Genomic DNA, 144,179 nt, shown 5'->3' on the forward strand with positions numbered 1-144,179 from the left:
AGAAACCACTCGGGGACTCTGTGGCTCAATAGCCAATCAGCTGAGAGCTCTCCATAACAGCATTAACCACAATACACCATTAAGGAGCTCTGAAGTCAAGTTGAACAATCAGACCTGGTCCTGAGTAAAGCCTGCTGCTGGAGCCAAATCAAAAGGTTGTCAGAAAGGGCTCCTGAGGCAACAATGAATAAAACAAACAAGTTGCTAACACAATTTCTCTGCACAGTAAAACAAACAAGTTGCTAACACAATTTCTCTGCACAGTAAAACAAAGAAATGTTCCAGTAAATTGGAACTATTAAGAGGTGCAAGGTAATTATTCTAATAGCAAAAGAGACACATCAACGTTTACCAGACAGAACTCCTATTTTGCTGTCCAGTTCATCTCAATTCACAGCAGTTCATCTAGTCTCCGGATGCCCTCTCCTGTTCTCCCCATCTAAAGAGCTTTCATATCCTGCCCTCTCACCGTTCTCTTTCTCCCTCCTTCTCCACGTCATTCTCCTCCTCCTTGACCACCTACTCCTTCCCATCCTCCTCTTGCTCCTACATGTCCCCTTCTCCTCTACCTCCTCCAGTGGCCTGCCCCCTCCTCCACCCCCTCCCCTCTTTCCCGGACTCGTCCTAAGGCCCCTCCTGTAATCCCTGTTCACCCATGACTGCGTGGCCACGCACATCTCCAACTCAATCATCGAGTTTGCTGAAGACACAGAAGTGGTAGGCCTGATTGATTGCCAACAATGACGATACACCCTACAGGGAGGAGGTGTGAGCCCTGGCGGAGTGGTGAAAACGGCATCTAATGGAAGGCATAGGAACTGCAATTTGAGTCCTAAGTCAATGGATACTGTAATGGCATTGAATAGAAAACTACAACCCCCCCCCCAAAAAAAAAAACTGCTTCCTGAATGGATCTTTCTCAGGTTTTCACCTGCCAAATCAGTTCTGTTATACTCACAGACACAATTTTTTTAACGGTTTTGGAAACTTTAAAGTGTTTTCTATCCACATCTACCAGTTATATGCATATCATATATTCTGGGCCCGAGTAGCAGGCCGTTTAATTTGGGCATGCTTTTCATCCAAAATTCCGAATGCTGACCCTACCCTAGAGAAGTTAATAACTGATGATCAGCTTTCCAATGACTTTATAATCTCTCTCTTAGGCCAGCTCCTTTAGCACCAGGACTAATGCTGCCTCCCCCCTCTGTCTCTCCCCTCTGTCTCTACTTCTCCCTCTGTCTCTACTTCTCACTCTGTCTCTGTCCCCACCTTTCTACTCTGGACCCAAAGCCATTAAAGATGATATCAGCCGGGGCCACAACCTATGCGTCCTGCCTCCTCCTCAGTCAGTATGGCTACCTTTAATATGATGATATGGTATGTTGGGAGAACCTACAACTGATGAACACAGTACAATCTAAAGGGTAGCAAGACTGTTACAGTAAGACTATACAGTACAAATATCACCAGGGATGCAGTTGAGGATAAACACTAGTCTTCACCCACCCGTCATCTTGACAGGTGTGGAGAGTTTACTTGTTCTGCTACTACATCCCTGAACACAACACTGCACCTAGTACAAGGGTAAACACCTTGGTTTCAACATAACATTTGGATTTTCTACTGTACTTTGCATTACATTTTCATGTTTTTCTTTTTCAGGTAAAGGATAGCCCCAAGATGGAAAACCACACAGGTCTGTAAACTGAGGGGAATGAATAACACTCCAAAACCCAACATCACACATTTGTAGATCAAAACCTGGAAGACCTGTATGGATGGGGGAGGAGAGGGTCCTCCGGTCAGGATAGAAAGAGATGTCAATTAGACTTCCAACACTCCTACCTGTCAGTGAATCTTTAAGGACCCAACCTTGATTTCTTTATAGGAAACTTCTTATTACCTCGAGATATTTTTTTTCTTAAATTGAAAGCAGGACGATCTGTCCCCCCAAAAATAACACACTTAAAAGTATAATAAATAGAAATACAAATGGCCAAAGAGGAGGCCAAATAATGACTTATTTAAACATTTAAATTAATACCTTTCCTCTCGCCCCAAGAAAGAGACACGGATAGAGGGGGCAGGGAGCAAAATCGAGGTAATTCTCCAAATGAATCATTTCCAAACCTGTGAACGTCGCCCACCCTGCTTTGAGGGACTCTTGGGATGCACAATCTCCAAATCTCCATCTAATTGTCATTCTATTTCTGTCCATCCTCCCTCCTCCCTATTTTGTAGGCCATCCCGTCTTTATCAAACATATTAAGCAGTGATAGAGAGGTGGTTAACCTCCAATGAAGGATTATTTGGCCAATGAAACGACTAGGAGGAATATAGCTCTCCATCACACTCCTCTCGACGGACATCCCACTATCCCATCCGTCTGAAGCCATGTGGAAAAGTCGATTCAGTTTGTTTGTGTTCCCATGAGAGGAGAGATAAGGAAACTAAATGTCCCCATTCTGTTGATGGCTGAAGAGGAACATAGGCCTCTAGCTATATCAAAGGTGGCTGGTGGGAGGAGCTATGGGAGGACAGGCTCATTATGATAGCTCTATCTCATTATGATAGAGTCAAACGTGGTTTCCATGTGTTTGAAGTGTTTGATACCGTTCAATTAATTCCATTCCAGCCATTACATCGAGCCCATCCTTCCATAGCTCCTCCCACAAGCTCCTCTATTTTCTATAATACTATAATAATATACTCTATAATATGTTATCTAAAGGCCTCGTAACCCCAATATCAGTCTTCAGGATAAGACGAAAGGCTGACCAAGCTTTGGTCTGTACGGCTACCCCCATCATAATCACATACAGTACCTCATATTTGTTGAGGAAATTGAGTCATTAGGAGAAACATGGATAATCACACCATCATCTTAAAACTAGCTGCTTGATGTTTTTACAGTACTTGTCCATCACTAAATTTTTCTTCCATACACAGAGTACGGCATATGATTCCTCAGACTGTGGGTTGGTGCTGGAAACATGGATTTACCATAGAAGAGAAGTAAAGAATCTGCTGTCCATTCTATCTTTACTGAGGTACTGTAATAGACAGATTGCTGAGAACTATTAGGAATTCCTGTGAAGCTGGGCTTGAAAAACAACAAGCTGAAAGAGTACGTGCCAGTGAGTATAGAGAGAGGGAAATATCGCCTCAGACCTTCTGTTGAAGAGGGTTTCAGTGGAGAATTAGAATCAACACTTAGGCAAGAGATTGAAGCCTCAATCAAGTGTTTAACCAGAATATACAGCATCATTCATTTAACAACTTGGAGACAAGTGGGGAGAGAAAAGACTTAAGTCTCCTTTAAATTAATGGAGATAATCATCTACTGTACTGCCTGACTCGCAGGTCAGAAAAATGACTTAAAAATAATCCACTAAAACTTCCGATCCTAAAGAGCCAAGCACAAAAACAACTTCTTGCCGATCACCTAACTTGTTCAAACTAGCTCGAGAACGACTTGTCTTTTAGGTGTCTTTTTAAGTCTGGAACTTCCCGTCACCCCACACCCCCAACCATCCAATCAAAGATCAACAGAGATGTTACATAGGTGTTAAGACATCTCAGCGCCTCGTCCTGTCCGTCTCTGGTTAATGTGTCATGTATTGTCATGTTGTGTCTTGTTCCTGTTCTTTCTCTTCACCCTGTCTCCCTCTGCTGGTCGTATTGGGTTGCCTTCTCTTCCCCTCCTTCCCCCAGCTGTTCCTTGTCTTCTCTAACTACCTCGTTCACCCTTTTCCCACCTGTTCCCTTTTTCCCTCTGATTGGGTCTCTATTTCTCTCTCTGTTCCTGCTTCTGTCTTTGTCAGATTCTCGTTTGAGTTTCTCATGCCAGAACCAAACTATCGTCTTGTTTGCTTCAACCTTGTCCTGTCCTGTCGGAATCTGCCTGTTCATCTGAGGCTACGTGTGATCAGGTACCTCTGTCCTCTACAACCCAGCTAATCCCCTCTGCTGCTAGAAGGGGAACTCTTCTGTGTTATTCAGAAGGACTTTATGTTTCATTTGTCGCCCTCTCTGCGGGTTGTTTATTTTGCCATCTTATCCATTTGAAGAGCATCTATGTCTTACCTGTGTTTCGACATTAAAGAACTCTGTTTTTGTTAAACCGCTTTTGGGTCCTCACTCACGCGCACAACAGAAGAATCTGACCAAGAATGGACCCAGCGACTTCGGATCCTCTCCACTCAGCCGTCGAGATCCAGGGAGCGATGCTAGGCAGACACGAGCAGGAATTGTCTGCTGCTCGACATGCCGTTGAGACCCTGGCCGCCCAAGTCTCCAACCTCACAGAACAGATTCACCATCTCCGCCTCGATCCACCGGCCACTTCCAGGGCTTTCGAATCTCCGGAGCCCAGAATCAATAACCCGCCGTGTTACTCTGGGGAGCCCACTGAATGCCGCTCGTTCCTCACCCAGTGTGATATTGTGTTTTCTCTCCAGCCCAACACTTACTCCAGGAGCACAGCTCGTATCGCCTACGTCATATCTCTCCTTACTGGACGGGCTCGTGAGTGGGGCACGGCAATCTGGGAGGCAAGGGCTGAGTGTACTAACCAGTATCAGGACTTTAAGGAGGAGATGATACGGGTTTTTGATCGTTCTGTTTTTGGGGAGGAAGCTTCCAGGGTCCTGTCTTCCCTATGTCAAGGTAATCGATCCATAACAGACTACTCTATTGAGTTTCGCACTCTTGCTGCCTCCAGTGACTGGAACGAGCCGGCTTTGCTCGCTCGTTTTCTGGAGGGTCTCCGCGCGGAGGTAAAGGATGAGATTCTCTCCCGGGAGGTTCCTTCCAGCGTGGATTCCTTGATTGAACTCGCTATTCGCATAGAGCGACGGGTTGATCTTCGTCACCGAGCTCGTGGAAAGGAGCTCGCGTTCTCCGCTGCCCCCCTCTCCGCATCACTACCATCTTCCTCAGCCGGCTCGGGTGCTGTGCCTATGCAGCTGGGAGGTATCCGCATCTCGACTAAGGAGAGGGAACGGAGAATCACCAACCGCCTCTGTCTCTATTGCGGTTCTGCTGGTCATTTTGTCACTTCATGTCCAGTAAAAGCCAGAGCTCATCAGTAAGCGGAGGGCTACTGGTGAGCGCTACTACTCCTGTCTCTCCTTCAAGATCCTGCACTACCTTGTCGGTCCATCTACGCTGGACCGGTTCGTCAGCTTCCTGCAGTGCCTTGATAGACTCTGGGGCGGAGGGCTGTTTTATGGACGAGACCTGGGCTCGGGAACATGACATTCCTCTCAGACAGTTAAGGGAGCCCACGGCCTTGTTCGCCTTGGATGGTAGTCCTCTCCCCAGGATTCAGCGTGATACGCTACCTTTAACCCTCACTGTCTCTGGTAATCATAGCGAAACCCTTTCTTTTTTGATTTTTCGTTCACCTTTTACACCTGTTGTTTTGGGCCATCCCTGGCTAGTTTGTCATAATCCTTCTATTAATTGGTCTAGTAATTCTATCCTCTCCTGGAACGTCTCTTGTCATGTGAAATGTTTAATGTCTGCTATCCCTCCTGTTTCCTCTGTCTCTTCTTCACAGGAGGAGCCTGGTGATTTGACAGGGGTGCCGGAGGAATATCACGATCTGCGCACGGTGTTCAGTCGGTCCAGGGCCACCTCTCTTCCTCCACACCGGTCGTATGATTGTAGTATTGATCTCCTTCCGGGAACCACTCCCCCCCGGGGTAGACTATACTCTCTGTCAGCTCCCGAACGTAAGGCTCTCGAATATTATTTGTCTGTAGCTCTTGACGCCGCTACCATAGTCCCCTCCTCCTCTCCCGCCGGAGCGGGGGTTTTTTTTGTCAAAAAAAAGGACGGGTCTCTGCGCCCCTGCATAGATTATCGAGGGCTGAATGACATAACAGTGAAGAATCGTTATCCGCTTCCTCTTATGTCTTCAGCCTTCGAGATCCTGCAGGGAGCCAGGTTTTTCACTAAGTTGGACCTTCGTAACGCTTACCATCTCGTGCGCATCAGGGAAGGGGACGAGTGGAAGACGGCGTTTAACACTCCGTTAGGGCACTTTGAATACCGGGTTCTTCCTTTCGGCCTCGCTAACGCTCCAGCTGTCTTTCAGGCATTAGTCAATGACGTCCTGAGAGACATGCTGAACATCTTTGTTTTCGTTTACCTTGACGATATCCTGATTTTTTTCACAGTCACTCCAGATTCATGTTCAGCACGTTCGACGTGTCCTCCAGCGCCTTTTAGAGAATTGTCTTTTTGTGAAGGCTGAGAAGTGCACTTTTCATGCCTCCTCCGTCACATTTCTCGGTTCTGTTATTTCCGCTGAAGGCATTAAGATGGATCCCGCTAAGGTCCAAGCTGTCATTGATTGGCCCGTCCCTAAGTCACGCGTCGAGCTGCAGCGCTTTCTCGGCTTCGCGAACTTCTATCGTCGTTTCATCCGTAATTTCGGTCAGGTGGCAGCTCCTCTCACAGCCCTTACTTCTGTCAAGACGTGCTTTAAGTGGTCCGTTTCCGCCCAGGGAGCTTTTGATCTCCTCAAGAATCGTTTTACATCCGCACCTATCCTTGTTACACCTGATGTCTCTAGACAGTTCGTTGTCGAGGTTGACGCGTCAGAGGTGGGTGTGGGAGCCATTCTTTCTCAGCGCTCCCCCTCTGACGACAAGGTCCACCCTTGCGCGTATTTTTCTCATCGCCTGTCGCCGTCGGAACGTAACTATGATGTGGGAAACCGCGAACTGCTCGCCATCCGCTTAGCCCTAGGCGAATGGCGACAGTGGTTGGAGGGGGCGACCGTTCCTTTTGTCGTTTGGACTGACCATAGGAACCTTGAGTACATCCGTTCTGCCAAACGACTTAATGCGCGTCAGGCTCGTTGGGCGCTGTTTTTCGCTCGTTTCGAGTTCGTGATTTCTTATCGTCCGGGCTCTAAGAACACCAAGCCTGATGCTTTATCTCGTATCTTCAGTTCTTCAGTAGCCTCCACTGACCCCGAGGGGATTCTCCCTGAGGGGCGTGTTGTCGGGTTGACTGTCTGGGGAATTGAGAGGCAGGTAAAGCAAGCACTCACTCACACTCCGTCGCCGCGCGCTTGTCCTAGGAACCTCCTTTTCGTTCCCGTTCCTACTCGTCTGGCCGTTCTTCAGTGGGCTCACTCTGCCAAGTTAGCCGGCCACCCTGGCGTTCGGGGTACGCTTGCTTCCATTCACCAGCGTTTTTGGTGGCCCACCCGGGAGCATGACACGCGTCGTTTCGTGGCTGCTTGTTCGGTCTGCGCGCAGACTAAGTCCGGTAACTCCCCTCCTGCCGGCCGTCTCAGGCCGCTTCCCATTCCCTCTCGACCGTGGTCTCACATCGCCTTAGATTTTATCACCGGACTGCCTTCGTCAGCGGGGAAGACTGTTATTCTTACGGTTGTCGATAGGTTCTCTAAGGCGGCTCATTTTATTCCCCTTGCTAAGCTCCCTTCTGCTAAAGAAACGGCACAAATCATCATCGAGAATGTTTTCAGAATTCATGGCCTTCCGTCAGACGTCGTTTCGGACAGGGGTCCGCAATTCACGTCTCAATTTTGGAGGGAGTTTTGCCGTTTGATTGGGGCTTCCGTCAGTCTCTCTTCCGGCTTTCACCCCCAGTCTAACGGTCAAGCAGAACGGGCCAATCAGACTATTGGTCGCATCTTACGCAGTCTTTCTTTTCGTAACCCTGCGTCTTGGTCAGAACAGCTCCCCTGGGCAGAATACGCCCACAACTCGCTTCCTTCGTCTGCGACCGGGCTATCTCCTTTTCAGAGTAGCCTCGGGTACCAGCCTCCGCTGTTCTCGTCTCAGTTCGCCGAGTCCAGCGTCCCCTCCGCTCAGGCTTTTGTCCAACGTTGCGAGCGCACCTGGAAGAGGGTCAGGTCTGCACTTTGCCGTTATAGGGCGCAGACTGTGAGAGCCGCTAATAAGCGTAGAACTAAGAGTCCTAGATATTGTCGCGGTCAGAGAGTTTGGCTCTCCACTCAGAACCTTCCCCTTAAGACAGCTTCTCGCAAGTTGACCCCGCGGTTCATTGGTCCGTTCCGTATTTCTCAGATCATTAATCCTGTCGCAGTGCGACTTCTTCTTCCGCGATATCTTCGTCGCGTCCACCCAGTCTTCCATGTCTCCTGTGTTAAGCCCGTTCTTCGCGCCCCCGCTCGTCTTCCCCCCCCCCCCCCCCATCCTTGTCGAGGGCGCACCTATCTACAGGGTCCGTAAGATTTTGGACATGCGTCCTCGGGGCCGTGGTCATCAGTACCTAGTGGATTGGGAGGGGTACGGTCCTGAGGAAAGGAGTTGGGTTCCCTCTCGGGACGTGCTGGACCGTTCGCTGATCGATGATTTCCTCCGTTGCCGCCAGGTTTCCTCCTCGAGTGCGCCAGGAGGCGCTCGGTGAGTGGGGGGGTACTGTCATGTATTGTCATGTTGTGTCTTGTTCCTGTTCTTTCTCTTCACCCTGTCTCCCTCTGCTGGTCGTATTGGGTTGCCTTCTCTTCCCCTCCTTCCCCCAGCTGTTCCTTGTCTTCTCTAACTACCTCGTTCACCCTTTTCCCACCTGTTCCCTTTTTCCCTCTGATTGGGTCTCTATTTCTCTCTCTGTTCCTGCTTCTGTCTTTGTCAGATTCTCGTTTGAGTTTCTCATGCCAGAACCAAACTATCGTCTTGTTTGCTTCAACCTTGTCCTGTCCTGTCGGAATCTGCCTGTTCATCTGAGGCTACGTGTGATCAGGTACCTCTGTCCTCTACAACCCAGCTAATCCCCTCTGCTGCTAGAAGAGGACTCTAACCCAGCTATTCTCCTCTGCTGCTAGAAGGGGAACTCTTCTGTGTTATTCAGAAGGACTTTATGTTTCATTTGTCGCCCTCTCTGCGGGTTGTTTATTTTGCCATCTTATCCATTTGAAGAGAATCTATGTCTTACCTGTGTTTCGACATTAAAGAACTCTGTTTTTGTTAAACCGCTTTTGGGTCCTCACTCACGCGCACAACATAATGGCCCTGGCTGACAAGGCTCTACAGTGGGAGATGGAATTAATTGGCTTTTTTGGGAGAAGACACACAGTCATTGCACATGCTCATGCTTAATTGCATGCACGCACACTCGAATGTGCGCACACACATACATTACTTATAGGGCTGATTGCTGCTTGTGCAGTGCATTTAACTGGTGCTGAACATTTCAAAGGAAATCAAGAAACATGTATAGTGTCTAAAGGTCTACAATTCACTCCAAATGCACACATCTTCTAATCTAGACGATTCACTATTATTCCCCATGGAATGTAGCTCATCTTTAATAAGACATAGGCAACACTCTTACGTTATTAGCATTACACATGGTGAAACAATCTGCCCGCAATGGAACAGAAATTGGACAATGAAAGAAGCATAAAACAAAAAGAGATATGACCAGCTGAACAGCTTTCCCAAACGGCCAGCAATACACTGAAACACAGTCAATTTAGTTTCACTATTTCCCTTTGAAAGGCCAAAAATCACATATCCACCATCCACCCTCTCTTCTGATCCAGGCTGCAATGTCTTGCAGATATGAATGGAATAAACCTGTTGTTTTGACTTCAGCTCTTTGGCATATATTTTCTTGATGTATCGCTGTATCTCTCTCCCAGAAGGAGAACTGCAGGACATTACTATTATGAACTTTGTGTTTGTTTGGAAACTCCACTCGACCCGTGTCGGATGCTTTGACCAATGACTGTTTGAGACATGAGCAACATTTTGATATATACTGAGTGTACAAAACATGAGGAACACCTTCCTAATTTTGAGTTGCGCTCCCTTTTGCCCTCAGAACAGCCTCAATTTGTCAGGGGATGGACTCTACAAGGTGTAGAAAGCGTTCCACAGGGATGCTGGCCCATGTTGACTCCAATGCTTCCCACAGTTGTGTCAAGTTGGATGGTGGACCATTCTTGAAACACACAGGAAACTGTTGAGTGTGAAAAACCCAGTAGCGTTACAGTTCTTGACACACTCAATCCATGTCTCAATTGTCTCAAGGCTTAAAAATCCTTCTTTAACCTGTGTCCTCCCCTTAATCTACACTGATTGAAGTGGATTTAACAGGTGACATCAATAAGGGATCCTAGCTTTCACCTGGATTCACCTGGTCAGTCTATGTCATGGAAAGAGCAGGTGTTCCTAATGTATTGTGCACTCAGTGATACACTTTAGACAATCCTGCTCTGCCAGCCTGGTCTCATACACTAGACGTAACACATTCAATGTAAATCCTAGTCACTCGTGTTAGTATGATATGTTACGTTTGGTATGGATACATAAAACAGAGGTTGCGACTAGCAATCCCGGATCCGGGAGCGTAATCATAGCCTCAAATGAATTAGCATAACGCAGCGGACATAAATACCCCTAGAAACTTTTCCTATTCATGAAAATCGCAAATGAAATATATTCAAACACAAGCTTAGCCTTTTGTTAATCACACTGTCATCTCAGATTTTCAAATTATGCGTTATAGCCAACGCTAGACAAGCATTTGTGTAAGTTTATCATGGCATAATGTTATGCTAGGCTCTGCTGGCAGCAGGCAACATTTTCACAAAAATAAGGAAAGCAACCAAATTAAATCATTTACCTTTGAAGAACTTCGGATGTTTTCACTCAGGAGAGTCCCAGTTAGATAGTAAATGTTCCCTTTTTCCAATAAGATTATTTTTGTAGGCGAAATAGCTCCCGTTTGTTCATCATGCTTGGCTGAGAAATCGACCGGAAAATGCTACCACTACAACGGCAAACTTTTTTCCAGAAACACGGCAAACGTTGTTTAGGATCAATCCTCAAGGTGTTTTTAACATATTTATTCGATAATATATCCGTCAAGGCAATTGGTTTCTCATAGATTTTCTGCGGAAGACACCATGTGACCACTTGCTAAATATGGTCCCTTACGGCTATTCTTCAACGGAAATGTGCAAAAATATGTCACAATGCTGTAGACACCTTGGGGAATACGTAGAAAATGTAAGCTCATTCGTAGCTCATTCACAGCCATATAAGGAGTCATTGGCATGAGGCGGTTTCAAAAAATGCGGCACTTCCTGGTTGGATTTTTATCTGGATTTCGCCTGTAAGATCAGTTCTGTTGCACTCACAGACAATATCTTTGCAGTTTTGGAAACTTCAGAGTTTTCTATCCAAAGCTGTCAATTATATGCATGGTCGAGCATATTTTCGTGACAAAATATCTTGTTTAAAACGGGAACGTTTTTCATCCCCCTAACACCTTAAGGCAAAGCTAAAGTAGGGTGGTTCGTATAACGTGAACCTCTAGCAACCCAAAGGTTGTCTGTTTGATTCTCATCACGGACAACTTTAGCATTTTAGCTAATTAGCAACTTGCAACTGCTTAGCATGTTAGTTAACCCTTCCCCTAACCCTAACCCTGACCTGAACCCTTAAACTAACTCTTAACCCTAACCTTAAACCTTAACCCTAACCTAGCTAACATTAGCATTAGCCACCTAGCCACCTAGCTAATGTTAGCCACAACAAATTGGAATTCGTAATATATCATACGTTTTGCAAATTTGTAACATATTGTACAAATTGCAGATTATAACAAATACGAATTGTAATTCGTAACATATCATATGAAATGGATGATGGACATCCACAAAGTAATACATACCATACAAGACATAACATATCATACTAATTGTCTATCACTGAGTCCAGGTTGACTCTGCTCAAATTCTCCTCATGGAGAAAAGGACTGAAGCAGAAGGGAGAGGACACTAAAACACTATTGATATTCATACAGCAGCCTAGCTGGGAAGCAGTGAAAAGGTTAATAGAGTGCACATAATCTATTCTCTTCAAAGATTACAGTTAAATTACCCCTGATGCTCTGATAAACGATTCAAGTTAATAGGCAAATTAACAGAAATTGAATGGGAGCAGGTATTTGCTCTCCTGTTACTACTGCATAACGACCAGTGGAGCGAATATCAATATCAACTCCCAATTCCAACACTCAGTTGGATGACACAGTACATTTTTGACCTGTGGTTGATCTACGGTGCACCCTGACCCCAGATACATCCACAATGTGATTCCAACTAATTCCATCTCATTGCAAATGAAACCGAATACATGCAAACAAGCTTAACCATTCGCCCAGTAAAGCTCCTGCTGATGGTTTTGAACAAGCAGCTCTATGGCGGTCAGAGACATTAGCCACCAGCTAGTGCAGGGGAGGGACGCCCAAGAAGACGCCCAAGAAGACTGAGACACCATTTGGGCCAGTTTCATAATTGAACCTGTGTCACCTAAGCTAACATCCCTCGAGTCTAAAGACATCTATGAATCTCCACAACTGAGCAGGGAATCACACAGCGCACCAGTCTCCAGTTCACAGAATCTCAACTAAGGAGCATCGGAATTGGGTCTGAGAGAAACAGGATATGGAGGAAACAATGTGGTAAATATACCTACGGGGAATTGGCTTTAGCCTCTTTAATATCAGTGCAGATGAAAGGGAGGAGACAAGCCACGTCACACTATTGACATGCCCCCAGAGTATCTGATGCAGCAAGCGCTGATCTGGAGACAGTCGCTAAAGAGCTTGATTTATTGCCTTTGCAGAAACACAACAACAAGTCACAGATATAAACCACACTCTCCATTAGAATAAAGTCCATGGGGAAACACTAAACAGTTTACAAAGTATTTGCTCTCCCTGTGGTTGCTTCCAATCTAATAGGAAGCAACGTGTTTTACACCTGGTACAGCATGGTACTGTAGACTCTAACCATTAAAATCGTCACACTTTCTTAACAGGATACATGGCCACACTGTCCAACACTGACCGGTTAATGGAGAGATTGATTGATGCACTGACATACAGCCTTTTTCAACAGTACTAATGTACATCTCCTGCTCTGCATAATGTTCATTAAAAACCACATAATCAATGAGCACACATCAAGTGTCGCCCTGAGGAGTAGCATGGGCTAGGGTCTGGGAGGGGAGGTGCGGTGGAGACAGTTAGCCAGTTGGCTAACTCTATTATATCGGCATCTTGAGTGATTCATCACAATGTCCATGGGTCTCTGTTTATACTGTGCCTTGCGAAAGTATTCGGCCCCCTTGAACTTTGCGACCTTTTGCCACATTTCAGGCTTCAAACATAAAGATATAAAACTGTATTTTTTTGTGAAGAATCAACAACAAGTGGGACACAATCATGAAGTGGAACGACATTTATTGGATATTTCAAACTTTTTTAACAAATCAAAAACTGAAAAATTGGGCGTGCAAAATGATTCAGCCCCCTTAAGAGGAATGGGAAAAAATTTCAATCTCTCGATGTGCAAAACTGATAGAGACATACCCCAAGCGACTTACAGCTGTAATCGCAGCAAAAGGTGGCGCTACAAAGTATTAACTTAAGGGGGCTGAATAATTTTGCACGCCCAATTTTTCAGTTTTTGATTTGTTAAAAAAGTTTGAAATATCCAATAAATGTCGTTCCACTTCATGATTGTGTCCCACTTGTTGTGGGGGCCGAATACTTTCGCAAGGCACTGTATTTTTCAATGAACCACCATTGTCAGGGCCTGTATTGACCCTGTTATGAGGGCGTGAGTGAAGTAGACGTCTCAAGGAAATCAAATGTGCTTACTTTACAGGCTTTTAATAGGCCACTTCTTACCAGCCCTGCACACACTATGCACCTTGGCAAAGGACCGCAACATCACAGAGCGACGACTGAGGCAGCACATCCCCAAAGAGCTCTCCCTCCATAATGTCTGCTCTGTGCTATTATCGTCCTTATCATTTAAAAATGTGCAGAGCAAAGACATGAAAAAATATAGAGCCGTATTTGTAAACTCAGCAAAAAAAGAAACGTCCTCTCACTGTGAACTGGGTTAATTTTCAGCAAACTTAACATGATTAAATACTTGTGTGAACATAACAAGATTCAACAACTCAGACATAAACTGAACAAGTTCCACAGACATGTGACTAATAGAAATGGAACAATGTGTCCCTGAACAAAGGGGGGGTCAAAATCAAAAGTAACAGTCAGTATCTGGTGTGGCCACCAGCTGCATTAAGTACTACAGTGCATCTCCTCATAGACTGCACCAGATTTGCCAGTTCTTGCTGTGAGATGGTACCCCACTCTTCCACCAAGGCACCCGCAACTTCCACCAAGGCCCTAGCCCTCACCCTCCAATCAAACAGGTCCCCGACGTGCTCAATGGGATTGAGATCCGGGCTCCTCACTGGCCTTGGCAGAACATTGACATTCCTGTCTTGCAGGAAATCACGCACAGAACAAGCAGTATGGCTGGTGGCATTGTCATGCTGGAGGGTCATGTCAGGATGAGCCTGTGTGACAGGTTAAAGGAAATATTCATAGCCTGTTATACATTAAAAAGCATTAGTAAGTTCATAGTATGTGAGGATCTTAAAACATCTAAGGTTAAAAAAAGATCATGCATTCAGTATTTAGTTGATAGAGATTGGTAACATTCATATAATTGTGTTAAAGTTCAAATCCGTCAAGCGTTCAAAGGGTACGAATTGTGAGTAATGTGTAAACGTTATATTGATTACTTTATTTTGTGGTGCCTAAAAGTGTTAATCTGTGATCTACGAAATGCTCTTAATCACTATCGTGATTATTTCTCCCCTGTTTTCAGGTACTTTATTGATGATAAAAAAGAGTAATTTAAATGTAATAACTCGCTAACGTTAAGAGTGTTTAAGGTGTGTCTTAGTAACATCTTGAGGAAGTTAGAGTTAAGTTTGCAGAGAGTAATATGAGCCCTGCTCAGTTGTAGTGAAGAATAGCATCATACTGAGAGTAGCTGCCATTTTATGTCGATTGTGAATGAACATGTGCTTTGTTAATAAGATATTTTGCTGTGTTATTTGTATAATGTTTTTTCTGTTGTTTTGTAATGTTACTTTTGTAAAATGATTGAACTAAAAGTTGAATTGAGAAAACAACACCGTATCACTATCGTGATTATTTCTCCCCTGTTTTCAGAGGCCTAACACCTGCAGGAAGGGTATCATATGAGGGAGGAGGATGTCTTCCCTGTAACGCACAGTGTTGAGATTGCCTGCAATGACAACAAGCTCAGTCCGATGATGCTGTGACACACCACCCCAGACCATGATGGACCCTCCACCTCCAAATCAATCCCGCTCCAGAGTACAGGCCTCGGTGCAACGCTCATTCCTTCGACGATAAACGCAAATCTGACCATCACCCCTGGTGAGACAAAACCGCGACTCGTCAGTGAAGAGCACCTTTTGCCAGTTCTGTCTGGTCCAGCGACAGTGGGTTTGTGCCCATAGGCGACTCTGTTGCCGGTGATGTCTGGTGAGGATCTGCCTTACAACAGGGCTACAAGCCCTCAGTCCAGCCTCTCTCAGCCTATTGCGGACAGTCTGAGCACTGATGGAGGGATTGTGCATTCCTGGTGTAACTCGGGCAGTTGTTGTTGCCATGCTGTGTTGTTACACGTGGTCTGCCACTGCGAGGATGATCAGCTGTCTGTCCTGTCTCCCTGTAGCACCATGTTGGGCGTCTCACAGTACGGAAATTGCAATTTATTGCCCTGGCCACATCTGCAGTCCTCATGCCTCCTTGCAGCATGCCTAAGGCACGCTCACACAGATGAGCAGGGACCCTGGGCATCTTTCTTTTGGTGTTTTTCAGAGTCAGTAAAAAGGCCTCTTTAGTGTCCTATTTTTTCATAATTGTGACCTTAATTGCCTACCGTCTGTGAGCTGTTAGTGTCTTAACGACCGTTCCACAGGTGCATGTTCAAGCAGTGTTCAAACCCTTTACAATTAAGATATGTGAAGTTATTTGTATTTTTTTAGGAATTATCTTTGAAAGACAGGGTCCTGAAAAAGTGACGTTTCTTTTTTTGCTGAGTTAATCTATTGATTAAAGTCAGCAGCTGAAGGAGTTTGTGAATAATAACAAGCAGCGACTGGCGCAAAGGAGACATTATAATTGTACTCAGATTCCTGACTTTGAAAGTACGGAAGACCTTGATACTGAGTAGAATGGCAGATAGAGTTTTGATGCATTCTGCAGGAGATGCCATTACTCAAATGGTGGCAGCAGGAGTGAAGACATCATTGCTGTCATAATGGACTCTGTCAGCCCCGAGTGCCAGCGATTCTATTACTCAGTCCTATCTATCTATCTATCTCTCTGGCAGGAAGGAACACATACTGCCTAAAGAACATAAATAAATCAATAGACGAGACAATAGAAGATGTTTCAAGATTTCACAGCATCATACTGTCATGGTGTGAATGAGTTTTGACGGCAAAGATCATCCTCGTTTATTTGATAGATTGAGAAGAGATAGCTTGATCTTACTGGAATCATTCTTGACACTTCTGAAAAGGATTTGCTCTGGTCTATCTGCACTGAAAGTACTCAGAAATTGAAATATGGCTATTTTGAGTACACAGTTAAAAAGATTTTTGCAAAAGACTTGAAAAAGGGGTTCCGTCCTACTCACCATATTATTGATTGTGATGTGTTGATGGATCGATAACATAATCAGCAGGGGTGTTTTGATTACGCATTCGGTTGCAAAACATTTATTTGTAAATGGAAGCAAACGGAGCGAAATGGGGAGGGGCGTACCTGAATTTGTCCAAAATAAACTCTTAAAAATGTTACCCCTTTTTCATGGTATCCAATTGTTGTAGTAGCTACTATCTTGTCTCATCACTACAACTCCCGTACGGACTCGGGAGAGACGAAGGTTGCGCGCATCCAACCCGGAAGCCAGCCGTGCCTGGCAACCTTGGTTAGCGCGCACTGCACCTGGCCCGCGCAATGAGACAAGGACATCCCTACCGACCAAGCCCTCCCTAACCCGGACGACGCTTGGCCAATTGTGCGTCGCCCCACGGACCTCCCGGTCGCGGCCGGTTATGACAGAGCCTGGGCGTGAACCCAGGGACTCTGATGGCACAGCTGGCGCTGCACTACAGCGCCCTTATCCTCTGCACCACCCGGGAGGCCTTGGTTCTTAAACCTTAAACAGTTTCCGTAATGAATACACCCCCTGTTTTGTAACAGAAACCGTTTACTCCAAAAAGAAAAACATTATAGAACAAAAGTAATAGTTTCTATTTGACAAAGTCAGGTACAGTAGGTCCCTCTACCTGTATCTTTCAGTTTGCTTCCGTTTAGTTCCTAGTGAATAAACCCTGTTTCAAAATCAAGACCACCACACTTTAAAGCACTCCCCCGTGTGAAGAAATATATCCACCCCCAAAAGTTACATCTACACTTAGTGGTCGTTGATTCTACAATATGAAACAGTTCTCGAGTCAAACCCTCTATTTGATCAGGGCTAAAAGTTCGAACTCATATCTAAACGTGGGCACAGTTTGTAGATCATCAAACCACTAGTGGAATGGAATCTGCTGAAGAACATGCTGAATCGATTCCATAGACCAGTGAGGAGGGGCAGCTGCCTGACAACTGAATTTAATTTCGCTGCTCTATCGATCGCTGTCATCCTGGAGCAGAAATGTCAGTTTGGCCACAGAGATGTGGATGGGTAGCCAGGCAACAGGGGTAGTTCAGGGGTCCATTGGTTTGGTGTTTACCTGTGGATAGGTCATGCTAAAAGAGCATTAGGAGGATATGTGTTGAATAGGAGACAGCTCATTGTGGATTCAACTCAGGTGAACACAAAGGCTGGATGGGAACACAGACTGTCCTGCACAGCAACAGGAGGTCTCGTCCAGAGTGCACATGCTCTGTGGTGGGAGATGTAACACAGACACAAAGAGCATCTCTCTGACCAAGTTTGGCTAATAGGGGTCACACAGCCAAGGCGGTGGGAGGGAAGATTGCGGTAAGGGGTAGATGTCAGGTTTAACAACAAACGTAGTGAGGCCGAAGGTGAACAAACACTTCCCACTACTAATACCTGGCAGCCTATAGGGAGGAGGTCAAACACCTGGCAGTGTGGTGCCAGGACAACATCTCCCTCAATGTGGGCAAGACAAAGAGCTATCATAGATTACAAGAAATGGAGAGCCAATTGCGCCATTCACATCGACGGGGCTGTAGTGGAGCGGTTTGAGAGCTTCAAGTTCCTCGGGGTTCACATCGTTAAGGACATAACATGGTCCAAACACACCAAGACAGTAGTGAAGAGGGCACAACAAGAGCCTCTTCTCCCTCAAGAGGCTGAAAAGATTTGGCATGGGCTCTCAGATCCTCAAAACATTCTATAGCTGCACCATTGAGAGCATCTTGACTACCTGAAAGACAGCTTGGTATGGAAACTGGTTGGCATCCGACTGCAAAGTGCTACAGAGGGTAGTATGCAGAAGTGTGGACTTGAGTCACATGACTTGGACTCGAGTCAGACTCGAGTCACAAATATGATGAATTGCAACTCGACTTTGACTTTAACACCAATGACTCGTGACTTGACTTAGACTTGAGCCTTATGACTCGACCTGACTTGATACCCTCCCCAAGCCCAAATATTAAAAATGATGCTATTAAAAAAAGTGTGCAGCGCATCAACTCTTCATTTAACAGATTATAGTTTGAATTGGACAGCAGCCAATCAAATTGTGCCAGCTGAGAAAAAGTTGTGCATGGCTGTGCAGAGGAACGTCGGCGGGTGAATTCAAATGGAGCCCTTGGAAAGATGATACCCAAAATTATTATTTTCGGATATAAAGATGACGCTGTATCCCCCCAAAAAACGGATTGCAACTTGCAAAACATGCGGGAAGAAAATTACAGACGGAGGCGCAACAATTTCCAACTTTGTTCGACATTTGAAGCTGCACAAAGAATGGTAAGTCGTGGCTAATTATTTTATTACTTTACCTGTGTATCATGTAGGCTAACGTAACGTTAAATCAATGAGCCTCCACAAAGTCAGTCAGTGCGGGAACGTGATCATTGCGCCCAAGATTGAGCTACAACTGGCTAGGCATTTGGTAGCCTAAATCCTGCCTGATGTTACTGCTGTTCCTAAAACCACTGACAACCATTGACAGCCTACTGTAACCACACAGAGAGAGAGTGTGTGTGTGTGTGTTAAGGTTGGGCGATTGTGTACAAGCCTACATCGCCCAATTGCGCCGCATAGCCATCCTCGATAGTCGATCACTATTGGGGGCGGGGGGGCTTTCTCATGGCTACCCATGTATTTCCATGGAAATATAACGTTTATTTGGAAAGTAATAAATATATAGATATTTTTAAAAGCATTCATGATTTGCGTAAATGTACTATACAAACTATTACTCTTGTTAAAAATATGAAATGGTATTACATTTGGTGAAGAGCACATTATGACTTGTTTAGGACTCGAAATTAAAAGTTTAGAACTTGAGACTTGACTTGATACTTGGCGGTCTTGACTCAAGACTTGACTCGGACTTGACTGTCTTGACTTGGGACTTGAGTGCTAAGACTTGAGACTTACTTGTGACTTGTAAAACAATGACTTGGTCCCACCTCTGGTAGCGCGTACAGCCGAGTACACCACTGGGGTCCAACTCCCTGCCATCCAGGACCTCTATACCAGGAGGTGTCAGAGGAAGGTCCTAAAAATTGTTAAAGACTACAGCCACCCAAATCAGACTGCTCTCTCTGCTACCACACGGCAAGCGGTACTGGTGCACCAAGTCTGGAACCAACAGGACCCTGAACAGCTTCTACCCCAAAGTCATGTGCTAAATAGCTACCCAAACTATCTGCATTGACCCTTTTTGCACTAACTCTTTTTGACTCTATGCAAATACACTGGACTCCACACACTCACACATAGAGTGCATTTGGAAAGTATTCAGACCCTTCGACCTTCTCCATATTATGTTATGTTACAGCGTTATTCTAAAATGGATTAAATAATTGTTTTCCCTCATCAATCCCCATAAGCAAAAACAGGTTTTTAGAAATGTTTGCGAATTTATATATATATATGTATATACAGTGGGACAAAAAAGTATTTAGTCAGCCACCAATTGTGCAAGTTCTCCCACTTAAAAAGATGAGAGAGGCCTGTAATTTTCATCATAGGTACACTTCAACTATGACATGACTATGATTTTTAATGAATTTATTTGCAAATTATGGTGGAAAATAAGTATTTGGTCACCTACAAACAAGCAAGATTTCTGGCTCTCACAGACCTGTAACTTCTTCTTTAAGAGGCTCCTCTGTCCTCCACTCGTTTTGGTAAAAACTGAACTCGTCGTGTTTTGGAGGACAAAGAAAGCTGAGTTGCATCCAAAGAACACCATACCTACTGTGAAGCATGGGGGTGGAAACATCATGCTTTGGGGCTGTTTTTCTGCAAAGGGACCAAGACGACTGATCCGTGTAAAGGAAAGAATGAATGGGGCCATGTATCGTGAGATTTTGAGTGAAAACCTCCTTCCATCAGCAAGGGCATTGAAGATGAAACGTGGCTGGGTCTTTCAGCATGACAATGATCCCAAACACACCGCCCGGGCAACAAAGGAGTGGCTTCGTAAGAAGCATTTCAAGGTCCTGGAGTGGCCTAGCCAGTCTCCAGATCTCAACCCCATAGAAAATCTTTGGAGGAAGTTGAAAGTCTGTGTTGCCCAGCAACAGCCCCAAAACATCACTGCTCTAGAGGAGATCTGCATGGAGGAATGGGCCAAAATACCAGCAACAGTGTGTGAAAACCTTGTGAAGACTTACAGAAAACGTTTGACCTCTGTTTTATACCCTTTGTTGGCAATGACAAAGTATTGAGATAAACTTTTGTTTTTGACCAAATACTTATTTTCCACCATAATTTGCAAATAAATTCAATTAAAAATCCTACAATGTGATTTTCTGGATTTTTTTTTCTCATTTTGTCTGTCATAGTTGAAGTGTACTTATGATGAAAATTACAGGCTTCTCTCATCTTTTTAATTGGGAGAACTTGCACAATTGGTGGCTGACTAAATACTTTTTTGCCCCACTGTATATATATATATATATACATACATATTGTCACGCCCTGACCTTAGAGAGCCGTTTTAATTCTGTATTTGGTTAGGTCAGGGTGTGATGTGGGGTGGGCATTCTATTTTTGTTTTCTATGTTTCTTTATTTCTATGTTTTGGCCAGCTATGGTTCTCAATCAGGGACAGCTGTCTAAGGCTGTAACATACATTTTTTGGGAAAATGTCAAGGGATCTGAATACTTTCCGAATGCACTGTACTTAAACTGAAACTCTAACACATATCACGTACACAGACACACATTTGCCACACACACACACTTCCACACTTCCACACTCACCACATACTCTGATAATGTTTATTATCGATCCTGTTGCCGAGTCATTTTACCCCTTCCTAAATGTACATATCTACCTCAATTTCCCCGTACATTGACTGAGTACTGGTACCCCATGTATATAGCCAAGCTATCATTGCTCATTGAGTATTTATACCTTGTGTTAATATATATATATTTTTCAATTATTAATATTATTATTAATATTTTGTTTCATTTTGTATTGTATTCTGCATTGTTGGGAAGGGCCAGTAAGTAAGCATTTCACTGGTAGTTTGGCTACCTGTTGTTTACGAAGCATGTGACAAACATGTTATTTTATTTGGCCTGGAACATTCTGTCTCATGATTCTCCCTCCAGGCCTATCTATTGTTTAAATGCCACCAGCTGTTGTACTCACAGTAGTTGTTATCAGCTAAGTGCACATACAGTACACGCCCCCTTTTAAATAGTCTGTTGAAGAAGACTGATGCTAGTGTTCAGTAAATCACTTTCTCACTCTAGCTGTGCAGGAGGAGAGATTGCTGAGAGAGAGGAGGCGGAGTTTCACCAAAGTCACTGAGGCAGCCTTAGCCCCTCCAACACATTACCCAGCCTGCCCTGATGTTGTTCAGCAGCCCACACCTCCATAGCTGGTAACCTCGCTGCACCCGGGGTGCTCCGTCATAACAGCAATCATAAATCTCCTTTTATTCCAAATTAAAATGTTCCTAATGGCGTTCCAGCCGCCATTGATTTCTCTACAAATGATTATCCAGCTGAGAAAGGCTGGGGCTCTGTGCGCATTAGCTGCGAGTACAAATAAAGTGGTATTGATAAGTAAATAGCCCATAAGAGATTTATAGGAAGCAACTACCACTACTTCCCTTCATGATAAAAATGCCATACCTACACTGACCTGCCTTTACCTGTAGCCAACTCTCCAGTCCAGTCCCCTCTACCCCCCACCTCCCTGCTCAAGCATCACGTCCAGAGGCAATAACTGATAGAAAGACACATTATTATCACTATTATACTGCATGGATTCGCAGTAGCAACAGGAAGGAGAGAGGATAGTGTGTGTGTTAATGTGTGTGTGTGAATGTGTGTGTCCATGCGCTCACACACTAATTACTGCATCTGGCAATTATGTCTGTAATACAGGACACTTAGCAATCAATTTACTTCTACTATTCCCTGCACTATGTAGTGTAGACCATGCCTTTTGGTGAAAAAACAGGAGAGAGGGAGAGGATCGTCCAGAGACAATCATAGATAGAAAGACAAATCATTACTATTATAATGACTGAGATTTGTTACTTCATTTGGCAGCATTTAGAGCTGGTTAATCACGAGCTCCACTCTAGATGGAATCTCTGTAGAAATAGAAAAAAACTGGAGTAGAGAGGATGGTGTGTGTGTGTGAATGTGTGTGTGTGAATGTGTGTGTCCATGCGTGCACACACTAATTACTGCATCTGGCAAATATGTCTGTGAGACAGGACACTTAGTAATCAATCTGCTACTACTATTCCCTACATTATCAGGTTTAGACCATTCACTTTGGTGAAACAAAATCATGAACAAAACAGTGTTCTTTGTGAATTGGTATTTCACAAGTATGACATCTATTTGAGTCTAAATGCACGTACGTGGTTGCATAATCATTTACCGGAAGAGAAAAACCTACAGTTGGTGCAGTTCTCTTTTCCATACAGAAGATGGGAGTAGAGTTCAAGGGAACAGAAAGAAACCCATTGATCTTTATCATGTCTGACATGTATGTAAAATAGCCTTTTCTTTTCACTTCATTAATATATGAAACATTAGACCAACTCCCTGATAGGAAGCGCTAGTTCAAACATCAGTTTTGATGTCTATTTGACCCGGTTCAAACATCAGTTTTGATGTCTATTTGACCTGGTTCAAACATCGGTTTTGATGTCTATTTGACCTGGTTCAAACATCGGTTTTGATGTCTATTTGACCCGGTTCAAACATCGGTTTTGATGTCTATTTGACCTGGTTCAAACATCGGTTTTGATGTCTATTTGACCTGGTTCAAACATCAGTTTTGATGTCTATTTGACCTGGTTCAAACATCAGTTTTGATGTCTATTTGACCTGGTTCAAACATCAGTTTTGATGTCTATTTGACCTGGTTCAAACATCGGTTTTGATGTCTATTTGACCTGGTTCAAACATCAGTTTTGATGTCTATTTGACCTGGTTCAAACATCAGTTTTGATGTCTATTTGACCTGGTTCAAACATCAGTTTTGATGTCTATTTGACCTGGTTCAAACATCAGTTTTGATGCCTATTTGACCTGGTTCAAACATCGGTTTTGATGTCTATTTGACCTGGTTCAAACATCAGTTTTGATGTCTATTTGACCTGGTTCAAACATCGGTTTTGATGTCTATTTGACCTGGTTCAAACATCAGTTTTGATGTCTATTTGACCTGGTTCAAACATCAGTTTTGATGTCTATTTGACCTGGTTCAAACATCAGTTTTGATGTCTATTTGACCTGGTTCAAACATCGGTTTTGATGTCTATTTGACCTGGTTCAAACATCAGTTTTGATGTCTATTTGACCTGGTTCAAACATCAGTTTTGATGTCTATTTGACCTGGTTCAAACATCAGTTTTGATGTCTATTTGACCTGGTTCAAACATCAGTTTTGATGTCTATTTGACCTGGTTCAAACATCAGTTTTGATGTCTATTTGGCCTGGTTCAAACATCAGTGTTGATGTCTATTTGGCCTGGTTCAAACATCGGTTTTGATGTCTATTTGACCTGGTTCAAACATCAGTTTTGATGTCTATTTGACCTGGTTCAAACATCGGTTTTGATGTCTATTTGACCTGGTTCAAACATCGGTTTTGATGTCTATTTGACCTGGTTCAAACATCAGTTTTGATGTCTATTTGACCTGGTTCAAACATCAGTTTTGATGCCTATTTGACCTGGTTCAAACATTGGTTTTGATGTCTATTTGACCTGGTTCAAACATCAGTTTTGATGCCTATTTGACCTGGTTCAAACATCGGTTTTGATGTCTATTTGACCTGGTTCAAACATCGGTTTTGATGTCTATTTGACCTGGTTCAAACATCGGTTTTGATGTCTATTTGACCTGGTTCAAACATCGGTTTTGATGTCTATTTGACCCAGTCTAACTATCACATATAGAATAGTCTTCCATTAAGCAGCACAACAAATAGATGACCTCCTAGGGAGAATCTCATTCCATACTCCTCGCGTCTTCACTCCTCTCTCCTCACCTCCTTCTCAAAACACATTGGATTGGATGAGAAAGCCAGAGGTCACACCCCTCTGACCTTCTCCTCCAATGGGTTTTTAGAAGGAGGCGAGGAGGGAGGACGTGAGCAGTATGGAATTGAGATTCTCCCCTAGACTACCCACAGTATCTAGACTACTGGGGACGGCTTCCATTTTCAAGCAAATTATTATGGTTTGATTATAAAACAGGATCTCCCTCCCTGGTCTAGGCAGATAAAGCTCAGTTGAAAGTGCCGGAACTGCCTGAGAGCACATCCGCAGGCCTGTGGAGAGGCAATTTATAGGCTAAATGACAATACGGAGGCAATGAATCCATTCTTATTTATCATCAGCGTAAATCATAGGTTTTTCTCGCCACATATGAAGAGTACTTGCTGCCTCTGCATTGCAAAGACAGAAGGAAATGAAGTGCTTTATATTCCCAAGCAGAATTTCCTTGCCAATCAAGAATGGACGGACAGACCTCCATTTTATTTCCAAATGGATTTCTAACCATTTAAATCATGTAGGCGCCCAGTCAGAGAAGAGACAAGGACTGAACAAAAACTCGAACTTATCTCGATGTTTCACGGCTCTGGAGTAATTGATTTCTCCTTTATTCTCGGGGAGACGGGCAGGGGAAGGCTTTAGACATGGGCAGGGGAAAGAGAGGCTGTCTGATTAACAGAACACCTAACGCCAACACTTCACAGGCCTGCCACTACACTCATCCAGTTTCGCTCTGTTCTCTCTCTCCCCTGCTCTCTTCTCTCCAGCTGCCTTTAGTATTTACAGACTAAAAAATACACATTAAGGTGACTGTTGTCTATCAGCCGCAGGTTAAGCTGGGTGAAATGTCTTTCTTTCACCTGCTACTGAATGCTTTTGTTTATGTTTATGTGTTGTGTAGCAGGGTTCCATCATGGACTCATAGTCAAGCTTCAGTGGCACAGCAGGAAACATGTTGCAGCCAACTGTTGCCTCACCATTTGAAATGGTTGGGTACTTTTAGTGTGCGCCCCAGGGTTCACTGCTCTTAGTGTGGTGCAGAACAGTGCAGTTGATCATCTCCAGTAATGCCTTTTAGAGAAGGAAAAGCCTCTATAACAGAAGCACCATTGGATATCAGCCAGCCCGCCCACTTCTATAACAGAAGCACCATTGGATATCAGCCAGCCCGCCCACTTCTATAACAGAAGCACCATTGGATATCAGCCAGCCCGCCCACTTCTATAACAGAAGCACCATTGGATATCAGCCAGCCCGCCCACTTCTATAACAGAAGCACCATTGGATATTAGCCAGCCCGCCCACTTCTATAACAGAAGCACCATTGGATATCAGCCAGCCCGCCCACTTCAATAACAGAAGCACCATTGGATATCAGCCAGCCCACCCACTTCTATAACAGAAGCACCATTGGATACCAGCCAGCCCGTACACTTCTATAAAAGAAGCACCATTGGATATCAGCCAGCCCGCCCACTTCTATAACAGAAGCACCATTGGATATCAGCCAGCCCGCCCACTTCTATAACAGAAGCACCATTGTATATCAGCCCGCCCACTTCTATAACAGAAGCACCATTGGATATCAGCCAGCCCGCCCACTTCTATAACAGAAGCACCATTGGATATCAGCCCGCCCACTTCTATAACAGAAGCACCATTGGATATCAGCCAGCCTGCCCACTTCTATAACAGAAGCACCATTGGATATCAGCCAGCCCACCCACTTCTATAACAGAAGCACCATTGGATACCAGCCAGCCTGTACACTTCTATAAAAGAAGCACCATTGGATATCAGCCAGCCCGCCCACTTCTATAACAGAAGCACCATTGGATATCAGCCAGCCCGCCCACTTCTATAACAGAAGCACCATTGGATATCAGCCAGCCCGCCCACTTCTATAACAGAAGCACCATTGTATATCAGCCCGCCCACTTCTATAACAGAAGCACCATTGGATATCAGCCCGCCCACTTCTATAACAGAAGCACCATTGGATATCAGCCAGCCCGCCCAATTCTATAACAGAAGCACCATTGGATATCAGCCAGCCCGCCCACTTCTATAACAGAAGCACCATTGGATACCAGCCAGCCCGCCCACTTCTATAACAGAAGCACCATTGGATATCAGCCCGCCCACTTCTATAACAGAAGCACCATTGGATATCAGCCAGCCCGCCCACTTCTATAACAGAAGCACCATTGGATATCAGCCCGCCCACTTCTATAACAGAAGCACCATTGGATATCAGCCAGCCCACCCACTTCTATAACAGAAGCACCATTGGATACCAGCCAGCCCGTACACTTCTATAAAAGAAGCACCATTGGATATCAGCCAGCCCGCCCACTTCTATAACAGAAACACCATTGGATATCAGCCAGCCCGCCCACTTCTATAACAGAAGCACCATTGGATATCAGCCCACCCACTTCTATAACAGAAGCACCATTGGATACCAGCCAGCCCGTACACTTCTATAAAAGAAGCACCATTGGATATCAGCCAGCCCGCCCACTTCTATAACAGAAGCACCATTGGATATTAGCCAGCCCGCCCACTTCTATAACAGAAGCACCATTGGATATCAGCCAGCCCGCCAACTTCAATAACAGGAGCACCATTGGATACCAGCCAGCCCGCCCACTTCTATAACAGAAGCACCATTGGATATCAGCCCGCCCACCCACTTCTATAACAGAAGCACCATTGGATATCAGCCAGCCCACCCACTTCTATAACAGAAGCACCATTGGATACCAGCCAGCCCGTACACTTCTATAAAAGAAGCACCATTGGATATCAGCCAGCCCGCCCACTTCTATAACAGAAGCACCATTGGATATCAGCCAGCCCGCCCACTTCTATAACAGAAGCACCATTGGATATCAGCCCGCCCACTTCTATAACAGAAGCACCATTGGATATCAGCCAGCCCGCCCACTTCTATAACAGAAGCACCATTGGATATCAGCCCGCCCACTTCTATAACAGAAGCACCATTGGATATCAGCCAGCCCGCCCACTTCTATAACAGAAGCACCATTGGATATCAGCCAGCCCGCCCACTTCTATAACAGAAGCACCATTGGATACCAGCCTGCCCGCCCACTTCTATAACAGAAGCACCATTGGATATCAGCCCGCCCACTTCTATAACAGAAGCACCATTGGATATCAGCCAGCCCGCCCACTTCAATAACAGAAGCACCATTGGATACCAGCCAGCCCGCCCACTTCTATAACAGAAGCACCATTGGATATCAGCCCGTCCACTTCTATAACAGAAGCACCATTGGATATCAGCCAGCCCACCCACTTCTATAACAGAAGCACCATTGGATATCAGCCAGCCCACCCACTTCTATAACAGAAGCACCTTTGGATACCAGCCAGCCCGCCCACTTCTATAACAGAAGCACCATTGGATATCAGCCAGCCCGCCCACTTCTATAACAGAAGCACCATTGGATATCAGCCAGCCCGCCCACTTCTATAACAGAAGCACCATTGGATATCAGCCAGCCCGCCCACTTCTATAACAGAAGCACCATTGGATATCAGCCAGCCCGCCCACTTCTATAACAGAAGCACCATTGGATATTAGCCAGCCCGCCCACTTCTATAACAGAAGCACCATTGGATATCAGCCAGCCCGCCCACTTCAATAACAGAAGCACCATTGGATACCAGCCAGCCCGCCCACTTCTATAACAGAAGCACCATTGGATATCAGCCCGCCCACTTCTATAACAGAAGCACCATTGGATATCAGCCAGCCCACCCACTTCAATAACAGAAGCACCATTGGATATCAGCCAGCCCACCCACTTCTATAACAGAAGCACCATTGGATACCAGCCAGCCCGTACACTTCTATAAAAGAAGCACCATTGGATATCAGCCAGCCCGCCCACTTCTATAACAGAAGCACCATTGGATATCAGCCAGCCCGCCCACTTCTATAACAGAAGCACCATTGGATATCAGCCCGCCCACTTCTATAACAGAAGCACCATTGGATATCAGCCAGCCCGCCCACTTCTATAACAGAAGCACCATTGGATATCAGCCCGCCCACTTCTATAACAGAAGCACCATTGGATATCAGCCAGCCTGCCCACTTCTATAACAGAAGCACCATTGGATATCAGCCAGCCCGCCCACTTCTATAACAGAAGCACCATTGGATACCAGCCAGCCCGCCCACTTCTATAACAGAAGCACCATTGGATATCAGCCCGCCCACTTCTATAACAGAAGCACCATTGGATATCAGCCAGCCCGCCCACTTCAATAACAGAAGCACCATTGGATACCAGCCAGCCCGCCCACTTCTATAACAGAAGCACCATTGGATATCAGCCCGCCCACTTCTATAACAGAAGCACCATTGGATATCAGCCAGCCCACCCACTTCTATAACAGAAGCACCATTGGATATCAGCCAGCCCACCCACTTCTATAACAGAAGCACCATTGGATACCAGCCAGCCCGTACACTTCTATAAAAGAAGCACCATTGGATATCAGCCAGCCCGCCCACTTCTATAACAGAAGCACCATTGGATATCAGCCAGCCCGCCCACTTCTATAACAGAAGCACCATTGGATATCAGCCCGCCCACTTCTATAACAGAAGCACCATTGGATATCAGCCAGCCCGCCCACTTCTATAACAGAAGCACCATTGGATATCAGCCCGCCCACTTCTATAACAGAAGCACCATTGGATATCAGCCAGCCCGCCCAATTCTATAACAGAAGCACCATTGGATACCAGCCAGCCCGTACACTTCTATAAAAGAAGCACCATTGGATATCAGCCAGCCCGCCCACTTCTATAACAGAAGCACCATTGGATATCAGCCAGCCCGCCCACTTCTATAACAGAAGCACCATTGGATATCAGCCAGCCCGCCCACTTCTATAACAGAAGCACCATTGGATATCAGCCAGCCCGCCCACTTCTATAACAGAAGCACCATTGGATATCAGCCAGCCCGCCCACTTCTATAACAGAAGCACCATTGGATATTAGCCAGCCCGCCCACTTCTATAACAGAAGCACCATTGGATATCAGCCAGCCCGCCCACTTCAATAACAGAAGCACCATTGGATACCAGCCAGCCCGCCCACTTCTATAACAGAAGCACCATTGGATATCAGCCCGCCCACTTCTATAACAGAAGCACCATTGGATATCAGCCAGCCCACCCACTTCAATAACAGAAGCACCATTGGATATCAGCCAGCCCACCCACTTCTATAACAGAAGCACCATTGGATACCAGCCAGCCCGTACACTTCTATAAAAGAAGCACCATTGGATATCAGCCAGCCCGCCCACTTCTATAACAGAAGCACCATTGGATATCAGCCAGCCCGCCCACTTCTATAACAGAAGCACCATTGGATATCAGCCCGCCCACTTCTATAACAGAAGCACCATTGGATATCAGCCAGCCCGCCCACTTCTTTAACAGAAGCACCATTGGATATCAGCCCGCCCACTTCTATAACAGAAGCACCATTGGATATCAGCCAGCCTGCCCACTTCTATAACAGAAGCACCATTGGATATCAGCCAGCCCGCCCACTTCTATAACAGAAGCACCATTGGATACCAGCCAGCCCGCCCACTTCTATAACAGAAGCACCATTGGATATCAGCCCGCCCACTTCTATAACAGAAGCACCATTGGATATCAGCCAGCCCGCCCACTTCAATAACAGAAGCACCATTGGATACCAGCCAGCCCGCCCACTTCTATAACAGAAGCACCATTGGATATCAGCCCGCCCACTTCTATAACAGAAGCACCATTGGATATCAGCCCGCCCACTTCTATAACAGAAGCACCATTGGATATCAGCCAGCCCGCCCACTTCTATAACAGAAGCACCATTGGATATCAGCCCGCCCACTTCTATAACAGAAGCACCATTGGATATCAGCCAGCCCGCCCAATTCTATAACAGAAGCACCATTGGATATCAGCCAGCCCGCCCACTTCTATAACAGAAGCACCATTGGATACCAGCCAGCCCGCCCACTTCTATAACAGAAGCACCATTGGATATCAGCCCGCCCACTTCTATAACAGAAGCACCATTGGATATCAGCCAGCCCGCCCACTTCTATAACAGAAGCACCATTGGATATCAGCCCGCCCACTTCTATAACAGAAGCACCATTGGATATCAGCCAGCCCACCCACTTCTATAACAGAAGCACCATTGGATACCAGCCAGCCCGTACACTTCTATAAAAGAAGCACCATTGGATATCAGCCAGCCCGCCCACTTCTATAACAGAAACACCATTGGATATCAGCCAGCCCGCCCACTTCTATAACAGAAGCACCATTGGATATCAGCCCGCCCACTTCTATAACAGAAGCACCATTGGATATCAGCCAGCCCGCCCACTTCTATAACAGAAGCACCATTGGATATCAGCCAGCCCGCCCACTTCTATAACAGAAGCACCATTGGATATCAGCCAGCCCGCCCACTTCTATAACAGAAGCACCATTGGATATCAGCCAGCCCGCCCACTTCTATAACAGAAGCACCATTGGATATCAGCCAGCCCGCCCACTTCTATAACAGAAGCACCATTGGATATTAGCCAGCCCGCCCACTTCTATAACAGAAGCACCATTGGATATCAGCCAGCCCGCCCACTTCAATAACAGAAGCACCATTGGATACCAGCCAGCCCGCCCACTTCTATAACAGAAGCACCATTGGATATCAGCCCGCCCACCCACTTCTATAACAGAAGCACCATTGGATATCAGCCAGCCCACCCACTTCTATAACAGAAGCACCATTGGATACCAGCCAGCCCGTACACTTCTATAAAAGAAGCACCATTGGATATCAGCCAGCCCGCCCACTTCTATAACAGAAGCACCATTGGATATCAGCCAGCCCGCCCACTTCTATAACAGAAGCACCATTGGATATCAGCCCGCCCACTTCTATAACAGAAGCACCATTGGATATCAGCCAGCCCGCCCACTTCTATAACAGAAGCACCATTGGATATCAGCCCGCCCACTTCTATAACAGAAGCACCATTGGATATCAGCCAGCCCGCCCAATTCTATAACAGAAGCACCATTGGATATCAGCCAGCCCGCCCACTTCTATAACAGAAGCACCATTGGATACCAGCCTGCCCGCCCACTTCTATAACAGAAGCACCATTGGATATCAGCCCGCCCACTTCTATAACAGAAGCACCATTGGATATCAGCCAGCCCGCCCACTTCAATAACAGAAGCACCATTGGATACCAGCCAGCCCGCCCACTTCTATAACAGAAGCACCATTGGATATCAGCCCGTCCACTTCTATAACAGAAGCACCATTGGATATCAGCCAGCCCACCCACTTCTATAACAGAAGCACCATTGGATATCAGCCAGCCCACCCACTTCTATAACAGAAGCACCATTGGATACCAGCCAGCCCGTACACTTCTATAAAAGAAGCACCATTGGATATCAGCCAGCCCGCCCACTTCTATAACAGAAGCACCATTGGATATCAGCCAGCCCGCCCACTTCTATAACAGAAGCACCATTGGATATCAGCCCGCCCACTTCTATAACAGAAGCACCATTGGATATCAGCCAGCCCGCCCACTTCTATAACTGAAGCACCATTGGATATCAGCCCGCCCACTTCTATAACAGAAGCACCATTGGATATCAGCCAGCCCGCCCACTTCTATAACAGAAGCACCATTGGATACCAGCCAGCCCGCCCACTTCTATAACAGAAGCACCATTGGATATCAGCCCGCCCACTTCTATAACAGAAGCACCATTGGATATCAGCCAGCCCACCCACTTCTATAACAGAAGCACCATTGGATATCAGCCAGCCCACCCACTTCTATAACAGAAGCACCATTGGATACCAGCCAGCCCGTACACTTCTATAAAAGAAGCACCATTGGATATCAGCCAGCCCGCCCACTTCTATAACAGAAGCACCATTGGATACCAGCCAGCCCACTTCTATAAGAGAAGCACCATTGGATATCAGCCCGCCCACTTCTATAACAGAAGCACCATTGGATATCAGCCAGCCCGCCCACTTCTATAACAGAAGCACCATTGGATATCAGCCCGCCCACTTCTATAACAGAAGCACCATTGGATATCAGCCAGCCCAGCCACTTCAGCCATACTCAATATACTTCACAAACATGTACATTAGCACTGTTCCAGTGTGCAGCTCTTTTCGATAAGACCATTGTTTTAGATGAGGTGTGTGTCAAGTGATGGCCAATGGGCCAGGAGGGGTTCCCCGAGCTGGTCCACGGTATTCCATTGACAGTCAGGGATCAGAACATAACATGCAATGTGTAGGGATGAGAAAGCAGATTATGATCTCAGACGGTACAAAACTGGCTCTTCATTAAGCCATGCGTCATTTAGTGAAATATGAAAAAGACCTGGGCCCTGCCGTCACAGCACATTGTTGTATATTTCAGACTGATGTCATGCTCTCAGCCCTCCTCTGTACAGAGCAATGTGCCTGGTAGGTGACCCATGTCTACAAGCGTCAGGGAAGCAATTCAATGGCCATACTCCCCCATACCATTAAGATTCCTCATTCACCTCCTGAAAGACACAGGCCTATGTGAGTTGAAAAGGGAGACTTCGTTCAGGTCAAGCTCATGAACACGGCCTGATTTGCATTGAGAAGCCGAAGGATATGAACAAAAAGACACCAACGAAGGGAAAATCAAATGCCAAGATGTCAAAGAAGTTAAACATCCCTTCCTCAAACCTCAGCCTTTATTTTCTAACGTCATCCTATAGCCCGGAGAGAGCAACAGACCTTGGATAGTGTTCCATTGGCCCTTTACCCAATGGGAGGCAACTGGCTAGGTGTTAGTCATCAACTAAGCAGGGAGAGCTAGCTAGTTCACCTGGGACCGAGGGCACTCTAAAGAGGCAGCAGTCAGAGAACAATATGAGCAAGTCATTTTTTTTCCCTGCCAGAGACAATCTCACCACTCAGAGAGCCCAGACAGTATAATGAGGAATCAATAGCTGCTGCTTGTTATTCATTCAGGACAACACACTGTGCTCCAGGCTCAGACACAGCTGGAGGAGGGCTTTGCTGCTGACAGTTTGACAAAGACAAGCAATACTCAAGTCATTAAGATGGAGGGCATCTAGTATGGATTGCAGTCTTGCAAGTAAGTGTGTGCCGAGACGTGTATACAAAGGAACTAATATAGATTACAGTTAAGTGTGTTCACCGCTCAGAAGTGTCCGTTCTAAGAGCAGAGTCAATGAGTGTTTTTCTATTTGAAAGACTGCTGGTATTGTCAACTTTTCAGTCAGAAAACAAAATCAATGGATTACCACACGAAGAGAATAATATTAAGATTTTTTTATTTCAGTTCACAGCCTTTTCCTCACAACGATGCCAGAGAGAAAGCGTTTCGTATTTTGTTTTCATTGCATTGTAATTATTTGAAAGCAACCAAAAGAGGAAGGCAGCCATTTTGGAGAGCGTAGCAGTAGAAGCAGAGGAAGTTCTGAAATGCAGCAGAGCCGGCAGGTTAATCAAACCCAGAGAGCGAGAGGACGATCATTTCCCCGATCCACAGTTTGAACCCTAAACCCACCCATTCATCTAATAGAAAACAGACAGCGGCAACAAAGGATTGCAGACCAGAACATGTTCAAAACTCACTCAAAGGGAATATTATGCAATTCTAAATTGCATAATGGCCAATGTTGACATAATGCCATCACTACACAGCAATGTTTTAATAAGTAACAGATACATCAATTTTGTTTTTTTACATACATTTTGTAATGCCAACGTGGTGATTGGTCAAGGGGGTATTTACGCTATTATTATACGTTAGAGTAACCTTGGTCAATAATGTTTAGTGTGATATATTATCAGTAGAGGGTTACATAGAGTGGGTAACCAATATTATTAGCAGCCTAAACAGGACCTACCCTCTCATACAGTACAAACCCCCCTAGTTGAAGCGCTGGACAGTTAGCCAGTCAGGTCTACAGAGAAGAGCTACAGCACACAGCCAGGGGAAAGAGGCCTCTTACTGGACTAATAGAATATCTTTACAACCGTTCTCCATCTAGCACAACTGATGTTTGGAAGATGAATATAACCAAGTGGTCTTACAATATTGAAAACAGGCCACAAAATTGAACACTATTGAATGTCTCCATTTTTTCTGCCAACATCTTTGTGAAAGGAGTGCACACAGGACTTGAGAGCGATCATATTTAAGCGCTAAGCTCTATAAATGTTTACATTGCATCCTTGTGTGTTCAGGGAAGGTCCAAGTCTGGGTGCTTTTCCCCTCGGTGTTTGGTCCCTAAGGGAGACATGATTGACAAGTCCATCTAGTCAATGGCTACTGAAGAGGCAAGAAGAGAGAATCCCTACAACTTTAAAAAACAAAAAGGGAAATCCAAAAAACACAGACAAAGCAGTGCTAAAGACAGAGGTCGGGGGAAGGGGTGTGTCCATCTTGTCTGTCTGGGGGACCACTGCTGCATCCGTCCGTCCCTTCTAGGCTCCCGTCTCACTTGAGGAGAGCCTTGATGGCGTCGGTCTCTGCGGCTTCGAAGGCGCTCTGGCCGTCCGGTCCTTTCCGCTCCTTGTCGGCTCCCTGGAGGAAGAGAGAGACATGACAGGGAGACATTATGACCTGAGCAGAGCATCAAGGCCTCAACCTCAGTGTGAACCCACTCTCTCAAAATTAACTGACAGGCCAAGGTTAGAGTCAGTGTTCACCCTACACCCCCATCTAGCCCTCTACCGAAGGCCACAGGTTCAGCCCATCAGTAATGCTCTGTGAGAGTGTGGGCCAACCTGCCTGTCCCCCTCAACCCACTCTGACGATGTCGTGTCTCTCACCCTCCCCAAGTGCATTCAAAAGGACCGGCAAAGCACTGCGCAGAATCACTGATTAACTAATCACCTAGCATCCCAAACATTAAAGGTTCAAGATGAGCAAAGCTGTGGAGTGCCCTGCTCTGGCAGATTCACTCTAACACAATGTTTCACACACATTTCAGAACAAGACAGTGAAGGTGAATGAGGGTGAAGGGAATGCAGCAAGGGCTGTAAATAACGGACAAAGGGGGATAAAACTGACGAGTGGTCGAGCATTACCAGACCAACAACTTTAATGGAAAACTTTAGCCTCGCCAACTTTAGCCTCTTAGCGGGGGCTTACGGAGCCCGGGCCGAGAACACGCAATTGAGTGGAAAAGCCTGACCCACTTTGAGTGCCAGGCAGAAAGTGTGTGTGAGATATATAGATATACACACGGTTAAAGTCAGAAGTTTACATACAAATAGGGTGGAGTCAATAAAACTCATTTTCAACCACTCCACAAATTTCTTGTTAACAATTTATAGTTTTGGCAAGTCGGGTTAGGACATCTACTTAGTGAGATAAACAATTGTTGGAAAAATTATTTGTGCGTTTAGACAGATTATTTCACGATCACAATTCTAGTGGGTCAGAAGTTTACATACACCAAGTTGACTATGCCTTTAAACAGGTTGGGAAATTCCAGAAAATAATGTCATGGCTATAGAAGCTTCTGATAGGCTAATTGACATAATTTGAGTCAATTGGAGGTATACCTGTGGATGTATTTCAAGGACTACCTTCAAACTTAGTGCCTCTTTGCTTGACATCATGGGAAAATCAAAACAAAAAAAACCTGCCAAGACCTGAAGACCTCCACAAGTCTGGTTCATCCTTTGGAGCAAATTCAAAATGCCTTAAGGTACCACGTTCATCTGTACAAACAATAGTACGCAAGTATAAATACCATGGGACCACGCAGCCGTCATACCACTCAGGAAGGAGACGCGTTCTGTCTCCTAGAAATTAATGTACTTAGGTGCGAAAAGTGCAAATCAATCCCAGAACAGCAGCAAAGGACCTTGAAGATGTTGAAGGACACAGGTACAAAAGTATCTATATCCACAGTAAAACGAGTACGATAGCGATATAACCTGAAAGGCCGCTCAGCAAGGAAGAAGCCACTGCTCCAAAACCCCCATAAAGCCAGACTACGGTTTGCAACTGCACATGGGGACAAAGATTGTACTTTTTGGAGAAATGTCCTCTGGTCTGATGAAACAAAAATGTAACTGTTTGGCCATAATGACCATCGTTATGTTTGGAGGAAAAATGGGAGGCTTGCAAGCCAAAGGAACACCATCCCAACAGTGAGGCACAGGGGTGACAGCATCATGTTGTGGGGGTGTATTGCTGCAGGAGGGACTGGTGCACTTCACAAAATAGATGGCATCATGAGGTAGGAAAATGATGTGAATATATTGAAGCAACATCTCAAGACATCACAAGTTAAAGCTTGGTCGCAATTGGGTCTTCCAAATGGATAATGACCCAAAGCATACTTCCAAAGTTGTGGAAAAATGGCTTAAGGGCAACAAAGCCAAGGTATTGGAATGGCCATCACAAAGCCCCGACCTCAATCCTACAGAAAATTTGTGGGCAGAACTGAAAAAGCGTGTGTGAGCAAGGAGGCCTACAAAACCTGACTCAGTTACACCAGCTCTGTCAGGAGGAATGGTCCAAAATTCACCCAACTTATTGTGGCAAGCTTGTGGGAGGCTCCCCAAAACGTTTGACCCATGTTAAGGCAATGCTACCATATACTAATTGAGTGTATGTAAACTTCTGACCCACTGGGAATGTGATGAAAGAAGTAAAAGCTGAAATAAAATAATTCTCCACTACAATTCTGACATTTCATATTCTTAAAATAAAGTGGTGATCCTAACTGACCTAAGACAGGGAATTTTTACTAGGATTAAATGTCAAGAATTGTGAAAAACTGAGTTTACATACACCTTAGCCAAATATATTTAAACTTCAACTGTATATATGCATGTGTGTCAGCAAAAGAGGGTAATTGTGTGTTCGTGAGAGAGAGGTTGTGTTTGAGTGAGTGTGTGCTGCCAAAAGGGGCATCGGAGCAGGCACGGGCTACAGAGATTAAACAGGACTGATGGATACCCTCTTCGATAGGAATCTCTAAATTGGGGGGGGGGGGGGGGGGCTACATTTAAGAGTTTATTTGCATCTAGCAACACAGTTTACATTGTTCTGATCCAACTTTGTGAAGAATTTTTTTAAATTTATTTTCAATGACGACCTGGCTTAGTGAGATTGTATGGGTTTCAACTAGAGGTCGACCGATTCATCGGAATGGCCGATTAATTAACGCCGATTTCAGGTTTCTTTTTTTTTGCATCTTTATTTAACTAGGCCTAGGAACGGTGGGTTAACTGCCTTGTTCAGGGGCAGAATGACATATTTTTACCTTGTCAGCTCGGGGATTCAATCTTGCAACCTTACGGTTAACTAGTCCAACACTAACCACCTGCCTCACGAGGAGCCCGCCTGTTACGCAAATGCAGTAAGAAGCCAAGGTAAGTTGCTAGCTAGCATTAAACTTATCTTATAAAAAACAACCAATCATGAATTTCTTTTAACTAGGAAAATTGTGTCACTTCTCTTGCAACAGAGTCAGGGTATATGCAGCAGTTTGGGCCACCTGGCTCGTTGCGAAGTGTGTGAAGACTATTTCTTCCTAGCAAAGACAGCCAACTTCGCCAAACTGGGGTGATTTAACAACAGGACATTTGCGGAAAAAAAGCACAATCGTTGCACGACTGTACCTAACCATTAACACATCAATGCCTTTCTTAAAATCAATACACAGAAGTTTATATTTTTAAACCTGCATATTTAGCAAAATGAAATCCAGGTTAGCAGGTAATATTAACCAGGTGAAGTAGAGTCAGTGTATATGCAACAGTTTGGGCCGCCTAATTTGCCAGAATTTTACGTAATTATGACATAACATTGAAGGTTGTGCAATGTAACAGGGATATTTAGACTTATGGATGCCACCCGTTAGATAAAACACGGAACGGTTCCGTATTTCACTGAAAAAAATGTAATGTTTTGTTTGAGATGATAGGTCATTAATATCGTCGAATACGGAAACTAAGACTCGTATTTCTGTGTGTTATGTTATAATTAAGTCTATGGATTTGAGCAGTGGTAGGCACCAGCAGGCTCGTAAGCATTCATTCAAACAGCACTTTAGTGCGTTTTGCCAGCAGCTCTTCGCAATGCTTCAAGCATTACGCTGTTTAATGATTTCAAGCCTATCAACGCCCAAGATTAGGCTGGTGTAAGCGATGTGAAATGGCTAGCTAGTTAGCAGGGTGCAAATGTCACTCGCTCTGAGACTTGGAGTAGTTGTTCCCCTTGCTCTGCATGGGTAACGCTGCTTCGAGGGTGGCTGTTGTCGATGTGTTCCTGGTTCGAGCCCAGGTAGGAGTGAGGAGCGGGACGGAAGCTATACTGTTACACTGGCAATACTAAAGTGCCTATAAGAATATCCAATAGTCAAAGGTATATGAAATACAAATCGTATAGAGGGAAATAGTCCTATAATTCCTATAATAACTACAACCTAAAACTTACCTGGGAATATTGAAGACTCATGTTAAAAGGAACCACCAGCTTTCATATGTTCTCATGTTCTGAGCAAGGAACTTAAACGTTAGCTTTCTTACATGGCACATATTGCACTTTTACTTTCTTCTCCAACACTTCGATTTTGCATTATTTAAACCAAATTGAACATGTTTCATTATTTATTTGAGGCTAAGTTGATTTTATTGATGTATTATATTAAGGTAAAATAAGTGTTCATTCAGTATTGTTGTAATTGTCATTATTACAAAAAATCATAATAAAATAGGCCGATTAATCGGTATTGTTTTTTTTTGTTCCTCCAATGTTCGGTATTGGCGTTGAAAAATCATCAAATCAGTCAACATTGGTCCTATTATGAAACTATCACTAAAGAAATGTAACATGGTTAAACAAACCATCAATCTGCAGATAAGTAGTGAGAGAGAACAAGCGAAACCTCAACATCTGTAGTTGGATGGTATGTTCGTGAGGCATCTTGTGACCAAGCCTGGTGTTCTCCATGGTCATCGTGTTCTCAGCTCTAGTGGGCTGACGGCAAAGAGAACGAGGAGGAAGAGGAGGCGGAGGCTCTCTAGCTCAGGGGAAGTCATTAGCTAGCAGCTGATACCGGCGGAGGAGGACGGAGGGCCCAGACGTAGCAGTACTCCACAGGCCTCATTTACACAACAGCACCACTTCACCCCCTGACGCTCACCTCAACAAGACTCCTAGTCAACAACCTGGGAGAAGGTTGTGCTACCTACGTACAGGAGACTCCCAGCACCATCTAATGAGCATTCCCTGACTCATTATTTAACTGGAGCTAGCGAGTTGTATTATCCAGTGAAGACCAACTCGTATTGTCTTACACCGACACGGCTTCTCACTCTCCCTGGGCTCTACTAAGAGGGGGGAGAGCCTCCTCCTCCCCATCCCTCAAGTCTACAGTTGTCATCTTATCTACCATGGACATCCACCGGTCTCCACTTAGAATAATGAGCTAGTCTAAAATGGGAATACTGACAGTAAACACTGACGGTCCAAACATCCACCCAGGAAGAGATTGAGGCTGTAACAAGTTTTTTTATTTAACCTTTAACTAGGCAAGTCAGTTAACAACACATTTTTAATTTACAAATGACGGCCTACCCCGGACGACGCTGGGTCAATTGTGCGCCGCACTATGGGACTCCCAATCACAGCCGGACGTGATACAGGCTGAACTAAGCGAGATGTATGCTAGCCCTAATGAATAAGAGTGACCCAGTCAAATAGAGAGCGCAGCATCCTGGAGTGATAGAGCCAAACACCACGGTGTGTGTGACGTGCAGTAAGTAGTAATAGGGGTTTAGGCAAGACTGCCACTCGGCCGAGGTGTCCATTAAGTCTTCATTATGCCATTGAGTGGAAATGACAGACTGCCCATGCATATACAGGCCCTCAGACCTCCTCCACTCAGGATTGGTTATAAAATGTGATGCTTACAGGAGTCCATCGACCCGCCCACCCCAGTCAAGCGGCTGGGGGCCGTTCACAGCGCATATTTTACATGGCCTTGAACGAGGGAGAAGAGGAAAGAAAGGAGAGATCTGTATCTGTATGGGGATGGAGAAAGACTTTTGTTGGCTGCACTGTGCTCAAAGAAGTGGGAAAAGAGGGGGTGCTGTACTGTAAGACAATGGGGGTGCTGTACTGTAAGGCAGTGAGGGTGAGGCTGTACTGTAAGACAACAGTGAGGGTGAGGGGGATGCTGTACTGTAAGACAACAGTGAGGGTGAGGCTGTACTGTAAGACAACAGTGAGGGTGAGGGGGATGCTGTACTGTAAGACAACAGTGAGGGGAATGCTGTACTGTAAGACAACAGTGAGGGTGAGGGGGATGTTGTACTGTAACATTTACCAGGCGCTCTTATCCAGAGCTACTTCCAGTAGTGAGTGCATACATTTTCAGAGGTCCCCCGTGGGAATTGAACCCACAAGCGCCATGCTCTACCAACTGAGCTACACGGGAACCACTATAAGACTGAAACGGTAGTACTAATAAATATAAAACACACACACACACACACAGTGGTCCACAACAATCCACTTCTGGCATCTATTGGCGAGCACATAAAAAAGTATCTTGGCTAGTTAGCTTTTGGGACTAAACATCGTCCTGAGAGAAGCTTAATAGCATCCATGACAGTACGAGCACGTCTCACTCCCCCCAGTCCTCCCCCCTTATAGCTAGCAACATGCCCATAGTGGTGTACAGAAGGCTACATTTAGACAGGGAGGAAATAGTAGGATTGTGCAGACTACCAACTCATTTCCTGTTACCCAGCCCACCCTTTATCCAAGTGATAAATCCATCACGACACATTCTTCACTCTGCGGTGCCCATAGACAATCACTTTCCCTGGCTTGCCTAGCAGTGTAGACTGGGGCCTGATCAGGAGGATGTAACGTTACAGAACATTCTTCTGTAGATAGAAAAGGTATGACGTAGAACAGATGATTGCCAGAGAATGAGTAGAGCTGACACGGTTCCTTATTCCATCTGAAAAGTTTAACGTCACTGAATACACCCCAGGTCTAATGCAGTTAGGAGACTAGAAAAGGCAAGCCTGAATAATATCATACTCCTGACCCAAGGGCTGAAGTCAACAGTCCACTGTTAAGAGTGTGGTCTATGGTGAATGGTGGGATGGGCTGAGAGTGGCTGAGGGTTGGGATTGAAGAGCTTATGTTTAGTAATGTATTTTTGACTGCTTTATATACAAGTACAGTGTATGTAAAATGTATGTATGTATATGTAGCAGTAAAGCGGTATTTAAAAAAAAATGTAGATTTGTCCGACAAAGGGGGGGGTGAAGTCGATGGGTTAATAAGAATCTATTTTAAAACGAGTGGAAGTTGTTTAGGGAGGTCTTCAGTGTTGATTCATAATTAATAAGCCTTGTGTTGTTCGGTAGCCGTCTGGCCTATAGTCAAGCTAGCAACTCTCCTTCCCTCAGCCTGCCAGCTGGTTAGGGTCAGACAGGGTTAACAGGCCTTCGATAATGCAGGAATCCACCTGGGGGCAGTCAGAGGTCAGCTCAGGGGCACACTTCCAAGACTATCAAGCATTTTGTACAGAATGAATACTTGAGTTATCATGAATCATACATCCTGGTAGTAGTGGACTACCGATGCAGTATCAGATTCCTCTGAATGTTTCTTAAAGCTGAATAAACGAGCGGACATGAATCAATGAGTAGACATTCAAGCACTGGCCTGCTGTTGCTCTTGTAATAACAGCGTGGGTAAAGAGAGGGCCAGAGAGAAAGTGCTTCAGAGCTCCAGTCCTGCTGCTTCTGGCTGAAAGGCGCCATCAGGCTGCTGTGGTGTGGAGCGGCGACTCATATCTCCTTGCACTCCGCTTCGGGACTAACCCCTGATGATGAGCCCTTGGCTGGTGGAGACCCAGGCCTGCCTTCGCCTGATGACAAATGCCACATTCTCATATTTGCCTGAAGGGGTTTCAATTGCTGATGCATGGCGCTCAGACTATCCACTCCCTACGAGGTGATCTGGTTCTCATACATACATATATATACATACATTTATACATATATATATATACATACATACATATATATACATATATATATATATATATACACATATATATATATACATACATATATATACATACATATATATATACACATATATATATATACATATATATATACATATATATACATATACATATATATATACATATATATACATATATACATATACATATATATATATATACATATACATATATATATGTATATACATATATATATACATATATATACATATATACATATATATATACATATATATATACATATATACATATACATATATATATATATATATATATATATATATATATATATACATATACATATACATATATATACATACATACATACATACATACATACATACATACACACACACACACACAGTGCCTTGCGAAAGTATTCGGCCCCCTTGAACTTTGCGACCTTTTGCCACATTTCAGGCTTCAAACATAAAGATATAAAACTATTTTTTTTGTGAAGAATCAACAACAAGTGGGACACAATCATGAAGTGGAACGACATTTATTGGATATTTCAAACTTTTTTAACAAATCAAAAAAAGTTTGAAATATCCAATAAATGTCGTTCCACTTCATGATTGTGTCCCACTTGTTGATTCTTCACAAAAAAATACAGTTTTATATCTTTATGTTTGAAGCCTGAAATGTGGCAAAAGGTTGCAAAGTTCAAGGGGGCCGAATACTTTCGCAAGGCACTGTATATACACACACACACACACACACCTCTCCCTCTGTCTCTTCATGCATCATAACTGTGTCCTCTCCATAAGAGGTGTCCACTCCCAGTAATGTTGGTGCCGGGCGATTTACGTGGAGGGTCATGTCCGTAGGATGCAAAGAGGGGCGCCACTTGGAGGTTGGACACAGGCAAGTGGCACGGGTAAGTCCCTTAACTGCTGTGGCGCTGGCTCACTCGGTGAGTGAGGACCGCCTATGTAACTCCCGGAGAAGCGTGGCACGGTGCTTTCGTGTACCCCGCCTCATGTAGCCTGGCTGGGAGAAGACCGATGCTTACCCACTGGAAATATTAGCCTGTTGGTTTCCACTGTCACAGTCAAAAACAAACTCAATCCATCCATGTACAAATGCTGAGGCATATGTGTGTGTGTGTGTAAATATATATATACATACATGTATGTATCTGGGATTCTCTGCCTCTAACCCTATTATAGGGGCTGAGTCACTGGCTTACTGGTGTTCTTCCAAGCCGTCCATAGGAGGGGTGCATCACTGGAGTGGGTTGAGTCACTGACGTGGTCTTCCTGTCTGGGTTGGTGCCACCCCCTTGGGTTGTGCCGTGGCGGAGATCTTTGTGGGCTATACTCTGCCTTGTCTCAGGATGGTAAGTTGGTGGTTAAAGATAGCCCCCACACCACTAGAGGGTTATGCTTTGGCAAAGTGGGTGGGGTTATATCCTGCCCGTTTGGCCCTGTCCGGGGGTATCATTGGATGGGGCCACAGTGTCTCCTGACCCCTCCAGTCTCAGCCTCCAGTATTTATGCTGCAGTAGTTTATGTGTCGGGGGGCTAGTGTCAGTCTGTTATATCTGGAGTATTTCTCCTGTCTTATCCAGTGTCCTGTATGAATTTAAGTATGCTCTCTTTCTCTTGGAGGACCTGAGCCCTAGGACCATGCCTCAGGACTACCTGGCATGATGACTCCTTGTTGTCCTCCAGTTTCAACTGTTCTGCCTGCAGCTATGGAACCCTGACCTGTTCACTGTGATTACTATTATTTGACCGTGTTGGTCATTTATGAACATTTGAACATCTTGGCCATGTTCTGTTATAATCGCCACCCGGCACAGCCAGAAGAGGACTGGCCACCCCTCATAGCCTGGTTCCTCTCTAGGTTTCTTCCTAGGTTCTGGCGTTTCTAGGGAGTTTTTCCTAGCCACCGTGCTTCTACACCTGCATCGCCTGCTGTTTGGGGTTTTAGGCTGGGTTTCTGTACAGCACTTTGAGATATCAGCTGATGAAAGGGCTATATATATATATAAATTTGGTGTGTGTGTATATGTATAATATATATATATATATACATATATACACACACACAGCTCAAAAAAATAAAGGGAACACTAAAAAAACACATCCTAGATCTGAATGAATGAAATATTCTTATCTTATTAAATACTTTTTTCTTTACATAGTTGAATGTGCTGACAACAAAATCACACAAAAATTATCAATGGAAATCAAATTTATCAACCCATGGAGGTCTGGATTTGGAGTCACACTCAAAATTAAAGTGGAAAACCACATTACAGGCTGATCCAACTTTGTCAACATGTCCTTAAAACAAGTCAAAATGAAGCTCAGTAGTGTGTGTGGCCTCCACGTGCCTGTATGACCTCCCGACAACGCCTGGGCATGCTCCTGATGAGGTGGCGGATGGTCTCCTGAGGGATCTCCTCCCAGACCTTGACTAAAGCATCCGCCAACTCCTGGACAGTCTGTGGTGCAACGTGGCGTTGGTGGATGGAGCGAGACATGATGTCCCAGATGTGCTCAATTGGATTCAGGTCTGGGGAACGGGCGGGCCAGTCCATAGCAGCAATGCCTTCCTCTTGCAGGAACTGCTGACACACTCCAGCCACATGAGGTCTAGCATTGTCTTGTATTAGGAGGAACCCAGGGCCAGCATATGGTCTCACAAGGGGTCTGAGGATCTCATCTCGGTACCTAATGGCAGTCAGGCTATCTCTGGCGAGCACATGGAGGGCCACCCCACACCATAACTGACCCTCCGCCAAACCGGTCATGCTGGAGGATGTTGCAGGCAGCAGAACGTTCGCCACGGCGTCTCCAGACTGTCACGTCTGTCACATGTGCTCAGTGTGAACCTGCTTTCATCTGTGAAGAGCACAGGTCGCCAGTGGCGAATTTGCCAATCTTGGTGTTCTCTGGCAAATGAAAAACGTCCTGCACGGTGTTGGGCTGTAAGCACAACCCCCACCTGTGGACGTCGGGCCCTCATACCACCCTCATGGAGTCTGTTTCTGACCGTTTGAGCAGACACATGCACATTTGTGGCCTGCTGGAGGTCATTTTGAAGTGCTCTGGCAGTGCTCCTCCTGCTACTCCTTGCACAAAGGCGGAGGTAGCAGTCCTGCTGCTGGGTTGTTGCCCTCCTACGGCCTCCTCCACATCTCCTGATGTACTGGCCTGTCTCCTGGTAGCGCCTCCATGCTCTGGACACTACGCTGACAGACACAGCAAACCTTCTTGCCACAGCTCGCATTGATGTTCCATCCTGGATGAGCTGCACTACCTGAGCCACTTGTGTGGGTTGTAGACTCCGTCTCATGCTACCACTAGAGTGAAAGCACCGCCAGCATTCAAAAGTGACCAAAACATCAGCCAGGAAGCATAGGAACTGAGAAGTGGTCTGTGGTCCCCACCTGCAGAACCACTCCTTTATTGGGGGGTGTCTTGCTAATTGCCTATAATTTCCACCTGTTGTCTATTCCATTTGCACAACAGCATGTGAAATGTATTGTCAATCAGTGTTGCTTCCTAAGTGGACAGTTTGATTTCACAGAAGTGTGATTGACTTGGAGTTACATTGTGTTGTTTAAGTGTTCCCTTTATTTTTTTGAGCAGTGTATATACACATACGCACACACACCTATATATACACACACGTTTTATGAAAGCAATTTGTAATTGTACTGACATAAAAAAGGCACATTCACGAGGTAACGAAATGTCCATATTGTGCGTCTACCCTTTGTGCTGTGCAGCTACGAGTGAGGGAGGGGGGGTTGCATCCATTTCACAGCAGTTTGGCACGTTTTCAGAGGGAGGCAGGGAGAGGGGGAGGGAGAGGGGGAGAGAGAGAGAGAGGGGGAGAGAGAGAGGAAAGTGATATAAGCCTCCATAGGGCTTACTATTAGAGAACAGAGACATCTGTAATTTCTATGTGGCTGCACTACAGGTACCTCACTGAGTCGGCACGCCATGATAGCAGCTGGGAAACGTGAGCTGAATGAAAACACCACACAGTGAGTGACTGACTCCTCCACAAGGCAGTGCCCAAATCATGTCCTGTATGCACACAGTTCTGCATCAAACAAACAGGGTCTGAAAATCACTGCTCTACGACTGCACTGTGATGGTAGTTACTGGGTACTATGCGTAAGATGTTTTTAATAATTCACCGCTCAAAGAACACATTGATTGTATGAATCCAAAATGGCTGCATTACAGGACTGTAAATGCAGCTCCTTGGTGTCCAGGAGAAGTGTTGGCACCGCACCACCACTCCTCCTAACTACAGAGGTGTCACATTCAGCCACTGGATTATCATCATCATCATCATCATCATCTCAGTGTTCCAGAGCTGAGCGAGAGGTGTGTGTGTGTGGAGCTAGCTAGTGGGATAGGAACAAACAGCAGCAGTGCTGTGTGATGAGGTCTGGGAACATTCCAGCTCCCTCCACACAGAACAGAAGGTTTGGGCAGGCAGGACCAGACAGTCACTGAACATTCAGCCTTCATTGTAGTCCTTTGTCATACAGGAGTTCCTCTCAGCAGCAGTTACAAATCACATAACTTCCAACACAGAAATGGCTCTGACGAGGGTAAAGACAGCTCTGTGCATGTGTGTGCGGCGTTACCTTTTCTAACAGGATCTTGACACAGGTCAGGTGACCCTCGTACGTTGCAGAGAGCAGGGGAGTGATACCATGTTTGTCTGGGGCCTGTGGGAGACCAAAGAAAGTGTGAGAAAAAGAGAGTGGGCGGGTTTGGCGTGGCGTGGACAGGCGCCATACATCAGCAGACCAGTCGTCCCTGCCTCCAACACAAGGGCACTCTCGTTATCAGAGGAAATAACTCAGAGGGAGCGCTTTTATTTCTCTCCTTATCACATCAATGAATAATAAAGGAAACCCACTCTGCCACTATTTATCTCCCCTGTTTCAGGAGCCCTGGCTGGGGCCCCTTATCTGAAGGGACTGGGGAAGAGAGACAGAGTTACACATTCTGTGTGTGTGTGTGTGTGTGTGTGTGTTAGTGATAAAAGACTAGATGAAGCAAAATGGTGTAACAGCCAAACTGATGGATGTTGGAGGGAACGACAAGTGTGTTGATCAGACCATGAGGCAGCTAAGGGAGGTTGGGAGGGGACATGGCTCTACAGACTGTGTGCAGTGAGAGTTGGGCCTAGTTAACAAGCCCTTCAAATTCACACAGGTACATTAAGGTCAGAACGTCCAGTTCTAGAAAGTATCGCCTGAACGGTCAACACGTGTCTGTGTGAAACTAACTATAACGTCTTGGGTCAGTGACACCCATAAGCACGTTCATTTTGTTGCATTATTGAGGGCCTGAGGGGATTGAGACCAAAGTACAGCTTTGAATAAGGTTAAGTATTTCTAATGATATTAAGAATAGTTGCACACCGAGGCTACCTAGAAAGATACTAGCGCAGAACTGTACAATACAATAAGGTCCCCTTCCCTAACTTGTAAATGCCACAACCATCACTCTACTCAATCCCATTGTAAAAGCAGATCGATTCCCTCCACTGCAGTGTGGTAATGGGTACAGGCTCAGGGGAGCTTTCTGACAGACTGTGGTCAGTTAGTCTTTGCTGCTCTGAGGGAATTGATTGGGGAGATGGCTTCAGGAGAATGACAAGTCCCTTATAAAAACAGGAATCCCATTGGTCCAAATCTAAATCTTAACCACTCTCTACAGGTCTGAACAACACTAGTAGTTGAGTCATGTCAGTCTGCGTCGTTTTTTATTTATTTAACTAGGCAAGTCGGTTAAGAACAAATTCTTATTTTCAATGACGGCCTAGGAACTGCCTTGTTCAGGGGCAGAACGACAGATTGTCAGCTCGGGGATTCGATCTAGCAACCTTTCGGTTACTGGCCCAACGCTCTAACCACTAGGCTACCTGCCGTCTCTGTCGTTACTACAGCATGTGGTTGACTATAGTGGAAGCATTGTAGGAGTGGATACAGAACAAGGGACTTGTTCTCTGGTACCATTCAATAAGCAAATTAATGCAAACACAGAATGGGAAAACGCATCATTCCTTCCTCCTTGGTCATCAGTAATAACTGATCTCTAACGTAAGCAGATCGGTGACAGAGAGGCCCACCACCACAGCCTTCTTCCATATCAGTACTAATAAAATGAAAAGGGACTGATATTAGAATGCTGCTGTTAAATACTAATAATAGAGCAGTAGGACCTATATCAACAGCAGTATTCTAATAAGTGTATAACAGCAGTAGGACCTATATCGACAGTAGTATTCTAATAAGTGTATAACAGCAGTAGGACCTATATCGACAGCAGTATTCTAATAAGTGTATAACAGCAGTAGGACCTATATTGACAGCAGTAGGACCTATATCGACAGCAGTAGGACCTATATCGACAGCAGTATTCTAATAAGTGTATAACAGCAGTAGGACCTATATCGACAGTAGTATTCTAATAAGTGTATAACAGCAGTAGGACCTATATTGACAGCAGTAGGACCTATATCGACAGCAGTATTCTAATAAGTGTATAACAGCAGTAGGCCTATATAGACAGCAGTATTCTAATAAGTGTATAACAGCAGTAGGACCTATATCGACAGCAGTATTCTAATAGGGGTATAACAGCAGTAGGCCTATATAGACAGCAGTATTCTAATAAGTGTATAACAGCAGTAGGACCTATATCGACAGCAGTATTCTAATAAGTGTATAACAGCAGTAGGCCTATATAGACAGCAGTATTCTAATAAGTGTATAAAAGCAGTAGGCTTATATTGCTAGCAGTATTCCCACTAGCAGCTCTTACGTTGACATCTGCTCCCTTGGAGAGGAGGAACTCCAGCATCTCAGCCTGGCCACAGTCAGCAGCATAGTGCAGGGGCTTCCTGCCACCCTCCAGGGTCCTGTTCACATCCTCATCCTAAAAATGTTTTAAAAAACACGGTTAAGACACCATCACCGACACAACTTCCTCTCCTGTATTAAGGCTTGGTCACCCGCTTCCTAAAAAAGGAACAGAACTGTGTGCATGTCAGTACAGTAAGTGTTTAATACAATGGAAATCCCTTATTGTGCCAGAAACCCCCCTCAGTTCAAAACACACAGAGACCGTCACACAATAACACCATACAAGACAACTCCTCCCAGAGTCTCCCTGCTGTGGTACTGCGAGGCCTCAAACTGTCAAGCCTGCAGGCGAGAGGAAAGGCAGGCTCTATAGCCACAGTCCATTGTGTGGAGCGGTGGGTAGTCCTGAAGAGATAACACTCATCACAGAGACCGGTCAGCGTTGTCAGTGCCATGTCATACCATAGCACCTTTCTCATTAGCTGGCTATGTGGCCTGAGGAAAGAAGACTGGAATGTATTCACCTGATAAGCATCCTGCTATGCTGCATAAAACCAACCCATGTTAGCTTTGAATGACTTTCTAAAGTACCTGACTAGCAAAAGGACAGAAATGGATTCCCAGACAGCAGTTCTATAAGTCTATATGTTAGCTAGGACCTACGGTGTACCCATGAACATGAAACAGTACCTACTCGGACCTTGTGTGACAGAGATATATATTTTTACAGGAAGCAATAGTGTGATGGAGAGACACTGGAGCTGGGGTTGAGAGTGTATGGCTATCCTTCGTCTCTGTGTCAGTCTCCAGCAGACTCAGATTGTTTCACTTTAAAATGTATGCCAAACTAAAACCATTGATTTCAAAGTTTAACAAAATCATACAGCTCTATGCACAATGACTACTTCAAACAATTTCCACATTAAATTAAATTTACACTAACAAAAAAAACGATGCAAAGTCTGGTAACAGAATTACAGTAATATGTCCCTAAGTTACCAAACTTAGTTTATGCATAGTTCCTGTAAAATGTGTTTTTGTAAAATGTTCAGTGGAAATTGTTAAGAGTAGGCAAGTCCTTGTGCATAGAGTTGTATGGTTTGTCAAACTTTGAAATCAATGGTTTTTGTTTGAGTCTCCGCATAATTCCATTACCCCGGATCGGCCCTAAGGCAACGAGGCCATCAGGGGAAGGGTCAGGGTCTGGGCTAGTCTTTAGCTGTGCCGGCCGGGCGTGATAATCAATCTGGCTCAGAAGAGGTTAGAGACAGGCTTTGGATAATGCTCGCACCACTCACCTGCTCTCAAAAGCTTAGGCTAGACAGCACAGTGATCCAATGGATGCCGTTGCTGCAATTCATTGGATTTCTGAAGCTTGATAGGTCATAGCTCAGGTAAACGTAGCCTATGGTCAATCCATGTGTTGTAATCAGAGTTTACACGTTCCCCTCTACTCTCTCATGAGTTCGGCTAATGTAGCCTGGTTAGAAGGGTTCCTATTGGATAAACTGAGACAGCAGCTGCAGACGCTATTTGCCCTTTCTGCAGTTCAAATAAACTCAGCAAAAAAAGAAACGTCCTCTCACTGTCGACTGCGTTTATTTTAAGCAAATGCGTGTATGAACATAAGATTAAACAGACAAAATGAACAAGTTCCACGGACATGTGACTAACAGAAATGGAACAATGTGTCCCTGAACAAAGGGTGGGGGGGTCAAAATCAAGTCAGTATCTGGTGTGGCCATCAGCTGCATTAAGTACTGCAGTGCATCTCCTCATGGACTGCACCAGATTTGCAAGCCCTAGCCCTCACCCTTCGATCCAACAGGTCCCAGATGTGCTCAATGGGATTGAGATCTGGGCTCTTCGCTGGCCTTGGCAGAACACTGACATTCCTGTCTTGCAGGAAATCAAGCACAGAACGAGCAGTATGGCATTGTCATGCTGGAGGGTCATGTCAGGATGAGCCTGCGGGAAGGGTAGCACATTAGGGAGAAGGATGTCTTCCCTGTAATGCACAGCATTGAGATTGCCTGCAATGACAAGCTCAGTCCAATGATGCTGTGACACACCACCCCAGACCATGACGGACCCTCCACATCGATCTCGTCCAGAGTACAGGCCTCGGTGTAATGCTCATCCCTTCGACGATAAACGCGAATATGACCATGACCCCTTGTGAGACAAAACCGCAACTCATCAGTGAAGAGCACTTTTTGCCAGTCCTCTCTGGTCCAGCGACGGTGGGTTTGTGCCCATAGGCGACGTTGTTGCCGGTGATGTCTGGTGAGGACCTGCCTTACAACAGGCCTACAAGCCCTCAGTCCAGCCTCTCTCAGCCTATTGCGGACAGTCTGAGCACTGATGGAGGGATTGTGCGTACCTGGTGTAACTCGGGCAGTGGTTGTTGCCATCCTGTACCTGTCCCGCAGGTGTGATGTTCAGATGTACCGATCCTGTGCAGGTGTTGTTACACGTGGTCTGCCACTGGAGAGGACGATCAGCTGTCCATCCGGTCTCCCTGTAGCGCTGTCTTAGGCATCTCACAGTACGAACATTGCAATTTATTGCCCTGGCCATATCTGTAGTCCTCATGCCTCCTTGCAGCATGCCTAAGGCACGTTCACGCAGATGAGCAGGGACCCTGGGCATCTTTCTTTGTGTTTTTCAGAGTCAGAAGAAAGGCCTCTTTAGTGTCCTAAGTTTTCATAACTGTGACCTTAATTGCCTACAGTCTAAGCTGTTAGTGTCCTAAAGACCGTTCCACAGGTGCATGTTCATTAATTGTTTATGGTTCATTGAACAAGCATGGGAAACAGTGTTCAAACCCTTTACAGTGAAGATATTTTAGATTTATTTTTTTTTACAGATTATCTTTGAAAGACAAGGTCCTGAAAAAGGGACGTTTCTTTTTTTGCTGAGTTTATGAATACATATGACAAACATAACTGCTTTCCCCCAACAGTGACATGTGTAGGCAAACTGCTCTCGTCACTAGCTGTATGACTGGTTATATGCACCAATCACCCACAAAGCCCCACTGGTCTGCCTCTGGCATGCTCCCCTGTATCACAATTCGCCTGAAGGTCAAGGAAAACAGTGGGAAATGGACTCCACTCCATTTTACAACCAATCCAAGTGAATCCATTAGGCATGATGGAATCTCATCCCCATTCTAATAGTTTTCAAATATTACCTCCAGGAGCTGGGTGACACGGGGCCTAATTTAAATGGTTTCATTAGGGTTGAGGGATAAGGGAAACCACAGTGGATCACAGTCTAATATCCACATGTACAGTATGAAGTGTCTAGGAGCTGCCTGCTTTTGAAAAAAATTTGGCAACGGGCAGAATTACCCATCCCTGCAATTGAATGGCCCATATCTGAAACATTTGCATCCTACTGCAACTTAATTGTAATCTGAGATGATTGGGCTGGATTTACACAGGCAGCCCAATTCTGATCTTTTGGTCAATTACTGGCAAAACATCTGATATGATTGGCCTTAGCACTAATTAGTGGCAAAAGATCAGAATTGGGTTGCCTGTGTAAACACAGCCTTTGAGATCAATATGAGTGCTTTATTAATGTTCTTGTTTGCCAAAATCAGTAAAGACTTATGAAATAGCCATACCTCTGACATTGATTAGACTCAATTACCAAAAGCTGAAAAGGAAAGCAGAGCCTAAATACTGACCACAAATGTTCAGGGCTAAGCTATTTCACAGGAGTTAGACCTACAGTTGAAGTCAGAAGTTTACATACACCTTAGCCAAATACATTTAAATTGTTTTCCCACCATTCCTGACATTTAATACTAGTAAGAATTACCCGTCTTAGGTTAGTTCGGGTCACCACTGTGAAATGTCAGAATAATAGGAGAGAGAATTATTTCAGCTTTTATTTCTTTCATCACATTCCCAGTGGTTCAGAAGTTTACATATACTTAACTTGTATTTGGTAGCATTGCCTTCAAATTGTTTAACTTGTGCCAAACGTTTTGGGTAGCCTTCCACAAGCTTCCCACACAATAAGTTGGGTGAATTTTGGCCCATTCCTCCTGACAGAGCTTGTGTAACTGAGTCAGGTTTTGTAGGCCTCCTTGCTCACACAGTTCTGCACACACATTTTCAGTTCTGCACACACATTTTCTATAGGATTGAGGTCAGGGCTTTGTGACGGCCACTCAAATACCTTGACTTTGTTTTCCTTAAGCCATTTCACCACAACTTTGGAAGTATGCTTGCGGTCATTGTCCATTTGGAAGAACCATTTGCAACCAAGCTTTAACTTCCTGACTGATGTCTTGAGATGTTGCTTCAATATAGCCACATCATTTTCCTGCCATCTGTTCAAGGTGGTGTCAGCATCATGTGATGTTTTTCAGCATCAGGGAATGGGAGACTGGTCAAGATCGAGGCAAAAATGAACGGAGCAAAGTACAGAGAGATCCTTGATGAAAACCTGCTCCAGAGCACTCAGGACCTCAGACTGGGGTGAAGGTTCACCTTCCAACAGAACAACAACCCTAGGCACACAGCCAATCTATTTCAAGGAGACGCCTACAAAAAAACTGCCACCATTGAAGTGTAATTCAAATATGATTAATTTAAGTTTCAGAGCCTATTTCATGTCTAGAATTGGACCAAAATAAGTTAGTGGCTAATGATGACCAGTTTACAGACCAATAGCTAATGTGTCAGTGCTCTAAAAATTATATTAGGTGTGGCCTGAATTAGTGAGCCTCAGTATGGAGGCTGAATTATAATAATAATTTGAACAGTTTCCCTGAACATCTTCATTCAAAGCAGACACGTAGTACGATTAGGCCTACTTAATGTTTTCAACACCATGAAGTTAGCAAGCCAGCCATCTAGATAGATCTGCCTTGCAACAAAGCTCTTTGACACCCGCCCACTTCACACTAGCTGTCACAACACGGACAAGTGGATCTGGCTATAGCTAGTTACAGACTGCTTGCTAAAACCAAGCATAACTGATTCTCAAGCAGGAGCCAACCATCTAGCTAAATAAGTAGTTTACGTTAGCTAGGTACTTGATATATATGTCAAGTACCTATAGCTAGCAAACGTATATATATGCGCTTGTCTGCAGAAATTGTCATTCATTAGGCAATAGCAAACAGACACACCGATTAAATCAGATGACAAGTTGTTGCAGTGGGTTGTTGCAGTGGGGATGCAACGTAGCTAGCTAGCCATGTATCTATAGTATGGTAAATTACTTGGCTAGCGCTACCTATCCAATCTACCCAATATAGCTAGCGATTGTTACAAACGTTTGTAAACGCAAACCTTCTAGCTAGCTAACTACAATGAGTTTGTGATAGTTGAGTGAACGGATAGTTAGCTAATGTATGCATGCTAAGCTAGCTATGAAAGTTAGCTACCTAGCTAGCTAACCTTGCAACGCCATAGCTAGCTAACGACGTTTGCTAGCTATACAGACAAAACATAGCTAGCTATTGTTCGCTAGATAGCACACTTAGCAGGCTGATTTGCGAGTAGGTCATCTACAGTATATCGTACCTTCATTAAGGTCTTAACCTCGTCCAGGTCTCCATTTTTCAAGGCCCACATCAATTCTTTATCCCCCATTTTCTTGTGTTCAACAGTTCACTGCGGCTTCCCTGTTGAAAAAGGCAGCTGTCAAACTTCTCTCTAGGCAAGCAATGCTTGACAGATCTCTCAGTAGTAAAGGGAAAGACGTCTATAACACTTGCAGTGTTACATGAATTAAATAATTTTCCAAATTGAACACCTGGTACTTCTAGAGTGCAGGCAATTGTTAAAAAAATAAAGTTTCAAAGAAAGGACAGTAGAGGAGGGGTCCGCCTTTCACTCGTGAAGCGTTTCCGATGCCGCACATCCGGAAGTTAACCCTTCAGTCGGCTTGCCAAAATCTAGTCAAAATTGTCTAGATCTAAACAATTAACTCTAAAAAAATAAGTTTAGGTTTAGGCATAATGTTATAAGTGTAGTTAAGATTATGTTCAAGATAAATTGTAGAAATGGGAGGGGTTTATGAATTTGTGGCTGTGGTAACTAGTGACGACCCGAGAACGCAGCTCTTCTTCGTGTGAATTTCCGCCTGACGATACGTTTTTTTCAGTATTGCAGTCTTTCTCACAGTTCGGAATGTGAATTCCACATTTGTGACAACAACAAACAAAAAATATATGGAAATGTGAACTGGAAAAATACAATTTGCACCACCCACTAACCCTGCACCTATAAAATCAAAACACCCCCTATCCCACTACTGTTCTCTAACAGTTCCTACTCCTGGCCACTAGCTTGGGAGAACAGGACTCCTTTTTTCAATATCTCCTGTACCCATTCTACAGTAAAATCTTTCACTCCCAATCACTTTTCTGCTGTTGCTACTACTTTATCTTCTGCGACTTCTGTTCCTTTTCATCTGTGCTGTACAGTTAATTACCATAGCTATACGCCAAGAAACCAACCTTGCTAAAACACAAACTATTTAAGGACACTCATTCCTGCCCTACTACTTACTGGTATTCTCTCATAATCCCTTACCCTTTGCCCCTCATCCTCTACTTTCCTCACTGCCTCAGCATATGTCACTTTCTGCACTGCTCAAACCCTTGGAACCTCAACCTGTTTCACTCGCACATGATCCCCAGCAACATAGATTCAACATTGCAACACCCTACTTTCACCTCTGAAACTACACTTTCCTTTGTCCCATGTCCTCCTGCACACTTCCCACACCTCGGAATGTCCCTCCCACACACTGCTGCAACATGACCATAACCTTGACACCCACAAAAACTCTCACGGGATAACTAACATATCCAAGCATGACTTTATCAGGCAAACACTCAATATCAAGGATAGACAGGGTCTCCTCAGTCTCACGCTAACCACTGGATCTGCATCTCACCAAATGGCATGCATCACAGATACCAGGGATCTTCAACTTCCGTTGATCCATCTCCACACTCAAAGCCATAATCACTGACCCCCCCTTTATTTAACTTGTCAAGTCAGTTAAGAACACATTCTTATTTACAATGAAGGCCTAGGAACAGTTGATTAACTGCCTTGTTCAGGGGCAGAAGGACAGATATTTACCTTGTCAGCTCCGGGATTTGAACAAACAATCTTTCGGTTACTGGCCCAGTGCTCTAACCACTAGGTTACCTGCCGGCCCCCCCTAACTTCAGTGGCGCTCTGCTCTGGAGAGCATAGCTAGACAGAGCTCTGTCCTTTTATTTATTAAGTCAGTTAAGAACAAGTCCTTATTTACAATGACGGCCTACCCTGACCAAACCCTAACCCGGACGATGCTGGGCCAATTGTGCTCAGTCCTACGGGACTCTCAATCACGGCCACTTGTGATACAGCCTGGATTCGAACCAGGGTCTGTAGTGACGCCTCTAGCACTTGAGACGCAGTGCCTTAGACCGCTGCGAAACTCAGGAGCAACAAGGCACGTGACACAGAGTGTCCACTCCCTCTGGGTTGAAGACAGGAGAGGAACATGTAACTATCTCTCCTGTAGTTGACTCATAGGAGAAAGTAACCACTTATATTTCACAAATGTTGGTTTGTACAGTTTGTTCTTAGCGCCATTCTTTCTCCCTCGTGTCATCCTTCCGTCTCCCAGATCTCAGATCAGCTGTCAGTTACCCTTTTCACACTACTCAAATGTCTATAGTTCAAGCAAAACTGATCTTATACAGAGCTTTGTTTTACTGGAAAGGCTCGGCCAAGACAATTACATTTGTTAGTTTGGGGTCTGTAAGGCATGTGGTGTAACAGCTCCTTTCATCACTCAGTCAGCCCAGAGGAGTGCGACTGGCTCTGGGTGGTAGAGAGGAAGTAACCCCCCATCTCCTGGCATCTGCTCTTCACTCCATGGCAATTTCCATTACCTCCCTCGTACTATTCAATGGAACTAATAGATACCAGGTCTGCTGAACCCACAGGTTAATAAAAACACATCAGGACTAAACCAAGCTCCCGATGGGTCAAAATAGCCACTGATGATAGAAGATTGAACATTTTATCAAAGGTTAATGTCAATCAGTGTGAAGGGGCAAGGCCAAGATAAGAGATGTTCAAGGCTATGGGAAGATCTCAATTGCATGCTCCTCAGATCCTCTCTCCTCATCTCCATCTCTAAACCCATTGGATGAGAAAGGCAGAGGTCCCTCCCCTCTGACCTTCTCCTCCAATGGGTTTTCAGAAGGAGATGAGGAGAGAGAAAAAACAGGAAGTATGCAATTTAGATCTTCCTCATGTCATAGTCTCTAGCCTCCCTAACAGGAAGAACTGCACATCTATATTCCACCCTCTACTACCCCCCCCCCCCCCCCCTCAGCCCACGTTATCAAATGGCTTTATATGTCCCTCTCTCCCGCTCTCTCTGTGATGAATGGCTGTTTGTAGCACTATTATTACATCAAATAAGCACTCTGGAGCAAAAAACAAACCCGGCCAGCAGACAGAAAGTGACTATAAAAGTTGCCATTTGGAGAAAATTCAATAGGGCTCTACACTGGGGATAAAAATGAAGGTAATGAAATTCTCTAACTCTCCTCTTCTCTCTTCCAACTCCCTGCCTGCAGCCCAACATCTTCCCCCATCCCCCCACTCTTCTAAGCCTGGTAGATGTACCATACACACACTGCTTGTCTGAGGAGAGGCTCAGGGTGGTCATTAAAACTGCTTTATGTGTTTGTAATAAACTCTCCAGAGTATGGGTTGGAGTATCTATTCGCCACATGGGGATGAGGACATAGGCCATTACTCCCTACATTCCCCTACTTGGCATGCTAATGTCTCATACATGTCTCAAATGAGTCACCATGGGGTGATCTAAAGTTCATACAGTGCAGTATATAAGAGCAGCAGGCCGATATACAGAATGTTGATGGCTGGTTAAAACTCAATCAATGTTCTTGGGTGCTGTTGTGTTCCTTTGAAATGTCCCCACTGCAATACCTAATGAGGATTGAAGGGAACATTTCAATGTGCTAACGTAATTATCATTCGCTAGTAAGCCTGCTGATTATAATCACATCACATCACACTTTAAAGCAGATGATTTACAGGACATCCCACCTTATTATAGACAATAAAGCCTGAAGAGTGCTGGACTAAGAAGTAAACGTAGATGGATTGGCACCACAGATGGATTGGATTGGATTGGATGGATTGGTTCACCCCAGACCTGACTGCCCTCGACCAGCACAAAAACATCCTGTGGCGGACTGCAATAGCATTGAATAGTCCCCGTGATATGCAACTGTTCAGGGAAGTCCGAAACCAATACACGCAGTCAGTCAGGAAAGCTAAGGCCAGCTTCTTCAGGCAGAAGTTTGCATCCTGTAGCTCCAACTCCAAAAAGTTCTGGGACACTGTGAAGTCAATGGAGAACAAGAGCACCTCCTCCCAGCTGCCCACTGCACTGAGGCTAGGTAACACGGTCACCACCGATAAATCCATGATAATCGAAAACTTCAATAAGCATTTCTCAATGGCTGGCCATGCCTTCCGCCTGGCTACTTCAACCTCGGCCAACAGCCCCGCCCCCCCCCCGCTGCTCCTCGCCCAAGCCTCTCCAGGTTCTCCTTTACCCAAATCCAGATAGCAGATGTTCTGAAAGAGCTGCAAAACCTGGACACGTACAAATCAGCTGGGCTTGACAATCTGGCCCCTCTATTTCTGAAACTATCCGCCACCATTGTCGCAACCCCTATTACCAGCCTGTTCAACCTCTCTTTCATATCGTCTGAGATCCCCAAGGATTGGAAAGGTACCGCAGTCATCCCCCTCTTCAAAGGGGGAGACACCCTGGATCCAAACTGTTACAGACCTATATCCATCCTGCCCTGCCTATCTAAGGTCTTCAAAAGCCAAGTCAACAAACAGGTCACTGACCATCTCGAATCCCACTGTACCTTCTCCGCTGTGCAATCTGGTGTCCGAGCCGGTCACGGGTGCACTTCAGCCACACTCAAGGTACTAAACGATATCATAACCGCCATCGATAAAAGACAGTACTGTGCAGCCGTCTTCATCGACCTTGCCAAGGCTTTCGACTCTGTCAATCACCATATTCTTATCGGCAGACTCAGTAGCCTCGGTTTTTCGGATGACTGCCTTGCCTGGTTCACCTATTACTTTGCAGACAGAGTTCAGTGTGTCAAATCGGAGGGCATGCTGTCCGGTCCTCTGGCAGTCTCTATGGGGGTGCCACAGGGTTCAATTCTCGGGCCGACTCTTTTCTCTGTATACATCAATGATGTTGCTCTTGCTGCGGGCGATTCCCTGATCCACCTCTACGCAGACGACACCATTCTATATACTTTCGGCCCGTCATTGGACACTGTGCTATCTAACCTCCAAACAAGCTTCAATGCCATACAACACTCCTTCCGTGGCCTCCGACTGCTCTTAAACGCTAGTAAAACCAAATGCATGCTTTTCAACCGATCGCTGCCTGCACCCGCATGCCCGCCTAGCATCACCACCCTGGATGGTTCCGACCTAGAATATGTGGACATCTATAAGTACCTAGGTGTCTGGCTAGACTGCAAACTCTCCTTCCAGACTCATATCAAACATCTCCAATCGAAAATCAAATCAAGAGTCGGCTTTCTATTCCGCAACAAAGCCTCCTTCACTCACGCCGCCAAGCTTACCCTAGTAAAACTGACTATCCTACCGATCCTCGACTTCGGCGATGTCATCTACAAAATGGCTTCCAACACTCTACTCAGCAAACTGGATGCAGTCTATCACAGTGCCATCCGTTTTGTCACTAAAGCACCTTATACCACCCACCACTGCGACTTGTATGCTCTAGTCGGCTGGCCCTCGCTACATATTCGTCGCCAGACCCACTGGCTCCAGGTCATCTACAAGTCCATGCTAGGTAAAGCTCCGCCTTATCTCAGCTCACTGGTCACGATGGCAACACCCATCCGTAGCACGCGCTCCAGCAGGTGTATCTCACTGATCATCCCTAAAGCCAACACCTCATTTGGCCGCCTTTCGTTCCAGTACTCTGCTGCCTGTGACTGGAACGAATTGCAAAAATCGCTGAAGTTGGAGACTTTTATCTCCCTCACCAACTTCAAACATCAGCTATCTGAGCAGCTAACCGATCGCTGCAGCTGTACATAGTCTATTGGTAAATAGCCCACCCATTTTCACCTACCTCATCCCCATACTGTTTTTATTTATTTACTTTTCTGCTCTTTTGCACACCAATATCTCTACCTGTACATGACCATCTGATCTTTTATCACTCCAGTGTTAATCTGCAAAATTGTAATTATTCGCCTACCTCCTCATGCCTTTTGCACACATTGTATATAGACTCCCCCTTTGTTTTCTACTGTGTTATTGACTTGTTAATTGTTTACTCCATGTGTTACTCTGTGTTTTCTGCTCATACTGCTATGCTTTATCTTGGCCAGGTCGCAGTTGCAAATGAGAACTTGTTCTCAACTAGCCTACCTGGTTAAATAAAGGTGAAATAAAATAAAAAAAATAAAACCATATTCAAAATGAATGCTCGGGCAGAACTCTAAAGGGAGAGTAAAGTTAGGACATCTGTCACATCTCTAGATGCTGCATTGATCTTGAGGAATGGAGTGTAACACAATTTCTTCCTACAGATTTGACAGTATATGGCACCTCCATTTTTCACTTTGGTAAAACAATCCCAAGGCAGCAAAAATATGAACCCGTTTCCAATAGAAAGCGAGGCAAAAATTTCTATGTTTATTTTCTCTCTCAAAACAATGAATAATACCCTATTTTCAGTTCTATCTTAAATGATCTGTGAAACTGATATTGAACTTATTTTCTAGTACAGTCGTGGCCAAAAGTTTTGAGAATGACACAAATATAAATTTTCACAAAGTCTGCTGCCTCAGTTCGCATGATGGCAATTTGCATGTACTCCAGAATGTTATGAAGAGTGATCAGATGAATTGCAATTAATTGCAAAGTCCCTCTTTGCCATGCAAATGAACTGAATCCCCAAAAAACATTTCCACTGCATTTCAGCCCTGCCACAAAAGGACCAGCTGGCAGCATGTCAGTGATTCTCTCGTTAACACCGGTGTGAGTGTTGATGAGGACAAGGCTGGAGATCACTCCAGTCATGGTGATTGAGTTCGAATAACAGACTGGAAGCTTCAAAATGAGGGTGGTGCTTGGAATCATTGTTCTTCCTCTGTCAACCATGGTTACCTGCAAGGAAACGCGTGTCGTCATCATTGCTTTGCACAAAAAGGGCTTCACAGGCAAGGATATTGCTGGCAGTAATATAGCACCTAAATCAACCATTTATCGGATCATCAAGAACTTCAAAGAGAGCGGTTCAATTGTTGTGAAGAAGGCTTCAGGGTGCCCAAGAAAGTCCAGCAAACGCCAGGACCGTCTACTAAAGTCGATTCAGCTGTGGGATCGGGGCACCACCAGTACAGAGCTTGCTCAGGAATGGCAGCAGGCAGGTGTGAGTGCATCTGCACGCACAGTGAGGTGAAGACTTTTGGAGGATGGCCTGGTGTCAAGAAAGGCAGAAAAGAAGCCACTTCTCTCCAGGAAAACATCAGGGACAGACTGATATTCTGCAAAATGTACAGAGATTGGATTGCTGAGGACTGGGGTAAAGTCATTTTCTCTGATGAATCCCCTTTCCGATTGTTTGAGGTGCTACCATCAGTCCTGTGTCATACCAACAGTAAAGCAGCCTGATACCATTCATGTGTGGGGTTGCTTCACAGCCAAGGGAGTGGGCTCACTCACAATTTTGCCTGAGAACACAGCCATGAATAAAGAATTGTACCAACACATCCTCCGAGAGAAACTTCTCTCAACCATCCAGGAACAGTTTGGTGACGAACAATGCCTTTTCCAGCAAGATGGAGCACCATGCAATATGGCAAAAAAGATAACTAAGTGGCTCGGGGAACAAAACATTGATTTTTTGGGTCCTTGGCCAATAAAATCCCCAGACCTTAATTCCATTGAGAACTTGTGGTCAATCCTCAAGAGGCAGGTGGACAAACAAAACCCCACAAATTCTGACAAACTACAAGCTTTGATTATGCAAGAATGGGCTGCCATTAGTCAGGATGTGGCTCAGAAGTTAATTGACAGCATGCCAGGGCGGATTGCAGAGGTCTTGAAAAAGAAGGGTCAACACTGCAAATATTGACTCTTTGCATGAACTTCATGTAATAGTCAATAAAAGCCTTTGACACTTATGAAATGCTTGTAATTACACTTCAGTATTCCATACTAACATCTGACAAAAAATATCTAAAGACACTGAAGCAGCAAACTTTGTGGAAATTAATATTTGTGTCATTCTCAAATCTTTTGGCTACGACTGCACATGTCCTCTTTAGTTGTCTTGCTAGTGACCAGGCAGTAGTTTTCTATCGCACCGCAAAGATAAAGAAAAGTTGGAGAAGAATCTCATTAAATTAAATGAAAGATCGCATTTTCAGAGACCGTGTCAAAAACTTTGACAACTAAGAAGCTTTCTCTCCTCCCAGGCAAGGCCATTCATTCTCATTTCAGAAGGTTTGAATTAAACATGAAGGTGAAAAATATTAAAGTGTGCCACATGGTAAATTGAATGGTATCGATGAGGTCTAGTTCACCCTACATGCTCTCCTTATCTTCCTCCCTCCTCCTCCTCCTCCTCTTTCTTCTCCGCTCTTACTACCCTTCATTTATTTCCTCTCTCTTCTTCTGTCTGGCCTGCTTCTTTTATTTCCTCTCTCTTCTTCTGTCTGGCCTGCTTCTTTTATTTCCTCTCTCTTCTTCTGTCTGGCCTGCTTCTTTTATTTCCTCTCTCTTCTTCTGTCTGGCCTGCTTCTTTTATTTCCTCTCTCTTCTTCTGTCTGGCCTGCTTCTTTTATTTCCTCTCTCTTCTTCTGTCTGGCCTGCTTCTTTTATTTCCTCTCTCTTCTTCTGTCTGGCCTGCTTCTTTTATTTCCTCTCTCTTCTTCTGTCTGGCCTGCTTCTTTTATTTCCTCTCTCTTCTTCTGTCTGGCCTGCTTCTTTTATTTCCTCTCTCTTCTTCTGTCTGGCCTGCTTCTTTTATTTCCTCTCTCTTCTTCTGTCTGGCCTGCTTCTTTTATTTCCTCTCTCTTCTTCTGTCTGCCCCACGTAGCAAACTCATCTCCAGCTTTCTGTCAAGCTCTGATACCTATAAGAGCATCTCCACCTCGGTCAGCTAGTCAGAGTACTGACATGTAATCCATGTGCTGACCATGTTGCAGTAATCCATCTCTATCAGTCTTGTCAATGCTAACTGGCTGATGATTAGTGAGACAGGCCGTGCCGGGTTCATACAGCAGCCAGGGAGATCCCAACACAATGACATCACTTCATAGCATAGACAGAGACAGAGACAGACTACAAATTGACAAATACTACAATAACATTGTGCTTCATGATTATATACATTATATACATGATTATAAACTGGGTGGTTCGAGCCCTGAATGCCGATTGGCCGCCATCGTGGTATATCAGAACGTATACCACGGCTATTACAAAACATTTATTTTCACTGCTCTAGTAACGTTGGTAACCGGTTTATAATAGCAATAAGGCACCTCGGGGGTTTGTGGGATATGGCCAATATACCATGGCTTAGGTCTGTGTCTCCGCGATGCGTTGTGCCTTATTGCTTAATTATACAGCCTTACTTATTTGGAACATTGATTTAATGAAAATGTTAATTGATAGAGATTGCACTTGTAAAATATATGATTAATTGAAGGGATTTAAGTGATTTTATATAAACGCTTGACAATTGGTTATGTAACCACTGTTTTTCTGTATCAGTGTTCGCTTGAGCCTTCAACTGCTTCCATATTTGCGGTGCACAGAATTCCACAGAGCCTTTACATTAAGTCACCCTCAAAAGTAATCAGCTGACCATGATTGATATAGACTAGCATGCTGAAACCTTGCAAACCATTTATACCCAAAGATATTCCATATGAACTCTAATCAGTTTCTGATGTTGAGGAGTGAAATAAATGATGATGAAGAGAGGCAGCATCTGGTCTTGCGGCTTCACATTTTGGAAAGTTTTGATAAGACAGTTGCATAATATAGTTCTGTTTTCTCTTTGGCGTGTTTGTAGAATGAATCAAAATGCAGATTGGAAAAGTAATAAAGGGGAAGAGGAAGATACTGTGTATATTGAGAGAAGAGGACGTTTGGGGCTTATATGCTTTCCCTTCCCCTCAGCACAACCAAAGCATTGTTTCTGGAGTGCACAACAGCACCTGTACAGTATGACAGCATGGTTCAACAGTACTATCATCAGTCTCGTTACATATTAAAGCTAGAATCCTTGATTGAAACAATAACAAAGTGACTCCCAGCCTCTGTTTTGATTTTTTTTTAAACAGTGGGATGGGCTTGGAGCAATGTAATAAATCTCAAATTCCTAGACAGAGCTATGGGATACTAAGGACTGTGCATCAAAACTATAGTTTTAATATCTTTTGAAGTTATATGTTTTTTTGTTTTTTTACATTTACAGTGTTACAAACATTGAAGTACAACAAGTTATATTTTAGGATCTGGGATCTGATGGGGTACAACAGTTGAACTAAGCTCATGAGGCATTTATAAATTATATTCTTCAACAATCAATGGGTATGTATCATTCATTTATAATATATTTAGCAACTATGGATTCTAGCTTTAGGAGACAGTTTAGCAATTTGTAGAAAGCACAGGTGGCTGTTGAGGGGAGGACAGCTCATAATCATGGCCGGAACGAAGCAAATGGAATGGTATTTAACACCAGGAAACCATGTGTTTGATGTATTTGATACCTTTCCACTTATTCCACTCAAGCCATAACCACAAGCCCGTTCTCCCCAATTAAGTTGCCACCAACCTCCTGTGGTAGAAAGAGTCTTAATGCATATCAGTTTAATGCTGCTTGCTGCATATTAGTTGCAATTCTAAACCATTAAAACCAGATGTATATAAATCTATATCTGTCTTCCTCTCCACATCGGCTTCACACCACATGTAATCCACACTACATTTCCCCAAGCACCTGAGGAATAACCAATAATACATTTGAATCAACTTAATGGAGTATCATTTTAATGTACTGTGCGATCTCATTAACTTTATGAAATTAATAACAAGGTAATAAAGGCTTCACTCTGAAAATAGTTTGGCAGGAACAACACTGGGAAGTTCTTAAAGCATATTCTCTTTACATATATAAAGCTGACTGACTGACAGGTTTATAAAAAGCAGGCCATTGTAAAACGGTGAAACCACTCAGAGACCAGAGATCATCATCAACAGTGTGGCGGGAACATGTTCTGTACTGACCATGTCTGACCATTGACCATATCTGAATCTCCGCATCTATTAAAGGCAGTGGGACTGCGGGTATACGGCTGCTTTCTGACTCCAGCTTCTGCCTCCCTCTCGAGGTCAGGCCTTAGATACTCCTATACTGCCACTCCACATGGGAGCGTGGCTGTGTGGGTGGGGAGAAAATAAGAAGGCTCCTGGACGGGACCCTGTCTACAAAGCCGCCACGGTGTAATTCTAACTACATTCCAACCGTTGGAATTATGTAGCACATAGCAACAGTTACTCGCATTCAAAGATGTAGAGAAGTGGATTCCAATGGTTTGTTTAGATTTTAGGGGCGACAGGTAGCTTAGTGGTTAAGAGCATTAGGCCAGTAACCAAAAGGTCGCTGGTTCAAATCCCAGACCCAACTAGCTGAAAAATCTGTTGATTTGCCCTTGAGCAAGGCACTTAACCCTAATTGCTCTGAATAAGAGCATCTTCTAAATGACTGAAATGTAAATGTTAAGATTCACCCAAGTTCACTTCACTAGACGAGGGGTGCTGTGCCCCCAGAGAAGCAGTGTGTTCTGGCTGTACTAGCATACATCTACAACGTTTGGAATAAAGTCAACAACGCTATCTCATAATATATTTACAACTATTGTAACTACATAGTAAAAATACTGTACAATTACATAGTAAATATACTGTACAACTACATAGTAAACATACTGAACAACTACAACTACATAGTAAATATACTGTACAACTACATAGTAAATATACTGTACAACTACATAGGAAATATACTGAACAACTACATAGCAAAAATACTGAACAACTACATAGTAAATATACTGTACAACTACATATTAAATATACTGTACAACTACATAGGAAATATACTGAACAACTACATAGCAAAAATACTGAACAACTACATAGTAAATATACTGTACAACTACATAGTAAATATACTGTACAACTACATAGTAAATATACTGTACAGCTACATCTTCATAGTAAAAATACTGTACAACTACATAGGAAATATACTGAACAACTAAACAGCAAAAATACTGAACAGCTACAACTACATAGTAAAAATACTGAACAACTACATATAAAAATACTGAACAACTACATAGTAAATATTCTGCTCAACTACATAGTAAAAATACTATACAGCTGCAACTACATAGTAAATATAATGTACAACTACATAGCAAATTTTCTGTACAGTGCATGTCCTCTGTCCAGAGTTAACCCCTATAACCTTTTATCATCCGCCCCCGCTCCCATCAAGCAGTACTTCGTCCCATCATCCATCCCTCAGCTAGGCCTGTCATGCCATTGGCTGCCCCTGGTCACCCCTAAACGGCCCTGACTGAGAGTTTGTGCTGCACGTTGTCGATGTGGCTGTTAATAGGATGTGACAACTGTATTAGGCACAAATCAGTCAGCCTGCTTCCATTCTCTGCTGGACTATGGAGCGATGTGCGCCGCGGGCCCCAGTTTTCACGGGCGGCTCTCGCTCTCTCTCTCTTGCTCGCTTTCTCTCTCCCGCTCACTCTCTTTATCTTCTTTCATTCTTTCCTTCCAGCATATCTCCCCTTATTATCAACGCCGCTCCCTCACCATCTAGCAGTCCTCCCTTGGGATGTAGTCTCTCCATTCTCTCCTGGCCTCGGTGATTCGGGGAATAAAGTCACACCCATCACACAGAGCAGCCAATCACCACTTTCTATTGACCTGTAAGCATCATCAGCTTCTTCCTCTAGCACTGTCGAGGGTGTGGAGGGGGGAGGGGACAGAACACATAGAGGTGCAATAGAGGTTGTACTAATGTACCACACATTTGTATGTACTGTAGGCTAAACCAACAGAAACTACTCAATATAAGGTTGATATGTCACGCCCTGGCCTTAGTATTTTGTGTTTTCTTTATTATTTTGTCAGGCCAGGGTGTGACATGGGTGATTTATGTGGTGTGTTTTGTCTAGGGGTTTTGTAGGTTATGGGATTGTGTTTAGTTAAGTATTCTAGGTAAGTCTATGGTTGCCTGGAGTGGTTCTCAATCAGAGGCAGGTGTTTATCGTTGTCTCTGATTGGGAACCATATTTAGGCAGCCATATTCTTTAGGTCTCTTGTGGGTGATTGTCTCCTGTCTCTGTGGTTTGCACCAGTTAGGACTGTCTCGGGTTTACACGGTTCTTGTTTTTGTAGTTTGTTCATGTATAGTTTTTTTTAATAAAAAAAAACATGAACTTCAACCACGCTGCGTTTTGGTCCGCCTCTCTTTCACCAGAAGAAAACTAACTACTAAATGATAACTACTTCAATGTACCGGTCATGGACTGAGGGAAATCGTGCTGATTATACGAACTACTTGGGCCCACAGTAAAATACATTAGCCAATATCTATATAAGTGAAACTATGGTAATACTTGATAATGTCTAAATAGATTACGAATTATTCAATTGACGTATATTACATTTACAGAATGAGTCAAGTTAGATGATTTGTTCTCTAACACAGTAATGAATGGAGAAATCCCTCTGTCAATATGTCACAGGATGCGTTAAACAGAGGGAGGTCTGGGAGATTAGCAGTGCCTTGTGAAAAAGCGCCTCACTCAAGTGCCAATGGAAATCATCCAATTTCTGCCTCCAAGTTTAGAGTTAGAGACAGAAGGGGAAAATGAATGGGATTAGGTAAATAAAAACTTCCGAACACTTTAGCTAAATGTTTCTGCATGCTTAGATTTCCCTCTCAAAGAGGGATGGAGGGAACGTTACCGGAAGATAGAACAGTCAACTTTTACAACTGTTTCTACTCATACTTAATCAAGGTTGGCCGATCTAAAAACATTTAGCATGCATTTCCCTGTTCAGGTTGTTCACAACAAAGCTACCCTATTCATAGGGTTCCTTATCTTTCACAGCTTGTGAGACATAGACTTCACTTGTGATAAGTCTGGTCAGAAAATCTATGCAATCTCCAGCCGCCCAATTAGACAGCAATTCATCATTATGAGTATTGCTACACTTCGAAAAAAGTGTTATTTAGTTGTCCCCATAGGATAACCCTTTTGGGTTCCAGGTAGAATCCTTTTGTAAACTCAGAAAAAAAATAAACGTCCTCTCACTGAAAACTGCGTTTATTTTCAGCAAACTTAACGTGTAAATATTTGTATGAACATAAGATTCAACAACTGAGACATAAACTGAACAAGTTCCACAGGCATGTGACTAAAATAAATGGAATAATGTGTCCCTGAATAAAGGGGGGGGGGGGGGTCAAAATCAAAAGTAGCAGTCAGTATCTGGTGTGGCCACCAGCGGCATTAAGTACTGCAGTGCATCTCCACCTCATGGACTTCACCAGATTTGCCAATTCTTGCTGTGAGATGTTACCCCACTCTTCCACCAAGGCACCTGCAAGTTGCCGGACATTTCTGGGGGGAATGGCCCTAGCCCTCACCCTCCAATACAACAGTTCCCAGATGTGCTCAATGGGATTGAGATCCGGGCTCCTCGCTGGCCATGGCAGAACTCTGACATTCCTGTCTTGCAGGATATCATGCACAGATCGAGCAGTATGGCTGGTGGCATTGTCATGCTGGAGGGTCATGTCAGGATGAGCCTGCAGGAAGGGTACCACATGAGGGAGAAGGATGTCTTCCCTGTAATGCACAGCGTTGAGATTTGCCTGCAATGACAACAAGCTCAGTCTGATGATGCAGTGACACACATCTCCAGACCATGACTGACCCTCTACCTCCAAATCGATCCCGCTCCAGAGTACAGGCCTCGTGTGATGCTCATTTCTTCGACGATAAACGCGAATCCGACCATCACCCCTGGTGAGACAAAACTGCGACTTATCAGTAAAGAGCACTTTTTGCCAGTCTTGTCTGGTCCAGCGACGATGGGTTTGTGCCCATAGGCGATGTTGTTGCCGGTGATGTCTGGTGAGGACCTGCCTTACAACAGGCCTACAAGCCCTCAGTCCAGCCTCTCTCAGCCTATTGCGGACAGTCTGAGCACTGATGGAGGGATTGTGCTTTCCTGGTGTAACTCAGGCAGTTGTTGTTGCCATCCTGTACCTGTCCCGCAGGTGTGATGTTTCGGATGTACCGATTCTGTGCAGGTGTTGTTACACTTGGTCTGCCTCTGCGAGGGCGATCAGCTGTCCGTCCTGTCTCCCTGTAGCGCTTAGGTGTCTAGGTGTCTCACAGTACGGACATCACAATTTATTGCCCTGGCCACATCTTCAAGTCCTCATGCCTCCTTGCAGCATGCCTTAGGTACAGTCACGCAGATGAGCAGGGACCCTGGGCATCTGTCTTTTGGTGTTTTTCAGAATCAGTAGAAGGGCCTCTTTAGTGTCCTAAGTTTTCATAACTGTGAACTTAATTGCCTACCGTCTGAAAGTTGTTAGTGTCTTAAAGACTGTTCTACAGGTGCATGTTTATTAATTGGTTATGGTTCATTGACCAAGCATGGGAAATAGCGTGTAAAACCTTTACAATGAAGATCTGTGAAGTTATTTGGATTTTTTACAAATTATCTTTGAAAGACAGGGTCCTGTTTCTTTTTTTGAGTTTCTGAACCCTCTGAACCCTCTGTAGAAAGGGTTCTACCTGGAACCCAAAAGGGTTCTACCCGCAACCAAAAAGGGTTCTTCAAAGGGGTCTCCTATTGGGACAGTCGAAGAATCCATTAAGGTTCTAGATAGCAGCCTTTTTCCTAAGAGTGTAGGTTGACATTAGCTACCCTGTTTAGTTGCCTTGCCAGAGACTACAGAAGACAGCGGTGCGCGTAGACAGAGCTATGGAGTCACTGCTGTCCTCCAGCTCAGGAGGCTCACTGTCTTCTTTGATATCCAGCAAAAAAAATCACAATACTAGATCTTGAATGGTCTGTCTCTGATTCTTGCGAGAGCAAACAGCACACTCCTGTGAATTGTTGTTGATTTCAGGTGATTTCTCAAGGTTGCAAGGGACTGAACAGAGAGCGATTCACAGCCTTCTGAACTTTGCTTTTCAGGGGCTCAGGAACACAAAGTGAAGGAGAGGGGCTAAGCAACACATTAGATCACTTCTGATTTCTAAGGGATACAGATCACCTCAGGCAGACTGTCTACACTATTCACTTTTCCATTTCTGGGTTTTTAAATTCAGGTTGAATGCTCCCTCATGTTTCACAGACATGTAAGATTCAAATGTGGTAAATATTCACCCTTATTACCTAGCATTTTGTTTAATTGTGGGTTTCCAAGGTGACCCTTGTCCACCAATCAGGTGCCTTTTGAGTAGTGTGGGGGAAATAATTGTATTTCACCTGATGTTAACATTCTGTCATGAAGAGCACATGTTCAACATAACAAAAAACACTTTGTCCTATCTCTAGAGAAAAAAAGGCTACAGTAAGAGCTTATCAATAACTACTGTAGCTGGCACAGCCACAAAGTCATAAAATCCGATTTTAAACGTAACCCTTTCCTTAACCCTAACTTTAACCACACTGCTAACCCTAACTAAGCCTAACCATAACCTTAAATAAAGACAGAAAATGTATATATATATATATATATATATATATACATATATACACATTTTTACAATATTTCCAATTTTGACTTTGCAGCTGGTCTATCTAAGGGGAAATCGCTCAGTTCTGTTTCCAGGACAAGACTCATGTCAATAAATGTCAACCTTCCCACATGGTTCCACCTCCGTCTCCTATGCGGCTTCCAGCTGCTGGGTGATTAATCTGGGAGGAACTCGACAGTAACTTCCGAGTCAGATGGAGAGGATCAAAGTGAGGTGTAGAATCACTGATCTACAAATAGTATTCCCTAACAAATAATATGTTTTGTGATATTAAGATTTGCAGAGCTACGCCTCCCCTGGCTTAAGCAATCCCCCCCATCAAACACACATGCACAACCAGACAATGATTGATTGGAGACAGCTTATGCCAATACTAGTGGACAACGCTGTAAATACCGGTAAAAGCACAGTGTCTACAGTTGTAGCCAAAAACTCCTGGCCCTATTCATAAGGCCCTGGTCCAAACCCTGTTCCCTCCCCCCTCTAATCAACAGTTTCATGACTCCAATCTCCTTCCCAAGCCAATCTAGGAAACCGAATCAGGAACAAGAGAGAGAAGATTGTGATTGAGAGTTTGCTTTTAGTGTGGCGATGATTTGCCCACTTATGTCCTTTTGTGCTAGATGTATACGTTAGCATTTTTAAAGCTAGAATCCTTAGTTGCTACATCCATTTTTGGACTTAGAAATGAATTATATAGACACATATGTGTGTGTGACTCTATACACTGCTCACTTTTTAGCTTCCGGTTGTTTGTTCACTGGTTTCACATTGGGAGCACATGAATGCTCCCACATGTTTCACAGACACGTGGGACTCATCAAATATGTTAAATAATCACTCTTATCACTGGTTTAGCGTTTAGTTTAATCGTATTGTCACGCCCTGACCTTAGAGAGCCTTTTTATTCTCTATTTGGTTAGGTCAGGGTGTGACTAGGGTGGGCAATCTATGTTGTATTTTCTATGTTGGCCTGGTATGGTTCCCAATCAGAGGCAGCTGTCTATCGCCTTTTTCTCACCTTAGTTATTGGGATCTTGACTTTGTATAGTTACTGTGTAGCCTGCAGAACGTTACGTTAGTTTATATATATATATATATATATATATATATATATATATATATATATATATTTTTTTTTTGGTGTTAATCTAATAAAGAAAGATGTACGCTTACCACCCTGCACCTTGGTCTCCTCATTCCGATGGCGAGCGTAACACGTATGATTCCAAGGTGACCCCTCCCACTGGGCAAAGGCGTTCAACATCTAATTTTGATTTACATTTCGTTGAGTTGTCAACTAACATGAATTCAAAGTGAAAAATTTCACCCTGTCATTGGATTTAGGTTGGGTGAAAAAAATGATATTCGCTTACGTTGATGATCAGTTTTCCACATTGATTCAACCACATCACATTTAATTTTGGGTTGAAATGACATGGAAAAAATGTTGATTCAACCAGTGGGCTGTCTTTTAAGGAAAAGGAACTGCTCTCTATGCTGACTCAGTGTTGTATCAAGGCATAGTTCAACTAGAGCTGAAAGCACGTCAGCAATAAGAATGATCATCATGAGATACCGTCAGAGTGATATGAGAAATAAATTAATCAGAGGAGAGTGATAGCACTTTTTCACACACATTCCCCCCGTCCAATTAGAATGGAGATAAAGGAACGCCCAGATCCACCACAGAAGTTCATTACTGAAGTCCAGATGTGAGTGTGCCTGTGCGTATGTGGTGTGTGATGTGGTCTGCATAAGCACATTGTAGGTGGTTGTGTGTGTGTGTGTGTGTGTGTGTGCGTGAGACAGGAGAGCCACAGCTGAATGTTGTTCCGCCGTAGAGGCTGGCTGAGTGAGGCTAATGGTGGGCGGGTGCCTGGGCAGCCCTCCACAGTAATGGCCCATGCAGGCAGTGGTATTCACCATATAATCCTTTAGAGTTCCTCCCAGGTTAATCACCCAGCAGCTGGAAGCCGCATGGCAGAAGGAGGTAGAGCCCCGTGGATGGGCCATGCTAAATTAAATGAATGGAAGATGGCCTCATTAGCACTCGCTCTGTTGCTCCGGGAGGCAGGAGGGAATGTGTAGGCCTGGCCATTACTGGCTTTAGGCTGCATAGGGTGTAGGTTGTATTGGCTGTAGGTTGTAAATTAAGCTGTAGGCTGTAAACTATAGGCTGTAGGCTGTGAGCCATACCAGTCCTGGCCTGCAACAGGCAGCAGGGAGAGTGATTGCTTATGGAAATGTTGCTGCATCAAGGTATATAATACATTGTTTTAAACTTCATCAAGGACTGCTGTCAATCTGTTTCTCCACTTGTACTGTAACTACACTCATAAATCACTAGGTGTAGATGCTAAATGAAATGTTGTATAGTTGTGTGTATCCATTCTGGTTCATGTTGAGTCCTGTGCTATTTTGCCCTATCCAGAGGTGCCTTACTGACATGGTCCTCCACTGCCTCCTGTGCACACTCAAATCCCCTTGAGAGTGCTCAATTCATCACCTGTCCTGTGTCTCATAAGGCCCTGGTCCAAAACCTATTACCTCCCCCATCCTCCCACCCAGTTGCATGTTTCAATCTCCTTCCCAAGCCAATCTAGGAAACTGAATCAGGAACAAGAGAGAGAAGATTGCGGCTACTTTCAGAGTTCTTCTTGAGAGTGGCCATGATTTTCCAGCTCATGTCCTTGTGTGCTAGATGTATAGCCTAGTATTTTTAACCACTTGTTCATTTCATCAGTTGCATAGGATGATGATAAGATTGATGGTGTGTGTGTGTGTGTGATTGGGGAATAACTGATTACATGTGATCAGTTACATGTCATCCGTTTTTTTTACGTAACTCAGGGTTTCCCAAACTCGGTCCAACAACCCCCCCCCCCCTCCCGCCAGCACTACACAACTGATTCAAATCATCAAAGCTTGATGATCAGTTGTTTATTTGAATCAGCTGTGTAGTGCTAGGGCAAAAATTAAATGTGCACTGGGGACCCAGGACTGAGTTTGGGAAATCCTGAGTTACGTTACCAGCAAAAATATTGTAATCAGATTACAGATACTTTAGAAAAACAAGTTGATTACTTCTTGGATTACTTTCAATATGGAAATTATGTTTGCGAGAAGAAGAAAAAACATGACACCTTGCTGTTTTATGAATACAATTCAATTAAACATTGAAAAAAGGTGCAATTTTAAATTTGTTCCACCTGAGCGAGTCTGACCACAAGTCAGTGACTACTATGATGACAAACCAAAAGCGTTTGATGGATCCTTTTTGTCTTCTTCTAATGCCTCTTAAGGGGAAAGTACTCCAAAAGTAACAAAGTAATCAGATTACGTTACTGGGTTTGGTTAATCTAAAAGTTACTTTACTGATTACAATTTTGGAAAGATAACTATTAACTGTAACGGATTTAGAGAGTGACATACCAAACCATGTGTGAGTGCAAGTGGGCGTGTCTGTATATGTGGTGTGTGTTTATATAGAAGGTGTCTGTGTTTGTTCCGGGCCTAATGGTGCAATTGATTAGCATAATTGTAATTACTTGTGTGGAATGCAGTCAGACTCATGCCCCAGGTGGGTATCAGATGAGGTTGGTATTCCTCCCGTCCTCCTCGCTCCTCGTGGTGAATAACTGAAATTGCCCCACATAAACACCTCAGAGACTTCAGCACCAGCTTTACAGCCCTGAGAGACAAGGGGTGGAAAAATAATGCAGAAAATTAGAGCCGTTTTATTCTTGCTGACCAAACAGTTCCTTACTTTGATGCATTACGCTTGGGTCAGCTTCGGAATCTGTGCAGTGTAGCACTTCACCTGAAAAAGCCCTTTGTGCACATTGTTGCTCCTCTGTCCGCATTAATGATTAGTCCCAGGTGAAAACATTTACCAGGGTTGGACACATGCAGCATTTTTTTGTGTTTTTTGTCATGTAACAATCCCAATCCATTCCTGGTGGATGCCAGATATACTGTATATAATGATGAAATGGTCTAGTCTCCACCCTAACAATGGGAGTCGTCTCAAAGGCAGGAAGGCAGGTGTTCTGCTTATTGCTCTGCTTATCGCTGTGTTTGTGGACAGATTTCAACGGGAGGGGACAGTCCCACTTCGCCCCTTCCTGTCTCTAGCCCAGCAATAACACACCATATTCAAATAATCATAATTTCAGTGAATCAAGGCTTGGTAGAAGTAACTGCTTGAGAAACATTGTTCTATACTAAGTAGAGGCCTAACTTTCCCATTATGTACACCCATATTCTCACACCACGCCCTGAGCTGTCTAATGAGCCAAACAGTCCTAACCAGCTTGTTTCATTTGCTGCTTTCCCCTCTTGATTAGGCACATATGAGAGAGAATGATTCACGTCTTTTTCAATTGAAATGTGTTGATTACAAAAATCGCTCGCTGTGCAAAGGAGATTATGACGATGAATCATACTTGGGCTGCCAAACCACCACTGTTCTGAGAATCAGACGCCTTTCATTTACTCAGACGTCCCTTTATAGGGAGAAAAACTGTTCAGCAGATTCATCAGAGCTCAAAGTGAAAGTTAGATGAAGCCAGACCTTCTACCCAGAATGCAAAGTAGGATACTTTTGACGTGAATCTAGGCAAGAAGATCACTGGGCAAAACTTCTTCATCATCCAGCGAGTTAGAGCCCGGAATAAATACCCATATTTTTCTGGTCACAATCTGAATGGAAATTCATTCCTTATGCAGCAGGATTTCAGTGACAGATATTTGCTGTTCTGAATTCTGTACTTTCTTGGAGACAATCCTGTCCTATCATGGATGCTGTGTTCCTATCCCACAGTAGATGGAAACACAGCCTACTTGCATAACAGGTGGTAAACACAGAACATTCTAGCATTTCCTTTACTCTCTCCTCCCCCTTGTCATCAAGGGAAATAGGGGTAGGGTGCATACATCTTCTCAGCCTTAATCAATGCCCACGTGTTGACATGATGAGAAAGAGAGAGAAAGATAGTGTGTGCCTAGTGTCTGTTTTGACTTGTGCCTCTCTGCTCTGCAGACAGCGTGGGGGGCTTTAGCAGCTCAAGCTGTGAAGCTGCAGCTCACTGTGGATCCATGGCACCTCCGCCAGTAGTCTGTCATCGCTAGTGTTGCTTGGCAGTCTAAATCTGGCCAGGAAACAAGCAGCAGCGTCTCTCCTGCTGCCTACATATCCTGCTCTGTAGGAATATAACACTCCACTCCATAGCAATCAATATTGGATGCACCTTCAGGGACCAGCCGAGCAAATGGCCTCAGGCTGGACTGGTCCCATCCCACCCATTTTCTATATTTAAAACTAGGCTAGCGTATAATGAAATACATTACCTGCCATGAGCGCTCATAACTCTACCAAGGAACAGACAGAGGAGTTATGGGGAGTGGGACGAAGAATGATCCAACTACACAAATAATGTTTTTACTCTCAAGAACATTTATCACTGTGGCTCCAGCAGATAAATCATAACTGCGTTGGTGGGGGATAAAAATTCCTTGAAATCGCTTGATAATGCGGGATAAAAAGCCCATCGTGAAATAAGTAAATCTGGCTCTTGCATCTGGGATGATACAGTGTTTGTGTGTGTTGTGTGTGTTGTGTGTGTGTGTGAGGAAGAGAGTGAGAGCCAGAAGAAATGTGTGAGATGGAAACAGCCCAGAATTCCCCCGAGGGAGGCATAGGGCCTCGGCTCTCCCCATCTGATAGGAAAATAGACACGGCAGCTATCAACACATGATCCTCCAGCACCACGCTGCACCTCCTCCTCCTCCTCCTCATCTCCCCTCATCGCCCCTCATCTCCAACATCTGCACCCATCACAGTCTGGTCTCTACAGGCTGCCAGAGAAGGCACACTGTACCCATCACAGTCTGGTCTCTACAGGCTGCCAGAGAAGGCACACTGTACCCATCACAGTCTGGTCTCTACAGGCTGCCAGAGAAGGCACACTGTACCCATCACAGTCTGGTCTCTACAGGCTGCCAGAGAAGGCACACTGTACCCATCACAGTCTGGTCTCTACAGGCTGCCAGAGAAGGCACACTGTACCCATCACAGTCTGGTCTCTACAGGCTGCCAGAGAAGGCACACTGTACCCATCACAGTCTGGTCTCTGCAGGCTGCCAGAGAAGGCACACTGTACCCATCACAGTCTGGTCTCTACAGGCTGCCAGAGAAGGCACACTGTACCCATCACAGTCTGGTCTCTACAGGCTGCCAGAGAAGGCACACTGTACCCATCACAGTCTGGTCTCTACAGGCTGCCAGAGAAGGCATACTGTACCCATCACAGTCTGGTCTCTACAGGCTGCCAGAGAAGGCATACTGTACCCATCACAATCTGGTCTCTACAGGCTGCCAGAGAAGGCATACTGTACCCATCACAGTCTGGTCTCTACAGGCTGCCAGAGAAGGCATACTGTACCCATCACAGTCTGGTCTCTACAGGCTGCCAGAGAAGGCATACTGTACCCATCACAGTCTGGTCTCTACAGGCTGCCAGAGAAGGCACGCTGTACCCATCACAGTCTGGTCTCTACAGGCTGCCAGAGAAGGCACACTGTACCCATCACAGTCTGGTCTCTACAGGCTGCCAGAGAAGGCATACTGTACCCATCACCAAGAAAAGCTGGAAAGAAAACAAACCCTGAAGTTCCCATTGGGGAGAGTAGAGAACAACATGGGATAAGAATGTTATAAGTCACTTGTGTTTGTATAAATTGTGCACAGATAAAACAACTATTGTGGCTTCGGATACAGTGAGATTGAAGCAATCCTGTACTGCAGTTTCTAAAGTGAAGGAGAAATAGTCCTATTTTATTATTAAATCACATTAAATCACATTTTATTTGTCACATGCATTGAATACAACCTTACAGTGAAATGCTTACTTACAAGCCCTTAACCAACCATGCAGTTTTAAGAAAATCCCCCCAAAAAGTAAGAGATAAGAATAACAATTAATTAAAGAGCAGCAGTAAATAACAATAGCGGGGTTATATACAGGGGGTACCCGTACAGAGTTAATGTGGAGGTTATATACAGGGGGTACCCGTACAGAGTTAATGTGTCAATGTGCGGGGGGCACCGCTGTCGAGGTAATTGAGGTAATATGTACATGTAGGTAGATTTATTAAAGTGGCTATGAATAGATAACAGACAGTAGCAGCAGCGTGGTGGGAGGGGGGGGGGGGGGGGGGGGTGCAATGCAAATAGTCTGGGTAGCCATTTGATTAGCTGTTCAGGAGTCTTATGGCTTGGGGGTAGAAGCTGTTTAGGAGCCTCTTGGCACTCTGGTACCACTTGCCGTGGGGTAGCAGAGAGAATAGTCTATGACTAGGGTGGCTGGAGTCTTTGACAATTTTTTGAGGCACTTCAAGGTGTGCACATGCAACTGTTAATAACACAACGACAGTGGGTCGTTCTGTGGTGTGGCTGCAGATATCCTTCGGAACCGTGCAAAGCAGGGGAAATTATTGTAATCCAAAGTCAAAGATGGGAAGATACAGGGAAGTGGAATAATTGCTGTGCTAAAAGCCCTTACCTGGCTCCAAATGGAGGCTGGCTTCAAACAAGGGGAAATGACAGTAATTAGGTGAGGACATTTCAGCCATGTAAATGGAACTAATGCATCACAGTCAAATGGGTAGGAGCATTGACACACTCATAGACCAGTAATAACCTGGCCTTTGTCCTCTCTGATCAATACGGGGTGATTACATTCAACAGCACTGGGTGTCTCCTAAATGGCACCTTCTTCCCTATTCCCCATTTAGTGCAGAGCCCCATTCTGACTAGGGTGCCATTTGGGACAAATGCTTAAAAATAAGCTCTTAATAGGTACAAAGCTAAATCAAATGTTGGATTTCAATCTTTTTTAGATGCACTTAGAGGGAAGAATAATCTTTAAGCCATAGGTTATGACAGGCAGTTAAAAGAGAGAGCGAGACAGAGAGAGAGAGAGGAGGTTTCTATCTTCCAAGGCTATTAGTATTTCAATCAGAGAAATCCCTCCCACGTCCCTTCGCGGGGATTTGAAACCCCTCCCTAACTCTACGTCACTTATCCCGTTCTCCTCCACACACAACGTCCTTGACTGAGTTATGATGATACTGCAATAATGAGCAGACACTCCAACATGTTGAGCTCACATCACTCCCTGGCAGGGTTGGGGACAGTGGAGGGGGTGTTAGATATTCCACAACGTGGTACACTCCTGCCAGCCTTGGGAGAGTAATGAGGCAGCGCCAGCGTGGCAGACCCACCACCGAAACACCCCTGTCTCGCTGCCTAATGAATGAATGAGCCGCGCACAGAGTGTTGAAAAACAGTCCGGTTCCGCACCAGCCCCTGAAGGGGAATTCCTTCCTTCCCCAGCCAACATCCCACATCCCAACCCCTCCTCCACCTGATCCTCCTCCTCCCGCCCCTGATTCCTGCGGGGTGATTGATTAAACCCAGAATGGTGAACACCCTCCCCCCTCCACCTTGTATTAATTTGGTTTGTGCCCCATACAATGCAGTGATACACCATGAGCAATGACCTCATCTTCTTCTTATTTTTTTAATCATCAGATCAATACTACAGTAGAATGTGATCTGAGGTCATTCAGGTCAATGATTACCATCAACCTGAGACTGTAATGTTTAGGAATCATCATAAATAAAATGTTGGTAAATAAATGGCATTTGTGATTTGTCACAAGGGAGTTGGGGTTTAACATAATTCTGCTGAATAGCATGAAACATACATTTGGGTTTAGACAACTGAAGAAGAAGTGTTGAGTGTTTACTATGCCCCTGAAAGACACACTGTCACACCAAATGCAGAATGCGAGCCGCAGGCCCCAAGAGCTCACAGATTTGGATCACAGGGTTGCAGCTCCGCTCCTCTCCCCCCCTCTCTGGCCTGCGGTATGTCCCTGTCCAGGTGCAGAGCGATGCAAAAACATGTCTGGAACAGACTGTCAGCCACAGGCGCCCAGGGGACAATGAACCACATCGCAGAAAAAAACAAGAGTTGGACCCTGAAAACTAGTTTCACCGTTGATATGAACCTTGTCCTCTGCTGCTCAGGCAGAAACACATCTGTCACTTCCCTTTCTTTGTCTCCCAGGGATTGAACCAGGGTGCCACCTCTCTCCTCTCTGAGCACTCTCTGGGCGCTGTTTCATGTGTGGTGAGGTCTGTGTGAATATGTTGATTATCAGGAGAGACCACTAGGTCAGGATATAAAACACCAATGTCAACACACTCAGCATCATACTCAGCACAATAACATCACTAGAAAAATTAGGTTTGAAAAGCAGATACAAACAGATTAAATTCATACGGACAGACATGTATTTTTTCTCTTCATGCAATACGAATTCAAATCTTTGCTATTATCCTGCAAATACCATCCCAACTTTAATTCTTATAATCTGCAAAAGTGTGGCAGGGTAGCCTAGTGGTTAGAGCGTTGGACTAGTAAACGAAAGGTTGCAAATTCAAACCCTGAGCTGAGAAGGTACAAATCTGTCATTCTGCCCCTGAACAGGCAGTTAACCCACTGTTCCTAGGCCGTCACTGAAAATAAGAATTTGTTTTTAACCGACTTGCCTAGTTAAATAAAGGTAAAAAAATATATATATATATATAAAAATGTAAAAAAGTACCTCGGGTCATTTCATCATGCATACAAATAAGAATAATCCATGACTGCTGAACTGCAATCTTCAAAGCATTGTCATCCTCTGTTTTGTTCATCAGTGATATCCCCACAAGGTTTCCTTCATGTAAAAGGGTTCTGACTGTCTCTCTCCTCCAGTTACGTTGATTCATATACCGTTATATTCCAGAGGACAGTGCAGTGTGTACGTTCTATACTCTATGACTGCATGCGCCCCTCTGTGTCGGTTTACCAGTTTGTGGATCTGTTGGGGTCTCGAGCGCCTCTCTCCAGGAAGCAGTAAGCCCTGAGGCCCCGAGGCCCTGCTGCAGAGGACACGAGTCTTCAGACCTGAACAACGTCAAGTTCCCTGCAAATGTCAAACCACAGTCCCAAGGAATTGCAACCTCACAACACACTTGATCAATAGTTCCGTTGAACTTACTGCATGATTACACAGTCCTCTAGACTTAGCACACAATGACTGGCTTTTCTCTGAGGGGTAGACATGTGGATATAGGGAATATAAATTAACTCACATCTCACACTACTGGTTTGGCATCATTAGTAGAATGGCAAGGCCAACCTCCACCATGAAGGGAAGGACAGTACACTTCATAACTGGCTACTGTAGCAATCTCTGTTTGTATTCAATCACATTAGCATAGAAATTATAAAGACAGGACTTAGCCTGTAAAACCCAAAGAGCATTCAGAGATCTCCTGAACTCCTATGTGTACTGAGAGTGTTCAACCTACTAGCTCTCCCTGTGAGGGTTAGGTGATATTGAGCAGGTAGGGGTGGGAAGGAGGAGGCTGCTCTGCATATTGAGGTTGGAGGGTGAGTGCAGGTCACCAAGGAGACAGATAAGACCCTACCTTGCATATTAAGACATTTTTCACCTGAATGAGAGTGAACTGCTGCAATGTAAAAAAAATAATAATAATACTTACAGGAAGATACTGTAGAAAAAAAGAAAAAGTACAGTATGTTACCATACATTCCAAAGAAACTTTGGATGTGGTACATAATTGTGTAGTTTAAAAGGTTTTTCTCCGTCTAAGAATAAATGCATACAGTTGAAGTTGGAAGTTTACATACACCTTAGCCAAATACATTTAAACTCAGTTTTTCACAATTCCTGACATTTAATCCTAATAAAAATTATCTGTCTTAGGTCAGTTAGGTTCACCACTTTATTTTAAGAATGTGAAATGTCAGAATAATAGTAGAGAGAATGATTTATTTCAGTGTATTTCTTTCATCACATTCCCAGTGGGTCATAAGCTTACATACACTCAATTAGTATTTGGTAGCATTGCCTTTAAATTGTTTAACTTGGGTCAAACTTTTCGGGTATCCTTCCACAAGCTTCCCACAATAAGTTGGGTGAATTTTGGCCCATTCCTCCTGACAGAGCTGGTATAATTGAGTCAGGTTTGTAGGCCTCCTTGCTCGCACATGCTTTTTCAGATCTGCCCACAAATGTTCTATTTCATTGAAGTCAGAGCTTTGTGATGGCCACTCCAATACCCTGACTTTGTTGTCCTTAAGCCATTTTGCCACAACTTTGGAAGTTTGCTTGGGGTCATTGTCCATTTGGAAGACCCATTTGCGACCAAGCTTTAACTTCCTGATTGATGTCTTGAGATGTTGCTTCAATATATCCACATCATTTCCTACCTCATGATGCTATCTATTTTGTGAAGTGCACCAGTCCCTTCTGCAGCAAAGCACCCCCACAAAATGATGCTTCCACCCCCGTGCTTCACGGATGGAATGGTGTTCTTCGGCTTGCAAGCCTCCCCCTTTTTCCTCCAAACATAACTTTTCGCACTAAAGTACATTTATCTCTAGAAGACTGAACGCGTCTTCTTCCTGAGCGGCATGACGGCTGCGTGGTCCCATGGTGTTTATACTTGCGTACTATTGTATATACAGATGAACATGGTGCCTTCAGGCTTTTGGAAATTGCTCCCAAGGATGAACCAGACTTGTGGAGGTCTACAGTTTTTTTCTGAGGTCTTGGCTAATTTCTTTAGATTTTCCCATGATGTCAAGGAGAGGCACTTAGTTTAAAAGTAGGCTTGAAATACATCCACAGGTATACCTCCAATTGACTCAAATTATGACAATTAGCCAATCAGAAGCTTCTAAAGCCATGACATAATTTTCTGGAATTTTCCAAGCGTATGAAGGCACAGTCAAGCTAGTGTATGTAAACTTCTGACCCACTGGAATTGTGATACCATGAATTATAAGTGAAATAATCTGTCTAAACAATTGTTGAAAAATTACTTGTGTCATGCACAAAGTAGATGTCCTAACCGAATTGCCAAAACTATAGTTTGTTAACAAGAAATTTGTGGAGTGGTTTAAAAACTAGTTTTAATGACTCCAACCTAAGTGTATGTAAACTTCCGACTTCAATGTACTTGGGTCTATGAGCTGTAGATGGGCCACAGTGGTATCCATGTTGTATTTATGTGTAATCTGTGTGTTGTTTTCGAGGTGGGGGCGTCCTATATGTCTGTGACCACAATTGTATTAGGTTGGGGAAAAGGGGACTGGTATTTTACCAGGGTATCATCTCATAATTACATTATGCTAATGCCTTGGTGATGACAGCGATGATGATGATGATGATGATAATGACGATGACGACGAGCATGATAATGATGATGATGATGATAATGACGACGAGCATGATAATGATGATGTTAAAGACGACAACGATCACTAAATAAATGACAACAACACTGACAATGATTTTGCTGAAGAATGATTATGGTTATGATTTCCTTAAACATAATCGCTCTGATTTGGTCTCAAATGACTTTATATTATATTGCGGATCATAAATAACACATTTCTACCAGTAAGGCTGAGTCAACATTTCATCAGGCAAACTCCAGTCACCCCAGAAATAATGTCTTCTGACCCTGTTAAAGCTGTGCATAGAACGTGCATATGAGGAAGTGTGATGAGGACCCACAGATCCTTACTATAAGGAGATCTCATACTGGTTCTGCTTGAATGTATAGTATGCCGGTTGCACCAACATATCTTGAAAGTTAAGATTGAGTTGAAAGTTAAAGTTAGAGATTCTGATGCAACTCTGTGAGCGAATGGTCACTACTTATTATTGAGCAATAGGTAGATAGAAACATGACGTTTGAGAAGGCTAATATTGTTTTTGAGGGATCTGTATTGGTCATCAACATTACAGTAGCTGTGACCAGTGTTGGGGTTGCTACTCAAAAAAGTAATACATTATCAATGAATTGTTACTTCATTCAAAAGTAACAAATTACGTGTCACTCCCTGGTAAAAATAATTAGTTACACTACTGGATATTGTACTTTCAGCTACGCGTTACAGTATGTAGGCCTATACAAGTAGCCTAATTACCAGCTACAAGTTTGTTCAGCTCTCCCTGGGCTCCAGCCTGTCCTCCTGAAAGATTAAATCAAGCCTTGGTTGTTTGGTTGAGGTAGGCCTACAGCAGCAGTGGTCAGGCCTCCGGGGTCTTTCACTATGAGTTTTGCCTTGGCGTGTTGCTTTTGCAGGTTCTTCAAGAGATTGGAAGTTGTATTTCTAGCAGTGGAGAGATGTTTCTCTCCTGGACACAGTTTACATTCTACAGTTATATTCTTGTAATGTTGTCCTTCTACCAAATCAAAGTAATGGAAGAACTTCTGAGAAACTCAATGTTTTAGACACTTCTGACATTTTTCACTAAAACTGTTCGTAGTAATAGCGTGTATGTAAACAGGAACTTGGTGAAAGGACTAAGGACAAAAACAATTAGAATCTGGGGCGGGGGGATTTAATATTGCGTCAACAGAGGGAATAATAACCATCACAAATATTTATTTGGATCTATAACTGTAATAGGAAGGAAATGATGATAACAGTAAAGAAGTAACGGAGACCTATCTGATCAGTAACTGTAATATTATTACTAAAATTAGAACACTACTCCGTCATATTACTCGTTGCCGCAAAAAGTAATATTATTACTATAACTCCCCAACACTGGCTGTGACACATCAACAGTGAAATTAAGATTTCAATTCATATTTAATTTTCTTCCCTCAACAGACATTAGCCCATCAATGTTTTAAGAGGCTCGAAACTTTTTAAGGAGACCCAGGCGTTTTCATTAATATGTCTACTGATCTACTTAAAGCCTCTGTCAGGAACCAACCGTTAACATTTTCTGGGGGTGGGTGATAACGTTCGATTAACTGGCAGAGATCATTATCTATGCACATCTAAAATGGAAATGTACGCAATCATCTGCAATTGAGCTGAGCGAAATCAATATGGATGGCTGCAATCTCCTCCTTACCAGAGGAAAAGAGCCCTATATTTTAGAAAAGAGGAAAAGCTAGAGAGAAAAAGAGTGAATTGTGCCACTGAAGAGAATATAACACTCAAATGCTTACACTGCAAGAACTCCTCTGTGTCGGGAACAGGACACATGCAATGAATGCAATGGACTCTATTTTCCTCATCATTTCCTGTTAGAATGTTTGCATTGTGTTTGTTGTATTTATTTGACAGTTCAAATTCTCTGTGTACATTACATAACACAGGAAGGCCATATTTGACAGTTCAAATTCTCTGTGTACATTACATAACACAGGAAGGCCATATTTGACAGTTCAAATTCTCTGTGTACATTACATAACACAGGAAGGCCATATTTGACAGTTCAAATTCTCTGTGTACATTACATAACACAGGAAGGCCATATTTGACAGTTCAAATTCTCTGTGTACATTACATAACACAGGAAGGCCATATTTGACAGTTCAAATTCTCTGTGTACATTACAGAACACAGGAAGGCCATAAGGGAGGGAGGGGTAAGCTGGTGTCTGGACTACCCTGCCTGTGGGTGGGTGGCTGGCAGGATGGGTGGGAGTACCGGCTGTCGGCGTCCTCTACATTTATCGGTGCTCCGACAGCACCTCACTGTGCCACAAACACACTGCAATAAAACACCAAATTGCTTTGTATAAAAGACATGGCTTTGTCACTGGAGGGATAAGCAAAGGGGACATGAATAAAATAGCAACAAACAAAGGGAGAGTTAGGGGGGAGTTGAGACGAGCTACAGACTTCAGCAGCTGGCCGCGTCGCCGGGGTAATAATTGATGAGGGTCATCTGCACTCCTCCGATGAGTGAAAGGGCACTCTCTCCGTCTACAGAGGCAGAGGAAATTCATTGAAGAAAAAAGAAATAAACCAAGAGGCCAGAATTACTTTCTGAATCAACCATTTCATTTCATGGCTGGTGTAGCAGCTGTGGTACTGCTGAAATATCTAGCAGAGAAATACGGAGACATTCCAATATCATGGTACTGCCACTTGAATTACATTGTGTTCCTCCACAGTCAGTCAGAAATAATTTGTTAACCGTTGAGTCTTCGTAAATCTTGCTTGAACTTGGTTTCATAAAAAAAGGAAAAACTATTTTCTCCACATCTTTAAATACAGAGGAGTGTTTTATTAATTTCCTCATAGAGAGAGGAGCAACCTATGACCTCAGGTCCTCCTTCCCCAGGAGCACAAAATGGCTGCCTTTTTCCAATCACAATACCTGCAGAGGCACAATCATTTTTCACAGCCACTGCAGGCAGAGGCCCACTGATTAAGACCAGGCAAGTGGCAGCTAGCCCACACAATGCTCTACCCCAAGGATAAACTAAGTAGAGGTGATGGTTCTCCTCAGAAAGGGAAGTGGAGAAAGAGTCTTTGGGATAATATGAGGTCATTTAACCTCCGTAATCATTCCTGTCTGCCATTGGTCCTGTAATCTCAGCTCAGTATTTGGCTCAGCAGAGAGTAGTAGAGACATCTCTGCTTCTCCCTGAATATATTAAGTGCAAAGAGACTAGTAAAAAAGAAATAGTCTATACTGTAATGTGCATGTTCATTCTTCTGTCTATTCCACTTGAAAAAAAAACACAGCTGTCAATCAAATCAATTAAATTAGCTATAACAACAGCATATCTATCGAGCCCTCTGACGCTAAATAAACATGGGCCAAGGACGAGTTGAAATCAATTTTTTTTTAAATTTAGCTGATTCCACCAAACTCAATGTCCTCTCTCTTTCTCTCTCTCTCTCTCTCTCTCTCTCTCATTCCCAATTTGTTCTCTCTTCTCTCCATTATAAAATACATATCTCTCTCGCTTTCTCTCTCTCTTCTCTCCAGACTCACTGGTGCATGTCCTTCACAGTCTTCTCTCCCCACATGTAGGAAATTCAGAAGAAGAAATTAATCAAAAGAGCAACCGACTCTCCATCCTCCCTGGTCGGAGGAAACAAGATGAAAACAATCTAGTGTCTCCTCTCCGTTGCCGTCATAAATCAGACGGAAGACACGCAGGCTTCTGCATCGTAATTAAAACACTCATCCTATATTCCACAGCCACACGCACACACACACTCTTACGCACACACATAACAAGCCTCTTAGTTTTGACTCCGAAGCTAACCCATTCCTAATTAAAGAATACAAAAATAGTGCCAATAGTGCACAATAAACAACTGAAAAAATGTTGCTGCCCTTGTTGTCATTGATTCATTGCCGCACGCCGCCTTATCATTTAGTTCAGCATGATTAATGACAAAATAAATAAATAAACTCTTCTGCATTTTGCCTGGGACTCATTTCTTTTTCAGGGGGTTTCAAACAGGCTTGAAATACGAGATCATCAGCGTCTTGCAAAATGGCACAAAATAAAAGGCCATTGTTCTCAACTTAACTGGCGGACACGTGGTTTTCAGGAGGAAGTGAAAAGGCTCTGTGGAAATTAACGAGACACACTCAAGGTGTGTGGAGTGTACGTCTCAACAATAGCTATCTAATGACTGTGAGCCTGGCATCCCAGGAGGATAGAACAGAGTTCAATGTAACCTGAGACCCGTCCTGTACCGTAGCTAAGAGAACCTGGGCTACTTATGTCATGGAAATATTGAATCAAATACTTCTCAGATAGCGGAGCTTGTGTATTCAAATAGACGTTATTACAAACAGCAGCAAAGCTGAGCAATTCCATGGAAGAGCCGACTCTCCATTCTTAGTACTTGACTTTTATACAGTCTTACCCTTACATAACATTGTCACTCCACTTTATGAATCTTGTTGTCTGGCTTAGTTTCCATTCTCTTATTGGCTCAGACATTGGGGCAAAGATTCAATTGGTGGCGTGACATGCACACTCCTACTGGTGCCTATAACTGATTAGCTAATGTTCCTGTCCAAAGGTCTTCACAAGTTCAGGCCGATGTTGTAAATGTTCTCACCCACGTGCATGTCCAGTAGCCTTCACAAGATCAGATATGGCCCAGACCAGTCAGGTCTTGTTGATCTACCTTGCCTCATCCACACGGATTCTGCTTATGTTCTGTTCTAGGACTTGTCTAAATTTTGACTCGATGTTGATCCAGCTTTGTACACTCACATGGGCTCAGCCTTCATTCTGCTTACACACGTCTAATATTTAAACTTATATCGATTCTTCTTTCTACTTCAAAGAGAACAGTATACGTACTGAAAATCACCAGATGACTGGAAATTCTCTTACACTTACTCCCTGTGTGAAATATGGGGATGTTAGCGGTCAGTTTCACAGGAAGTAACGTGACCCAAGCTGAACTCAGTGGCTTATTTATTTATTTAACCTTTATTTAACTAGGCAAGTCAGTTATAAGTACACCACAGTTCCATCGCTACCACACGCACGTTCTGAACGCTAAGCCTTTGGCCATTCTCAGGCAACAATGAATGGAGCCACGGCCACAGTACAGGAAAGAGGCAGACCACAGCAGAAAATCTGAGATTCAACGCTGCTCCACCTCAGATGTTTGTTACTCCTAACGCCACTAATTAACAATATTGACGGCTAATGAGCAGATGGAGTATGAGAATTACAACCCACACTAACGACTTTGCCTAAAAAGCCTGTTCATTATCTCCCTAACAGCCACAATGGCAAAGGATTCAACTTGTTGCTTCGACACTTGGACGACGGGAACCGAAAAAGGAGTGAGAGAAACAGAGGGTGAACAGTCAAAAGGGGTGAGAGAAACAGAGGGTGAACAGTAAAAAGAGGTGAGAGAAACAGAGGGTGAATAGTAAAAAGGGGTGAGAGAAACAGAGGGTGAACAGTCAAATTGAGCACAAAGACACTGGAGAAAAATTGGCTGTTTCTATTCTCCTTCGCTGCTGGGAAACGGTCTGATTGATCTCCACACAAAATAAGAGGAGAAGTCTGCCCTCCCCCTTTCCTCCTCTCCCAACATCACACCATCTCTCCCTCCTCTCAATTATCAAGGTGATGCCCCAGATGTACAGGCAATTATGCATTCAATTTCCCTTTAAATTAGGTGGCATGTAAACAATGCACCAGGAGGTTGAAGGCACGGCCCCTCCATTTCTCAATTTAGACTCATTGATTGCCCTCCCCAAATCTGGTTGCCTCCATTATGGGCTGCATTATGTGCTGCCTGAATACCAAAAGGATTAGGATGAGGGCATTCAAAGTCTTAACACGTAAAATCTGGTGGTTTTAATGAATTTGGGGAGCACTTTACATTAAGTTGCCCCTATGACTATATATCTACACAGCAATAACTGTAGTAACAACATAGTAGTTATGTGTTACTATGTCATTATGTGGTAATAAGGGTGTAGAGCTGATAGCTATCAGTTATTACACAATTGTACTGTGAACACTGAGTCTGTACCCACTTTAAGTTAGTTTTAAGAGTGGTCAATTAGACTGCTGTGGCTATTTGATCATAATGTAGGCATACCAGAGTGGCCTACCATCAACAAGTATGGAGAAAATGCATACCATAACATTTTAACATGGAAATAGCTGTTCTGTCATTCAGCCCACAGTAGCAGCCAATGTATGGTGTTCAATGTAGGCCTACATTCCATGTGACTTTTGATAAAAACATGCAGGGCTTGACATTAACCTGTTTATCCACATGTCCTTCAGAAAAGGAGGTGACTGAAAATGTTGGTTTGTTGTTTGATGCAAGAAACCACTTCAACAAAATAAAATGCACAATTATTCCCATACCATTATTACAGATAATCAGACAAATGATGCTACCCTCTGCCTATTGGCTACTTAGCTTATTCAAGCCGGTCTCAAAATACAACACTGCCCCTTTAAGACAAAAAAAGTTATTTACCTGACACATTTTTCAAAAGTGTCTAGAAATGTACACATTTTGTGCTCTTGTAGGAAGCATTCACCCATATTGTTGACTACAAATGATCTATCACTGGGCTAATAACTCACTCACTAGCAATGAATATGAACAAATGTGCACAGGTGGCTACATGCAGCTCTCACTTTGATCTCTACTCACGACTGCTTCTGCTGTAAAAACAGCAGTTCAAAGTGAATGGCACAGATCCATATATGGCAATGGTCTCTCTGCATATAGGCATACTGCAGCTCTGATTTGTTTTGGTGCAGTGGTCTGTGTAGAGTACAGGCCTGAGTCATTCCTGTCAACACAATAGAATCCTATTCCGATGCATTCTGCCTACAACATAATATATTGTATAGTTAGTTTTGCATACTAACTCTTGCATCGTTTGTTTTGTTTCGTTATGTTGTATTGAATAGACAATCGGACAATTTATTTATTTTTATTATTATTATGTTTTCTTCTCGGGCCTCTATAACTATATCTATTGTTCTTATTTTTGTTGTTGTTGTGTGATTTGGATTAATCCCCTCTACCTCACGGAACCCCACTAATCTACTGACCGAACGCAAGAGGTGGCTAACAACAGACTCCATCCTATGCTAGCTTGCTACCGGTTGGCTTGGCTAGCTGTCTAAATCGCCGTGACCCTCAACCAACCTCTCCACTCACTGGACCCTTTTGATCACTCGACTAAGCATGCCTCTCCTTAATGTCAATATGTCTTGTCCATTGCTGTTCTGGTTAGTGTTTATTGGCTTATTTCACTGTAGAGCCTCTAGTCCTGCTCACTATACCTTATCCAACCTATTAGTTCCACCACCCACACATGCAATGACATCTCCTGGTTTCAATGATGTTTCTAGAGACAATATCTCTCTCTTCATCACTCAATACCTAGGTTTACCTCCACTGTATTCACATCCTACCTTACCTTTGTCTGTACATTATACCTTGATGCTTGTTTTTGAGTTGCTGTGCGTTTTGTTGCCAACCTGTTTTGCTACCTGACAAATTTACGGTTTTTACTTTTCAATTACCGTTTATATTTTTGTTTTTTCCTACTCAACTTTTTCACTCCGGACGCTTTATCTGGACACGATTCGTCAGGACCTCCAACAGCCGAAGCTAAGTAGTAACATTAACATGATGCCTTCTAATTGTAGTCGCTGTACTCGCCTTACGGCGAGGATAGCTGTGCTACAAGCCCAGCTTCAGACGCAATCGCTAGGCAAGGGTAATTTCAGTGTAGGAAAGGATGAAACAGCGTCTGTGCCACCAGTAAGTACAGATAGTAGTATAAATCCCCTGGCACAGTCCCCGCAGCCGGACAACTTTCTCACGGTTTCTGGAAGGAAATGCTGTAGGAACGCTCAACCGGTGTCGCTCATTCAGCCGACAGAAACTTTCAACCGGTTTTCCCCATTAAGCAGCGGGTCGGAGTCAGAGGCCGAGTCTTCTCTGGTCTCTACTCCTCCCGTTACGGGGTCTGAGACGCCGAAGCTTCCCACCATTAGCTCTGACAAATTGAAAACTCTAGTCATTGGCGACTCCATTACCCGCAGTATTAGACTTGAGAATCATCCAGCGATCATACACTGTTTACCGGGGGGCAGGGCTACCGACGTTAAGGCTAATCTGAAGATGGTGCTGGCTAAAGCTAAAACTGGCAAGTGTAGAGAGTATAGAGATATTGTTATCCACGTCGGCACCAACGATGTTAGGATGAAACAGTCAGAGATCACCAAGCGCAACATAGCTTCTGCGTGTAAATCAGCTAGAAAGATGTGTCGGCATCGAGTAATTGTCTCTGGCCCCCTCCCAGTTAGGGGGAGTGATGAGCTCTACAGCAGAGTCTCACAACTCAATCGCTGGTTGAAAACTGTTTTCTGCCCCTCCCAAAAGATAGAATTTGTAGATAATTGGCCCTCTTTCTGGGACTCGCCCACAAACAGGACCAAGCCTGACCTGCTGAGGAGTGACGGACTCCATCCTAGCTGGAGGGGTGCTCTCATTTTATCTACCAACATAGACAGGGCTCTAACTCCTCTAGCTCCACAATGAAATAGGGTGCAGGCCAGGCAGCAGGCTGTTAGCCAGCCTGCCAGCATAGTGGAGTCTGCCACTAGCACAGTCAGTGTAGTCAGCTCAGCTATCACCATTGAGACCGTGTCTGTGCCTCGACCTAGGTTGGGCAAAACTAAACATGGCGGTGTTCGCCTTAGCAATCTCACTAGGATAAAGACCACCTCCATTCCTGTCATTATTGAAAGAGATCATGATACCTCACATCTCAAAATAGGGCTACTTAATGTTAGATCCCTTACTTCAAAGGCAATTATAGTCAATGAACTAATCACTGATCATAATCTTGATGTGATTGGCCTGACTGAAACATGGCTTAAGCCTGATGAATTTACTGTGTTAAATGAGGCCTCACCTCCTGGCTACACTAGTGACCATATCCCCCGTGCATCCCGCAAAGGCGGAGGTGTTGCTAACATTTACGATAGCAAATTTCAATTTACAAAAAAAAAAATGACGTTTTCGTCTTTTGAGCTTCTAGTCATGAAATCTATGCAGCCTACTCAATCACTTTTTATAGCTACTGTTTACAGGCCTCCTGGGCCATATACAGCGTTCCTCACTGAGTTCCCTGAATTCCTATCGGACCTTGTAGTCATAGCGGATAATATTCTAATCTTTGGTGACTTTAATATTCACATGGAAAAGTCCACAGACCCACTCCAAAAGGCTTTCGGAGCCATCATCGACTCAGTGGGTTTTGTCCAACATGTCTCTGGACCCACTCACTGTCACAGTCATACGCTGGACCTAGTTTTGTCCCATGGAATAAATGTTGTGGATCTTAATGTTTTTCCTCATAATCCTGGACTATCGGACCACCATTTTATTACGTTTGCAATTGCAACAAATAATCTGCTCAGACCCCAACCAAGGATCATCAAAAGTCGTGCTATAAATTCACAGACAACACAAAGATTCCTTGATGTCCTTCCAGACTCCTTCTGCCTACCCAAGGACGCCAGAGGACAAAAATCAGTTAACCACCTAACTGAGGAACTCAACTTAACCTTGCGCAATACCCTAGATGCAGTTGCACCCCTAAAAACTAAAAACATTTCTCATAAGAAACTAGCTCCCTGGTACACAGAAAATACCCGAGCTCTGAAGCAAGCTTCCAGAAAATTGGAACGGAAATGGCGCCACACCAAACTGGAAGTCTTCCGACTAGCTTGGAAAGACAGTACTGTGCAGTACCGAAGAGCCCTTACTGCTGCTCGATCATCCTATTTTTCTAACTTAATTGAGGAAAATAAGAACAATCCGAAATTCCTTTTTGATACTGTCGCAAAGCTAACTAAAAAGCAGCATTCCCCAAGAGAGGATGACTTTCACTTTAGCAGTGATAAATTCATGAACTTCTTTGAGGAAAAGATTATGATTATTAGAAAGCAAATTACGGACTCTTCCTTAAATCTGCGTATTCCTTCAAAGCTCAGTTGTCCTGAGTCTGCACAACTCTGCCAGGACCTAGGATCAAGAGAGACACTCAAGTGTTTTAGTACTATATCTCTTGACACAATGATGAAAATAATCATGGCCTCTAAACCTTCAAGCTGCATACTGGACCCTATTCCAACTAAACTACTGAAAGAGCTGCTTCCTGTGCTTGGCCCTACTATGTTGAACATAATAAACGGCTCTCTATCCACCGGATGTGTACCAAACTCACTAAAAGTGGCAGTAATAAAGCCTCTCTTGAAAAAGCCAAACCTTGACCCAGAAAATATAAAAAACTATCGGCCTATATCGAATCTTCCATTCCTCTCAAAAATTTTAGAAAAGGCTGTTGCGCAACAACTCACTGCCTTCCTGAAGACAAACAATGTATACGAAATGCTTCAGTCTGGTTTTAGACCCCATCATAGCACTGAGACGGCACTTGTGAAGGTGGTAAATGACATTTTAATGGCATCAGACCGAGGCTCTGCATCTGTCCTCGTGCTCCTAGACCTTAGTGCTGCTTTTGATACCATCGATCACCACATTCTTTTGGAGAGATTGGAAACCCACATTGGTCTACACGGACAAGTTCTGGCCTGGTTTAGATCTTATCTGTCGGAAAGATATCAGTTTGTCTCTGTGAATGGTCTGTCCTCTGACAAATCAACTGTAATTTTCGGTGTTCCTCAAGGTTCCGTTTTAGGACCACTATTGTTTTCACTATATATTTTACCTCTTGGGGATGTTATTCGAAAACATAATGTTAACTTTCACTGCTATGCAGATGACACACAGCTGTACATTTCAATTAAACATGGTGAAGCCCCAAAATTGCCCTTGCTAGAAGAATGTGTTTCAGACATAAGGAAGTGGATGGCTGCAAACTTTCTACTTTTAAACTCGGACAAAACAGAGATGCTTGTTCTAGGTCCCAAGAAACAAAGAGATCTTCTGTTGAATCTGACAATTAATCTTAATGGTTGTACAGTCGTCTCAAATAAAACTGTGAAGGACCTCGGCGTTACTCTGGACCCTGATCTCTCTTTTGAAGAACATATCAAGACCATTTCAAGGACAGCTTTTTTCCATCTACGTAACATTGCAAAAATCAGGAACTTTCTGTCCAAAAATGATGCAGAAAAATTAATCCATGCTTTTGTCACTTCCAGGTTAGACTACTGCAATGCTCTACTTTCCGGCTACCCGGATAAAGCACTAAATAAACTTCAGTTAGTGCTAAATACGGCTGCTAGAATCCTGACTAGAACCAAAAAATTTGATCATATTACTCCAGTGCTAGCCTCTCTACACTGGCTTCCTGTCAAAGCAAGGGCTGATTTCAAGGTTTTACTGCTAACCTACAAAGCATTACATGGGCTTGCTCCTATCTATCTCTCTGATTTGGTCCTGCCGTACATACCTACACGTACGCTACGGTCACAAGACGCAGGCCTCCTAATTGTCCCTAGAATTTTTAAGCAAACAGCTGGAGGCAGGGCTTTCTCCTATAGAGCTCCATTTTTATGGAATGGTCTGCCTACCCATGTCAGAGACGCAAACTCGGTCTCAACCTTTAAGTCTCTACTGAAGACTCATCTCTTCAGTGGGTCATATGATTGAGTGTAGTCTGGCCCAGGAGTGGGAGGGTGAACGGAAAGGCTCTGGAGCAACGAACCACCCTTGCTGTCTCTGCCTGGCCGGTTCCCCTCTTTCCACTGGGATTCTCTGCCTCTAACCCTATTACAGGGGCTGAGTCACTGGCTTTACTGGGGCTCTCTCATGCCGTCCCTGGAGGAGGTGCGTCACCTGAGTGGGTTGAGTCACTGATGTGGTCATCCTGTCTGGGTTGGCGCCCCCCCCCCCCCCCCCCCTTAAGTTGTGCCGTGGCGGAGGTCTTTGTGGGCTATACTCAGCCTTGTCTCAGGATGGTAAGTTGGTGGTTGAAGATATCCCTCTAGTGGTGTGGGGGCTGTGCTTTGGCAAAGTGGGTGGGGTTATATCCTTCCTGTTTGGCCCTGTCCGGGGGTGTCCTCGGAGTGGGCCACAGTGTCTCCTGACCCCTCCTGTCTCAGCCTCCAGTATTTATGCTGCAGTAGTTTATGTGTCGGGGGGCTAGGGTCAGTTTGTTATATCTGGAGTACTTCTCCTGTCCTATTCGGTGTCCTGTGTGAATCTAAGTGTGCGTTCTCTAATTCTCTCCTTCTCTCTTTCTCTCTCTCGGAGGACCTGAGCCCTAGGACCATGCCCCAGGACTACCTGACATGATGACTCCTTGCTGTCCCCAGTCCACCTGGCTGTGCTGCTGCTCCAGTTTCAACTGTTCTGCCTTATTATTATTCGACCATGCTGATCATTTATGAACATTTGAACATCTTGGCCATGTTCTGTTATAATCTCCACCCGGCACAGCCAGAAGAGGACTGGCCATCCCACATATGCTCTCTCTAATTCTCTCTTTCTTTCTCTCTCTCGGAGGACCTGAGCCCTAGGACCATGCCCCAGGAATACCTGACATGATGACTCCTTGCTGTCCCCAGTCCACCTGACTGTGCTGCTGCTCCAGTTTCAACTATTCTGCCTTATTATTATTCGACCATGCTGGTCATTTATGAACATTTGAACATCTTGACCATGTTTTGTTATAATCTCCACCCGGCACAGCCAGAAGAGGACTGGCCACCCCACATAGCCTGGTTCCTCTCTAGGTTTCTTCCTAGGTTTTGGCCTTTCTAGGGAGTTTTTCCTAGCCACCGTGCTTCTTCACCTGCATTGCTTGCTGTTTGGGGTTTTAGGCTGGGTTTCTGTACAGCACTTTGAGATATCAGCTGATGTACGAAGGGCTATATAAAATAAATTTGATTGATTGATTGATTGATGCTATTTTATCGCCCCCAAAAACCTCCTTTTACTCTCTGTTCCAGACGTTCTAGACGACCAATTCTTATTGCTTTTAGTCGCACCCTTATTCTACTCCTCCTATGTTCCTCTGGCGATGTAGAGGTGAATCCAGGCCCTGCAGTGCCTAGCTCCACTCCTATTCCCCAGGCGCTCTCTTTTGACGACTTCTGTAACCGTAATAGCCTTGGTTTCATGCATGTTAACATTAGAAGCCTCCTCCCTAAGTTTGTTCTATTCACTGCTTTAGCACACTCTGCCAACCCGGATGTTCTAGCTGTGTCTGAATCCTGGCTTAGGAAGACCACCAAAAATTCAGACATTTTAATTCCAAACTACAACATTTTCAGACAAGATAGAACTGCCAAAGGGGGCGGTGTTGCAATCTACTGCAAAGATAGCCTGCAGAGTTCTGTCCTACTATCCAGGTCTGTACCCAAACAATTTGAACTTCTACTTTTAAAAATCCACCTCTCTAAAAACAAGTCTCTCACCGTTGCCGCCTGCTATAGACCACCCTCTGCCCCCAGCTGTGCTCTGGACACCATATGTGAACTGATTGCCCCCCATCTATCTTCAGAGCTCGTGCTGCTAGGCGACCTAAACTGGAACATGCTTAACACCCCAGCCATCCTACAATCTAAACTTGATGCCCTCAATCTCACACAAATTATCAATGAACCTACCAGGTACCTCCCCAAAGCCTTAAACATGGGCACCCTCATAGATATCATCCTAACCAACTTCCCCTCTAAATACACCTCTGCTGTCTTCAACCAAGATCTCAGCGATCACTGCCTCATTGCCTGCATCCGTAATGGGTCAGCGGTCAAACGACCTCCTCTCATCACTGTAAAACGCTCCCTGAAACACTTCAGCGAGCAGGCCTTTCTAATCGACCTGGCCGGGGTATCCTGGAAGGATATTGACCTCATCCCGTCAGTAGAGGATGCCTGGATATTTTTAAAAAATGCCTTCCTAACCATCTTAAATAAACATGCCCCATTCAAGAAATTTAGAACCAGGAACAGATATAGCCCTTGGTTCTCCCCAGACCTGACTGCCCTTAACCAACACAAAAACATCCTATGGCGTTCTGCATTAGCATCGAACAGCCCCCGTGATATGCAGCTGTTCAGGGAAGCTAGAAACCATTATACACAGGCAGTTAGAAAAGCCAAGGCTAGCTTTTTCAAGCAGAAATTTGCTTCTTGCAACACTAACTCAAAAAAGTTCTGGGACACTGTAAAGTCCATGGAGAATAAGAACACCTCCTCCCAGCTGCCCACTGCACTGAAGATAGGAAACACTGTCACCACTGATAAATCCACCATAATTGAAAATTTCAATAAGCATTTTTCTACTGCTGGCCATGCTTTCCACCTGGCTACTCCTACCCCTGTCAACAGCACTGCACCCCCAACAGCAACTCGCCCAAGCCTTCCCCATTTCTCCTTCTCCCAAATCCATTCAGCTGATGTTCTGAAAGAGCTGCAAAATCTGGACCCCTACAAATCAGCCGGGCTAGACAATCTGGACCCTTTCTTTCTAAAATTATCTGCCGAAATTGTTGCCACCCCTATTACTAGCCTGTTCAACCTCTCTTTCGTGTCGTCTGAGATTCCCAAAGATTGGAAAGCAGCTGCGGTCATCCCCCTCTTCAAAGGGGGGGACACTCTTGACCCAAACTGCTACAGACCTATATCTATTCTACCATGCCTTTCTAAGGTCTTCGAAAGCCAAGTCAACAAACAGATTACCGACCATTTTGAATCTCACCATACCTTCTCTGCTATGCAATCTGGTTTCAGACCTGGTCATGGGTGCACCTCAGCCACGCTCAAGGTCCTAAACGATATCTTAACCGCCATCGATAAGAAACATTACTGTGCAGCCGTCTTCATTGATCTGGACAAGGCTTTCGACTCTGTCAATCACCACATCCTCATCGGCAGACTCAACAGCCTTGGTTTCTCAAATGATTGCCTCGCCTGGTTCACCAACTACTTCTCTGATAGAGTTCAGTGTGTCAAATCGGAGGGTCTGTTGTCCGGACCTCTGGCAGTCTCTATGGGGGTGCCACAGGGTTAAATTCTTGGACCGACTCTCTTCTCTGTATACATCAATGAGGTCGCTCTTGCTGCTGGTGAGTCTCTGATCCACCTCTACGCAGACGACACCATTCTGTATACTTCCGGCCCTTCTTTGGACACTGTGTTAACAACCCTCCAGGCAAGCTTCAATGCCATACAACTCTCCTTCCGTGGCCTCCAATTGCTCTTAAATACAAGTAAAACTAAATGCATGCTCTTCAACCGATCGCTACCTGCACCTACCCGCCTGTCCAACATCACTACTCTGGACGGCTCTGACTTAGAATACGTGGACAACTACAAATACTTAGGTGTCTGGTTAGACTGTAAACTCTCCTTCCAGACCCATATCAAACATCTCCAATCCAAAGTTAAATCTAGAATTGGCTTCCTATTTCGCAACAAAGCATCCTTCACTCATGCTGCCAAACATACCCTTGTAAAACTGACCATCCTACCAATCCTCGACTTTGGCGATGTAATTTACAAAATAGCCTCCAATACCCTACTCAACAAATTGGATGCAGTCTATCACAGTGCAATCCGTTTTGTCACCAAAGCCCCATATACTACCCACCATTGCGACCTGTACGCTCTCGTTGGCTGGCCCTCGCTTCATACTCGTCGCCAAACCCACTGGCTCCATGTCATCTACAAGACCCTGCTAGGTAAAGTCCCCCCTTATCTCAGCTCGCTGGTCACCATAGCATCTCCCACCTGTAGCACACGCTCCAGCAGGTATATCTCTCTAGTCACCCCCAAAACCAATTCTTTCTTTGGCCGCCTCTCTTTCCAGTTCTCTGCTGCCAATGACTGGAACGAACTACAAAAATCTCTGAAACTGGAAACACTTATCTCCCTCACTAGCTTTAAGCACCTACTGTCAGAGCAGCTCACAGATTACTGCACCTGTACATAGCCCACCTATAATTTAGCCCTATCAACTACCTCTTTCCCAACTGTATTTAATTTATTTATTTATTTTGCTCCTTTGCACCCCATTATTTTTATTTCTACTTTGCACATTCTTCCATTGCAAAACTACCATTCCAGTGTTTTACTTGCTATATTGTATTTACCTTGCCACCAAGGCCTTTTTTGCCTTTACCTCCCTTCTCACCTCATTTGCTCACATTGTATATAGACTTGTTTATACTTTATTATTGACTGTATGTTTGTTTTACTCCATGTGTAACTCTGTGTTGTTGTATCTGTCGAACTGCTTTGCTTTATCTTGGCCAGGTCGCAATTGTAAATGAGAACTTGTTCTCAACTTGCCTACCTGGTTAAATAAAGGTAAAATAAATAAATAAATAAATAAATTGAAAGTTTCTAATATTGCGTTGATTTGATCACAATTTCCACAGTAAAGGGAAACATTGATAGTGTTAATTAACGGGAAAACTGTAGAAAGTCGAGTGAAGTTCAATCTCATGCTTCTCTGTGCAGGCTGATATTTCACGATCAACTCTGAATTTGACTTCAACATGTAGTCAACCTTGATAAATCAAATTCTGAAAATCATGACAGCTCAACAACCCAAACTCAGATCCTTGCAGATGGTCTTAACTCCATCAATATGACAACACGATCATGTTCTCAGGATATTTCAACTGAACACTGCATTGTGTACGTCATTAGACCACCCAATCCAGTTGTTCCACACCAGGCTTATAAAACAATTCCATTTAGCCTCACACGGTGACTCAGTAGTGTAGTCTAATTGTCTGGGGACTCTGCCTCGCCTTTGGGGTCAGCTCGATGCTCTGAACACCATCACACAGCTTTAATTGAATTGCAGAGACTAGCTTCCTAATTAAGTGATTAGGGCTGAGAACATGGGGGCAATTAGAGAATAACAATCCCCCCCTCCGATGTTGGCCAGACAGACAGTGGGATGAGAACATGGGGGCAATTAGGGAATAAAAAGCCCCCCCCCCCCCCCCCCCCTCCCCCGATGGTGGCCAGACAGACAGCGGGATAAAAACACGGGGGAAAATAGGGAATAACCCCCCCTCCGACAGACAGTGGGATGAGTAACTGACATCTAGGGGATTGAACTTGTTTTACAGACGTGTAACTCCAAAGACTGGCACATTTTTTTCAATAAAGAGCTGCAGTTCAAGCAACTAATGTTATGCGTATGTCCAATAGCATTTAAAATCAGCATGCAGTACCGGTAAAATACAGTTGCCATATCCTAAGGATTCTGACAGGTTTTGAAGTTAAGGTACTGATGGGCCTGGTCATTTTGAATTCATATCTGCTCTTATTGGGAGGGTAGAAAGAGGAGAGCTGTACAGGCCTAAGGGATGATCCTCATCTGAATGTCAACAAAAGAGCTAGTACAACCTGCCGGCTATGAAACAGAACAGAACACCAGGCCAATGTCCTTGACCACTTAAGAGGAGAGGAAAGAATGCAGCGTGTATTCCCTGGTCCCTCCTCCAATTCTGCTTGTCGACCTGGTGTCTGTCATCATAATGAAGTGTCTGGACAGACAGATAGATTACATCTGTATTCACAGTAGCAGGACTCCACTAGGTGTGGGAGGGAAGGAGAGGTGGGGAGAGTAATGCACGATTCTGGGGCTGCAGAGAGAGAGGTGGGAGCTCTGTTTCTGAGGGGAGCCCACCATGCAACTCACAATCCACAACATCACTCATAACTCAAGAAAAGTCAGGCAGAGTCTAATGAGAATGGATCTTTCACCAATCATCATTTGCGTTCTTGGTGCGATGCTGTCTCTGAACTGTTGCTTCTGCTCACCAGAACGAGAGGAGCGAAGAAAAGTACAAAAGACAGACAGAACCTTCTGGAATCTGACTAATGAATACAAACAACTTGAGCTCACCAAAGGGTTAGGAACTTAAGCTTATTTACAGTGTTCATATGTGCAGTTTATTAGATGACTGTGTTTACTGTTGCAGGAACCACAAACCAATTATTCAAACTCTTTCATGCTATTGTCATCATCGTAAATGGCATGACTTTCATACGTAAGCACACAACTACACATAGGTTTATGAAAAGGGCTGATGTATGAGGAGAAAAACTAACTGCTATGTATTCCATATAGAATTTTCTTAGTTTTTGTATTTTCTTAATGACCACAGATTTACTGTATTTAATTAATGCTGTTTCAAATGAAAGATTACCACACAGTTTGTGCTATCCGGGATCCTTAGGACATCCATACCCTAAACTTAACCCCTACCCTAACCCTAACCCTAACATTCCTTACCTTAACCATTTTAAATGCCAACTTCAATGGGGTAAAGTCAGAGTTGAGTGACGTCCCAAGGAAACGTCCCAAGGAAACCCCGGATAGCAAGGACCCATTTTTCTCCCACGGCTCTCTCTCCTCCCTGCCTTCCCATCTTCCATGATCCTGACTGATAAGATGAATGCCTGCCCAGTCACTAATCTTCAGGATGATGTACAAGGGTTAAACAAATATTTTTCACAGCGTCACCGTCATACCGTCACTCTCCTGTTTAGCACTGAGGGGCTGGCAGAGAGGAGGCTGACTGGTGCTGCCAACGTGATCGCTCCCCGACTGTCTGAGCTTTGAGTGACAGGCATATCGCTCAGCACCCATTGCAGTTTATAATCACACTCTGGCTCCGCTACATGTACAATTAATGAGGCTGTGGAGCACTGCAGGTAATCATTTAGAGACCACATTTCAACCCAGAGTCTGGGGAGTTAAAGAGGAGTGACTGGCACATCAGTGCAAATTCAACTAAATGGCACCTGGAAGAGGATGGACTTTCATTGAAACCTGGCTGAGAGAGAGGAACAATTTTGTTCGGAAATTAGCTCCAGATTTATGACATTTCGTCCATTTGTTTTCTGTAAGGGATTATTCATTTGCCAAAAATATTAGCGTGTTCCCTCTCTGGTTCAGTATAGATTAGAGACTTTGGCTGAGCAATTTCTTGATAGTTTGCAGCCCTGTGCCGAACCGCCAACATGTGTGAATGCGTTTTGTCTTCTCTGAAGGACAGGCAACGTCTCCGACCTCATTAGAGAGTGGACACCACATATTCAGGTTGACTTCCAGCTACAGCGACATGGCCTCTTTTCTAATCAGGGTAATTGCAGCAGGACTCTCTGGATAGACAGACACCTCTTCTCTCCTCTGTCTGAGCAGGGGGCAGAAGGCTGAGGAGGATAGCTGGGAGCCAAACATTTGGGCTGAGGAGGCAATTGGTCACGTGGGACTGAAGGCTGGCAGTAGGAAGCTCAGGGGATAGAGAGCTTAGGCTGGCAGTAGGAAGCTCAGGGGATAGAGAGCTGAGGCTGGCAGTAGGAAGCTCAGGGGATAGAGAGCTGAGGCTGGCAGTAGGAAGCTCAGGGGATAGGTAGCTGAGGCTGGCAAGAGGAAGCTCAGGGGATAGAGAGCTGAGGCTGGCAATAGGAAGCTCAGGGGATAGAGAGCTGAGGCTGGCAATAGGAAGCTCAGGGGATAGAGAGCTGAGGCTGGCAGTAGGAAGCTCAGGGGATAGGGAGTTGAGGCTGGCAGTAGGAACCTCATGGGATAGGTAGCTGAGGCTGGCAGTAGGAACCTCAGGGGATAGGGAGCTGAGGCTGGCAGTAGGAAGCTCAGGGGATAGGGAGCTGAGGCTGGCAGTAGGAAGCTCGGGGGATAGGGAGCTGAGGCTGGCAGTAGGAAGCTCAGGGGATAGAGAGCTGAGGCTGGCAATAGGAAGCTCAGGGGATAGAGAGCTGAGGCTGGCAGTAGGAAGCTCAGGGGATAGGGAGTTGAGGCTGGCAGTAGGAACCTCATGGGATAGGTAGCTGAGGCTGGCAGTAGGAACCTCAGGGGATAGGGAGCTGAGGCTGGCAGTAGGAAGCTCAGGGGATAGGGAGCTGAGGCTGGCAGTAGGAAGCTCGGGGGATAGGGAGCTGAGGCTGGCAGTAGGAAGCTCAGGGGATAGAGAGCTGAGGCTGGCAGAAGGAAGCTCAGGGGATAGGTAGCTGAGGCTGGCAGTAGGAAGCTCAGGGGATAGGGAGCTGAGGCTGGCAGTAGGAAGCTCAGGGGATAGGGAGCTGAGGCTGGCAGTAGGAAGCTCAGGGGATAGGAAGCTGAGGGCTAAAAGGACCATAGAGCTAAAGCAAGGGGCTATGAAACCAGGGAGGTGTTCTAGCCCCTAATAGGCTATGGGAGTAGGGAGGCTTAGACATGCTGGGGGACAAAATGGGCTGGTGTGCCTGGGAACAGCGGGTGAACTAGAGACAAGGCTGTGGATGGCACAGGAGATCTCATCTAGAGGCTAGAGTGGCTGCAGAGCTGTGGTAGCTAAGGGAGCTGCAGGTTCAGAAAGAACCACAGAGAGACAAAATACTCCAGGAGAGGAGAAAGACAACTCTTTCAGTGTGGACATTATGCTGCCCTGGGATAGCCTGTACCCTCTACCTGACTGACCGCTTCTGACTAGGATAAAGCAGACCATTATCGCTGCTATCATACCTCCAACCAGAGCCTCCACTAGGGAACTACAGTACTGACTGTCTAAAATGATTCAGGTTTTTGCTTAGAATACAGTGCCCATGCTCTCCAATTCAAGCATAATTTCATTCTATTAAACTAACTCCAGCAAGCAATTCCCAACAGATGAATCTGTTGAAAACTGAATTATCTAGCTAGAATCCAACAAACAAATAGTCTGATTAGATATTAGGTTGTTAAGGGAGAGAGAATAATCTAAATAAAGAAGAGATTGTGACTCATATCATCTAAACAAAGAGCTTCAGCTCTATACAGAAATGTAATGATACTGTCACGCCCTGGCTTTTTATTCTCTATTTTGGTTAGGCCAGGGTGTGACTAGGGTGGGCATTCTATGTCCTTTTTTCTATATTTTGTATTTCTATGTCTTGGCCTGGTATGGTTCTCAATCAGGGACAACTGTCTATCGTTGTCTCTGATTGAGAACCATACTTGGGTACCCTTTTCCCCCACCTGTTTTGTGGGAAGTTAACTTTGACTTTGTTCAGGGCACATAGCCCAAAGCTTCACAGTTTGGTTTTGTTCTTTGTTTTGTCGGCGTCATTTTTAATAAAAATAAAATGTACGCTTACCACGCTGCACCTTGGTCCTTCAACCAGCCGAGACAGATACACTGCTTTATCTAAGCTGGGTCTGACTATATCCTTGTACTTGTGAACTCACTGATAATCACGGCTTTTTAAAGTCCATTGCAATATCCAATCATTTCTGGGTAACAATTAAGTACCTTACTGTGATTGTTTTCAATTAAAATTGTCAATAAGAAACAAATTGCTTCTTACAAAGAGAGTAAAACTGGAAATGAGCTGTTACTGGCAGAGAGGTTGGAAACTCTCTTTCTCATTGGTCTAACTCATTTACCAACTGGAGATGTCCCAGGCAGGCCAAAACTCCATCCCACCAAAACAGGCAGAAATTTCAGGCTGTCTTTTCAAACAGCTCTTACACTAATAGAGCATTACCATTATTTTCAGTATTATTCCAACCCCGTAGTGTGGAAATATATATTAAAAGGGAAATTCATTTTTTTGGCTCCACTGGCCCTTTAATATCCATTATCGAGAGTAGCATGCTGAGGGAGCAAGGTTTTTTAGGCGTGGAGCACAAATCTTAGACGGGAGCTAAATGTATATTTTATTTTAACTAGGCAAGTCAGTTAAGAACAAATTCTTATTTACAATGGCCAACCAGGGAACTGCCTTGTTCAGGGGCAGAACAACAGGTTTTTACCAGCTTGTGGATTCGATCCAACAACCTTTACAGTTACTGGCCCAACGCTCTAACCACTAGATACCTGCTGGCTACCTGCCGCCTTAACAAGTGGAGCAAGTGGACCGAACTTATGTTGCAATGGGGGCCGTGCTGAGCCTGCCTTTTTGACCATAAAGATTTCAAAGGGAATAAAACACATAAAACACATAAAACACATAAAACAACATGTTTGCTCAAAGGGGCCCGGTGCAAGGTTCAATACAACATCAGCTTTGTGTCATCAGACTTTTCAGCTGTAAATGACTTTCTTTAATAACAATGATTATTTCAAGGGTTACGGCTTCTTCCTTTGAATAACAGACATACACTGATACAGTTATTAAATAACACGTATGAAATATAATAAACAAAATGAAGGGGTTGTTTGATGTAACTTTTCGTGATGTTATTTAATGAATTCTGTAGATTTCTCCAAAAGCAAAACCCATTCAAATGAATCGTTTAAACCTTTTAGTTTGCTCTTCTCTGTATGCCACCCAAGGTCTAGAGAGAGCTCGGAGGCTCAAAGGAAGTGTTCTGCAAATTAAACAATGTTTATTTTAACATTTATTTAACTAGGCAAGTCAGTTAAGAACAATTTCAAATTTACAATGATGGCCTAGGAACAGTAGGTTAACTGCCTTGTTCAGGGGCAGAATCACAGATTTCTGGTTGCTGGCCCAACGCTCTAACCGCTAGGCTACCTGCCGCCCCTAGGTGACGTCCCGCACTCCAATCCAAATGCATTACTTTAGCAGACCTGCTAGAGAATACAGGGTGTACCTAATCACCAATATGCCTATTATCACTCATAATCTGCCACAAAAAATGTATATGAAGAGGAAACGTCTCCGAAGACGTCACATTCAAATGACTGCTGCCCTCGGCTTTGAGTGCTTGACACAAATGGCTGTTGTAACCCAAATTACCTTAATGCCTCAGTTCTCCTTCTCTTAATGTGTGCCGGTGATGGAGGCCTTTCAAGTCGCCTTTCCACTCCAAACACACAGGGTCCAGGAGAGAAAGAGAGAGTCCGTGGGAGTGCTCTGTCTGCATCTCATCTCCTTCTACCTGGGAGAGAGATGGCTGCAGATGGGGTTGTAGAAAATGGAGAGTGGCAGGGTGAGAGGAGGGGCCGCCAGAGTAAAAACTGCTGCCTGGTGTTTCCCCTCTCCACTCCAATATCCCAGGTAGATCAGAGGAACGCCCAGGCGGGCGGGTGGGTTGTCGTAGTGGGACTCTTATCTGTTTACATCATTACACATTGTGTTTAGCTGCACATGGATGGATGCCCTGCAGTGACAGCCAGGGAAGGGGATGCCCTTCAAAGTGTACATGGGAAGGAAGGGGAGGGAAAAAGAAAGAGGGATGAAGAGTAGGGGGAAATTCACTGATAAGAAGAAGGAAAAACTGGTGGGATTGGGAGTTTCTGGCATACTGAGGAGAGAGAGCTTTGATGTAGGTTTCACATCTCACCCTTTTTAACTTATTCAAGTGCTTCAAGTCTTTTAGCCACCCCATGATGTTTTACAGTTTTTCTCAATTGCTAAGACACTTTTAATGAAACTTGTTGTCCGCTGGATCTCCACCATAACCTAATTAGCACAACATAATTACTTTTTGCAAAAAAAAAGTCATTTCTCATTGCTTTCACACACATTGCAAACGATAAGCACATTTGTGCAAAGCAGTAAACACAACTCTCTACAAAATATGCAAAACTCAGTTGAATAAATCACAGCTGGTACAAATTACTCTCATGAATGTGAACCTCTTCTGCAATGTGTGCAACATTTCTTTGTGCAATTGTTCAATCAGCAATCAGTCCTTATTCATGCATAAAAGAGGTCACCTCTGAGTTGCTGTTTGCAAGAATGGACCAATTAAGAGGCAGAGGGCAAGGACAAGGACAAGGACAAGGACAAGGACAAGGACAAGGACAAGGACAAGGACAAGGACAAGGACAAGGACAAGGGAGAGGTAGAGGTAGAGGTAGAGGTAGAGCTGCCCACAGAGGAAGATAGTTCAGCTCCCAGTTCAAATGGAGAAAGGTCAAATAAAGCCTTTTGTTTCTGGATATTCATGCTCTTGACTGCATTGGTTATCGTTGGTCAAATCATTTTAGGACAAAAGAATACAGCCCATACTGTCACGCCCTGACCTTAGTTATCTTTGTTTTCTTTATTATTTTGGTTAGGTCAGGGTGTGACAAGGGGTGGTTTGTTGTGTTTTGGTCCTGTCTAGGGTTTTTGTATGTTTAAGGGGTTGTTTTCTAGTCTAGGTGTTTTGTATGTCTATGGTTGCCTAGATTGGTTCTCAATTAGAGGTAGCTGTTTATCGTTGTCTCTGATTGGGAACCATATTTAGGCAGCCATATTCCTTGGGTAATTTGTGAGTGATTGTCTATGTGATGTTGCATGTTTGCACTCAGTGTTGAATGCGGTCACGTTATTTTGTTTGTTTAGTGTACTTCGTGTTCATTCGTCTAACGTTAAAAGTATGTATTCACATCCCGCTGCGCTTTGGTCTCCTCACTACGACGATCGTGACACATACTGTGATAACATGTTTACTTGCCTTTCATAGTGCATTATATAATTATAGTATCAGTAAATGGTCCAGACATATAAAAGAGGGTTAACCATGTTATCGTATATATTGACAGTTGTAGTTAGTATTTATTGGGACATTTTGTAACAATTGACGGAAATCATTTTTTTTGTATGTTTGATGGAGGTAGTTGATTTTGTGTCATGTATTTAATGTTTTGAAATTCTTAATGCATTTTGCAAATGAAATGTGTCATTGTGGCCAATGGGTTTCAGTTCGGGGCTTTGTGTTAATTGTTTTGAAAAATTAAACCACCTTTCATGTTATTTGGATGGAAGAGAATCCCCTTCAGCCTTACTGCTATGAAAACCCTGGTATCCTGATTCCTGCTTACAAGCAAAAATGAAAGCAGGAAGAACCAGTGACTCGGTCTATACAAAAGTGGTCAGATGAAGCAGATGCTAAACTACAGGACTGGTTTGCTATCACAGACTGGAACATGTTCTGGGATTCTTCTGATGGCACTGAGTACACCACATCAGTCACTGGCTTTATCAATAGGTGCATGGAGGATGTCGTCCCCACAGTGACTGTACGTACATACCCCAACCAGAAGTCATGGATTACAGGCAACATTTGCACTGAGCTAAAGGGTAGAGCTGCCACTTTCAAGGTGCGGAACTCTAACCCGGAAGCTTATAAGAAATACAGATATGCCCTGTGACGAACCATCAAACAGGCAAAGCGTCAATACAGAGCTAAGATTGAATCATACTACAACGGCTCCGACACTCGTCTTATGTGGCAGGGCTTGGAAACTATTACAGACTACAAAGGGAAGCACAGCCATGAGCTGCCCAGTGACAAGAGCCTGCCAGACGAGCTAAATCACTTCTATACTTGCTTTGAGGCAAGCAACACTGAGGCATGCATGAGAGCATCAGCCGCTCTGGATAACTGTGTGATCACACACTCCGTAGCCGACATCAGTAAGAACTTAAAACAGGTCAACATTCACAAGGCTGCGGGGCCAGACGGATTACCAGGGCATGTGTTGAGCAACTGGCAGGTGTCTTCATTGACATTTTCAACATTTCCCTGATTGAGTCTGTAATACCAACATGTTTCAAGCAGACCACAGTAGTCCCTGTGCCCAAGAACACTAAGGCAACCTGCCTAAACAACTACAGACCTGTAGCACTCACGTCCGTAGCCATGAAGTGCTTTGAAAGGCTGGTAATGACTCACATCGACACCATTATCCCAGAAACCCTAGACCCACTTTAATTTTCATACCACCCAAACAGATCCACAGATGATGCAATCTCTATTGCACTCCACACTGCCCTTTCCCACCTGGACAAAAGGAATGCTTTTCATTGACTCTGCGATCAGCGAACACCATAGTGCCCTCAAAGTTCATCACTAAGCTAAGGATCTTTGGACTAAACACCTACCTCTGCAACTGGATCTGGGACTTCCTGACGGGCTGCTCCCAGGTGGTGAGGGTAGGTAGCAACACTTTTGCCACACTGATCCTCAACACTGGATCAGAGTACAGGATCAACACTCCTGTACTCCCTGTTCACCCACGACTGCGTGGCCAGGCACGACTCCAACACCATCATTAAGTTTGCAGACGACACAACAGTGGCAGGCCTGAACACTGACAACGACGAGACAGCCTATAGGAGGAAGGTCAGAGACCTGCCCGGGTGGTGCCAGAATAACAACGTAACCAAGACTAAGAAGATGATTATGGACAAAAGTAAAAGGAGGACCGAGCACGCCTCCATTCTCATCGACGGGGCTGTAGTGGAGCAGGTTGAGAACTTAAAGTTCCTTGGTGTCCACATCACCAACAAACTAAAATGGTCCAAACACACCAAGACAGTCATGAAGAGGGCATGACAAACCCTCTTCCCCCTCAGGAAACTAAAAAGATTTGGCATGGGTCCTCAGATCCTCAAAAGGTTCTACAGCGGCAACATCGAGAGCATGATGGTTGCATCACTGCCTGGTACGGAAACTGCTCGGCCTCCGACCGCAAGGAACTATCTATCTACCAATAGATTACTGGGGCTAAGCTGCCTGCCATCAAGGACCGCTACACCAGGCGGTGTCAGAGGAAGGCCCTAAAAATTGTCAAAGACCCCAGCCACCTCAGTCATAGACTGTTCTCTCTACTACTGCATGGCAAGCGGTACCGAAGTGCCAAGTCTAGGACCAAAAGGCTTCTTAACAGTTTTTACCCCCAAGCCATAAGACTCCTGAACAGGTAATCAAATGGCTACCAGGACTATTTGCATTGTGTGCCTCCCCACCCCTCTTTTACACTGCTGCTACTCTCAGTCTATCATACAGTATATGAATAGCCACTTTAACTATACATTCATACACATACTACCTCAAATCGCCCGACTAACCGCTGCCCCCGCACATTGGCTACCCGGACTGTCTGCATTGTGTCCCCTTTTTTTTACTTAAAAATTGCACTGTTGGTTAGAGCCTATAAGTAAGCATTTCACTGTAAGGTCCACACCTGTTGTGTTCGGCGCACGTGACAAATACCCTTTGATTTGATTTGATTGTTTAATAGGAAGTAAAAAGCAGGGAGTGAGAGAGGAGAGAGATAGATTGGACAATAGAGAGAGGAAAGAGAGAGAGATTGGAATAGAGAGAGAGATGAAGGGAGAATGAAGGCAGTTGGACAGGAACCAATTGACTGAGGCCTGACTGAGGGGGAGAAAAGTAACATTGAGGGATCAATACAGTATGTAACTTATCCTTATAGAAGACGGAGAGAAAGAGAGTTTTAGTATGGAAGAGGAGTAGGATGTTTTGAAGAAAAAGGAACATTTGTCACTCTTTTATCAGGCCGAGGTGAGATTGAATCAGATAAAAGAGAGAGAGGGGGAGAGAGAGATACAGAGTGTAAGCGAGCACAAGAAAAAGCCAACAAAATCTTGTTTAATAATCCTCTGTGTGCCAGCGCTGATGATTTCATGCAGAAATTGAATGGGAATTTAATGGGAAACTGACATTGTTCTGATCATGGGAACATGTCAGGGTTACGGCTGGAGAAACAGACATCTGCTCCAATGAGACATGTTTGTTGTGTGTGAGAGAGAGAGAGAGAGAGAGAGAGAGAGAGAGTAGTTACAGCAGCAGGGCTAGCACAGTGACAGTCCATCGCTCTCCTCCCACCACCGGCAGTCCCTCGCTCTCCTCCACACAGAGACAGAAGCACCATGGTAGAGCTCAATGCCATTTTCTCCTGTCACCATTTAATTACACAGTTAACATTGTCCCTCTCTGGCTTCTGTTGTCATATGTGCTCGGCAGGCATAATTTCCTTCACACTAGCATTCCATCCACAACATGGGCAGCAGAGGGCTGTAATTGGAATTCCCAACCAGGGGAAGGTGTGTGCGTTGTGTTAACCTCAGTACTTCCATTACCAGCTACACATTCATAAAAGCGCACTAAAATATGTGTTGAAAAATATGGCGACGTGGATGAAGGTGGCCGGGCTAGTAATGAGGAGAGGGAAGGGTAGGAGTCTGGATCGGGAGATGGCAGGTCTCAGAGTTGGCCACCGCCACGGTCTCTCTCTCTCTCTCTCTCTCTAAGCGATCCCACTCTGACCTTGACGCCATTAACACTCTAATTTGACTTATAAAGCATCAGTTTTTTATCCTCCATATTCCTTATGGGCCCTTATATTTTCCAGCCGGGACCAACCGCAGCGCTAACACTTGATGGAAGACGAAGGAGAGGTGATACAAAGGAGAAGCTATACATAGCAGTATATCCACCACAGACACTTGGCTGTTACAGATATCAGGATACAGTGTTGTATGTGTGTTCAGCCATAGAGCCAAAGAGCATCTTCTTCACCATAATGGGGGATGGACAGGGACAGATGAGGACCCATGGAAACTATGGATGACCACTTCTTAAGACCTCTGTCTGTGGCTAATTTAAGGTCTACATGGCTTTTATATGGCAGCCCTAATGCAATGAGACGGAGATTGAAGAGAGAGAGAATTCATTTTACCAACACATCTTTTCAGAGCGGTGAGGGGAATCAGCATTAAGCGGTCACATGGCATACCGCTCAGCGAGGAAGAGAGACCCACACACCGCTCCAATGCAGCTGAGACACTGCCTAGCATCATTAGCTGGGGCTCAGAGATGGTGCATGTTTGTGTTGTGAGATGCCAGGTTTGTTAAGTCCTTCCAACCTCCAGTGACAGTCAGCAGTCTATTTCAGTGAACCCCTTCTCCCACTGCTGATGAGGACTGAACCTATACTGAACATACTGTGTATTAGGTCACTGCATCATACCCACTATGCAGACAGTAGAACTGGCTATGACACCAGCATGCGTTTGTCTGTGCTAAGGCTCTAGTACCACGTTATAAAACACAGGCTGGCTGGTCAGCATGACTAAAGTCAATGTTATGTTAGACCGAAGGTCAAGCCTTGTGCACTAGAGCCATCAACAACAGAAACAGTACTGCAGGGCTCTGCTATGCATTTGTGAGAGTTAGCTTGAGTGACTTTGATTTAACATTGCTCGCCAATCGTCCATACAGAGTTCACATAACAGTGATTTAAGGTCATTGGTCCAGAAATGTAATGGCAAATGGCAATATATAGATGACTATACTCCCAGTGGTCACACAGGTCATGGCTTACAGAACAGCAAACACATCTAAAAGAACATTGCTTTTTTGAAATAGTATTCTGATCATGTCCAGACAGACCACAGTCGTCATAGCAAACCAACTAGCAACGAGGGTTCCTTCTTAAATCTCAGACCAAAGGAAGATATTCAACCACTCATGGAGAACAATGGAAGTAGATTTAAGCTTCTTTATTATTCAAATGCTTGAAGTGCCTCTCCTCCAGTACCAGTCCATTGCTGCCACATCCAAATGGGAAAGGTCCAAATGACCCAGTTCTATCCAGGATGTGCCAGCCTGTTGAAGCAGCTAGTTCAGCTGTAGAGTGTCTCCAGTAACAGGCGTCTTACGTCGCACAGCAGCCTCACAGCAAATAACCCCATGATAAATGGAGAGAGCCAATGTGAGATGACATCTGTTTCATTACTGGGGGCCCTCAATGGGGTTTCTGCTGTGAGAGGAGGTGAAAGAAGGTCACCAGGAGAGAAGAAGATGCTGAGTACAATCTCTCCTTCTTACTCTTTCCATATCCACCTATCTCTCTCTCTCCCTCTCTCTCTCTCTCCCTCCCCCTCTCTCTCTCTCCCTCCCTCTCTCTCTCTCTCTCTCTCTCTCTCTCTCTCTCTCTCTCTCACTCTCTCTCTCTTTTCGCTCTATTTCCACCTCTCCTTCCTTCCTTCTTTCCTTCCTTTCTTCACTTTCTTTTCCCCCCTCCTCTCTTTCCCTCTCTCATTCCACCTTTCTCTCTTTCCACCTCTCTCTCTCTTTCCACTTCTATCTCTTGTTCCACCTCTCTCTTTTTCCACCTCTTTCTCTCTCTCTCTCTTTCTACCTCTCTCTCTCGCTCTCTCTCTCTCTCTCCCTCCCTCCCTCCCTCCCTGGACCAGGGCTATTGATTAAGATGTGTGGGTGTAAACAGCAGTGGTAGTAGTAAACATAACTATCCCAGTCATCACCATGGAATACACATCACCAACCTCCCAGGAGGTTTGCACTAATGGCAGCCCACGCAACAGTCAAGCAAAGAGGTCATCACAGCTACCGGAGGCACACTAGACAATCACACACATGGGGAAACATGTGTGCACACATAAACACAAACACACACACATAAACACAAACACACACACACACACACACACATACAAATACAGGCATGCATGCACACACACCCAGACCCTCACCTACACAGACAGACGCAATAATACACACACACAAACACACACTCACTACAAAACACATACAAGACATTCAAAGGTACCAATAACGTCATGTAATGAGAGAATCTTGACATGAAGTACACACACCATGCATCCATTATTATCCACTGAATCAAAAATACCCCTTGAATCACAAACAACCTTTTCTCCCTCTCCCTGGGCTGTAGGTAATGTGTGTTTGGTGATTGAAACGGCCCTTTGAAAGGAAGTGACTGTCTGACTGACAGCTCCTCCCCTTCAGGCAACTGCTCCACTTCCTGTGTAGTGTGTCTCAAATGCCCCCCTATTCCTTATATAGTGCACTACATTGCCCCCTAGTCAAAAGTAGTGAACTATCACAGGAGTAGGGTGCCATTTGGGATGCTGTCCTTCTCTGAGGAGGAGAGAGGGCGGGCAAACCCATTAACAAGGCTTAGCACATGTATGAAATCCCAGTTAATGTGTGAGTGAAGGGAACGGGGGGAGGGGGGGGGTCTCATGCAAACGCCCATGCTGTCTTTCTTTCTCCCTTCGAGACTGACGGTGACACGACGGCTGGCAGGGACCGCCTAGGTAAGGGGAAATAAGGAGGTGAGGAAAATGTTCCCTTTTCAGTGGCGGCGGAATCTCGTGGTTTTGGCTGTCAGGATCAGGGAATCAAAATGACACAGCAGGTCACTCTGGTGGGATAGAGGAGTCATTGTTGACTCTCTGTTCTGAATCACGATGTTCTCGTTAAGAGACAAGATAGAAAGTAGTATCTCTTTAACCCAGTGTGTGATTTATCAGAGGATTGCCACACACACACACACACACACACACACACACACACACACACACACACACACACACACACACACACACACACACACACACACACACACACACACACACACACACACACACACACACACACACACACACACACACACAGTAGGAGACCCAGCAGAAATGTAAAGAGAGCAATAAAAAGGGCAGTGTGAGCCAGCAACATGCCATGCCAGGCCCTCTGTCATCTGTCATCTGTGATCTGTCCATATGGAGAGACAGTTGCTGCTTGTTTTTTCTCTCTTCACCCAGGTCCACGTTAGCATTAGCAAAATGCCACGAAAACAAATACTGACTCATCATTGCACAGCGCTAGGGCTCACAGATGCAGCGCTGGGAGAGCCAGCTGGAGGGAAGGCAGAGGGAGCAACGTGGGAGGAGGAGGAGGAGAGCAAATGTGGCACCGTTCCTTGTCTTGGACACCAGAGTGTGTTTTGCCATGATGCTGGTGTGGTCAGTTTGTTGGTCATCAGATGGATACATAGTCAGACATCTTTTTGTCTGTTACTCTGTTACCAACCCTGTGTCTAGCCCTATATGTGCTAATGACCTACACCTGAACAGACAGATGACCTGGGGCCACAGACAGCATCTGACACACTATGGAATGTATGTGTGAGCGTGTGTGGGCGTAAGTGTGTGAGTGTGCGTGTACGTACGTGCATGCATGTCTGTCTGTCAAGCAAAAGATACACCCTAGATTAAAAAAGAATTGGTAACAGTCAAACCGACCAGCACTGCAACAAATGACCACGAACAAGTAGATATCGTAGGATTCTTAGAATTCAATGGCTTTTGATTAAGGATTGTCATATTCTCTCACTAAAGCCTGTCATGGAAATTCTTATTAATAATGAGGAGAGACAAGGTCAATTACCAATCAGGATATTGCTTTATTCAAAACTTAGTGAAAGGGAGCATAGAGAAATAACGATGGCTGGTCGACCCCAAAAGGTGATTGTTGGGTTGAGAGCCCCGACACAAAGCATACAAAGATATTTCATAGCGAAGATACACCCCCTTAATCTACATGACAAACAACAGATGTGTGGAATGGATCACAAGGTGAGACTTCCTATGAAATATATTAGTCATTCACAGCAGGCAATATCTGCTGTAAAGACTATTCTCATTGTGTGAAAAACAGGGTCTGGCCCCCAAAACAAGGTTCCTCTCATTATTATCCAAGGTACCTCCGGCACACAAACACCAACTCTTTCTATGGAATGCGGGCTCCAAAAAAGGACAAGACCATCCTAAGTCAGTTGTTAGAGTTCAATCTCAGAAACTCCTCTCAGTTCACACATACACAATAGAGTTCTAAGAACACTATTCTATTCCATAAAACAACCATTTGATGCAATAACATTATAACATAATCTTGTAATTTTGCTCTCACAAGCCTCCAGACTCTGGATTGGCTGGCCGTGGTCCTAGCCTCCCCAGCTTTGCCGGCAGTGTGCCCAGACAGGTGGACCAAGGACTGATTGGATGCTGGTGCCCGGTGCCGCAGAAGGGGTCTGGCTTGGTCGGGCCTGGACAGGCATGTGTCTGTGCCTGGCAGGACTCCATTCCCAGACTCCCCTCTGACTCTAGACAGACAGCCACTCCTCCTAGCCAGGGATCAGACTAGTCTCCATGGGCACACATCAAACAGACCTCCACTGTCTCTTCTCTACTGGCACAAGCCTGTTTACCAACAGTGAAGGGATACAGGAAACTCACTCTACAGAGGACAGATCGCTAATGAGGGTTGGGAGTCTACAGATGTAGGATCTTAATTCGAACCAGTTTGCTTCAGCAGCAAAATATTTCTGCAGCAACAGGAAATGTGAATTATTATGTGGATTATAATGAATTTACATATTTGTAAACATTTTTCGTTAAGGCAAATCAAGTCTGACATTTCAAAGTGAAAATTACAACAACAAAAATACACTACAAGCTTACATTTCATGCTGTGCAGGAAAATTCGGAGCAACAAAAGAGTTACCAAATTAAGATCCAATATCTGTAACTCCCACATCCTGGACTTAATACTGTGAGTGAATCACTGACTTCCATTCTCTTCTCCTATTCATCATCATCATACCAAGGATCTCTTTGAAAATGCCTCTTCAGCACCATGCAGTGCTAGTATGTGATGAGATGATAGCAGATGTCAGCACGAAGTTTTGCATGCTTGCAACAGGTGTTTAGGTTTGTGGGTGTCAATACATTTGAGGGACTAAAACCTGCAAACTGTTCAATAAAATACACAAGACCACAAGTGGTTACAATACAAACATCACACACTAATCGACAATCCCCAACTCCTCAGTCAGTGTTTTCCTCAGTGAAGATACTGAATTCCCCCCCACACACAACAAGCTGTCTTCACACCAAACTCTTCTCACTACCAGCCCTATTTGCATGGAGAGTCCGCTGCAAACAACACGTTATCTTAACGCACTTCCAGTCACTGTCAGGGCTGCAGTCTGGCAACGTTTAAGGCACAGCTAAAGATTGAGTTGTTCAGAAAAGCTTTCAAGGACCTACTGTATGTTAATTCTGTCTTCCTGTCCACCAGATCTGCTTACAATGTTCTGTGTTTAAGATTTATCTTTTTATTATATATTTTTTTTCCTTGAGTGTGAGAAAAGCACTTTACAAATTAAATGAATTATTATTATTATTATTAATATTGTTTCTCAAATGTCTGCAGAACCACTCCCATGGCATTTGGCAAAAAATATATGGTGTGTTTGGTGCATTTTGTCTTGGAGGACAGCTCATAATAATGGCTGGAACGGAGCGAATGTAAGGGACTCAAACCATGTGTTTGATGTATTTGATACCATTCCACTAATTCCTCTCCAGCCATTACCACGAGCCCATCCTCCCCAATTCAGGTGCTACCAAACTCCTGTGTTTTAAACGTATATCTGCAATAAAGATATCATATAAAATGATCAAGTGATACTACTGTCAGATTTGCTGAGGATATGTGAGCGCAGTGGGAGAAATGCAGACGCTGCTGCATGGCTGCTTTGAAGAGGAGGGTTCCGTAGCAGTGCTTCCTCTCACCATATGCTCCCACAGTTCCTCCTCAACATCCTGCAGGAGTCAGTACAGCCTTCCAAGACATCAGAGGAGGCTGTCATAGCCACGAGTCACTGCTGACACGTTAACACAGAGGAAACAGAAGGGCTAGTGAACGTATTTGTTTGGGAGAGGGTAGTGTAATGCATACAGAACTCCTTACTTCCCTGTGTGTGTGTGTGTGTGTGTGTGTGTGTTGGGTGGGGGGGGGGGGGGGGGGGTGAATGCGTGTGTGACTGTGTGTATAAAGACCTGTGGGTGATCATAGAGTCAGTGCAGATAGTCCGTGGGAGAAGGTGGGAAGTTGTTGTTAGCTGTTCAGCAGTCTTATGGCTTGGGGAAAGAAGCTGTCTCAGAGCCGGTTGGTCCGAGACCCGATGCTCCGGTACCGCCTGCCGGAGGGAAACAGAGAGAACAGTCCATGGCGTCTCTGGCAATTTTTCAAATCATCCTGGATGGCTGGGAGCTCGCTTGCCACCAGTGAGGCGCTGGGCCGTCCGTACCACCCGCTATAGGGCATTGCGGTCGAGCGTGGTGCAGTTGTCATACCAGGCGGTGATACAACCAGTCAAATCAAATCAAATCAAATATAGCCCTTCGTACATCAGCTGATATCTCAAAGTGCTGTACAGAAACCCAGCCTAAAACCCCAAACAGCAAGCAATGCAGGTGTAGAAGCACGGTGGCTAGGAAAAACTCCCTAGAAAGGCCAAAACCTAGGAAGAAACCTAGAGAGGAACCAGGCTATGTGGGGTGGCCAGTCCTCTTCTGGCTGTGCCGGGTGGAGATTATAACAGAACATGACCAAGATGTTCAAATGTTCATAAGTTACCAGCATGGTCAAATAATAATAATCACAGGCAGAACAGTTGAAACTGGAGCAGCAGCACGGCCAGGTGGACTGGGGACAGCAAGGAGTCATCATGTCAGGTAGTCCTGAGGCATGGTCCTAGGGCTCAGGTCCCCCGAGAGAGAGAAAGAAAGAAAGAAAGAGAGAAAGAGAGAAAGAGAGAATTAGAGAGAGCATACTTAAATTCACACAGGACACCGGATAGGACAGGAAAAGTTCTCCAGATATAACAAACTGACCCTAGCCCCCCGACACATAAACTACTGCAGCATAAATACTGGAGGCTGAGACAGGAGGGGTCAGGAGACACTGTGGCCCCATCCGATGACACCCCCGGACAGTCAGAATGCTATCGATGGGCCATGCCAAATCTCTTAAGCCTCCTGAGCGAAAAGGAGAAGGCTGTAGCGCCTTCTTCACAACTGAGCTGGTGTGAGAGAACAGAGAAATACTGGGAGAAATAAAAAGATGGTAGAGCGACCATTGGAGCAGGTTGACCGGTAGATACCAAGGCTCAGGGCACCTCTTAATGTTTCATGGCAGGAGAGAGGGGGGGATAGAGGGGGAGAGAAAGAGAGGGCAAGAGGGATTGAAGAGAAAGATAAATTGTGAGAGAGGAATAAGGGAACGAGGGAGAGGGGGAGAGAGTTAAGAATCATTTTCAGCGACCAGGGATATGAATGTACATTTGTGTCTCTCCCAGGAACTTGGAAAGTTTGGTGCGTGACCTGCTTTTAACAACTAGAGGAGATCATTGAGAAATGGGAGATAAAGATGTGCTTCACCGTCAGTGGGGAATAATGCCAACCCGGACGTCCACATCGTTCGTCCATTCAGTATCAATCTCTTCAGAGTGGATTGTGTTTCATATGTAAAGATTAATCGGTGGCGCAACAAAAGCCACCTGCCTGGAGGAGTCAAGGAGAGGGAGAGGGGGGACCAGTGCTGCGGTCATGAAGAGTGGCATTCAGACATACATGTGTGAGGGATGTCTCCGTCACAAACAGAGAAATGGAGGAAATGGAAATAGTGATGAAAGTGCTGTGGGTTGCAATCCACAGCAACATTTCTCACAGGGCAAAATCCTTAACAAGTGTTTTTTGTCGCCAACAACGCTGTATGTGCAGAGCCAGACTGGATGGATGATTGGAGGAATAGATGGATGGAGAGAGTGTGGGCTCAGATAAAGGGCATGCAGGTGGCAGCTCGTTGAGAGCTGCTGAGACGAAAGCAGGAGAACACCACTGATCCTCAGTGAACTGTTGGAAGAGATAGCTAGATCGCTTCTCTTCTCTCTCTTCTTCTGTGCCTTCCAGCTGGTGATGCATCATCAGGGCCAACCCTGAGAGCGCTCACAGAGGATCACAGCGGCCCGCGCCCACTAAGCACGGCCAGAGACACAGCGAGGGGTGACGGGTGGAGCGGGGGAGAGAGAGGAGAGGTGGAAAAAAGGGAGGGAAAGAAAGTAGGAGGAGAGGAAGAAAGGGATAGAAAATAGAAATAGAGGTGAGAAAAGAGAGAGAGAAATCAAAGTGACCCCTTACGTAACTACATCTACAGCGTTGAATATGCAGGATTGTTGGCCGTGTTATGAGTACGATAGCAGCTGTGTTTAAACGATGACATTGTTTTGTGTCCACCCTGCTGTAGTGTTGCGTAACACCCAGCGCACTTAAGGGGCCCCTCCCTACGTGTTGCTATGGCGAGAGCCCCTCCCTTAACTCACTCTGATGCACCTTACCTCCAATAATATGCGTACATTAGCATATCCAATTCCATTGTCTGGCGTAATCCAATACGGATGACTGATGGCCGCCTCACTGTGGGGTGTTGGTTGGCTTCCATCAAGAATGTATGAATGTAAGGTGTGCACATTTGCATAGCTAATGAGTCGCGGGGCAGCCTGCCGTTGCAGGTAGTTCAGATGCTGTTGATGAGAGAGAATGTTGTAACTTCTTCCCTGGGCTACAGCTGTTCACTGAGCTCTCTCTCTCTCTCTCTCTCTCTCTCTCTCTCTCTCTCTCTCTCTCTCTCTCTCTCTCTCTCTCTCTGCGTGCTGGGAGTGTTGGTGCATGCTGGGAATTGTATGAGCGAGTGCAAGTGTTGTCTGGAGTTAGATCGCCTGTGTTATCGTTTTGTTTTCTTTTCTTGGTGGTTTAGCTTTTCTATGCATGATTGTTTTTTTTCAGTGGTAGAATTAGGTGTATTGTATTTATTGTTTGAATTGCCCTGGTTTTGGTGGGGATGCTACTGTCACTGTGGAGGAGTTTCTGGTCACCGTAGGAGCGAAGGTAGGCTATGGAAATGTTACTTATACGTCGTGGATGAACAAAGCGGTGGTGGCTTTTCTTAAAGAAGAGCGTCTTGTTGATCGTATGGTTAAGCATTTAGTTCTTAAAGAAGAGTGTCTTGTTGATAGAATGGTTGAGCATGGTGTACTTCTTAAAGAAGAGTGTCTTGTTGATCGAATAGTTAAGCATGGTGTACTTCTTAAAGAAGAGTGTCTTGTTGATCGAATGGTTAAGCATGGTGTACTTCTTAAAGAAGAGTGTCTTGTTGATCGTATGGTTAAGCATGTAGTTCTTAAAGAAGAGTGTCTTGTTGATAGAATGGTTGAGCATGGTGGACTTCTTAAAGAACAGTGTCTTGTTGATCGTATGGTTAAGCAAGTAGTTCTTAAAGAAGAGTGTCTTGTTGATAGAATGGTTGAGCATGGTGTACTTCTTAAAGAAGAGTGTCTTGTTGATCGAATAGTTAAGCATGGTGTACTTCTTAAAGAAGAGTGTCTTGTTGATCGTATGGTTGACCATGGTGTACTTCTTAAAGAAGAGTGTCTTGTTGATCGTATGGTTGAGCATGTAGTTCTTAAAGAAGAGTGTCTTGTTGATCGAATGGTTGAGCATGGTGTACTACTTAAAGAAGAGTGTCTTGTTGATCGAATAGTTAAGCATGGTGTACTTCTTAAAGAAGAGTGTCTTGTTGATCGTATGGTTGACCATGTAGTTCTTAAAGAAGAGTGTCTTGTTGATCGAATGGTTGAAAATGGTGTACTTCTTAAAGAAGAGTGTCTTGTTGATCGTATGGTTGACCATGGTGTACTTCTTAAAGAAGAGTGTCTTGTTGATCGTATGGTTGAGCATGTAGTTCTTAAAAAAGAGTGTCTTGTTGATCGAATGGTTAAGCATGGTGTACTTCTTAAAGAAGAGTGTCTTGTTGATCGAATGGTTAAGCATGTAGTTCTTAAAGAAGAGTGTCTTGTTGATCGTATGGTTAAGCATGGTGTACTTCTTAAAGAAGAGTGTCTTGTTGATCGAATGGTTGAGCATGGTGTACTTCTTAAAGAACAGTGTCTTGTAGATCATGTGGTTAAGCATGGTGTACTTCTTAAAGAAGAGTGTCTTGTTGATCGAATGGTTGAGCATGGTGTACTTCTTAAAGAAGAGTGTCTTGTTGATCGAATGGTTAAGCATGTAGTTCTTAAAGAAGAGTGTCTTGTTGATCGTATGGTTAAGCATGGTGTACTTCTTAAAGAAGAGTGTCTTGTTGATCGAATGGTTGAGCATGGTGTACTTCTTAAAGAAGAGTGTCTTGTTGATCATATGGTTAAGCATGGTGTACTTCTTAAAGAAGAGTGTCTTGTTGATCGAATGGTTGAGCATGGTGTACTTCTTAAAGAAGAGTGTCTTGTTGATCGTATGGTTAAGCATGGTGTACTTCTTAACGAAGAGTGTCTTGTTGATCGAATGGTTGAGCATGGTGTACTTCTTAAAGAAGAGTGTCTTGTTGATCGAATAGTTAAGCATGGTGTACTTCTTAAAGAAGAGTGTCTTGTTGATCGAATGGTTAAGCATGGTGTACTTCTTAAAGAAGAGTGTCTTGTTGATCGTATGGTTAAGCATGTAGTTCTTATAGAAGAGTGTCTTGTTGATAGAATGGTTGAGCATGGTGTACTTCTTAAAGAACAGTGTCTTGTTGATCGTATGGTTAAGCATGTAGTTCTTAAAGAAGAGTGTCTTGTTGATAGAATGGTTGAGCATGGTGTACTTCTTAAAGAAGAGTGTCTTGTTGATCGAATAGTTAAGCATGGTGTACTTCTTAAAGAAGAGTGTCTTGTTGATCGTATGGTTGACCATGGTGTACTTCTTAAAGAAGGGTGTCTTGTTGATCGTATGGTTGAGCATGTAGTTCTTAAAGAAGAGTGTCTTGTTGATCGAATGGTTGAGCATGGTGTACTTCTTAAAGGAGCGCGTCTTGTTGATCGAATGGTTAAGCATGGCGTACTTCTTAAAGAAGAGTGTCTTGTTGATCATATGGTTAAGCATGTAGTTCTTAAAGAAGAGTGTCTTGTTGATAGAATGGTTGAGCATGGTGTACTTCTTAAAGAAGAGTGTCTTGTTGATCGAATAGTTAAGCATGGTGTACTTCTTAAAGAAGAGTGTCTTGTTGATCGAATGGTTAAGCATGGTGTACTTCTTAAAGAAGAGTGTCTTGTTGATCGTATGGTTAAGCATGTAGTTCTTAAAGAAGAGTGTCTTGTTGATCAAATAGTTAAGCATGGTGTACTTCTTAAAGAAGAGTGTCTTGTTGATCGTATGGTTGACCATGTAGTTCTTAAAGAAGAGTGTCTTGTTGATCGAATGGTTGAGCATGGTGTACTTCTTAAAGAAGAGTGTCTTGTTGATCGTATGGTTGACCATGGTGTACTTCTTAAAGAAGAGTGTCTTGTTGATCGTATGGTTGAGCATGTAGTTCTTAAAGAAGAGTGTCTTGTTGATCGAATGGTTGAGCATGTAGTTCTTAAAGAAGAGTGTCTTGTTGATCGTATGGTTAAGCATGGTGTACTTCTTAAAGAAGAGTGTCTTGTTGATCGTATGGTTAAGCATGGCGTACTTCTTAAAGAAGAGTGTCTTGTTGATCATATGGTTAAGCATGTAGTTCTTAAAGAAGAGTGTCTTGTTGATAGAATGGTTGAGCATGGTGTACTTCTTAAAGAAGAGTGTCTTGTTGATCGAATAGTTAAGCATGGTGTACTTCTTAAAGAAGAGTGTCTTGTTGATCGAATGGTTAAGCATGGTGTACTTCTTAAAGAAGAGTGTCTTGTTGATCGTATGGTTAAGCATGTAGTTCTTAAAGAAGAGTGTCTTGTTGATCAAATAGTTAAGCATGGTGTACTTCTTAAAGAAGAGTGTCTTGTTGATCGTATGGTTGACCATGTAGTTCTTAAAGAAGAGTGTCTTGTTGATCGAATGGTTGAGCATGGTGTACTTCTTAAAGAAGAGTGTCTTGTTGATCGTATGGTTGACCATGGTGTACTTCTTAAAGAAGAGTGTCTTGTTGATCGTATGGTTGAGCATGTAGTTCTTAAAGAAGAGTGTCTTGTTGATCGAATGGTTGAGCATGTAGTTCTTAAAGAAGAGTGTCTTGTTGATCGTATGGTTAAGCATGGTGTACTTCTTAAAGAAGAGTGTCTTGTTGATCGTATGGTTAAGCATGGTGTACTTCTTAAAGAAGAGTGTCTTGTTGATCATATGGTTAAGCATGGTGTACTTCTTAAAGAAGAGTGTCTTGTTGATCGAATGGTTGAGCATGGTGTACTTCTTAAAGAAGAGTGTCTTGTTGATCGTATGGTTAAGCATGTAGTTCTTAAAGAAGAGTGTCTTGTTGATAGAATGGTTGAGCATGGTGTACTTCTTAAAGAAGAGTGTCTTGTTGATCGAATGGTTAAGCATGGTGTACTTCTTAAAGAAGAGTGTCTTGTTGATCGTATGGTTAAGCATGTAGTTCTTAAAGAAGAGTGTCTTGTTGATAGAATGGTTGAGCATGGTGGACTTCTTAAAGAACAGTGTCTTGTTGATCGTATGGTTAAGCAAGTAGTTCTTAAAGAAGAGTGTCTTGTTGATAGAATGGTTGCGCATGGTGTACTTCTTAAAGAAGAGTGTCTTGTTGATCGAATAGTTAAGCATGGTGTACTTCTTAAAGAAGAGTGTCTTGTTGATCGTATGGTTGACCATGGTGTACTTCTTAAAGAAGAGTGTCTTGTTGATCGTATGGTTGAGCATGTAGTTCTTAAAGAAGAGTGTCTTGTTGATCGAATGGTTGAGCATGGTGTACTTCTTAAAGGAGAGCGTCTTGTTGATCGAATGGTTAAGCATGGCGTACTTCTTAAAGAAGAGTGTCTTGTTGATCATATGGTTAAGCATGTAGTTCTTAAAGAAGAGTGTCTTGTTGATAGAATGGTTGAGCATGGTGTACTTCTTAAAGAAGAGTGTCTTGTTGATCGAATAGTTAAGCATGGTGTACTTCTTAAAGAAGAGTGTCTTGTTGATCGAATGGTTAAGCATGGTGTACTTCTTAAAGAAGAGTGTCTTGTTGATCGTATGGTTAAGCATGTAGTTCTTAAAGAAGAGTGTCTTGTTGATAGAATGGTTGAGCATGGTGTACTTCTTAAAGAAGAGTGTCTTGTTGATCGAATAGTTAAGCATGGTGTACTTCTTAAAGAAGAGTGTCTTGTTGATCGTATGGTTGACCATGTAGTTCTTAAAGAAGAGTGTCTTGTTGATCGAATGGTTGAAAATGGTGTACTTCTTAAAGAAGAGTGTCTTGTTGATCGTATGGTTGACCATGGTGTACTTCTTAAAGAAGAGTGTCTTGTTGATCGTATGGTTGAGCATGTAGTTCTTAAAGAAGAGTGTCTTGTTGATCGAATGGTTAAGCATGGTGTACTTCTTAAAGAAGAGTGTCTTGTTGATCGAATGGTTAAGCATGTAGTTCTTAAAGAAGAGTGTCTTGTTGATCGTATGGTTAAGCATGGTGTACTTCTTAAAGAAGAGTGTCTTGTTGATCGAATGGTTGAGCATGGTGTACTTCTTAAAGAACAGTGTCTTGTAGATCATATGGTTAAGCATGGTGTACTTCTTAAAGAAGAGTGTCTTGTTGATCGAATGGTTGAGCATGGTGTACTTCTTAAAGAAGAGTGTCTTGTTGATCGAATGGTTAAGCATGTAGTTCTTAAAGAAGAGTGTCTTGTTGATCGTATGGTTAAGCATGGTGTACTTCTTAAAGAAGAGTGTCTTGTTGATCGAATGGTTGAGCATGGTGTACTTCTTAAAGAAGAGTGTCTTGTTGATCATATGGTTAAGCATGGTGTACTTCTTAAAGAAGAGTGTCTTGTTGATCGAATGGTTGAGCATGGTGTACTTCTTAAAGAAGAGTGTCTTGTTGATCGTATGGTTAAGCATGGTGTACTTCTTAACGAAGAGTGTCTTGTTGATCGAATGGTTGAGCATGGTGTACTTCTTAAAGAAGAGTGTCTTGTTGATCGAATAGTTAAGCATGGTGTACTTCTTAAAGAAGAGTGTCTTGTTGATCGAATGGTTAAGCATGGTGTACTTCTTAAAGAAGAGTGTCTTGTTGATCGTATGGTTAAGCATGTAGTTCTTATAGAAGAGTGTCTTGTTGATAGAATGGTTGAGCATGGTGTACTTCTTAAAGAACAGTGTCTTGTTGATCGTATGGTTAAGCATGTAGTTCTTAAAGAAGAGTGTCTTGTTGATAGAATGGTTGAGCATGGTGTACTTCTTAAAGAAGAGTGTCTTGTTGATCGAATAGTTAAGCATGGTGTACTTCTTAAAGAAGAGTGTCTTGTTGATCGTATGGTTGACCATGGTGTACTTCTTAAAGAAGAGTGTCTTGTTGATCGTATGGTTGAGCATGTAGTTCTTAAAGAAGAGTGTCTTGTTGATCGAATGGTTGAGCATGGTGTACTTCTTAAAGGAGCGCGTCTTGTTGATCGAATGGTTAAGCATGGCGTACTTCTTAAAGAAGAGTGTCTTGTTGATCATATGGTTAAGCATGTAGTTCTTAAAGAAGAGTGTCTTGTTGATCAAATAGTTAAGCATGGTGTACTTCTTAAAGAAGAGTGTCTTGTTGATCGTATGGTTGACCATGTAGTTCTTAAAGAAGAGTGTCTTGTTGATCGAATGGTTGAGCATGGTGTACTTCTTAAAGAAGAGTGTCTTGTTGATCGTATGGTTGACCATGGTGTACTTCTTAAAGAAGAGTGTCTTGTTGATCGTATGGTTGAGCATGTAGTTCTTAAAGAAGAGTGTCTTGTTGATCGAATGGTTGAGCATGTAGTTCTTAAAGAAGAGTGTCTTGTTGATCGTATGGTTAAGCATGGTGTACTTCTTAAAGAAGAGTGTCTTGTTGATCGTATGGTTAAGCATGGTGTACTTCCTAAAGAAGAGTGTCTTGTTGATCATATGGTTAAGCATGGTGTACTTCTTAAAGAAGAGTGTCTTGTTGATCGAATGGTTGAGCATGGTGTACTTCTTAAAGAAGAGTGTCTTGTTGATCGTATGGTTAAGCATGGTGTACTTCTTAAAGAAGAGTGTCTTGTTGATCGAATGGTTGAGCATGGTGTACTTCTTAAAGAAGAGTGTCTTGTTGATCGTATGGTTAAGCATGGTGTACTTCTTAACGAAGAGTGTCTTGTTGATCGAATGGTTGAGCATGGTGTACTTCTTAAAGAAGAGTGTCTTGTTGATCGAATAGTTAAGCATGGTGTACTTCTTAAAGAAGAGTGTCTTGTTGATCGAATGGTTAAGCATGGTGTACTTCTTAAAGAAGAGTGTCTTGTTGATCGAATGGTTAAGCATGGTGTACTTCTTAAAGAAGAGTGTCTTTCTGATCGTATGGTTGACCATGTAGTTCTTAAAGAAGAGTGTCTTGTTGATCGAATGGTTAAGCATGGTGTACTTCTTAAAGAAGAGTGTCTTGTTGATCGTATGGTTGACCATGGTGTACTTCTTAAAGAAGAGTGTCTTGTTGATCGAATGGTTGAGCATGGTGTAGTTCTTAAAGAAGAGTGTCTTGTTGATCGTATGGTTGACCATGGTGTACTTCTTAAAGAAGAGTGTCTTGTTGATCGAATGGTTAAGCATGTAGTTCTTAAAGAAGAGTGTCTTGTTGATCGTATGGTTAAGCATGGTGTACTTCTTAACGAAGAGTGTCTTGTTGATCGAATGGTTGAGCATGGTGTACTTCTTAAAGAACAGTGTCTTGTAGATGGGATGGTTGAGCATGGTGTACTTCTTAAAGAAGAGTGTCTTGTTGATCGTATGGTTAAGCATGGTGTACTTCTTAAAGAAGAGTGTCTTGTTGATCGAATGGTTGAGCATGGTGTACTTCTTAAAGAAGAGTGTCTTGTTGATCGTATGGTTGAGCATGGTGTACTTCTTAAAGAAGAGTGTCTTCTTGATCGGATGGTTGAGCATGGTGTACTTCTTAAAGAGTGTCTTGTTGATAGAATGGTTGAGCATGGTGTAATTCTTAAAGAAGAGTGTCTTGTTGATCGTATGGTTAAGCATGGTGTACTTCTTAAAGAAGAGTGTCTTGTTGATCGAATGGTTGAGCATGGTGTACTTCTTAAAGAAGAGTGTCTTGTTGATCGAATGGTTGAGCATGGTGTACTTCTTAAAGAAGAGTGTCTTGTTGATCGAATGGTTGAGCATGGTGTACTTCTTAAAGAAGAGTGTCTTGTTGATCGAATGGTTGAGCATGGTGTACTTCTTAAAGAAGAGTGTCTTGTTGATCGAATGGTTGAGCATGGTGTACTTCTTAAAGGAATGTTTATTCAAGTTTCACCACTTTGTTCTCCATCAACAAGGGTAACGATTTCGAATGTACCGCCGTTTATTCCCAATGTGCTATTGGAGCGCGAGTTATTGCAGTTTGGGAAGTTTGCAAGTTCAAATAAAATTGTCTCTCTGGGTTGCAAACCCCCGGCTCTGAAACAGGTCATGTCGTTTCAGCGACAGGTGTTTATGTTTGTGGACTCACCGGAGCAGACTTTGGAGTTATCGTTTAAAGTCAAGTATGTTAACAGACTGTATGGCTAATGCTAGTACGGGTAGTCAACAGTGTTTTGAGTGTAGGGATGTTGGCCATAAGCAACATATTAAATCAAAACATTGATGTTTATCATGCCTCACAGGTTGCTTTTTTTCTCTTTGTCTGGTATCTTTGTGGTTTCTTCTGTTTTTCCTTTCTCTTTTCTATATGGAGGTACTAAGGGTAGGCTCTCTCAATATTAATGGGGGAAGGGACAGGAATAAGAGGGCTTGGGTATTAGAAGTAATAAAACAGAAATTGAATGTAGTTTTTCTACAGGAGACAGGAAAATGAGGTTGACTGGGGTATGTGGTGGGAGGGGCAGCATGTACTCATGGTGCTAATTTCAGTGCTGGGGTGGCAATGTTTTCCTCAGGTTTAGGGGTGACTGTGGTATCTACAACAGAGATTGTCAAGGGTCGGGTTTTATTGGTCAAGGTGGATGTTATGTTTTTATTTTTTATAATGTTTATGCTCCTCATGAGGGTACAGAGCATATTGCTATATTTGATCAAATAAAGGAAACCTTAAGACAGTGTGACCAAGAGGGGTGTATGGTTTTAGGGAGGGACTGGAACTGTACAGTGGATTTTACTGTTGGTCGCACTGCTGAAGAACCTCACCTGCTGTCAGCTACTTGCCTGTCTGGTCTATTAACTGAGTTTGAGCTTTCTGATGTGTGGAGAGTAAGGAATGCAAAAGTTAGGCAGTACACATGGCTAAAAGTTAATGAAGGTCGTGTCAGTGCAGCAAGGTTAGACAGGTTGTATGTATCTGAGCAATACTGTAGTAGGGTTGGAAGGTGTGCCATTACTCCTGTGGGTTTCTCTGATCACCATATCGTTGCTGCTGATGTTCACTTGTCCTGTCCTCGAAGGTCATCACCGTATTGGTATTTGAATGTGAAGTTATTACATGACGCCATGTTTTGTGAAAAGTTTTTGTTGTTTTGCATAAAAATGGAGGGTTATTAAATTGAACATTTGAGTCCTTGAGACAAGGGTGGGAGGTTGGGAAGGCCCAAATACGTGTGTTTTGTCAAAGGTATACTGCTCTGTCTAGTATTGAAGTTAAAGAGACTATCAGGGCCTTTGAACAGGACATCAAATCTCACTCAAAATGACCCCGGGTTAGCCATGAATTTATAGGACAAGAGACATGAATTGAGGTCGTTTTTACATAAAAGATAGAAGGGTGCCTTGATTAGGTCTCGCTTTGCTACCCTCAAGGATATGGATGCTCCTAGCGTTTTTTTAACCTAGGGCAGTCGACATTGCAACGCAAACAGATGGTCTGCCTTCTTTTCCCTGATGGCAAGGTGACCACGGATGACGGTGAGATCTACCTTGCCCTCTATAAGGTGAAGGATTGTGATCCTCTGTGTGCTGAATAGTTGTTACATGGACTTCCTCAATTGGGCCATGAGCAAGGAGCTGCTTTGGACTCTGGCATTACTCTTCAGGAGCTGTCCACGGCAGTCAGGCAGTTCTCATCAGGCCGAGCATCGATGGTTTACCATCTGATTTCTATTGCGGGGGATTGTTATGAAGTGGTGTGTGAATCTTTTCATAATGGTTCTCTGCCTGTATCCTGTCAACGTGCTGTGTTTCCATTGTTGCCAAAAAAGGAGGATTTGGCTCTTTTGAAAAAACTGCCAACCTGTTGCATTGCTGTGTGCAGAACATAAAATAATATCTAAGTGTCTCTCAAACTGGTTGAAAGAATATCTGGGGCTGTTGGTCCACAAGGACCAGTTTTACTGTGTACCTGACCGCTCTATTGTTGATAACTTGTTTCTAATATGTGCCCCTTATGTGACTGATACTTCCAACTCTGGATTATGTGTTCCCTGCACTGGATGTTAGTGCTACGGCAGGGGCATTAGAGGTGGACTGAGGGTCTGGATTATGTGTTCCCTGCACTGGATGTTAGTGCTGCGGCAGGGGCATTAGAGGTGGATGGAGGGTCTGGATTATGTGTTCCCTGCACTGAATGTTAGTGCTGCGGCAGGGGCATTAGAGGTGGACGGAGGGTCTGGATTATGTGTTCCCTCTGCTGAATGTTAGTGCTGCGGCAGGGGCATTAGAGGTGGACGGAGGGTCTGGATTATGTGTTCCCTCTGCTGAATGTTAGTGCTACGGCAGGGGCATTAGAGGTGGACGGAAGGTCTGGATTATGTGTTCCCTCTGCTGAATGTTAGTGCTGCGGCAGGGGCATTAGAGGTGGACGGAGGGTCTGGATTATGTGTTCCCTCTGCTGAATGTTAGTGCTGCGGCAGGGGCATTAGAGGTGGACTGAGGGTCTGGATTATGTGTTCCCTCTGCTGAATGTTAGTGCTGCGGCAGGGGCATTAGAGGTGGACTGAGGGTCTGGATTATGTGTTCCCTCTGCTGAATGTTAGTGCTGCGGCAGGGGCATTAGAGGTGGACTGAGGGTCTGGATTATGTGTTCCCTCTGCTGAATGTTAGTGCTGCGGCAGGGGCATTAGAGGTGGATGGAGGGTATGGATCATGTGTTCTTTATATAAACTGCCTATTGATAAGAGGACAGTTGACCACCAATATGCATCTGGTACATCCTACTGTTGGGGAGGGTAGCCAGTTTTTTAAAAGAACCAAATCACCCCTTTTCACACACCACTTTAATAACCCCATAACTGATATTATACCATAACTGATATACGACTCATTCATGGAAATGTGCACACACATTACAACTGATCTACAGAGACTAAATGGTTAACTAAAGTTCAAAAACAATATTCATGTGCATATAACCTCGTTCAAGACAAAGGAGAGGAGGTGGAAGATTTAGCGAGGGAGATTAAAAGGCGCGGAAAGAAAACGGTCACTTTACCAGTCAATGTAAGCAGACTCTGACAGTCTTTATCATTTCTATTCTTATTTACTGTGGTACTGACATTTTATCTCTGTTCTCAGTGGCCAGACAGTCAGTCCCCCTCCGTGACCTTGTGGCCAGACACAGTCAGTCCCACTCTGTGACCTTGTGGCCAGACAACGTCAGTCCCACTCTGTTCTCAGTGGCCAGACATAGTCAGTCCCACTCTGTTCTCAGTGGCCAGACATAGTCAGTCCCACTCTGTTCTCAGTGGCCAGACATAGTCAGTCCCACTCTGTGACCTTGTGGCCAGACATAGTCAGTCCCACTCTGTGACCTTGTGGCCAGACATAGTCAGTCCCACTCTGTGACATTGTGGCCAGACATAGTCAGTCCCACTCTGTGACCTTGTGGCCAGACATAGTCAGTCCCACTCTGTGACCTTGTGGCCAGACATAGTCAGTCCCCCTCTGTGACCTTGTGGCCAGACATAGTCAGTCCCACTCTGTGACCTTGTGGCCAGACATAGTCAGTCCCACTCTGTGACCTTGTGGCCAGGCAACGTCAGTCCCACTCTGTGACCTTGTGGCCAGGCAACGTCAGTCCCACTCTGTGACCTTGTGGCCAGGCAACGTCAGTCCCCCTCCGTGACCTTGTGGCCAGGCAACGTCAGTCCCACTCTGTGACCTTGTGGCCAGGCAACGTTAGTCCCCCTCCGTGACCTTGTGGCCAGGCAATGTCAGTCCCACTCTGTGACCTTGTGGCCAGGCAACGTTAGTCCCCCTCCGTGACCTTGTGGCCAGGCAACGTCAGTCCCACTCTGTGACCTTGTGGCCAGGCAACGTTAGTCCCCCTCCGTGACCTTGTGGCCAGGCAACGTCAGTCCCCCTCCGTGACCTTGTATCACCATGTAAACCCCTTCACTTTGTCTCCGATCCTCGCTAAGTACAAATCAACGTTCTGTTCAGAGGAGTTGTCCATTTCTAGTGTTGCATGAAAAAACATGACGCTGTCCTCAAATGCTCCCATTTTTGTAAGCAGAACTGCAAGCAGAAGTGGCCGAAGTTGGCTAACTTGAATACTTTCCCCATGTTCTGATGTTTTTGATTCAAAGGGAGGGATCGTATAAGGGCAAGAAGGAGGATGGAGATGAGATGAGTATTTGGTATTGTGGGATTCAGTCTATTATCATGAGCTCTAATTACTAAACAAGAGCTGTTGACACGTCGATGCACAGAGCTGACGAACACAAGAGGTGCGACTCCTCGGGAGACCAGGACAGAACCGTAAATGAGGTATGTGGGTGGTGAGATATCCTAACGACTGGGAAGACGATTTCACATTTCACTCTCATCTCCTTATCTGCCGAGATCCACACTTTAAAAGAGTGGGCGTAGTGAGGACGCATTATTCTCATAATGCATGTCTGACTTTTATATAAGAGCTCATAAGAGCTTATGAATATCAGAAGATGGATGCCTGCTCGTGTGATCACAGTACAAGGACAGCAGCAGTCTTTTTTTTCTCTCTCGGCTCTGTTGTTGCAGACAATCACTTCTGATCTGAGCCCCCTGGTGCCTGGTGGAAATGAATCTCCCTGAAGGGAAAGAGAGGCTTGTTTTGGGGCTGGAGGAGGGCAGGGGAGGGAAGAGAGAGTGAATCTGTCAGGTTGGAAAGAGGAGATGAGAGGGGAAGAGAGGAGAAGAGGAGAAGATAAAAGGGAGGGATGAGGAAGAGGTCTGCCTGTGAGTTGACAGAAGGAAATCCCTCCTCATGACAAGGAAAGAGGCCCCTTACCATGGAGGGGCTACTTTCTGCCAGGGCCAAAGAGGGCTTATTGCTTCGGAGTTGGTTTTCAGTAGATAAAAAAAGACCAACGACTCACACGTGGAACACAGTGATGCTGATATTGAGTTGTTGTGGGCCGTCACTCCCTTCCTTTTCACTGGAGTTTGAGCATTTATTCTAAGCCATAAACAACATATACACTAGGTTAGATGCTACAGCATGAATGGTGGTGACTAAGAGTAAGCGTGATCATCACTGATCCTCTGTCGCACTTCTGTTGGTAACACACACACACACACACACACACACACACACACACACACACACACACACATACACACACATTCTGAGAGAGTGCTTCTGAAGATAAAGGCCTGAAGAACTCTACACTACAGTGACCATCAGTATTCTGTGCAGGTAGGCTTTGTACGCTGAACTGAAAGACAGACAGTTGGCGAGTGTCTAATCTGCTGTGAAAGCTGCCTGCTACGAAGGAAACATCTCAGGCGTTCAGCTGACTGCCTTCTGCTCCCTGCTAAAGTCAATCTCCCGCTTGACTTCCCCTGCCTCTGCCGCTCCTCCCCTTCCCCCCATCCTCACAGAGGATACCACACAGAGGATAGCCAGCCAGCTAGCTGCCTCATGCCTGCAGGGCTGCCAGTAAAGGGAGCAGGTGGTTGAGGGTGGTGTTGGTAGTGGAGGATGGTTGGGAGGGTGAGTGATTGAGTAGGGGCTTTGGGTCCTTCGCTGATGGATGATGCCCTATGTCAGGCTTCTGTGAGCTTGCGATTGATCAAGCCGTGGAGGGCACAAGGCTTCCGTTAAGAACAATAGCACAGGGAGACCGGGGGAGTGCCCTCCCTCAGGACATCTGTGGTGACATTTACGCTCCGTGGACAGATCATTTCCATGCTTTCATTTAGCTGGAAGAAGCCATTACTTCTGATCAATGGAAGTTTAGTCCTTGTTCCACACAGCGTAGGTTACTGCACTCACATAGGGTGATGTTTTTGATGGTACTATAAAAGTTGAGCCCATTACAGCTTTCTATTAAGGAATCTCTAATTTTAGTCAAGTTTGACAATTGGGTACTTTTCCACCACTGGTAATACCAGAGGTGGAAAAAGTACCCTATTGTCATACTTTAGTAAGAGTTTAGATTACTAGAAAGAAACTAAAAGTGAAAATCACCCAGTAAAATACTACTTTGGTAAAAGTCTAAACGTGTTTGGTTTTAAATCTACAGTTGAAGTTGGAAGTTTACATACACCTTAGCAGAATACATTCAAACTCAGTTTTTCACAATTCCTGACATTTAATCAGAGTAAAAATTCCCTGTCTTAGGTCAGTTAGGATCACCACTTTATTTTAAGAATGTGAAAAGTCAGAATAATAGTAGAGAGAATGATTTATTTCAGCTTTTATTTCTTTCATCACATTCCCAGTGGGTCAGAAGTTTACATACACTCAATTAGTATTTGGTAGCATTGCCTTTAAATAGTTTAACTTGGGTCAAATGTTTTGGGTAGCCTTCCACAAGCGTTCCACAATAAGTTGGGTGAATTTTGGCCCATTCCTCCTGACAGACCTGGTGTAACTGAATCAGGTTTGTGGGCCTCCTTGCTCGCACACACTTTTTCAGTTCTGCCCACACATTTTCTATAGGATTGAGGTCAGGGCTTTGTGATGGCCACTCCAATACCTTGACTTTGTTGTCCTTAAGCCATTGCCACAACTTTGGAAGTATGCTTGGGGTCATTGTCCATTTGGAAGACCCATTTGCGATCAAGCTTTAACTTCCTGACTGATGTCTTGAGATGTTGCTTCAATATATCCACATCATTTTCCTACCTCATGATATCATCTATTTTGTGAAGTGCACCAGTCCCTCCTGCAGCAATGCACCCCCACAACATGATGCTGCCATCCATGCCTCACGGTTGAGATGGTGTTCTTCGGCTTGCAGGCCTCCCCCTTTTTCTTCCAAACATAACGATGGGCAATATGGTCAAACAGTTTTATTTTTGTTTCATCAGACCAGAGGACATTTCTCCAAAAAGTACGATCTTTGTCCCCATGTGCAGTTGCAAACCGTAGTCTGGCTTTTTTATGGCGGTTTTGGAGCAGTGGCTTCTTCCTTGCTGAGCAGCCTTTCAGGTTATGTCGATATAGGACTAATTTTACTCTGGATATACATCATTTTGTACCTGCTTCCTCCAGCATTTTCACAAGGTCCTTTGCTGTTGTTCTGGGATTGATTTGCACTTTTTGCACCAAAGTACGTTCATCTCTAGGCGTCTCCTTCCTGAGCGGTATGACGGATGCGTGGTCCCATGGTGTTTATGCAAAATATTAATAGTAAAGTACAGATACCCTCAAAAATGACTTAAGTAGTATTTTTACTTAAGTACTTTACACCGATGTGTACTATTTCACAAACTCAGAGTGGCGTGTACTCCAAATTGTTCCATGGGTGGGTCTAATTCTGAATGCTGATTGGTTAAAACTACATTCCAGCCGATGTCTATTCCATAAGTTCAAACATAGCTTCTGAATACTATACTTAAATGACACCTGCATGGATTATCACCGCCCTTGTATGGAGGTTGAATAAATGACAGCTTTTGGAATAAATTCAGCAACAAATACATGCAATAGGCAACTACAGGTTTTCGCATTCTCAACATGTGTCCCATACAGTATGAATATGCATTTGTCATTAAATTACTTTGTTCACACCTGGCTGAAAACCTCCAGCGCTTTACAGTAGTGCTGTAAGCAGCACTGCAGAATGAATATCATGATCCCCACTCTCTAAGGCAAGTGATCCATTAAATGCAGCGTGGGTCTGTAAAGGGACTCCCCTTTCTTTTTACTGTCCCACAAATGCCTCGGACACCTTCACGTGCTATAAAATTAGTCAGTCTCAATGAGGGATTTAACACTGTTCACTAGTAGACGTGATGTACAGCTGTTACACATGTGCATTATTCTGTTCTTTGTGTGTGTGTGTTTGCTGAAAGTATTGTGTATTGGACATTCAAAATACAAAACACAGTATGCCATGGACCACATGTCAAAATGTTTACATCTGTGTGAATATAATGTAGACTTTCCATGCTGTTTGACTCCAGACAGCATGATGGTGACAACGGTGTGTCAACATAATGACAGCCCGGGAGAGGATTTCAGACACTGTATGCTGCAGGGGAGGGCGAGCGAGAGAGACAGAGAATCAGAGAGAGAGAGAGAGAGTATTAGGGTGGAGACAGAGGAGAGGATAAGCGCATGCTGCAAGGTTTTCCTCCACTGAGAAATATCTGGCCTGGTGTGAGGTGCTGTTGGTCAGTGGCCTGTGACGGTCACACACAGGGGAGTCAGGAGAGACAGCTGGACAGAGTGGAGACTGTAGTCTTAAACTAACAGCAAGCCACAGCCCAGTGACCAGCACTCTCACTACACTGGAGAGGAGAGGAGAGGAGAGGAGTATAAGGGCACAAGGTGAGACCCAAATGCAAACACAGGAGGCAGATGGTTGAGCTCTGATATTTATTAGAATAAAAGGGATAGGCAAAAGGCAGGTCGGGGACAGGCGAGAGTTCATAAACCAGGTCAGAGTCCAAACAGTACCAGGCGATAGGCAGGCTCGAGGTCAGAACAGGCAGAGTGGTCAGGCAAGCGGTTCTGGCGTCAGGACAGGCAAGGGTCAAAACCAGGAGGGCTAGGGGAAAACAGAGACTGGGAAAAGGAGCTAGGAAAACTGCTGGTTGACTTGGAAAACAAGACGAATTGGCACAGAGAGACAGGAAACACAGGGATAAATACACCGGGGATAATAAGCGACACCTGGGGGGTGGAGTCAAGCACAACGACAGGTGAACCAGATCAGAGCATGACAAGGAGAGGAGATGAATACTCATATTATATTATTTTATCAGCGCCTCATCTGTCCTGACATACAGGTAACTGACAAAATAATGGAAACACTTTAGTAAATGAGGGATACAAAATATATAGAAAGCAGGTTATTCCACACAGGTGTGGTTTAATTAATTAAGCAATTAACATCCCATCATGTTTAGGGTCATGTATAAAAAGGATGGAAAGAACACATTTTTTACCATTATTTTGGCTACCATGGCTATGCCCCCATACGATGACAATGCCCCCATCCACAGCGCACTAATGGTCACTGAATGGTTTGATGAGCATGAAAAATATGTAAAATATATGCCATGGCCGTCTCAGTCACCAGATTTCAACCAATTGAACTCTTATGGGAGATTCTGGAGTAGTGGCTGAGACACCGTTATCCACCACTATCAATAAAACAACAAATTATTTTTGTGGAAGAATGGTGTCGCATCCCTCCAATAGCATTCCAGACACTTGGCATGTAGCACGTGGTGGCCCAGCGCCCTTTAATTAAGAAACTTTATGTTGATGTTTCCTTTATTTTGACAGTTACCTGTATATTGGAGAGAAGAAATTAGAACAAGAAGAGATGGAAATAAAGATTAAAATGGTGGGCATGCTTCCTCCAATAGCAGGAAGCGTAAAAAAGACTTATTTGAACATGAAAGAGGTGGAATGTCACAGTGCATTACTTGTGAGGTAGATGGAAGGGAACACGCATGCTGGAATCCTATGTATAAAGTCAACCCCCTGAAGGAGCGTGGCGACCTCTATAGACTCTCCATGGCTCCCTGCCCACAGTGCAGAAACACAATGAGGTCGGCAGCTTGCCCTCTTGCTCGGCACACACCGATATCAAAGGTAATTTCACACTTTGGCACAGGAAAACAATCGTTCTTATTTTTGGTAACAAGGAAAATTGAACCTGATTGCTGCCCACCCCTCTCCCCTACTTCATTATAAGACGTGGACGACATCATGGTGAGGTAATCAGACAAGCTGAGCACACACACAAACACATACACACCAAGAAGAACACAAGCATGCCTGTGCGTACACACACTCTCTACATACACAAACCAGCAAGGCCCCAGCCAACCACGCTAGGCTGTCCACTCCCTGCCTGTATACAGTACACTGTCTATACCCAGTCAGACAAGGACACTTTGCCTCTTTCCTCTCCCATGTATCTAATTATAACTGTGTTGTTCCTGGGCCTGAGTGTCTGCTCTGTTGTCATTAATCCTCTGGCCCTCTGGCTGCCCACCAACTGGCCCACTGATACCAAGCAAGGTCAAAGTTCAGCCCAGCAGCATCTTCTGCTCCCAGGAACACTGTCGCCTACGTCCGACAGTGGCTGTGCGTGGCTCGGCCGGCGTGCTGCTGGCCAGTGGCAGGGTGAGTCAGGTCCAATTCAAAGAGAACTCCCCGTAAAGCATGCCTCCCGGGTCAGTTAAACTACGCCATGCATGTCACATCCACGTGTTGTCTGTTGTTAGTCTGTTAATGACACATCCAGCAGTCCAGTCTGCAGCCTTCCTCTTAGAAGCCTAATCTTGTAAACTAAGTTGAGTTGATTTATTTTCACATGGCTCTGACAGGGAAAAGACACGCAGCTAAGAAAATGTCAGTGCTCATGCTGTGTTAACAACACCATCCATAATCATTATTCATCCACCAGCCTGAATTCATTGGCCGCCTGCCGGCAGCAACATGCATATGATTCAGTACCTAATGTGCTGTAGGCCTATGTAACTGCATATTGACACAGCAATCGTGGAAGACCGCTAAGATTATTAATGGTGGAAATGTATTGATGGCAAGATGATTGCCACAGGGGACAGAGGGTGGAAGTAGAGTGTCTGGTAAACCTTTGAGCTTAAACCAAGTTTCTCACTCATTATTAGCATTTTGCAGATAGAGAGAGAAAAGAAGGGAGAGAGAAAGAGACAGAGGGAAAGATGAGGATGGGGGGAGAGAGTGAAAGGAAGCAAAATAGTTTGTGAGAGGGAGAGAGGAAGTGAGATGAAGAGAGAGGTACCAATGAGAGAGAGAGAGAGAGAGAGAGAGAGAGAGAAATCAAATAACTAGGAGAGGAGAGGAGGGCTGAGAAATGGCGAGACTGTTGTGGGGTGAGCAGCCATTATTATGGGCGGGGGAGTGTTTTTGAGATGAGCCCCAGGCTTTCCCTGCTGCGAATACTTTGAGGAAAATCAGCAGCCTGTAGGAGAGCTGGAGACTAGAGACTGATGATGCTGGAGGGAAAGAGACTGGCTGGGAGAGGAATATGTTTGTGTGCCGCAAGACTGATATCTCATATTCTCTCACATGACAGCAGTGTGTGTGTGTGTGCGTGCGAGTGTGTGTGTGCGAGTTGATCCTACTTTATTAGTATGGCTGTCCACGTTCTTTTACACATGTAAGTTCATGAGAACATCAGCCTCTAAGCTCCACCCCACAAACTCGTTACCCAATTTATACTTCTCCTCCAGCTCCACAATGGCAGCTCTCCTTGCTTTATGGAGACGCTAAATAACTTTTTCGTAATTCAAAAAGTTGGTCACTGGTGAAGTGGAACTGTCGGAAAATTTGATTAATATAGGCTCTACTAGAAGTCTAAGTATCTTATTTTACACTTCTTTATTTTCCAATAAGAAATTATCTTTGTATCTTTGTAAAGAGAAAAAAAAGGAACTTTAAATCATTAAGTTTTACCCCCCCCCCCCCCCCCCCACCGAGAGCTAGAAAGATGAGTGAGAGAAAGAACGAGAGACAGAGCGAGAGAGAGAGGGAGAGAAAGAACGAGAGACAGAGAGAGAGCGAGAGAGAGAGAGAGCGAGAGAAAGAATGAGAGACAGAGAGAGAGCGAGAGAAAGAACGAGAGACAGAGAGAGAGCGAGAGAAAGAACGAGAGACAGAGAGAGAGCGAGAGAGAGAGAGAGAGAGAAAGAACGAGAGACAGAGAGAGAGCGAGAGAAAGAACGAGAGACAGAAAGAGTGCGAGAGAGAGAGCGAGAGAATGAACGAGAGACAGAGAGAGAGCGAGAGAGAGAGCGAGAGAAAGAACGAGAGACAGAAAGAGAGCGAAAGAGAGAGCGAGAGAATGAACGAGAGACAGAGAGAGAGCGAGAGAAAGAACGAGAGACAGAGAGAGAGCGAGAGAAAGAACGAGAGACAGAGAGAGAGCGAGAGAAAGAACGAGAGACAGAAAGAGAGCGAGAGAAAGAACGAGAGACAGAGAGAGAGTGAGAGAAAGAACGAGAGACAGAGAGAGAGCGAGAGAGAGAGAGAGCGAGAGAAAGAACGAGAGACAGAGAGAGAGCGAGAGAAAGAACGAGAGACAGAAAGAGTGCGAGAGAGAGCGAGAGAATGAACGAGAGACAGAGAGAGAGCGAAAGAGAGAGCGAGAGAATGAACGAGAGACAGAGAGAGAGCGAGAGAAAGAACGAGAGACAGAGAGAGAGCGAGAGAAAGAACGAGTGACAGAGAGAGAGCGAGAGAGAGAGAGAGAGAGAGAAATAAAATGACTAGAAGAGTGGAGAGGAGGGTTGAGATGAGCTTATGTGGTGCCAAAAGGATGAAAACACAGTGGGTGGCCAACAAACAGGGTTTCACTACTTTCTACCTTCTCGCTGAGGATATCATCAGACCGGACGTCTCACTTTCAAGCTTCCCTCTCTTCCCTCTCTTTCCTCTCTACCCCAGGTCCCTGAACCCAGAGGTAGACGACTAGAGGTAGACGAGGTAGCCTCCTGCTATCAATGATTCAACAGCTCACTTATGTTTCTGGTTATTGCTTCTAACATAGAGCCCCTGGGACAGGAAGGGCACGTATTCAGTTGAACTTCTCTATATTTAAACCCTCTGTGCACCTTTCCATTTTAACTATGCGAGAGAAGAACTTGATACATTCCTTAACAAAATATATATTGGATAAACAACTGTAACAGAGGAAACTGCATCATTATTCAATGCACAGTTTTGACTTATTCACATGTGGTTTAAGTACAGTTTGACTGTCTGCTTAAAAAATAATCAACAATCTATATTCACTTTTAATCTGCAGTGTTAATACAAGCTATATGAAATGGAGGCCTGAACACATCATGTTCATTTTCTTATCCAGTTGTGTGCTATGCTGTGCTAGCCCCATGCTTTCTACAGATAATATAATCTCCAACAGCCAGATATTGCAATTAATCCTGCTGTTCTCCTGTGTTAACCTGGACCTCAGTGCTATGACTGGAGTCTGCAGTCTGAAGGCGTACAGAAGAGAGCCCGTCTCTCAGCCCCCCATGAGAAGTCAAAGACCATGACAAGGAAACTCAGCACCAGCTTCCTGGAAGCTTCACCACCACTTGGCTTCCCCACAGCAGGCAGTCTGAGTCGGTCTGAGCCATGGATACGCTCTTCTGCCGGCTGTTTGGGTTGGGTCGATATATACCATTCGGGTCCTGGTTGGAGAGTTGTCTGTGTGAAATAAGAGTACAGTTTCACCCACATAGAGAAATAAGTACAGTCCTGCTGAGGACTAGTCTATGGCCCAATAAAATACACATTGAGGAGGACTAGTCTAGGGCCCTATAAAATACACATTGAGGAGGACTATACAGGTGTAGAAGCAAGGTGGCTAGGTAAAACTCCCTAGAAAGGCCAACACCTAGGAAGAAACCTAGAGAGGAACCAGGCTATGAGGGGTGGCCAGTCCTCTTCTGGCTGTGCCGGGTGGAGATTATAACAGAACATGGCCAAGATGTTCAAATGTTCATAAATGACCAGCATGGTCAAATAATAATAATCACAGGCAGAACAGTTGAAACTGGAGAAGCAGCACGGCCAGGTGGACTAGGGACAGTAAGGAGTCATCATGCCAGGTAGTCCTGAGGCATGGTCCTAGGGCTCAGGTCCTCTGAGAGAGAGAAAGAAAGAGAGAGAGAGAATTAAAGAGAGCATACTTAAATTCACACAGGACACCGGATAAGACAGGAGAAGTTCTCCAGATATAACAAACTGACCCTAGCCCCCCGACACGTAAACTACTGCAGCATAAATACTGGAGGCTGAGAAAGGAGGGGTCAGGAGACATTGTGGCCCCATCCAATGATACCCCCGGACAAGGCCAAACAGGAAGGATATAACCCCACCAACTTTGCCAAAGCACAGCCCCCACACCACTAGAGGGATATCTTCAACCACCAACTTACCATCCTGAGACAAGGCCGAGTGTAGCCCACAAAGATCTCCGCCACGGCACAACCCAAGGGGGGGGGGGGGGGGGGGGGGCGCCAACCCAGACAGGAGGATCACATCAGTGACGCACCCCTCCTAGGGACGAGCACCAGTAAGCCAGTTACTCAGCCCCTGTAATAGGGTTAGAGGCAGAGAATCCCAGTGGAAAGAGGGGAACCGGCCAGGCAGAGACAGCAAGGATGGTTCATTGCTCCAGAGCCTTTCCGTTCACCTTCACACTCCTGGGCCAGACTACACTCAATCATATGACCCACTGAAGAGATGAGTCTTCAGTAAAGACTTAAAGTTTGAGACGGAGTTTGCGTCTCTCACATGGATAGGCAGACCATTCCATAAAAATGGAGCACTATAGGAGAAAGCCCTGCCTCCAGCTGTTTGCTTAGAAATTCTAGGGACAATTCGGAGGCCTGCGTCTTGTGACGATAGCGTAAGTGTAGGTATGTACGACAGGACCAAATCAGAGAGATAGGTAGGAGCAAGCCCATGTAATGCTTTATAGGTTAGCAGTAAAACCTTGAAATCAGCCCTTGCCTTGACAGGAAGCCAGTGTAGGGAGGCTAGCACTGGAGTAATATGATCAAATATTTTGGTTCTAGTCAGGATTCTAGCAGCCGTATTTAGCACTAACTGGAGTTTATTTAGTGCTTTATCCGGGTAGTCGGAAAGTAGAGCATTGCAGTAGTCTAACCTAGAAGTAACAAAAGAATGGATTCATTTTTCTGCATAATTTTTGGGCAGAACGTTTCTGATTTTTGCAATGTTATGTAGATGGAAAAGAACTGTCCTTGAAACAGTCTTGATATGTTCGTCAAAAGAGAGATCAGGGTCCAGAGTAACGCCGAGGTCCTTCAGAGTTTTATTTGAGACGACTGTACAACCATTAAGGTCAATTGTCAGATTCAACAGAAGATCTCTTTTGTTTCTTGGGACCTAGAACAAGCATCTCTGTTTTGTCCGAGTTTAAAAGTAGAACGTTTGCAGCCATCCACTTCCTTATGTCTGAAACACAGGCTTCTAGCGAGGGCAATTTTGGGGCTTCACCATGTTTCATTGAAATGTACAGCTGTGTGTCATCCGCATAGCAGTGAAAGTTAACATTATTTTTTCGAATGACATCCCCAAGAGGTAAAATATATAGTGAAAATAGTGGTCCTAAAACGGAACCTTGAGGAACGCCGAAATTTACAGTTGATTTGTCAGAGGACAAACCATTCACAGAGACAAACTGATATCTTTCTGACAGATAAGATCTAAACCAGGCTACAACTTGTCCGTGTAGACCATTTTGGGTTTCCAATCTCTCCAAAAGAATGTGGTGATCGATGGTATCAAAAGCAGCACTAAGGTCTAGGAGCACGAGGACAGATGCAAAGCCTCGGTCTGCTCTTAACCTTTCTGATCTCCCCATCCCGGATCCGGGATCGTGAATACAGACT

The 144,179-nt window shown here is 44.3% G+C and overlaps 1 protein-coding gene across 6 annotated transcripts; it reads right to left on the bottom strand.

The window, feature by feature from the left end:
• Positions 1-34,048: 34,048 nt before the first annotated feature.
• On the bottom strand, positions 34,049-107,129 carry LOC110490487 (myotrophin). Of its 6 annotated transcripts, XM_090200777.1 has the most exons (6): positions 106,791-107,129; positions 75,212-75,354; positions 55,222-55,322; positions 49,632-49,745; positions 47,441-47,524; positions 34,049-35,324 (listed from the first exon to the last, which is right to left on the bottom strand). In XM_090200777.1, the coding sequence occupies exons 3-6, from the start codon at positions 55,288-55,290 to the stop codon at positions 35,238-35,240; spliced, it is 354 nt and encodes a 117-aa protein (XP_090056903.1). In that variant the 5' UTR covers positions 55,291-55,322; positions 75,212-75,354; positions 106,791-107,129; the 3' UTR covers positions 34,049-35,237. The 6 variants fall into 6 exon arrangements, with proteins under 6 accessions (XP_090056903.1, XP_090056904.1, XP_036800772.1 ...); XM_090200778.1 differs by lacking the exon at positions 75,212-75,354 and having other exon boundaries at positions 106,791-107,036; XM_036944877.2 differs by lacking the exons at positions 75,212-75,354; positions 106,791-107,129 and adding an exon at positions 55,454-55,497.
• Positions 107,130-144,179: the final 37,050 nt, after the last annotated feature.

The sequence above is a fragment of the Oncorhynchus mykiss genome, chromosome 15 (genome assembly GCF_057628025.1).
Source record: "Oncorhynchus mykiss isolate SJ-2025 chromosome 15, ASM5762802v1, whole genome shotgun sequence".
Classification (NCBI taxonomy): domain Eukaryota; kingdom Metazoa; phylum Chordata; class Actinopteri; order Salmoniformes; family Salmonidae; genus Oncorhynchus; species Oncorhynchus mykiss.

What these genes read in the sequence shown, in the direction of transcription:
- LOC110490487 (XM_090200777.1), bottom strand. Translation starts at nt 55,290, where the DNA reads ATGGGGGATAAAGAATTGATGTGGGCCTTGAAAAATGGAGACCTGGAC. An exon ending in AGGTTAAGACCTTAATGAAG is followed by an intron (nt 49,746 to 55,221) that starts GTACGATATACT and finishes AAACATTTTTAG; the next exon opens with GATGAGGATGTGAACAGGAC. An exon ending in CCAAGGGAGCAGATGTCAAC is followed by an intron (nt 47,525 to 49,631) that starts GTAAGAGCTGCT and finishes GGTCTCCCACAG; the next exon opens with GCCCCAGACAAACATGGTAT.